Source organism: Salvelinus alpinus, chromosome 12 (assembly GCF_045679555.1).
Source record: "Salvelinus alpinus chromosome 12, SLU_Salpinus.1, whole genome shotgun sequence".
Lineage (NCBI taxonomy): Eukaryota > Metazoa > Chordata > Actinopteri > Salmoniformes > Salmonidae > Salvelinus > Salvelinus alpinus.
This window is the reverse complement of record NC_092097.1, coordinates 1,675,605-1,781,502: the sequence shown is the minus strand read 5'-3', so window position 1 is coordinate 1,781,502 and position 105,898 is coordinate 1,675,605. Positions and strand designations below refer to the sequence as shown.

Here is a 105,898-nt window from a genome sequence, read left to right as displayed (position 1 = left end):
AGGTGTGTGCCTTTCAAATCATGTCCAATTGAATGTACCACAGGTGGACCAATCAAGTTGGAGAACCTCAAGGACGATCAATCTCAAGGGTGATCAATGGAAACAGGATGCACCTGAGCCCAATTTCAAGTCTCATAGCAAAGGGTCTGAATACTTATGTAAATAAGGGATTTAATTTTTTATTTTTAATACATTTGCAAAAAATTCTAAAAGCCTGTTTTCGCTTTGTCATTATGGGCATTGTGTGTAGATTGATGTGGAAAAAAGTATTGAACCCATTTTAGAATAAGGCTGTAACGTAAGAAAGTGTGGGAAAAGGGAAGCGGTCTGAATACTTTCCGAATGCACTGTATGCTGCAGCTACTCATATTACTTCAATTAACTCAACTATCTCATACCCCTGCACATTGACTTGGTACTCATACTCCTTGTATATAGCCTCCTTATTGTTATTTTATTGTGTTACTATTGCCCTTTTTTTATTTAGCAAATGTTTTCTTTATATTTCTTTCTTACGTTTTAATTCTATATTGTTGGAAAAGGGCTCGTAAGTAAGCATTTCACGGTAAAGTCTGCACCTGTTGTATTCAGTACATTCATAACACATCCATAAAGACTCTATATCGCATGACGCTGTACTTACTTAAAAGTAAGAGCCCTTTGGTAATTTATAACACATACAAAAATACCTTGCATCTTATGATGCTGTACTTACTGTAAAGTCAGACACCTTTGGCTATTCAAAAGCTTAGACACATCAACTCATTCCTGGGTTTTTCTTTATTTTTACTATATTATACATTGTAGAATAATAGTGAAGACATCAAAACTATGAAATAACACATATGGAATCATGTAGAAACCAAAACAGTCTTAAACAAATCAAAATATATTTTAGATTTGAGATTCTTTAAAATAGCAGCCCTTTGCCTTGATGACAGCTTTGCACACTCTTGGAATTCTTTCAACCAGCTTCAATTAACAGGTATGCTTTGTTAAAAGTTAATTTGTGGAAGTTCCTTCTTAATGTGTTTGATCCAATCAGTTGTGTTGTGACAAGGTAGGGGTGGTATACAGAAGATAGCCGGATTCTGGAAAATGAAACTGGTTCTCATGAGGACCGCCACAGGAATGGAAGACCCAGAGTTACCTTGGCTGCAGAGGATAAGTTCAATAGAGTTCCCAGCCTCAGAAATTGCAGCCCAAATAAATGCTTCACAGAGTTCAAGTAACAGACACATATCAACATCAACTGTTCAGAGGAAACTGCGTGAATCAGGCCTTCATGGTCGAATTGCTGCAAAGGAACCACTACTAAATGACACCAATAAGAAGAGACTTGCTTGGGTCAAGAAACACAAGCAATGGACATTAGACCGGTGGAAATCTGTCCTTTGGTCTGATGAGTCCAAATTAGAGATTTTTTGTTCCAACCGCCGTGTCTTTGTGAGATGCAGAGTAGGTGAATGGATGATCTCCTTATGTGTAGTTCCCACCGTGAAGCATGGAGGAGGACGTGTGATGGTGTGGGGACGCTTTACTGGTGACACGGTCAGTGATTTATTTAGAATTCAAGGCACACTTAACCAGCATGGCTACTGTAACAGTTTAGCTTCCGTATCTCTCCTCGCCCCTACCTGGGCTCGTACCAGGGACCCTCTGCACACATCGACAACAGCCACCCTCGAAGCATCGCTACCCATCGCTCCACAAAAGCCACGGCCCATGCAGAGCAAGGGGAACAACTACTTCAAGGTCTCAGAGCGAGTGACGTCACCGATTGAAACGCTACTAGCGCGCACCCTGCTTACTAGCTAGCCATTACACATCGGTTACACTCACCCCCCCCCCCCTTTTGACCTCCTCCTTTTCCGCAGCAACCAGTCATCTGGGTCAACAGCATCAATGTAACAGTTTAGCTTCCGTCCCTCTCCTCGCCCCTACCTGGGCTCGAACCAGAGACCCTCTGCACACATCGACGACAGCCTACCCTCGAAACAACGTTACCCATCGCTCCACAAAAGCCGCAGCGCTTGCAGAGCAAGGGGAACAACTACTTCAAAGTCTCAGAGCGAGTGACGTCACCGATTGAAACGCTACTAGCGCGCACCCCGCTAACTAGCTAGCCATTCTACATCGGTTACACTACTGCAGCATTCTGCAGCACTACAACGTCCCATCTGGTTTGCGCTTAGTGGGACATTTGTTTTTCAACAGGACAGTGACCCAACACACCTCCAGGCTGTGTAAGAGCTATTTGACCAAGAAGGAGAGTGATGTAGTGCTGCATCAGATGACCTGGCCTCCACAATCACCCGACCTCAACCCAATTGAGATGGTTTGGGATGAGTTGGACCGCAGAGTGAAGGAAAAGCAGGTGCTCAGCATATGTAGGAACTCCTTCAAGACTGTTGAGTGAAGTGAAGCTGGTTGAAGCTGGTTGAGAGATTGCAAAGAGTGTGCAAAGCTGTCATCAAGGCAAAGGTTGGCTACTTTGAAGAATCTTTTGTATTTTGATTAAGTTAAGACTGTTTTTGTTACTACATGATTCCATAATTATTATTTCATAGTTTAATTGTCTTCACTATTACTCTACATTGGAGAATATAGAAAAAATATTGAAAAACCCTTGAATGAGTAGGTGTGTCCAAACGTTTGACTGGTACTGTATATAAAGGCTTAAATGTAAAAACAAATGTGTTAACACCTAGGAAGTTATCCCTAACAGCTACCGTTAGCAGGCTAGCATTTGCTGTGAAGTAACCCAAATTATTTGAAATTTTAGTTGAGGTAGCTAGCTATGTAATCTAACTCAACATTTAATTACTAAAAACGAATTTAAATAAATACAAATCTCTGTCTGATTTGCGAACACCATCACATGTGCGCTTACTGCGTTACAGGAACACTGTTAACCAAACAACAGTTCCTTTGCACTGACTTAAAGGGTAACTACACAAACATTTCTTCGATTTTTCACAGACCATAAAAGTGGTCCACGGATGCGGTATAATCATTGTTGTGAACACAGAAAATCAAATGTCGTAGTATTTTTAAATGAAAAAAGTTTGAAAACTGGGGGAAAACCAGAAAAAAACAGGGGAAATCCAAATCCTGAAAAAACAAAACTGAGAAAACAGAATTTTTAAAAATGAATACAGAATTAGGCAAAAATATTTAAATTGATTTTAAAAGGCCCTACTAATGTGTTTTGCTCTGCATGACTGCATTTTCGAGTGCGTGTCATCCTGCAGCACAGAATTTTTGGGAAAGTTGAGGTCAGATCCAATGTTGGCTTTGCACCCAAGAGGGTTAGCCATCCTATAAATATTTTAGAGTAATATAATATGTGCCATTTACATGAACTCCCTCAATTAAAAAAAAAAAATCTTTATTGTTTTGCACTGACTCTTGCAATAGCTCTATGCACACTGACTAGACACTACCCACACACTCACACATACTACACTGACACTACAACACACACACACACACACACACACATACATACAAACACACTACATACTCTCACACATATGCATTTTGACGCCAAACACACACACTCAGAAATAGACACTTTCACACTCTTCACATACACTGTTGCTACTCTGTTTATTATTTAGTCAGTATAAATATATGTGCATATTATGTGTGAGTGAGAAAATTACGGAGTGAGTGTTTGTGTGTGTGTTGGAGTGACGGTGTGTGCGAGTGTGTAGGGCCCTGAGAATGTGCATAGAGACAGTGCAAAGATTGAAATAAAAGGTCAATAAAGATACAAGGTTAACTCAGTGTGTGTAGCTATTTTGTTAGCTATTTATCAGTTGTATTGCTTGGAGAAAGAAGCTGTTCAAGAGCCCGTTGGTGTCAGACTTGATGCACTGGTACCTCTTGTCGTGCTGCAGCAGAGAAAATAGTCTATGGCTTGGGTGGTTGGAGTCTTTGACGATTTCCCGGGGCTTCTTTTCACACAGCCTGATATAGATGTCCTGGATGGCAGGGAGCTCGGCAGCCGGTGAGGTACTGGGCTGTCTGCACAACCCTCTGTAGCGCCATGCAATCGAGGGCGGTGCTATTGCCATACCAAGCAGTGATGCAGCCAGTCAATATACTCTCACTGGTACAGTTGTAGAACCTTTTGAGGATTTGTCTTCTTCATGACTGCGTGTGTGTGTTTGGACAATTTTAAGTCTTTAGTGAGTTGAACACAGAGGAACTTGAAGCTGTCTACCTGCTCCACTGCCCCCCCCGTCGATGTGGATGGGAGCATGCTCGCCCCCATTTCCTGTAGTCCACCATCAGCTCCTTGGTCCTCTCTGTAGGCTGACTCATCGTTGTCGGTGATCAGGTGTTGGAGTCGTGCGTGGCCACACAGTTGTGGGTGAACAGGGTGTACAGGAAGTGACTAAGCACACACCCGTGTGGAGTCCCTGTGTTAAGGGTCAGTGTCGCGGAGGTGATATGTCCTACCCTCACCACCTGGGGTCGGCCCGTCAGGACGTCCAGGATCCAGTTGCAGAGGGAGATGTTCAGACCTAGAGTCCTAAGCTTGGTGACAAGCTTGGAGGGGACAATGGTGTTGAACACTGAGCTGTAGTCAATGAACAGTATTCTCAGATTCCTCTTATCTAGGTTGGTGAGGGCAGTGTGGAGTGCAATTGAGATTGTTGTCTATGGATCTGTTGGGGCGGTATGCAAATTGGATTGGATCTAGGGTGGTTGGGATGGTGGAGTTGATTTGTGCCATAACCAGCCTCTCAAAGCACTTCATAATTACAGAATTGCTATAGGGTGGTAGTCATTGTGGCATGAAGCCTTAGAGTGTTTAGTAACAGGAATGATTGTGGTCATCTTAAAACATGTGGGGATTACAGACTGGGACAAGGAGAGGTTGGTGAGGGTAGGGAACAACATCTTACCCCACTGATCCTCAACACTGGGGCCCCACAAGGGTGCATTCTCAGCCCTCTCCTGTACTCCCTGTTCACCCATGACTGCGTGACCATGCACGCTTCCAACTCAATCATCAAGTTTGCAGACGACACTACAGTGGTAGGCTTGATTACCAACAATGACGAGACAGCCTACAAGGAGGAGGTGAGGGCCCTCGGAGTGTGGTGTCAGGAAAATAACCTCACACTCAACGTCAACAAAACAAAGGAGATGATCGTGGACTTCAGGAAACAGTAGTGGGAGCACCCCCCTATCCACATCGACGGGACAGTAGTGGAGAAGGTGGAAAGTTTTAAGTTCCTCGGCGTACACATCAGGGACAAACTGAAATGGTCCACCCACACAGACAGCGTGGTGAAGAAGGCGCAGAAGCTCCTCTTCAACCTTAGGAGGCTGAATAAACTTGGCTTGTCACCGAAAACCCTCACTAACTTTTACAGATGCACAATCAAGAGCATCCTGTCGGGCTGTATCACCGCCTGTTATGGCAACTGCTCCGCCCACAACCGTAAGGCTCTCCAGAGGGTAGTGAGGTCTGCACCGGGGGCAAACTACCTGCCTTTCAGGACACCTACACCACCCAATGACACAGGAAGGCCAAAAAAATCATCAAGGACAAGAACCACCCGAGCTACTGCCTGTTCACCCCGCTATCATCCAGAAGGCGAGGTCAGTACAGGTGCATCAAAGCTGGGACTGAGAGACTGAAAAACAGCTTCTATCTCAAGGCCATCAAGCTGTTAAACAGTCATCACTAACATTGAGTGGCTGCTGCCAACATACTGACTCAAATCTCTAGCCACTTTAATAATTACAAATTGGATGTAATAAATGTATCACTAGTCACTTTATATAATGTTTACATACCCTACATTACTCATCTCATATGTATATACTGTACTCTATACCATCTACTGCATCTTGCCTATGCCGCATGGCCATCGCTCATCCATATATTTATGTGTACATATTCTTATTCATTCCTTTACACTTGTGTGTATAAGGTATGTGTTGTGAAATTGTTGATTACTTGTTAGATATTACTGCACGGTCGGAACTAGAAGCACAAGCATTTCACTACACTCGCATTAACATCTGCTAACCACGTGTATGTTTTTTTATTTTTTTTTATTTCACCTTTATTTAACCAGGTAGGCTAGTTGAGAACAAGTTCTCATTTGCAACTGCGACCTGGCCAAGATAAAGCATATGTCACGTTCCTGACCTATTGTTCCTTTTTCTTTTATTTATTTAGTTGGTCAGGGCGTGAGTTGGGGTGGGTTGTTTTTGTGTGTTTTGTCTAGTCTATGGGATGTTGTATGTGTATGGGGCAGAGTAGAGTATAGTTGTCTAGTTATGTCTATGGCTGCCTGGATTGGTTCTCAATCAGAGACAGCTGTCATTCATTGTCTCTGATTGGGAGCCATATTTAAGGCAGCCATAGGCAGTAGGCTTGTGTGGGTAGTTGTCTATGTGTAGTGTTTGTGTCAGCACTATTTGTCTATATAGCTTCACGGTCGTCAGTTTGTTATTTTGTTAGTTTGTGTATAGTGTTCGTTTTGTGTTTTTCTCTCTTCTAAATAAAAGAAGATGTATTTTTCACGCGCTGTGCCTTGGTCCTCTCTCTCTCCCTTTGACGAACGTGACAGAACTACCCACCAACCATGGATCAAGCAGCGTGAGCGGAACCAACAACAGCGGCAAAGTAACCAGGACTCGTGGACATGGGAGGATGTATTGGACGGCAAGGGTTGCTACACATGGGAGGAGATCCGAGCTGGAAGAGATCGCCTTCCATGGGAACAGCTGGAGGCGATTAGGAGAGCAGAGGCAACCGGAGAGAGGAACCGAAGTTATGAGGGTACCGACTAGCAAGGAAGCCTGTGAGTAAACCCCAAAAATTTCTTGGGGGTGGCTAAGAGGTAGTGGGCCGAGGGCAGGTAGGAGACCTGCGCCCACTTCCCAGGCTAACCGTGGAGAGCGGGAGTACGGGCAGACACCGTGTTACGCAATAGAGCGCACGGTGTCTCCTGTACGTGTGCATAGCCCGGTGCGGGTTATTCCACCTCCCCGCACTGGCAGGGCTAGATTGAGTATTGAGCCGGATGTCATGAAGCCGGCCCTACATATCTGGCCACCAGTGCGTCTCCTCGGGCCGGTTTACATGGCACCAGCCTTACGCATGGTGTCCCCGGTTCGCCTACATAGCCCGGTGCGGGTTATTCCACCTCCCCGCACTGGTCGGGCGACGGGGAGCATTCAACCAGGTAAAGTTGGGCAGGCTCAATGCTCAAGGGAGCCAGTACGCCTGCACGGTCCGGTATTTCCGGCGCCACCTCCCCGCTCCAGGCCAGTACCACCAGTGCCTACACCACACACCAGGCTTCCAGTGCGTCTCCAGAGCCCTGTTCCTCCTCCCCGCACTCTCCCTATGGTGCGTGTCTCCAGTCCAGTACCACCAGTTCCGGCACCACGCACTAAGCCTCCTGTGCGTCTCCAGAGCCCTGTACGCACTGTTCCTTCTCCCCGTACTCGCCCTGATGTGCGTGCCCTCAGCCCGGTACCACCAGTGCCGGTACCACGCACCAGGCCTATAGTACGCCTTGAGAGTCCAGTGTGCCCTGTTGTTGTTCCCCGCACTAGCCTGAAGGTGCATGTCCTTAGCCCGGTACCTCCAGTTCCGGCACCACGCACCAGGCCTACAGTGCGTCTCAGCCGGCCTGAACTGCACGTCTGCCCAACGGCGCCTGAACTGCCCGTCTGCCCAACGGCGCCTGAACTGCACGTCTGCCCAACGGCGCCTGAACTGCACGTCTGCCCAACGGCGCCTGAACTGCCCGTCTGCCCTACGCCGTCTGAACTGTCCGTCTGCCAAGTGCCGCATGAGCTGCCCGTCTGTATTGAGCCTTCAAAGCCGCCCGTCTGCCATGAGCCTGCAAAGCCGCCCGTCTGCCATGAGCCTACAGAGCCGTCCGCCAGACAGGAGCCGCTAGAGCCTTCCGCCAGACAGGAGCCGCTAGAGCCTTCCGCCAGACAGGCTCAGCCAGAGCCTTCCGCCAGCCCGGATCAGCCAGAGCCTTCCGCCAGACCGGATCAGCCAGAGCCTTCCGCCAGACCGGATCAGCCAGAGCCTTCCGCCAGACCGGATCAGCCAGAGCCGTCAGCGAGCCATGACCAGCCAGAGCCGTCAGCGAGCCATGACCAGCCAGAGCCGTCAGCGAGCCATGACCAGCCAGAGCCGTCAGCGAGCCATGACCAGCCAGAGCCGTCATCCAGCCATGACCAGCTAGAGCCGTCATCCAGCCATGACCAGCCAGAGCCGTCATCCAGCCATGACCAGCCAAAGCCGTCATCCAGCCAGGATCCGCCAGAGCCAGCCAGCCAGGATCCGCCAGAGCCAGCCAGCCAGGATCCGCCAGAGCCAGCCAGCCAGGATCCGCCAGCCAGTCCGGTGTTGTCCCTCAGTCCGGTGTTGTCCCTCAGTCCGGTGTTGTCCCTCAGTCCGGTGTTGTCCCTCAGTCCGGTGTTGTCCCTCAGTCCGGAGCTGCCGTCCCTCAGTCCGGAGCTGCCCCTTATCCTGGTGCTGCGCCTTATCCTGGTGCTGCCCCTTATCCTGGTGCTGCCCCTTAGTCCGGTGCTGCCCCTTAGTCCGGTGCTGCCCCTTAGTCCGGTGCTGCCCCTTAGTCCGGTGCTGCCACTTAGTCCGGTGCTGCCCCTTAATCCAGTGGGGTTAAATTGGAGGGTGGCCATTTGGAGGAGGCTACGTAAGCGGGTAGTGACTATGGTGGGGTGGGGACCACGACCAGCGCCAGAGCCGCCACCGTGGACAGACGCCCACCCAGACCCTCCCCTAGACTTTATGCTGGTGCGCCCGGAGTTCGCACCTTAAGGGGGGGGTTATGTCATGTTCCTGACCTATTGTTCCTTTTTCTTTTATTTATTTAGTTGGTCAGGGCGTGAGTTGGGGTGGGTTGTTTTTGTGTGTTTTGTCTAGTCTATGGGATGTTGTATGTGTATGGGGCAGAGTAGAGTATAGTTGTCTAGTTATGTCTATGGCTGCCTGGATTGGTTCTCAATCAGAGACAGCTGTCATTCATTGTCTCTGATTGGGAGCCATATTTAAGGCAGCCATAGGCAGTAGGCTTGTGTGGGTAGTTGTCTATGTGTAGTGTTTGTGTCAGCATTATTTGTCTATATAGCTTCACGGTCGTCAGTTTGTTATTTTGTTAGTTTGTGTATAGTGTTCGTTTTGTGTTTTTCTCTCTTCTAAATAAAAGAAGATGTCTTTTTCACGCGCTGCGCCTTGGTCCTCTCTCTCTCCCTTTGACGAACGTGACAGCATAGCAGTGTGAACAGACAACAACACAGAGTTACACATGGAGTAAACAATAAACAAGTCAATAACATAGTAGGAAAAAAAAATGTGTGCAAAAGGCATGAGGAGGTAGGCAATAAATAGGCCATAGGAGCAAATAATTACAATTTAGCAGATTAACACTGGGGTGATAAATCATCAGATGATCATGTGCAAATAGAGATACTGGTGTGCAAAAGAGCAGAAAAGTAAATAAATAAAAACAGTATGGGGATGAGGTAGGTAAATTGGGTGGGCTATATACCCACCCAATGTGACCAATAACATTTGATTTGATTTGATTTGAGCTCTGTGTGCGGTAGCCTTGTTCTTTAGTTTCGTGCCAATCTCAGGGTTAATCAAATCAAATTGATTTATATAGCCCTTCTTAGATCAGCTGATATTTCAAAGTGCTGTACAGAAACCCAGCCTAAAACCCCAAACAGCAAGCAATGCAGATGTAGAAGCACGGTGGCTAGGAAAAACTCCCTAGAAAGGCCCAAACCTAGGAAGAAACCTAGATAGGAACCAGGCTATGTCCTCTTCTGGCTGTGCCAGGTGGAGATTATAACAGAACATGGCCAAGATGTTCAAATGTTCATAAATGACCAGCATGGTCAAATAATAATCAGGAATAAATGTCAGTTGGCTTTTCATAGCCGATAATTAAGAGTTGAGAACAGCAGGTCTGGGACAGGTAGGGGTTCCATAACCGCAGGCAGAACAGTTGAAACTGGGACAGCAGCAAGGCCAGGTGGACTGGGGACAGCAAGGAGTCATCATGCCGGTAGTCCTGACGTATGGTCCTAGGGCTCAGTTCCTCCGAGAGAGAGAAAGAAAGAGAGAAGGAGAGAATTAGAGAGAGCCAAGATGTTCAAAATGTTCATAAATGACAAGCATGGTCAAATAATAATCAGGAATAAATGTCAGTTGGCTTTTCATAGCCGATCATTAAGAGTTGAAAACAGCAGGTCTGGGACAGGTAGGGGTTCCATAACCGCAGGCAGAACAGTTGAAACTGGGACAGCAGCAAGGCCAGGTGGACTGGGGACAGCAAGGAGTCATCATGCCCAGTAGTCCTGACGTATGGTCCTAGGGCTCAGGTCCTCCGAGAGAGAGAAAGAAAGAGAGAAGGAGAGAATTAGAGAGAGCATACTTAAATTCACACAGGACACTGGATAAGACAGGAGAAGTACTCCAGATATAACCAACTGGCCCTAGCCCCCCGACACAAACTACTGCAGCATAAATACTGGAGGCTGAGACAGGAGGGGTCAGGAGACACTGTGGCCCCATCCGATGATACCCCCGGACAGGGCCAAACAGGAAGGATATAACCCCACCCACTTTGCCAAAGCACAGCCCCCGCACCACTAGAGGGATATCTTCAACCACCAACTTACAATCCTGAGACAAGGCCGAGTATAGCCCCCAAAACATGGTATTTTTTTTGCTTTCTTGAGTAAGGCAGCTCCAAAATGCAGGTGCTTCAGCCTAGCTCAGTGCTTTCTGTGGTGGTGGTGCAGCCAGCGGAAAATACGGAGCGTAGGGGTTGGTAATGTTCTCTAGTTGCACTGTGATTGGCTCAGTGTTCTGTCACTCATGGGTACACCACGTCACCGCAAAATTCTAAATTGGAGTTACATTAGAAGTGTCCATCCAAGAAGGTTCAATGTCATTAGCCACTGATAAAATGACATCAAATCATGTTATATAAACCGTAGCTTTGATTGGACTGATCATGTCAACATCATACTTTCAAAATCTTAGCTAGCAAGCTAGCATTCATCATCATGAATCAAGTCGACAAACTACTTGCAAATCTTTGTCAATCCTTGTCATAAGAGAAATTATGAAAATAAATGATAGATAAAAACGTATCGGTGCTTATCAGCCATAAACATTACACAACATGTTGGACATCGCAAATTCAGCAATGAGTGGTTAGGAAGGTATCAGTGGCTAACTGCAAGCACTGCAAAGCAATCACTAGCCTGCTATTCTGTGGAGTGGGGGTGTGGTCCAAGTCTGGGTTTAAGGGTCTCTTTTCTAAGCTTAAAAGGAAAAACATTCAACACCATGTGCCAGAAAAGTTTGAATGTATTGGCCATGCTGTCAATCCGGCATGACTTCTTCCGAGTTCAAAAAAACTGGAAACCTCAGACTTCAGTGAGTTCAAGACAACTGGGAACTCTGGAAAAAAAAGGGGGCCGAATGGGAAAATACGTTTTGAACGCTCATCCAATGTAATGGAGACACAGGGGAGTCAGGAAGCAGGTGCAGTTGTTGAGTTAAATAATAATGAACATGGCGCAATACAAAACAAGAGAAGTGTCTGGACATGAAAACAGAACCAATGCTGCCTAATGAGTGAGGCTACAGAGTGCTAGATAAAGGAGAAGTAATCAAGGTAGTGATGAAGTCCATGTGTGCATGATGATGGGTCGCAAGTGTGTGTAATGATGGGTTGCCAGGACCGGTGTTTAGTAAACCGGCAATGCAGAGCGCCGGTAGGCGTGACGTGACCCCCAGCTTCTCAATGAAGGCTTTCCATACCTGTGACGTGAATTGGGGGCCATAGTGCCGGAAGAACTGTTGGAACAGTGCCTCAGCGACCTGGAGTGCGGTAAGGAGACCAGGCAGAGGGATAAAACGGGAGGATTTAGAGAATCTGTCACGATTGTTGAAATGAGTGGACCAAGGCGCAGCGTGATTGGAGTTCCACATCTTTATTTTAGTGAAACTTAAACAAAACAAGAAACAAACAACAACTGTGAAGTACCGTAGTGCTACATGCACTCACTCAAAACAATATCCCACAAAGCTGGTGGGAGAAAGGGCTTCCTAAATATGATCCCCAATTAGAGGTAACGATTACCAGCTGCCTCTAATTGGGAACCATACAACCCAGCCACATAACAAATCATGACTAGAACACCACCCTAGTCACGCTCTGACCTAAACACCATAGAGAACCGAGGCCTCTCTATGGTCAGGGTGTGACAGAATCTGTCCACAACAACTATAATAGTGGTGAAACCACCAGACGGAGGGAGATCAGTAACGAAATCAAATCTATGGACAGATAGGACCAAGGCCGCTGAGGCACGGGAAGGAGCTTCCCAGCTGGAGCGTGTCTGGGAGATTTAGTTTGGGCTCATACGAAGCATGAATTGACATAGCGGGCGATGTCCTGTGCCAAGGTGGACCATCAGTACTTCACAGAGATGGATTGAATAGTGTAGGTAATACCTGGGTGTCCAGCGGCGAGGGATGTATTCGCCCAGGTCAACAGCTGATCCCTCACCTCCGTGGGGACGTAAATGCACTCAGGAGGGCAGGTAGCAGGCACGCGTTCCCTCTCCAGAGCCTGACGGATGTCCACATCTACATCCCAAAACACGGGGCCAATGATATGATGACCTAGTGTACGGGAGCCGTAGTGATGAGGAAGGGAAGGCTTTCATGTTTTGAGGCAGTATTCTGTAACGGAGACGCAGGGAGTAAGGGAGCAGGTGCGGTTGTTGCATTTAATAATAACGAACATGGAGCGCTACAAAACAAGAGAAGCGTCTGGACATGAAAACAGAACCAATACTGCCTAATGATTGAGGCTACCAGAGTGCAAGAAAAAGGGGAAGTAATCAAGGTAGTGATGAAGATTACTAACGTCATGATTTGACCTCGTTTTTTCCCGAGTTCCCAGTTGTGTTGAAAGCAGCATAAATCCAGAGAATGCCAGACTTTGATGACAAAATTTGTTCTTGAAGGGCCGGTGCTCCACCTTCCTGTTCAAGTGAGCACCACGCAACAAGGTGAGTTCAACAATGACTTGTATTCTCCTACATAAATGATTTACTATGCCAGGGAGATATATACAGTGCATTCGAAAAGTATTCAGACCCCTTGACTTTTTACAGAATTTTTACGTGACAGCCTTATTTTAAAATGGATTAGATTGTTTTTTCCCCTCATCAATCTACACACAATAACCCATAATGACATAGCAAAACCAGGTTTTTAGAAATATCACATTTACCTAAGTATTCAGACCCTTTACTCAGTAAAAGCACCTTTGGCAGCGATTACAGCCTTGTTTTCTTGGGTATTACACTACAAGCTTGGCACAGCTGTATTTGGGGAGATTCTCCCATTTTTCTTTGCAGATCCTCTAAAGCTCTGTCAGGTTGGATGGGGAGCGTCACTGCACAGATATTTTCTCACCAGAGATGTTCAATCGGGTTCAAGTCCGGGTTCTGGCTAGGCCACGCAAGGACATTCAGAGACTTGTCCCGAAGCCACTCCTGCGTTGTCTTGGCTGTGTGCTTAGGGTCGTTGTCCTGTTGGAAGGTGAACCTTTGACCTGTCTGAGGTCCTTAGCACTCTGGAGCAGATTTTTACCAATGGTCTCTCTATACTTCTGGACATCAGAACTGCGATTACTCACCTCAGATTAGGCAAAGAGTTTTTCTTCAATGAGTCGGATGGGAGGGATATACTACTACAGACACCCGACCAGGCCAAGATCCCCATCATTCGCTAGAGAAGGAAATTGAGATTTTGCGGAAAAAGATCAGGGTGCCTTATGAGGATCAGGCTAATCTGCCTTTGCTTTCCGTCCTGCTAGCTAACGTTCAATCGCTAGAAAATAAATGGGCAGAACTGAAAGCACGTATATCCTACCAACGGGACTTTAAAAACTGTAATATCTTATGTTTCCCCGAGTTGTGGCTGAACGACGACATTAAGAACATACAGCTGGCCGGTTATACACTCTATCTTCAGGATAAAACTGCAGCCTCTGGTAAGACACAGGGCGGGGGCCTATGCATACAGTGGGGAGAACAAGTATTTGATACACTGCCGATTTTGCAGGTTTTCCTACTTACAAAGCATGTAGAGGTCTGTAATTTTTATCATAGGTACACTTCAACTATGAGAGACGGAATCTAAAACAAAAATCCAGAAAATCACATTGTATGATTTTTAAGTAATTCATTTGCATTTTATTGCATGACATAAGTATTTGATACATCAGAAAAGCAGAACTTAATATTTGGTACAGAAACCTTTGTTTGCAATTACAGAGATCATACGTTTCCTGTAGTTCTTGACTAGGTTTGCACACACTGCAGCAGGGATTTTGGCCCACTCCTCCCTACAGATCTTCTCCAGATCCTTCAGGTTTCGGGGCTGTCGCTGGGCAATACGGACTTTCAGCTCCCTCCAAAGATTTTCTATTGGGTTCAGGTCTGGAGACTGGCTAGGCCACTCCAGGACCTTGAGATGCTTCTTACGGAGCCACTCCTTAGTTGCCATGGCTGTGTGCTTCGTGTCGTTGTCATGCTGGAAGACCCAGCCACGACCCATCTTCAATGCTCTTACTGAGGGAAGGAGGTTGTTGGCCAAGATCTTGCGATACATGGCCCCATCCATCCTCCCCTCAATACGGTGCAGTCGTCCTGTCCCCTTTGCAGAAAAGCATCCCCAAAGAATGATGTTTCCACCTCCATGTTTCACGGTTGGGATGGTGTTCTTGGGGTTGTACTCATACTTCTTCTTCCTCCAAACACGGCGAGTGGAGTTAGACCAAAAAGCTCTATTTTTGTCTCATCAGACCACATGACCTTCTCCCATTCCTCCTCTGGATCATCCAGATGGTCATTGGCAAACTTCAGACAGGCCTGGACATGCACTGGCTTAAGCAGGGGGACCTTGCGTCCGCTGCAGGATTTTAATCCATGACGGCGTAGTGTGTTACTAATGGTTTTCTTTGAGACTGTGGTCCCAGCTCTCTTCAGGTCATTGACCAGGTCCTGCCGTGTAGTTCTGGGCTGATCCCTCACCTTCCTCATGATCATTGATGCCCCACGAGGTGAAATCTTGCATGGAGCCCGAGACCGAGGGTGATTGACCGTCATCTTGAACTTCTTCCATTTTCTAATAATTGCGCCAACAGTTGTTTCCTTCTCACCAAGCTGCTTGCCTATTGTCCTGTAGCCCATCCCAGCCTTGTGCAGGTCTACAATTTTATCCCTGATGTCCTTACACAGCTCTCTGGTCTTGGCCATTGTGGAGAGGTTGGAATCTGTTTGATTGTGTGTGGACAGGTGTCTTTTATACAGGTAACGAGTTCAAACAGGTGCAGTTAATACAGGTAATGAGTGGAGAACAGGAGGGCTTCTTAAAGAAAAACTAACAGGTCTGTGAGAGCCGGAATTCTTACTGGTTGGTAGGTGATCAAATACTTATGTCATGCAATAAAATGCAAATTAATTATTTAAAAATCATACAATGTGATTTTCTGGATTTTTGTTTTAGATTCCGTCTCTCACAGTTGAAGTGTACCTATGATAAAAATTACAGACCTCTACATGCTTTGTAAGTAGGAAAACCTGCAAAATCGGCAGTGTATCAAATACTTGTTCTCCCCACTGTATATGTAAACAACAGCTGCTGAATGATATCTAAGGAAGTCTCAAGGTTTTGCTTGCCTGAGGTAGAGTATCTCATGATAAGCTGTAGACCACACTATCTACCAAGAGAGTTTTCATCTGTATTTTTCGTTGCTATCTACAAACCACCACAGACCGATGCTGGCACTAAAACCGCACTCAATGAGCTGTATACTGCCATAAGCAAACAGGAAAACGCTCATCCAGAGGCGGCACTCCTAGTGGTCAGGGAACTTAATGCAGAGGAACAAATCAGTTTTACCTCATTTCGATCAGCATGTTAAATGTGCAAAAATTCTAGACCACCTATACTCCACAAACAGAGACGAGTACAAAGCTTTCCCTCGCCCTCCATTTGGCAAATCTGACCATAATTCTATCCTCCTGATTCCTGCTTACAAGCAAAATTTAAAGCAGGAGGCACCAGTGACTCTGTCTTTAAAAAAGTGGTTAGATGAAGCCGATGCTAAGCTACAGGACTGTTTTGCTAGCAGAGACTGGAATATGTTCTGGGATTTTTCCGATGGCATTGAGGACTACACCACCTCAGTCACTGGCTTTAAAAAGTGCATCGAGGACGTCGTCCCCACAGTGATCGTACGTACATACTCCAACCAGAAGCAATGGATTACAGGGAACATACGCACTGAGCTAAAGGGTAGAGCTGCCGCTTTCAAGGAGCGGGACTCTAACCCGGAAGCTAATAAGAAATCCTGCTATGCCCTCCGACGAACCATCAAACAGGCAAAGTGTCAATACAAGACTAAGATCGAATCGTACTACACCATCTCCAACGCTCGTCAGACGTGGCAGGGCTTGAAAACTATTACAGACTACAAAGGGAAGCACAGCCGAGAGCTGACCACTGACACAAGCCTACCAGACGAGCTAAATTACTTCTATGCTCGCTTCGAGGCAAATAACACTGAAACATGCATGAGAGCATCAGCTGTTCCGGATGACTATGTGATCACGCTCTTCGCAGCCTGATGTGAGTAAGACGTTTAAACAGGTCAACATTCACAAGGCCGCAGGGCCAAATGGATTACCAGGACGTGTACTCCGAGCATGCGCTGACCAACTGGCAAGTGTCTTCACTGACATTTTCAACCTTTCCCTGTCTGAGTCTGTAAAACCAACATGTTTCAAGCAGACCACCATAGTCCCTGTGCCCAAGAATACTAAGGTAACCTGCCTAAATGGCTACCGACTCGTAGCCCTCACGTCCGTAGCCATGAAACGCTTTGAAAGGCTGGTCATGGCTCACATCAACACCATTATCCCAGAAACCCTAGACCCACTCCAATTTGCATACAGCACCAACAGATCCACAGATGATGCAATCTCTATTGCACTCCACACAGCCCTTTCACACCTGGAAAGAAGAAACATCTATGTGAGAATGGTATTCATTGACTACAGCTCAGCGTTCAACACCATAGTGCCCTCAAAGCTCATCATTAAGTTTTGGGAAAGGCGTGCCGCTAGCGGGACACCTCGACAACATCCGGTGAAATTGCAGAGCGCGAAATTCAAAATATTACATTTCATAAAATCACAAGAGCAATACATCAAAATAAAGCTTAACTTCTTGTTAATCCAGCTGCTGTGTCAGATTTCAAAAAGGCTTTACGGCGAAAGCAAACCATGGCTCATTTTTCCAAAAACCAGCCTGAAACTCTTTCTAAAGACTGTTGACATCTAGTGGAAGCCCTAGGATTTGCAATCTGGGAGGACTTCGCCTTATAATAAAAGTGATATCCATTGAAAATAGTGGTAAGCTGAATGGTTTTTCCTTGGGGCTTCGGCCCGTTTCGCCCCTCTGTTATACTCACAGACAGTTTTAGAAACGTTAGAGTGTTTTCTATCCAAATCTACCAATTATATGCATATCCTAGCTTCTGGGCCTGAGTAACAGGCCATTTACTTTGGGCACGCTTTTCATCCGGACGTGAAAATACTGCCCCCTATCCCAAACAAGTTAAGGACCCTGGGACTAAACACCTCCCTCTGCAACTGGATACTGGACTTCCTGACGGACCTCCCCCAGGTGGTAAGGGTAGGGTAACGACACATCTGCCACGCTGATCCTCAACACGGGGGACCCTCAGGGGTGCGTGCTCAGTACCCTCCTGTACTCCCTGTTCACTCATGACTGCACAGCCAGACACGACTCCAACACCATCATTAGGCCTGATCACAGAAAACGACGAGAACGCCTATAGGGAGGAGGTCAGAGACCTGACCATGTGGTGCAAGGACAAGAACCTTTCCCTCAATGTGATCAAGACAACAGAGATGATCGGGGACCACAGGAAATGGAGGAACGAGCACGTTTCTCATCAACAGGGCTGTAGTGGAGCAGGTTGAGAGCTTAAAGTTCCTTCACGTCCACCTCACAGACAAACCAACATAGTCCAAGCACACCAAGACAGTCGTGAAGAGGGCACGACAAACCTTTTCCCCCTCAGGAGACTGGAAAGATTTTGCATGGGTCCTCAGATCCTCAAAAGGTTTTACAGCTGCACCATCGAGAGCATCTTGACAGGTTGCATCACTGCCTGGTATGGCAACTGCTCAGCCTCCGACCGCAAGGCACTACAGAGGGTAGTACGCACAGCTCAGTACATCCCTGGGGTCAAGCTTCCTGCCATCCAGGACCTCTATACCAGGCAGTGTCAGAGGAAGGCCCTAAAAATTGTCAGACTCCAGTCGCATCTGTCATAGACAGTTCTCTCTGCTACCGCATGGCAAGCGGTACCAGAGTGCCAAGTCTAGGTCCTAGAGGCTTCTAAACAGCTTCTACCCCCAAGCCATAAGACTCCTGAACATCTAATAAAATGGCAACCCGGACTACTTGCATCCCCCCCACCCTCTTCTACGCTGCTGCTACACTCTGTTATTATCTATGCATAGTCACTTTAATAACTCTACCTACATGTACATTTTACCTCAATTACCTCGACACCAGTGACCCCGCACATTGACTCTGTACTGGTACCCCCTGTATATAGCCCCGCTATTGTTATTTACTGCTGCTCTTTATTTATTTGTCATTCTTTTCTCTTAGTTTTTAACATTTTATTTAGGTATTTTCTTAAAACTGCATTGTTAAGGGCTTGTACGTAAGCATTTCACTGTAAGGTCTACACCTGTTGTATTCAGCGCATGTGACAAATCAAATTTGATTTGGTTTCATCAGACCAGAGAATCTGTCATGTGCCTTTAACTGAGGAGTGGCTTCTGTCTGGTCACTCCACCATAAAGGCCTGATTGGTGGTGTGCTGCAGAGATGGTTCCCATCTCAACAGAGGAACTGGAGCTCTGTCAGAGTGACCATTGGGATATTGGTAACCTCCCTGAACAAGGCCCTTTCCCCCGAATACTAAGTTTGGCCTGGTGGCCAGCTCTAGGAAGAGTCTTGGTGGTTCCAAACTTCTTCCTTTAAAAATGATGGAGGCTACTGTGTTCTTGGTTAATGCTGCAGAAATGTTTTGGTACCCTTCCCCAGATCTGTGCCTCGACACAATCCTGTCTCGGAACTGTATGGACAATTCCTTCAACCTCATGGCTTGGTTTTTGCTCTGACATGCACTGCCAACTGTGGGACCTTATATAGACAGGTGTGTGCATTTCCGAAATATGTCCAATCAATTGAATTTACCACAGGTGGACTCCAATCAAGTTGTAGAAACATCTCAAGGATGATCAATGGAAACAGGATACACCTGATCTCAATTTCGAGTATCATAGCAAAGGGTTTGAATACTTATTTAATAAGGTATTTCTGTTTAATACATTTGCAGAAATGTCTAAAACCTGTTTTCACTTTGTCATTATGGGATATTGTGTGTAGATTGATGAGGGAAAAAATGAATTCATTCCATTGTAGAATAAGGCTGTAACGTAACAAAATGTGGGAAAAGTCAAGGGGTCTGACTACTTTCAAATGCACTGTATACTGTACCTAAGAAAGTAATACTAAGTGTACATTGTGTAGTAAGCTATTAGAAGTTGGTGGTGCACATGTAGCCTATAGCCTGTTTTAGAGAAATGTAATCATTGAATATTGTAAGAGCTTTCATTGTCTGCTTATATGCCCCCTTTATTTATCCTACAGTTATGACTTGGTGTACAGGGAGAATACTGTAAGAATAGCCCATGGTCTGAATTCTGTTGCTGTCCATTTCAAAGGTGCTGAACAAATAGTTATATTGACTACTTCCGTCCTAGTTCCCTCATTAATGTTTCAATCGAAATTTTGGATGGCCTCTTATCCGCTCATCGTCCAATTATGCCATAGTTTGTATATCTCAATTGTCAGTAGAAACTACATTTGTTTAAGCAAGTCAGCCGTATCAGCTATGTTTTTTTTTAAAGGCAGAAATTGAGGCTGAATGAACTGTTTTGCTGCAAGACAAGGCTCCGCTGATAGAAGACAAGGCTCTGATGTTGGAACAGCTTTATGTCAGCCCTAACAGTTTGTGGGCACCGTTATAGTGCAATTAATGTATTGTTGAGTGTTGTTTTGTGTTGGAGTTTTACATTTTAAAATCGCCACTGCTCTACCAGTGCCTTGGCATAACCTTAACATTTTGAATTGAGGAACCACTGTATCTCTAAATGTAGTAATAGTATGTAAATAATTTGATATACTATCTAAACATTTCGAAATACTTTAGTCAAAATGTCAAGATATGTTGAAATTCTGACTAATGTATCACACAATTTTTTTTAGATAGTATGTCAAAAATGTGAGATACTATCTAAATAATGTTGAGATATGTTAGTCAGAATTTCAAGATAGTGTCTCAAATTGTATACATACTATCTAAAAAATGTCAAGATACTATCTTGAAATATCTCAACATTTTTAGATAGTACTGTTTTTATTTATTTATTGTGTGGCAGGAATGGGCTTCCATATAAAAGCCATCATGATTGGAAGATGCAAGTGTAACCAGTGTGAAATGGCTAGCTAGTTAGCAGGGTGCGAGGTAATAGTGTTTCAATCGGTGACGTCACTCGCGCTGAGACCTTGAAATAGTTGATCCCCTTGCTCTGCAAGAGCCGCGGTTTTTGTGGAGCGATGTGTAACGGTGTCCATGTGTGCAGAGGGTCCCTGGTTCGAGCCCAGGTAGGGGAAAAGAGGAGAGAGATGGAAGCTATACTGTTACACAAGGAAGAAGAAATATATAACCGTTAGATCTGTACAGAATTGACACCAAGAATAAAACAAATGCGTGTTAAATTACACGGCCAAAGAGCAAAACCGAGGGAATCTCATGACCGGAAAATTAGATTTTCGTGGGGTTTTATGGTAAGCAAAGTAGTAGAATACAACCAATCACAATAAGGTTCACATCAACGATAACTAAATGTGCCCAATGGTGTTTGCAATATGTAGCTCTCAGACAAACTTAGATGGGCACTCCTTGTTTGACAGCTGGAGGACCAATGGAAATATCCATCGACCCAGCTGCACTATGGTGCAGCCAATGAAAAATAGAATGTTACGGGTCCAATTTTTTGGGATGTTGTAGCAGGAGACCAGCGCTAAACTTCACCAAATAATAGCTGTTTGTATTTTGTCTGCTGCAGTAGCCATTTTAGGTAAGTAGGTATTTTAACTGTTTTTATTCTGTGTTGAATTGCAGGGTCCTGTGTTGTGGTGCGGTGGTTGGTGAGTCTCAAACTTGTGCATCCCTCATGAATGAACTCATCTGCTCTTGTGCTTTATGAGGATAAAGAAATTGCACGGAGGCCCCCTCCCCATCTCACACCCCGTTTAATTTTTTTTAATGCATTTTTCTAAACTGTCATGGCGTTTTTGTGTCCTTGGAAATAAATGCAGGGAGAAAGCGCAGTGTTCGGCAACTGATGCTCTGACCGGCGAGTGTTGCCCAGGTAGGTGAAGTCATATTGAGGGGTAGCGGCGATGTCTCTGCGAGGATTTTAAGGGGGTGTTCACACGTGTAAGGACTGGAATATATAACATCATTGCAGTGACATTAGTTAGCAGGCTGGCTAGCTCGATACCTTGCTAATATAAATAGGACACGGTGCCGCCGACGTAACGATTAGTGTTGTTTTTGGTAGCTGAATTGATAACGCGTTCTTAATCATATAAGTTAGCTAAGAACTTCAATTTGCCAGGCAACTTGTAGCAGTTAAGTTCTACAGTCTACTAGCTACTTCATGATAGCCAGCTCAAGTCTTTGCCATGAAACTAAGACACGTTTCCGCAGGTAGGTCGATTATTCCTATGGAATTTTGGTGGAGCCAATATGCCGCACAACTACACCAGGTCTAACAGTAAACAAAGACCCTGGTCGCACAGGTAAAATAGGCAGCTCCCCTAGCCACCTGCAGTTTATTTGGATCCACATTAGCTGTTGCATAAGTCACAGCTATTCTTCCTGGGGTCCGCAAAAATAAAAGCATATAAACATAATAATAAAAGTGAATAGAGCATAAACAATTACATGTCACACATTATACAAATCCAAAACCACTTGAGGTTCGTTTGTAAACAAACAATGTGTCCCAAATTAAGTTTGCTATGAAAGAACACCTTCGTTTTGTTGGCTAAAAAATTGTGCATTTGGGGCTGAGTTTAGTCTGTATCCAGTAGACACAGGAAGGAGTAGGCTAGTTTGGCTCATCACTTTCAAGGTAACTTGCAAATGTCTAACTTTTTAAGTTGCACATTATGTTTTATTTCACATATTGCTGAGACTAGTTGTCACCTGACAATCATAAGTGCCGTAGCTATATTGGAATTGCTCATGGTGCCTAATCATGTAGGCCTAGATGGAATGTGTCATAAAAGAGCCTTGGTTTATTGTACCAATTCTATCAATGGAGAAAGGTGACTAACATTATCTCCTGTTTTTTATTTATTTTTTAACTAGTAACTCTTTCCCCCCTGCAAATAATTTGACCAGGTCCTACTGAGGTTAGTGTATTAAAATAAATTTCCTTACTTCAATAAAGATATTTATTTTTGTTATAGATGCAGTGAAGGTGAAGAGAAATATGAAAATACAAAAGAAGGACAAACAGGTTTGTATCTTTTTGACTTGCATGCTTGTTTACGTACATGCACTACCGCTCAAAAGTTTGGGGTCACTTAGAAATGTCCTTGTTTTTGAAAGAAAGCACTTTTTTTTGTTCATTTAAAATTGCATCAAATTGATCAGAAATACAGTGTAGACATTGTTAATGTTGTAAATGACTTGTAGCTGGAAACAGCTTTTTTTTTAACGGAATATCTACATAGGCGTACAGAGGCCCATTTATCAGCAACACAAGCAAATTATCACTTGTGTCCCAATGGCACGTTGTGTTAGCTAATCAAAGTTGATCATTTTAAAAGGCTAATTGATCATTAGAAAACCCTTTTGCAATTATGTTAGCACAGCTGAAAACTGCTGATTTAAAGAAGCAATAAAACTGGTCTTCTTTAGACTAGTATCTGGAGCATCAGCATTTGTGGGTTCGATTACAGTTCTCGTACAACGCTGTGTACTACTCCCTTCACAGAACAGCGCAAACTGGCCCTAACCAGAATAGAAAGAGGAGTGGGAGGCCCCGGTGCGCAAGAGAACAAGTACATTAGTGTCTAGTTTGAGAAACAAGACGCTTCACAAGTCATCAACTGGCAGTTTCATTAAATAGTACCTGCAAAACACCAGTCTCAAAGTGAACAGTGCTTCTTCAAACATTTTCCAGCTGTGCTAACCTAATTGCAAAAGGGTTTTCTAATGATCAATTAGCCTTTTAAAATGATCAACTTGGATTAGCTAACACAGGCGTGATGTTTGCTGATAGTGGGCCTCTGTACGCCTATGTAGATATTCCATAAATCAGCCGTTTCCAGCTACAATAGTCATTTACAACATTAACAATGTCTACACTATATTTCTGACCAATTTGTTATTTTAATGGACAAAAAACAAGGGAATTTCTAAGTGACCCCAAACTTGCATACATACATGCATATTAGAACAGAATACATTGTTAACAAATGTCTTCAGCAACCTTGAAATGTAAAAGTAGATAAGTAAATCAAGAGTAACACTGTCACTCAGCCTTGAGTTGCCTAAGTGTGTGGCTTGATATTTATGATCCTAAGTTCCATCGCAAATGGAATTGAATGATGAGTCAGACCTACGATTCTGACTCATCACACGTTACCCATACAATAAGAGCACAGTCTCTCTGCTCATCTTTTGTTGAGTGGATGTTGAACGCAGGCCATTCACATGACTGTTCGTTAGTCTTGGAGTCCTCTTGGAGTGCTGGTTCGTGAGATTCTTGTTAATGGCAGTATTTCATTCTAAACCACCGATAGGCTTAATTTTGAAGGCTCATTCTGTCATGACTAAAGTCATTTGTTTAAAAGCCACTGTTTGCAGGATTTCCTGTTCAATGGTCATTATAATTAATGATATACACAGTTTCTTGAATGATAACTCAAAACTCTTACTCCTACCCGAAAATGTTGCATTCTGTTACAAACCTGATTGCCCTCCATTTTTTGTTGTTGTCATTTGAGTCTTTCTAAACCAACTTTGAATAGCTTTAGTTTATGCTTAAATTAAAGTTATTCAATGTTTGTTTAGACTCAAATGACAAAAAAACAAACAAGCATTTTTCCTTTGCCAAAATATGGCTGGATTATCAAGAAGCTGATTTAAACTGGATGATCATTACATGGGTGGACCTTGTGTTGGGGACAATAAAGGCCTCTCTAAAATGTGCAGTTTTGTCACAAATGTCAAGTTTTGAAGAAGTGTGCAATTGGCGTGCCGACATCAGGAATGTCCACCAGAGCTGTTGGTAGAGAAATTGCCTGAAAATTGAATGTTAATGTCATTTTACGTCAACTGGCCTCGCAACCACAGACCACGTGTAACCACGCCAGCCCAGGACCTCCATATCTGGCTTCTTCCCCTGCAGGATCATCTGATACCATCACCCGGACAGCTGAAACTGTGTTTGCACAACCGAAGAACTTCTGCACAAACTGTCAGAAACCATCTCAGGGAAGCTCATCTGCGTGCTCGTCGTCATAACCGACTTCAATGGGCAAATGCTCACCTTCGATGGCCACCGGGCACACTGGAGAAGTGTGCTCTTCATGGATGAATCCCGGTTTCAACTGTACTGGGAAGATTGCAGACAGTGTGTGTGGGCGAGTGGTTTGCTGCTGTTAACGTTGTGAAGACTGAACTGTGGGGTTATGGTATGTGCAAGCATAAGCTATGGACAACTAACATAAATGCATTTAATCAATGGCAATTTGAATGCACAGATATACCGTGATGAGATCCTGAGGCCCATTGTCGAGGCATTCATCCACCGCCATCACTTCATGTTTCAGCATGATAATGCACGGCACAAGGATCTGTACTCAATTCCACGGCCTGCATACTCACCAGACGTGTCACCCATTGAGCATGTTTGGGATGATCTAGATCGACGTGCACGACAGCGTGTTCCAGTTCCCGCCAATATCCAGCAACTTCGCACAGCCATTGAAGAGTGGGACAACATTCCACAGGCCCCAATCAACAGCCTGATCAAGGAAATATTGAAGGTGATGTCACACTGTATGAGGCAGATGGTGGTTTTCTGAATGTAATTTTAATTTATTTTAAGGTATCTGACTGTGTGTGTAAAGTCTTTGAATTTGTTGCATGTTTCCTTTTTTAAATATTTTTGTTCAGTGTAGCATAAAATATAATTTCCCAAAATTTCAACATGCAGTATAGCTCAGTATTTTACTTATACGTTTTTGCTCATCTTTTTCAAGGGTGTCAATTTTAGTACCCACTGTATGTGTAGTATACTTTTTGTAATATTAGGCTACATCCCGATTTCCCCACCCTTTTCCAAAAGTGTGCACTTGCACGTTCCCTGTTATGGGTTAGGGTTCTTTTTAATCATGGCTGGAGTGTATTTCCACTATTGTAAAATCCTTGCAAGAAAGACCCAATCCCAAATGGACTTGTAAACCATACGCCATATGCGCTTGTGGAGATCTGAGAGGATTTGACAGGTGTAAGCAATAGTGGTAATGGTAATAGTGCCACGCTGCCCACTGAGGCTAGGTGGAAGTTTCTCCATATTGCTTATACCTGTCAAATCCTCTCAGATCTCCACAAGTGCATAGGGCAGGGTTTCCCAAACTCTGTCCTCGGGACCGAAAGGGGTGCATGTTTTGGTTTTTGCCCTAGCACTGCACAGCTGATTCAAATAATAAACTAATTGTCTAGCTTTGAAAACTTGAATCAGCCGTGTAGTGTTAGGGCAAAAACAAAAATGTGCACCCCTTGTGGTCCCGAGGATCAGTATGGGTAACCCTTGCGTAGGGCTTAGTGCTTAATTTGGGATTGGGCAGAAGTCTGCAAGTACACACTTCTAGTGAAGTGTGGAGAATTGGGACTCATCCTTAGAGATACCCCAAACCCTCCAAGGTGTGTTTTAGGGCCTCATTCATACTGAAAATATGTCTATGACAACATTATAAATACCAAAAAGCTAGGGATGCACGATATATCGGAATCAGCCGATATTAGCTAAAAATGCCAACATCGGTATCTAGTTTAACACAGATGTGAAAAACCGATGTCATAGCTGAAGTGCATACCTAATATAACGTAATGACACCACGTAATTCCACGTAATCCACACAGCATTCCTAACCTAGCCCACAATGTCTGCTGTGTGGATTGAGCAGTCATTTGAAAGCGTAAGAACATTTCAGCGAGACAACTCAAAGGCAAAATCCATCAACGCCAAGATAATGGAATTTATTGCCCTTGACAATCAACCGTTCTCTGTCGTGGGTGATGTTGGCTTTTGCGACTGGTCGTGCACCGGTACACACTAACGTAACCAAGTGCGCCATTCAGATGTTGCACAGTAATAGCTTCACGACATACTATGGAATGCCGTTTGGGTCTTTGCGTGTCAAAGATACATGTCAAATAACACTATTTGACACATTAAATAAGCTATTAATTTGAAACTGCAAATAACACAGTTCTATTATATAATGTTGTGTGTTCTGAATTTGCATGTGCAAGCCAAGCGCCACCTACTATCAGTAACACTGTCAAAGCTGTACAAAAAAATCAGCAAATACCAGTCACAAACGATGCTTTTACAATTCCGCGTTGGTAATAAAGCATTTTGTTCAACCGCATCTTCTGGGGGTAGCTAGCTAGCTTTAGCTTGGTACCAAGATGGCACCAATACAACCAGCCTGAAAACAATGACCAGTAGAAACTGCAGTCATTTTCACTATTAGTAATGATTTAGGAATCCTTGTGAGTAAGTATTAGTTAGGTAGCCACTTGTTGTTCGCCTATTGAAATTGAACTTCAGTTCATGAAAATAAATAGCTAGCCAGCTACTTAATCCTGTTGCCCAAAGCTAACGTTATAAGCAGCCAGCTAGCTTCATCTGGCTAGTGAGGCTCGACCTGACCGGGTTATGTGTTGTGTAGCTAGCCACAATAAGTATTAGGCACAATAGTGGAATTTGCGGTTTTCCTTCAAAATAAAAGTACCACTTTGAAAGTGATGCAGAAGGTTACAATTGGTGGAATCATGCCATATTTAGACTAGATAATGTTAAACAAGGTTGGAATGTGAAGCAATGAAATGGGGTATCAGTCTACTCGGTGACACCCACAGAACACAACTGTGAAGAGTTTACGCTAATATTAGCGTTGTAGCTCTTATCGCGGGACTGTGACTGTGAAATCATCTCCCCAGTCAGTGTATTGACATTCATATTGCACTGCACAGCTTTACCTAAGGATTGGGGATCAATGAAATGGGTTGACAGTCTACTCAATACCAATATTTTTTTCCCCCAACGTCCTCCTCAGAGTTATCAGACTCCAAAACATCCACAGAGTTTTGTTTTTCCTATGGAATAGTGTTCAATACACACAGGTTGACAAAAGTGGCTCCGTTGTTTGAGTCCTCCAATAAGAGCTACGATGCTAATGTTCTCTGGGTGTCACTGAGTAGACTGATGCCCCACTTCATTGATCCACAAGCCATAGGTAAGGCTGTACAGTGAAATAATTATGCCTTCAATTCTAAAGTATAATACATCCAGTGTGATTTCAACAGATTTTTGTGGAATTAACTATTTGTCTTTTGTTGATTTAAAAAAATAAATCAAATTGTATTTGTCACATACACATGATTAGCAGTTGTTAATGCGAGTGTAGCGAAATGCTTGTGCTTCTAGTTCCGACCATGCAGTAATATCTAACAAGTTATCTAACTTAACAATTTCACAACAACTACCTTATACACACAAGTGTAAAGGAATGAATAAGAATATGTACATAAAAATATATGAATGAGTGATGGCCGAACGGCATAGGCAAGATGCAGTAGATGGTATAGAGTACACTATATACATATGAGATGAGTAATGTAGGGTATGTAAACATTATATGAAGTGGCATTGTTTAAAGTGGCTAGTGATACATTTATTACATCAATTCTTCCATTATTAAAGTGGCTAGAGTTGAGTCAGTATGTTGGCAGCAGCCACTCAATGTTAGTGGTGGCTGTTTAACAGTCTGATGGCCTTGAGATAGAAGCTGTTTTTCAGTCTCTCGGTCCCCGCTTTGATGCACCTGTACTGACCTCGCCTTCTGGATGATAGCGGGGTGAACAGGCAGTGGCTCGGGTGGTTGTTGTCCTTGATGATCTTTTTGGCCTTCCTGTGAAATCTGGTGGTGTAGGTGTCCTGGAGGGCAGGTAGTTTGCCCCCGGTGATGCGTTGTGCAGACCTCACTACCCTCTGGAGAGCCTTACGGTTGTGTGCGGAGTAGTTGCCGTACCAGGTGGTGATACAGCTCGACAGGATGCTCTCGATTGTGCATCTGTAAAAAGTTTGAGTGTTTTTGGTGACAAGCCGAATTTCTTCAGCCTCCTGAGGTTGAAGAGGCGCTGCTGCGCCTTCTTCACCACGCTGTCTGTGTGGGTGTACCATTTCAGTTTGTCCATGATGTGTACGCCGAGGAACTTAAAACTTTCCACCCTCTCCACTACTGTCCCGTTGATGTGGATAGGGGGCTGCTCCCTCTGCTGTTTCCTGAAGTCCATGATCATCTCCTTTGTTTTGTTGACGTTGAGTGTGAGGTTATTTTCCTGACACCACACTCCGAGGGCCCTCACCTCCTCCCTGTAAGCCGTCTCGTCGTTGTTGGTAATCAAGCCTACCTCTGTAGTGTCCTCTGCAAACTTGATGATTGAGTTGGACTGCACCCATGGCCACGCAGTCATGGGTGAACAGGGAGTACAGGAGAGGGCTGAGAACGCACCCTTGTGGGGCCCCAGTGTCACCACCTGGGGGCATCAGGAAGTCCAGGATCCAGTTGCACAGGGCGGGGTCGAGACCCAGGGTCTCGAGCTTAATGACGAGTTTGGAGGGTACTATGGTGTTAAATGCTGAGGTGTAGTCGATGAACAGCATTCTTACATAGCTATTCCTCTTGTCCAGATGGGTTAGGGCAGTGTTATTGCGATTGCGTCGTCTGTGGACCTATTGGGGCGGTAAGCAAATTGGAGTGGGTCTAGGGTGTCAGGTAGGGTGGAGGTGATATGGTCTTTGACTAGTCTCTCAAACCTCATGATGACAGAAGTGAGTGCTACGGGGCGGTAGTCATTTAGCTCAGTTACCTTAGCTTTCTTGGGAACAGGAACAATGGTGGCCCTCTTGAAGCATGTGGGAACAGCAGACTGGGATAGGGATTGATTGAATATGTCCGTAAACATATATATATATATATATATATATATATATAACGTTCCAACCTCGTTTAGCATGATCTATTAGATTATGGCATAATTCTAGTATTTGTATTCATTTGCGTCACTGTCAATGACATACTTTTTATTTTGAAGGGTAACTGCAAAGTCTACTATTTTGGCTAATCCTTGTGGCTAGCTTCACATAGATGGGTCCTACCACCATTAATCAAATAAGAACGGTCTTATAATTTAGGGTTATTTTAGATGACACCTAGCTGTATATTTAGTTAGCTAATGGTTGTTTTGCTATGTTTTTGAGGAAGAACATTGTTTGCACCTATGAGCTAGCTAGCTTTTAATTTTTTTTTACCAGCACTGTAGGTGCACAAGACAACTTTACCAGCATCATAGCATATGTATTGATGAATCATTGTGAAATACGAGTGACAGTCTAATCAATGTGTAATAACTACGTAAATTAATGAACGTGTAAAATTGTGACCTGCGTTCATATTCAGGTCCTGATTGGTCAACAGGCTTATTTGACACTTCAAATAGTGTTATTTGACGTTTATCTCTTTTGACATGCAAAGACCCAAATGGCGTTCCATAGAAATCCTAGTTGAGAATGACACGACTGAACAAATGAACAACGAAACATTACAGTAAGTAAGTGAAAGAAATAGGTTTTGACTGTTAATGGGGACATGCGTAGATACACACCAAAAAGTTATTTTGTTGGTGTGTGTGTAACCTTTATTTAGCAAGTTAGTTAAGAACAAATTCTTATTCACATTAACCGCCTATCCGCATGACGCTGGGCCAATTGTGGGCCGCCCTATGGGACTGACGTGATACAGCCTGGATTTGAACTATGGGCTGTAGTTACGCCTCTTGCACTGAGATGCAGTTCCTTAGACCCCTGTGTAACTATTTAACTGTACTAAAATGCTTAAAAGGCAGCAAAAAATTTAAATATCGGTATCGTTTTTATTTTTTGCAAGGAAAATATCATTATCGGCCAAAAATGTAATTGGTGCATCACTACCTGAAGCGAAACATATCCAAAAACTGTCGGTAAGCGACTACAGCCAAGTTTAAGTGCAGAAATCATGTCAAGTTGTATCCCTTTTTAAAGATACGTAACCTTTGCCGCAGTGGGCCAAATGCGATCCCCTAAATGGACAAATATTGCCCAGAAATTACCTCCCTCTGAAATGTATCAGATACATTGGTATTGTTAGCCTGTGTATGAACCATACAGGCAACACTCAAGCTTTGTGTACATGGAACAACTGCAGTTTCAACTGTGTTTCACTTGTCCATCTCACTTAGTCTCTTTTGTTTCTCATTTATTTCTTGCTCAAACGGCCTCAACCCATGACCACCACTTTATGCCATCCCTTTTCACATGGGAAGAAAAATGTTACTCTCCCATGAGCTTGCATTCCTTCTGGCACTCCTCTCTGGATTTCCCTACCCAAACCACCCTGCAGCCCCGTGCTTCTCCTGAGAGGTTACATTTGAATGATGCCCAGTCCTGAAGCGTCCTGTGGCAGCAGCCTTACCATTTCTGCTGGGTAGGTGTCAGTGTTTTTAGGGAGAAGGCACAGGGAAGCATTGACTTGACTGCATCTGTGGTGTTCAGCAGCTCGGAAGGCTGTATTGATTCATAGGGAATTTGATTGCAGGCAGCTTGTTTGTGGTTGACCGAGTTGGCTGGCAAGCGTGTACATTGCAGCACGTCACTGGGCGCTGTGCGTGCAGTCGCAAATGAAGGTGCATGGGAAATGTAGAGCCATGGAGCCTCAGGACAATGTGCCAGCAGCTCTGCGGTTCTGGAGATGGGAACCTGGATGAGGGTTACACTGTGGACTACTACACTAGGATTTGACAGGGATCGTGAGGTGAGAAGGAATGTTCCTGTGATTTTGGAGTAAGACATGTCCGTGGCTTTTCTGTCTTATTCAATCTTTGCGCTACCAGTTTGTCTGTTTGCAGCCTTGTCCTTGCAAACAGTCAGATCCTGTTTGCAAGCTGGTGAACGTTGTATGAGTGTTAGGTCGGTTCATTTGGAGAGGTGTCGTTTACATCATACATACCATGGTCTGTTTTTATGTTCTATTCATGTAAAAAAAAGAAGCATTCTTTCTATAGGCAAGATGAATGCTGAACTTGTTTTCAATGTCACAAACCTCATTATGAGCTCTATTTGTGAGAGACTGACTGTCATATTTTGTGGTTGACCTTCTCCCTTTTGATTGTTCATCCCAGCATGAAGACTAGGGAAAGCAGCTGTTGACCAAAGCAGGGGGGCAGGCTATAGGTAGCATCTGTCTGATCAAGTGCAAAATGGATGTAATGTCAAATAGTCCCTTCAGCTGGCAACGAAAGGGTTACCATAGAGACGGCGTGTTTACGTTGCTGCTTGATACAGAGCCTGTTTCCATGGCGACGGCCCTGATTCCCGGAGCTGGGAGTCTGATTCATTGACATTATCATCTTCCTGTGCATGAGTTGTCCCATATACCCCTCCACATGTCCTCAGCCTTGGTTTATAAATAACATGTTGCTCAAAATGGGACTGCACCAATATAGCCCTTATCACATGAAGTGTGCCATATCTACTTTTACACAAAATTCTCTACTGGGATGTGATACGCTGCTAATTCTCGTGGATACAATTACTGTTGCTATATTAAATCAAGGACTTTTCTCGAACAGTAGGTGTTTTTTTTTGTTATTTTTTTAATGCTTTCTGGGACTACTTTTGTCTTTGTTACTATGTAGCTGTAAGTGTACATCTTAGCATGAGTCTTGATTATGGTTACATGATGTGCTTATCATTTTGTAGCACAATATGAACACAAAAGCATAGAGGAACAGATTGGGTCAGACTCAGACATCCTGGTGATGGATGCTGAGCTTTTCTGTGTATGACCTTCACTAATGGCTTGATTTAGCTGTTGTTTATACTTGTGTAAAAATGTCATGGCTCAAATAATGGCCCACCCATCAGAATTAAAATATAAATCTGGGTCCCTCTCAAAAACTGGGGACATCGGGTACCCCAAACCTTTACCACAATACATACCTTGACAGTTTTCAACAAACCTGGTCCTTGTCACGCACTATAAGTATCTACGAGCACAAGTCCTACTACTACACATTAATTCATGCCGGTCAATTTGATAATCCAGACAACCGATTGATTAGCCTACACAACTCATTACAGTATAGTTGCCAATTGAGTTTAGCCAGCATTCCCTCAATATCAAGCCTATAGTACAGTGGTTCCCAAACCTTTTTAAGTCCCATACCCCTTTAAACATTTAACCTCCAGCTGCATACCACCTCTAGCACCAGGGTCAGCGCACTCTCAAATGTTTTTTTTGTGTGCCATTGTAAGCCTGCCACACACACTATATGATACATTTCTTAAACATAAGAATTGAGTGTGAGTTTGTCACAACAGGGCACAAATAGGACCAGGGCGCAAATAATAATAATAATCACAAATGTTACTCTATATTTAGCCATCTTACATATAGAACTTTATTTGTTCATTGAAAATTGTGAATAACTCACCACAGAGAAGGGTGTACTTGAAAGGATGCACATAACTCTGCAATGTTGTATTGGAGAGAGTCTCGGACTTAAATAATTTCCCACACACAGTCTGTGCCTGTATTGAGTTTTCATGCTAGTGAGGGCCGAGAATCCACTCTCACATAGGTACGTGGTTGCAAAGGGCATCCGTGTCTTAACAGCGCGATTTGCCAAGGCAAGAAACTCTGAGCGCAGCCCAATCTAGAAATCATGCAGTGGCTTCTGATTTAAATACAATTTTCACAGAACCGCTTGTTGCAATTTCGATGAGGCTCTCTTGTTCAGATATCGGTAAGTGGATTGGAGGCAGGGCATGAAAGGGATAACGAATCCAGTTGTTTGTGTCATCCGTTTTGGAATGTAACTGCGTATTTCACCACCCAACTCACTCAGGTGCTTCGCTATATCACATTTGACATTGTCCGTAAGCTTGAGTTCATTTGCAAACAAAAAAATCATACAATTATGGAAAGACCTGTCTTTTGTCCTTGTTAATGCAGACAGAGAAGAGCTCCAACTTCTAAATGAATTATGTCCCGCACATTGAATATAGTTGCGTAGAGTCCCTGTAATTATAGATTCAGATCATTCAGGCGATTAAAAAAAACAAAAAACATCACCCACACAGGCCAGTTGTGTGAGAAACTCGTCATTATGCATGCGGTCAGACAAGTGATAATTATGGTGAGTAAAGAACTTTAATAACCCCTTAGAGTCGGCGTCTTCTGACGCCTCTAGGATGCCCACAAGACTGGTCTGAAGGTAGCCCAGGACAAGTTAAAAAAAAAAAAAAAAAAAATGAATGGAGGTGTATATATGGAGTTACAAAAAAATATATTTAATATGGGTAGAAAAGATAAGTGTCCTGAACTTTCATATTGCTCAGATATAGGACTGAGATTTCCTTATGGTACATCATTTTTTAAAACTCTTTCCATGTATGAATCAGTTTATTCAATGCATTTCTATGGGCTAATAGCAGTAAGGACAAATTCAATGTTTCATCAAATATATATATATTTTTTACCTAAAAAGGGTCCTAAAATTCTAAATCAAAAATCTAAATGATCCTTGGTGTGACTCCGTATGTTAGCTTAGTAGAACCCCCCCAGCCCTTTTTCTACTTAACTCATGGATACCATTTTTATGTCTGCATGCGGTTTGAAGTGCAATTGCTTACTGCCGTTAGCGCAATGACTGGAAGTCTATGGGAACAGCTAGCAAGTCTATTGGAACAGCTACATTACCTTTTTTCAGCAGGTTTTGCATTGTTGGAGTCTTGTTCCTCAAGTGATCACATGAAAGAATAATGTAATAGACCAATAAGACACTTTCAAATGTCTCTGCCAACTTGTTTTCAGCTTAAGAGATCTCTTATTTTGCACTGATTTGATGCAACATGCTCCACAGTGTGGATTGGGTATTATTATTCCATTGTAACTATTGGGCTGGTCCCCACCCCCGCTCTGCGTCTTAGGCCACTCCCAGACAGTCCTGGCAAAATGCTTGCTTCAGAAATTGGGGGGGCGGGCGATTTTTTTTATTTTTTACTATTTGGATCTTTTTTTAAATTATCTTTACCCAGAAATGATTTATGGATTTCAAAACAGCTGTACGGGGCCTTTTCATTCATATTTCTTCATTCATGCCCAGTTTGCAATGCCATGCTAATAAAATTGGTTTCATACAGACTTTCATCCTCCATCTAACTGCGTCTTTTTTTTTACCAAACTGCACTCACTTGATTACAAAATATGTCAGATGAAAACTTTCCGTTCAAATGATGCATCCTCACCTAAATCTATAATTTTGTGGTCACTGTTGGGAGAGGTTTAGACGTATTGCACTGCTCTCGTCAGGTGTAGAGAGGGTACAATTGTCCAAAGGTTCTGGGGTCCTATGAATCTGTGTTGGCTTATTAGTGTTGTGCACAACTTTGCTGTATCGGTAAACCAGCACATGCCCTCTTTGACTGACTGCTTGCATTTCTAAGAGTAGTCATAATGCGTCATGGGGGATGTTTTATTGTGGCGTTTGTTTCTCCATAGAATTAGCTGCATTATGACAGCCCAGATGTGCGTTTTGAGGAAGAGATCGAGGAACATGGAGACCCTTAATGGAATTCTGAGCATGCCGTTAAATATCGGAGGATTTGCAGGCTTTGGGTTTACCCTCTGATTTGACACAGAAAGATTTGTCACTATATCTCTGACTAGGTCTCTGAATATGTGGAGAATTTTACTGAGACTTCACTGTTGTGTAATGTGATTCTGAACACTGGCAAACATTGTTCACATTTGCAGAAGTACGCCCTGTGACGACCATTCACTCTCATTATGACTGCAAGATTGAGGCATGACCTGCATTTTTTTTTTCCTATCCCTTTATCTTTCTGTATCTTCATTGCACCATTCTTGTTCTTTTCCAGATGTCCACCACCCACTCACAAAAGTACACTCCAGCTACAGCAGCCTCTAACGCAACTGCCCAGAATGCACAAACTCCATTTCCCAGGGGAACCCTGGGCTCTAAGGACCAGATCAGGGACCTTGGTGGTGGTCAGACCAATCACTGCATGGCCAACTCCAAGCACCCCAGGATGGGCGATGCGGGCACCAGCTCGGCCAGCCTCAGCCCCTGCGCCCCCTCGTCACCCCTCAACAGCGAGGAGGATGATGGAGGGGGCGGGCGGTGGGCGAAGAAGAAACGAAAGAAAAAAGACAAGCGGGGCGAGCCTGGCAGTGCCTTGCAGCACAAGGGCTTGGAGAGAGACATGAAACCAAATAAAAAGAAGGAGCAGAAAGAAGGGAAGGAGCTGCTGCTGCGCAATTTCAAGGAGCCCAGGAAGGTGAAGGCACCAAAAGAGGTGAAGAGAGGGAGAAAACCCAAGGTGCAGGCCCTGCCCCATCCTCCTTCAGAATGCAAGAGCGCCCCCTCTCCTTCCAGACAGAGGGGCCGCAAACCCAGGTGAGGGGCTTTTGTTCACTAGTGCATTCACTGTGTTTTTCCAATGGTGTGTCGCAACCAGGTTCTCTTGGGTGGTTAGCGGGTAAAATCTTGGTTGTATTTAGAGACATGGTTGTGTTTGTCTAGTGCGGAATAATACCATTCAATTAATTTAGGTGGGTTACAAGAAGTCAGAACCCCTACTGTTACTCTGCTTTAACTCTTCTCCTTATGCCTAACAAAGTTGATTTGACTGTTTAATGGATCCCCGCTTCACATTTCTCCCCAACATTTAGAATAAAAAATACATAATCGATGATTCATATGAAACTATTTTTGACAAAATTGACGATCCATTCTAGCAGTTGGAATTTGGTTCAATCATGATGAATAGAATCATGTGACTCAAAAAAAATCATTTGTAAATCTCAAATTTTAAGTTTTATTTTTTTTCTGTACCTTTTTGGATTATGAAGCTGCAAAACTTGTTTTGTAGATATTTCAAGTCGATTTGGGTATTGAATTTGTGGGACATTGCAACTCCATATGACTAAACTAGGAAAAGTACATTTCCTGAAGAAAATGTGTGTGCTTGCTGAATCTGTCTAAAAATATTTTTATTTAACTAGGCAAGTCAGTTAAGAACAAATTCTTATTTACAATGGCGGCCTACCCCGGCCAAACCCGGACGACGCTGGGCCAATTGTGCGCCGCCCTATGGGACTCCCAATCACGGCCGGATGTGATGCAGCCTGGATTCGAACCAGGTACTGCAGTGACGCCTCTTGCACTGAGATGCAGTGTCTTAGACCACTGTGCCACTTTACCAACAAAAGACGCGTGCGCATTTATGGGGCAAAACAGACTATTTATAGTTTACATGTCAACAATGTTAATTAAAAACATATACATTTTATGCAATGAGCACTTGTCTCACAAATACATTGTTAGTTGTTGGTTAACTAGCTAGCGAATTTTAGCCATATTAGCATTGACATAATCTGCCAAAACACAAAACAAGACATGGTATCAAGAACAAGATGAAACTAGCTGAAACGAGTCATTTACGATTCCTCACATAGCAGTTTCTTGTCATTGTTGGTAACTATCGGGCTATCCAGAATCACAACTCATGTACTTCTGCCCCAGTGACAAGTGCACATCGTTTCCGTGACTTTTGTCAGCTAACCCATCTATTGTAGTGGGAGATGTTAACCCTTTGACATGTACGAGTACACAGGTGTGATGATTTTACAGTGGTCCCTACAGCGTATGCTCAAACCGGTCTGATTAGAATGTTTACTTATGATCGACGCAACAGTCAGTTGTACGCAGTTTATTTTTGGATGCAGATGTTAAGACTTTCAACGAAGTAGCAGCAGTATAATGCCATTCTCATCCAAATCGGAAACTGTAGGCTACGTTAGTCCTAGTGCTAACTGTCGGCTGACAGAAACCATAATATGAATTGGATAATAGCAATTACTATATGAAGCAAAAATATAAACGCAACATGCAACTATTTCAACAATTTTCATAGAAGGAAATCAGTCAATTAAAATTCATTAGGCCCTAATACATGGATTTCACATGACTGGGCAGGGGAGCAGCCATGGGGAGCCAGGCCTAGCCAGTCAGAATTATTTTCTTTCCCCACAGAAGGGCTTTATTACAGACAAATACTCCTCCGTTTCATCAGCTGCAGCGGTGGCTGGTCTCAGATGATCCCGCAGGTGAAGAAGCCAGGTGTGGAGGTCCTGGGCTGGCGTGGTTACACGGGGTCTCCGGTTCTGAGGCCGGTTGGACATACTGCCAAATTCTCTAAAATGACTGGTGGCTGCTTATGAACATACAATCTTCTGGCAACAGCTCTGGTGGACATTCATACAGTCAGCATGCTAATTGCACGCTCCTTCAACTTGAGACATCTGTGTCATTGCGTTGTGACAACTGCACATTTAAGAGTGGCCTTTTTAGGGCCCCCAGCACAAGGTGCACCTCTGTAATGATCATGTTGTTTAATCAGCTTCTTGATATGCCGCACCTGTCAGGTGATTGGATTATCTTGGCAAAGGAGAAATGTTCACTAACCGGGATGTGAAGAATGTGTAGATGGCGCCGACACAGGGCTGCCTCACTTCTAGTTCTTAGGAAACTTTGCAGTATTTCGTTTTTTATGTATGTCTTACAATGTTAGCCCAGAAAAATTTACAGTGGTTCCTCCTTTAAAAGTTGCAAGCTTACACAGCGGGACTTAGAGGTGGGGCGGCAGGTAGCCAAGTGGTTAGAGCGTTGGGCATGTAACCGAAAGGTTGCAAGATCGAATCCCTGAGCTGACGGGGAGCAGGTACAGAGTATTTTTGCCGAGCAATGCAACGAAGCTGGATCATTCTGACAATGATACCTGCACCATCTACACGCTGCGAAGACTCCCTAACTCTTCGCCATTGTACACGATGGCCCATTGTTTGGAGACTTCCTTTGACCATTCTAAAGCCCGCATGGGGCTTCCTTAATGGCACTGACTTTCTGGTCTAACTCTTCATCTGACACATCAGAATAGCATTCCCTGACAGACATATTGTATTCTTTCATCCTTCTGTAAGAAAAGCTAACCGTTACACTGTCATGGAAGGTGATTTATGAAAAGCTAACCGTTACACTGTCATGGAAGGTGATTTATATATCGACTATGAAACAAATGGGACAGAAGGTTAGATGAATTCAACTAAAAATGGCGAGCACAGGCGTTCGTAGCTAAATTATTTTGGTTTACTTGAATAATAATTGCATTATTTATCATTCTACGGTATATATGTGTAATATAGTAGAATGTTATGAACCGACACTGAATCGTAGGAGCTAACTACTAGCTCCTAAAGCGCCTTACGGCCAGATGAGGAGCAGTTGCCATACCAGGCGGTGATGCTACCAGTCAGGATGCTCTCGATGGTGCAGCTGTAGAACTTTTTGATCTGGGGACCCATGCCAAATCTAGGAGCTAACTACTAGCTATGTAGAAGTTGGATGGAAGAACGCCCAGTGCTGCTTACCTGAGATGCTATCATCACGCAGTCCTTCGTAGGTGTCTGCTATGACTTCCTTTTTGTCGGAAAGAAAGGCTGAACAGTATTGTTTGTAGCCAAACTGACACTCAAAAAATTGCCAAAATGGAGGGTGGTTGATAGCGAAATGTAATTTTTTCAAATACATTTTTTTCTCAATATTTTTGAGGAATAAAATGCATAAAGTTTTGAGCTCTATTACAAAATATTCGATTGCAATTTTTAAAATTTACTTTTGAAGCCTCGTTTTTGCTTTCAGAACAATTATTTGTTTGAAAATAAAGTTCTAGTCTCTACAAAAATACATCAATTTGTTGCAAGTTGGGGAGGGAGGCTAATAGCTGAACAATAGATTATTCAACCTTTACTACCAGGTGGTGATATAGCCCGACACTTTCGGAACTAGAAGCACAAGCATTTTGTTACACCCGCAATAACATCTGCTAAACACGTACGTGTATGTGACTAAAATTTGATTTGTGCACAACATTTGAGAACCTTTTTGTGCCGATGGAACATTTTTTGGGTCTTTTATTTCAACTCATGAAACATGGGATCAACATTTTACATGTTGCGTTTTTGTTCAGTGTAGATAATTAGCAAGTAGCGTTCCTGGTTAACTGTCCTATTGTGTAATGATACAGTTTTGGAACAGTGAGCATATTGCACACATTAAAAAATAACTCTTGCTGGGTGCACTGTTACATATTTGAAACTCACACGTGAGAAGGTTCAACGTAGAATTCAAGCTAAATAGAATATATGTAGACTACAATCAATTATATAAAATGGCAGATCTATGCCTCTGATTTAATGAACTGTGCCTAAAAGTCAGCTGGGACAGGCTTTCAAAGGTGCCATCCAACTCCTGACACTAATGACCCTGACCAGGACTCAAACTGTGGTCCCTGTGACTGTCATTCTAAAATGTCTTGGTAAAGTCAGTACAAAACCTTGTAAGGTTGGGGTTCAAAAAATAAATGAATAAATAAATTGCTCACTCGCCTCACTTTTCAAAAAATGAAATCTGTTAAACAAGTAAATCAACTTTGTATGGCTTTAGTTAGAGATGTTTAGATTTTTTCCCCCAAAGGTGAGATTTCCCAAGTTGCACCATGTCATTGAGCCTTTGTTATGGGATCTAGGGAGATATTCGTTCGGTGCTAATATCTAGACCACAGAATTTTGCTATTTGGCATGTCCGTAGCGGAGTGGGAGGCATTTTTCTAATCGCAGAATGGGTGGATTTGAGATGGAAACCGTGGGGAACCTTTTTAAACCCCTTTTTTAAACCCCTGCATTCCCAAAAAAAGGACGTTAGGAAAAAAAACATTGCCCACTTACAGTGCATTCGGAAAGTATTCAGACCTCGACTTTATCCACATTTTGTTACAGCCTTATTCTAAAATGGGTTAAATACATTTTTCCCTCAATCTACACAAAACACCCACTTTTTGCAAATGTATTAAATAAACCTTATTTACACAAGTATTCAGACCCTTTGCTATGAGACTCAAAATTGTGCTCAGGTGCATCCTGTTTCCATTGATCATCCTTGGTTTCTACAACTTGATTGGAGTTCACCTCTGGTAAATTCAATTGATTGGACATGATTTAGAAAGGCACACACCTGTCTATATAAGGTCCCACAGTTGACCCTGCATGTCAGAGCAAAAACCAAAAACCAAAACCAAGCCAATTCCGTAGTCTTGGAGGACTACGGAATTGTCCGTAGTCCTCCAAGACCGGAATGTGTTGCGGCACAGATCTGGGGTATTTTACAAAAACATTTCTGTAGTATTGACGGTCCCCAAAATCAGTGGCCTCCATCATTCTTAAGTGGAAGTTTGGAACCACCAAGACTCTTCCTAGAGCTGACTGCCCAATCATCACTCTGACAGAGCTCCAGAGTTCCTCTGTGGGAGCTCCATCTCTGCGGCACTCCACCAAGCAGGCCTTTTATGGTAGTGGCCAGAAGGAAGCCACTCTTCAGTAAAAGGCACATGACCGCCCATTTGGAGTTTTCCAAAAGGCACCTAAAGGACTCCCAGACCATGAGAAATAAGATTCTCTGGTCTGATGAAACCAAGCTTGAACGCTTTGGCCTGAATGTCAAGTGTCACGTCTGGAGGAAACCTGGCACCATCCCTATGGTGAAGCATGATGGTGGCAGGATCATGCTGTGGGGATGTTCTTCAGGGACTGGGAGACCAGTCAGGATCGGGGGAAAGATGAACAAAGCAAAGTACAGAGAGATCATTGATAACCTGCCCCAGAGCGCTCCGAACCTTAGACGAAGGTTCACCTTCCAACAGGGCAACCCTAAGCACACAGCCAAGACCACGCAGGAGTGGCTTCGGGTCAAGTCTCTGAATGTCCTTGAGTGGCCCAGCCCGGATACTTAGAGTAAGAATACTTATGTAAATGTGCTTAGTTTATTTTTAATACATTTGCAAAAATGTCAACCAGTTTTTGCTTTGTCATTATAGGGTATTGTGTGTGGGTGGGGGGGGACGACAAACCAATAATACATTATATATATATGCTGTAACGTAACAATGTGGAAAAAGTCAGGGGTTCTGAATACTTTCCAAATGCACTGTATCTAGCTTTTGTATTCTCTGCTAGTATACCTGCCGAGATGTGAGGTGGCAAGGCTATAAACTCATAATGCCGCCATGTGACCCCTCTGGTCAGTTGAGTGCAGATTACGAACACTCCCTGGTGGGTTTCTGTGGTGCCAACCCTGCTGTGTCTCTACAGAGCGCAAGTCTTCCAAGGGCCGGTCTCAGCGGAGAAGAAGAAAAAGGGCAAGCGGAAAAGCGAGGCAGTTCTCCAGGAGGCTGGGGAGAGAGATAATGTGACCTTCCTGTCCGCGCTGGCCATCGGGGGAGAGGAGAGCATCGATCCCCTCGACAACACGGTGAGGAACTGACTGACAGGGCAAGAGCAGACTGAGTGACACTTGCTTCTCTAAAGCCTCCTTGCAGTCTTGATTACATTTTTTATCACTGTGTCTAATAAATCACTGTTTATTTCATGAAACTAACTCAGTATTTTTTGCACTTATTTCCCTGAGCATCTTTTTGCCATTGAAACGCTCAGTCTGATCTTGTGGGCGTGTTGATACAAATTTATTTCCATACACTGCCCTGATTGGCAGATAGGATTGTCTAGACTCTAGCATATCAAAGTATTAGCCGTCACAGCCCATGGTTTGTTGACAAATACATATTTTTTTGCCTATTTTTGTTTATTGTATTTTAGTTAGTATTGCCATTTTCTGTATTTATATGTAAATTGTACTCACAATTCCGCATGTTGCTTCCATTTGTACAATGTTCTGTAAAAAAAAACATTCTCTCAAAGTGGGGGCGACAGGTAGTCTAGTGGTTAGAGCGTTGGACTGACAAGGTAAAAATCTGTTGTTCTGCCCCTGAACAAGGCAGTTAACCCACTGTTGTCTGTCATTGAAAATAAGAATTTGTTCTTAACTGACTTGCCTAGTAAAAGGTAAAAAAAAAAGAGAATACATATGCAAGTAAAATGACTGGTTAATAATCAGATTATTGTGAAAATTATAAACATTGCATAAACGTCGCAAAAACCATTGAGCGCTATGATGAAACTGGCTCTCATGAGGACCACCACAGGAAAGGGAAAACTACGTTTCTTTTGGTTACTACATGGTTCCATATGTGTTATTTCATAGTTTTTATTTCTTCACTGTTATTCTACAATGTAGAAAATAAAGAAAAACCCTTGAATGAGTAGGTTTTGACTGGTACTCTATGTGCAGTAGCTAATGCTTGACATGAAGGCACTTAGTGTAAACTCTCTCTCGTAGAAGCGTCGCTCGGGGCGACAGGTGAAGCGCAGGAAGTACAATGAGGACCTGGACTTCAAGGTGGTGGATGACGACGGGGAGACTATTGCCGTGCTGGGGACGGGCCGTATCCCTGCCCTCAACGCTGCCACTATCACCTGGCAGGCTGAGGTAAGCATCTCGTTCTTTATCTTTGGCCATGTCCGAATATTCATACTAATAGCTATGCGATAGTAGAATGTTTTATGTGGAGGCTTTCGGGTTAACACGTGGGAGTAACGTGAGGTAGCTCTTCTACTTTTCACTACTAGTAGGATTTACTTTTTCTAACGTCGAACGCAACTTCTTACTCAAATGGCTCACAAACTGCATCCCAAAGAGAGTCTGAACGAAAACTCTTTGCTGGAGATGACTAAGATGGCGCCACCTATGGCGGAGATGACTAAGATGGCTGACAACCCCGCACCAGGCCTACCTGCCGACTTGGACAAACTACACATCATGAAGGTCTCAGAACTCAAAGGGACAATAGACACTGCTTTGATCCTGATATCAGCTACTCTAGATGGCGTTCGCAAGACTATCGACGGCCATGGCCAACGGATCATGAATGGTTAACAACATCGGTCGGGCTACAATGACAGAATTGTTGCCCTGGAGGAAAGGTACACGTTGCTGGACACCATAGACACGTCCTCACCGACACCATAGACAAGTCTCCAAATTTCTCGCTGTTCAAATATTTACAGTTCATAAATATTGAAGACAGATCTAATGTCGTTAAATTCATGTCTGAAATATTCAGAGGTCCTGGGGCAAGAAGTTGTCCTCTCACAAGTTTTGGACCGGGTACGTTGAATTGGCAAAGTATGTAATAGTCTGACGGCTAAGCCAAGGTCGACGATTGTTAATTTCCACTACTATCAAGAATGTTTATGACTACTGACTAAATCAGTCAGCTGTTATTATTTTTTAAACATTTTTACCCCCATGTCCTCCAAACCGTGCTTCTTAACACCTGCTCGCTTAACCCGGAAGCCAGCTGCACTGTGTCAGAAGAGGCACTTGTACAAAGAGCTCCGAGACGACAAGATTGTCGAAGCACAGATCTGGGGAAAGGTACCAAAACATTTCTGCAGCGTTGACTGTCCCCAAAAACACATTGACCTCCATCATTCTTAAATGGAAGAAGCGTGGAACCACTAATACTCTTCCTAGAGCTGGCCACCCGGCCAAACAGAGCAATCGGGGGAGAAGGGCCTTGATCAGGGAGGAGACCAAGACCCCGATGGTCACTCTGCGCTCCAGAGTTCCTCTGTGGAGATGGGAGAACCTTGCACATTTGAGGCCTGCTGGAGGTAATTTTGCAGGCCTCTGGCAGTGCTCCTCCTTGCACAAAGGCGGAGGTAGCGGTCCTGCTGCTGGGTTGTTGCCCTCCTACGGCCTCCTCCACGTCTCCTGATGTACTGGCCTGTCTCCTGGTAGCGCCTCCATGCTCTGGACACTACGCTGACAGACACAGCAAACCTTGCCACAGCTCGCATTGATGTGCCATCCTGGATGAGCTGCACTACCTGAGCCACTTGTGTGGGTTGTAGACTCTGTCTCATGCTACCACTAGAGTGAAAGCACCGCCAGCATTCAAAAGTGACCAAAACATCAGCCAGGAAGCATAGGAACTGAGAAGTGGTCTGTGGTCACCACCTGCAGAACCACTCCTTTATTGGGGGTGTCTTGCTAATTGCCTATAATTTCCACCTTTTGTCTATTCCATTTGCACAACAGCATGTGAAATGTATTGTCAATCAGTGTTGCTTCCTAAGTGGACAGTTTGATTTCACAGAAGTGTGATTGACTTGGAGTTAAATTGTGTTGTTTAAGTGTTCCCTTCATTTTTTTTAGCAGTGTAGATACTTTTGTACCTGTTTCCTCCCGCATCTTCACAAGGTCCTTTGCTGCTATTCTGGGATTGATTTGCACTTTTTGCACCAAAGTATGTTCATCTCTAGAAGACAACGCGTCCCCTTCCTGAGCAGTATGATGACTGCTTGGTCCCATAATGTTTGTACTTGCGTACTATTCTTTGTACAGATGAATGTGGTACCTTCAGGCGTTTGGAAATTGCTCCCAAGGATGAACCAGTCTACAATTTATTTTTTCTGAGGTCTTGGCTGATTTCTTTTGATTTCCCATGATGTCAAGCAAAGAGGCACTGGGTTTGAAGGTAGGCCTTGAAATACATCCACATGTACACCTCCAATTGACTCAAATGATGTCAATTAGTCTATCAGAAGCTTCTAAAGCCATGACATCATTTTCTGGAATTTTCCAAGCTGTTTACAGGCACAGTCAACTTAGTGTATGTAAACCTCTGGCCCACTGGAATTGTGATACAGTGAATTTTAAGTGAAACAATTGTTGGAAAAATTACTTGTGTCATGCACAAAGTAGATATCCTAACCGACTTGCCAAAACCTATAGTTTGTTAACAAGAAATGCGTGGAGTGGTTGAAAAACTCGTTTTAATGACTCCAACCTAAGTGTATGTAAACTTCCCGACTTCAACTGTATCAATATTTTGTTAAGTCTTGCTAAGTGATTGGGTCTCTACAGAAGGTGTAAACAGTACAGCCAAATGGTTACTTGCATAGTAGCAATATCAGATGTGGTGTCAATATAAATAAAATATACAGTATGTACACTATCAATAACGATAGTGAAAGACGTCGTAGTTGTATACATACAGACAATATATACTGTATTATTGATGTTTGTTTATTCCATGTGTAACTCTGTTGTATGTGTCGAACTGCTTTGCTTTCTTGGCCAGGTCGCAGTTGTAAATGAGAACTTGTTCTCAACTAGCCTACCTGGTTAACCTCTCTTGGGTAGGGGGCAGTATTTTGACGTCCGAAAAGCGTGCCCAAAGGAAACTGCCTGTTACTCAGGCCCAGAAGCTAGGATATGCATATAATTGGTAGATTTGGATAGAAAAGCTGTTCTAAAACTGTTAAAATTGTCTGTGAGTATAACAGAACTGATATGGCAGGTGAAACCCCGAGGACAAACCATCCCCCCAAAAAATATTTCAGCCTTCCACTATTTTCAATGGCTATCACTTTTATCATAAGGCCAAGTCCTCCCGGATTGGAGTTCCTAGGGCTTCCACTCGATGTCAACAGTCTTTAGAAAGAGTTTCAGGCTGGTTTTTGGAAAAATGAGCCAGAAATTGTAGTTTTTCTAGGTGGCTCCCATTTTGGCTGTAGTGTTTCCAAGCGCGTGAATTCTTTGGTATTTTTCTCCGGTAAAGACAATAACGATTCTCCGTCTTAAATTGTATCGTTTATTTACGTATTAGGGTACCTATGGTTTGATTATAAACGTTGTTTGACTTGTTTGGATTTCATTTTGTATGCATTTTGATGGAGGGAAACTGGGTGGATTATTGACTGAAGCGCGCCAGCTAAACTGAGTTTTTATGGATATAAAGGACATGATGAAACAAAAGGACTATTTGTGATGTAATTGGAACCTTTTGGAGTGCCAACAGAAGAAGATCATCAAAGGTAAGGCATTTTTTATATTGCTATTTCTGACTTTCGTGTCGCACCTGCCTGGTTGAAATATGTTTTTTCATGTGTTTGTATGCGGGGCGCTGTCCCACCTGCCCATAAGAAGTTAAATAAAGGTAGAATAAATAAAAAACAATCAGGGGTGAAGTGGCTGAGCAGCAGGATAAAAAAATACTAGCAGCAACATATGGTGTGTGTGTTTGTTAAGAGAGAGTCATTTGAATAGAGGCAGTGCATGTAGTGCTGATGACTGGTCAGTCCGAACCACGTATGAACAAGGGAATCTGTGTTCGGAGAGCCTGTTTCTGTCCTGCCCTTGATTTTGATGCAGGGCATGTGAAGTCCATATCCTCTTTGGCGTGAAACTCTCTGATCTTCTCAAAAATATGAGTTTGTCTAGCTGTGTCCAGTCCAGGTGATGCTTGTACAGGCAGACCATCTATGGGAGGAAGGATGTCATCGCTGCGCAGCAGCTGAAACCTGGTCCCGACTGAGTCTGAACGCTCCTTGGCGACAACACCAGGCTCCAGAGCATTGAAGCTGTAAAACAGGAAATAACAAAAAAAAATTGAAGACATTACGACCTTGCACAACATCAATTCACCTCCCAGGTTTAGATAAGAAAAATAACCTCATGCAATGCAATGAAAAATGATATTCACCTGAAGTGCTGGTACTGCTTGATGAGGCCGACGCACCAGTGGCCACTGCCGTTATCACAATTCAGGTCCACACGTGTTTCCCCAACTCCGTAGTTGCTTAAGAAATGGCGCATGTAGTTGATGACTGCGCTGCTGCCTTTGCTGGATGACAGACCTTCATCAATCAAGTAGTTGACTTGTTGTATTCCTTCACAGCAGACACCAAATAAGCCAAACTTGCGAGAAGTTAAAAAGTAGATGGGACCTGGCTGCATAGGGTCAGATGGATAGTGCACCTGCAAACAACAAGATAAATTACAATTCAATGTCTCACTCTTGTCAATCAAGTATTTGCCTGCCTCCCGTATATTTATTTTTATATATATATATATATATATAAAAACACACACACAGTGGGCAAAAAAGTATTTAGTCAGCCACCAATTGTGCAAGTTCTCCCACTTAAAAAGATGAGAGAGGCCTGTAATTTTCATCATAGGTACACTTCAACTTTCTCCAGAAAATCACATTGTAGGATTTTTAATGAATTTATTTGCAAATTATGGTGGAAAATAAGTATTTGGTCAATAACAAAAGTTTCTCAATACTTTGTTATATACCCTTTGTTGGCAATGACAGAGGTCAAACGTTTTCTGTAAGTCATCACAAGGTTTTCACACACTGTTGCTGGTATTTTGGCCCATTCCTCCATGCAGATCTCCTCTAGAGCAGTGATGTTTGACCTCTGTCATTGCCAACAAAGGGTATATAACAAAGTATTGAGAAACTTTTGTTATTGACCAAATACTTATTTTCCACCATAATTTGCAAATAAATTCATTAAAATTCCTACAATGTGATTTCTGGATTTTTTTTCCTTCTCATTTTGTCTGTCATAGTTGAAGTGTACCTATGATGAAAATTACAGGCCTCATCTTTTTAAGTGGGAGAACTGGCACAATTGGTGGCTGACTAAATACTCTTTTGGGAAAAAAAACTAAAACAAAAAATATATATATATATATGTTTTTTGTGTGTGTGTGTATATAAACTTTTTTCAGGACCCTGTCTTTCAAAGATCATTCGTAAAAATCCAATTAACTTCACAGATCTTCGTTGTGAAGGGTTTAAACACTGTTACCCATGCTTGTTCAATTAACCATAAACAGTTTATGAACATGCACCTGTGGAACGGTCATTAAGACACTAACAGTTTACAGACGGTAGGCAATTAAGGTCACAGTTATGAACACTTAGGACACTAAAGAGGCCTTTCTACTGACTCTGAAAAACACCAAAAGAAGATGCCCAGATCCCTGCTCATCTGCGTGAATGTGCCTTAGGCATGCTGCAAGGAGACATGAGGACTGCAGATGTGGCCAGGGCAATAAATTGCAATGTCCGTACTGTGAGACGCCTAAGACAGCGCTACAGGGAGACAGGACGGACAGTTGTGGTCTGCCACTGCGAGGACGATCGTGTAACACCTGCACAGGATCGGTACATCCGAACATCACACCTGCGGGACATGTACAGGATGGCAACAACAACTGCCTGAGTTACACCAGGAACGCACAATCCCTCCATCAGTGCAGGTCCACACCAGACATCACCGGCAACAACGTCACCTGTGGACACAAAGCCACAATCGCTGGACCAGACAGGACTGGCAAGTGCTCTTCACTGACGTGTCGTGGTTTTGTCTCACCAGAGGTGATGGTCGGATTCACGTTTATCGTTTAACCTCTCTAGGGTACGTGGGACGGTAGCGTCCCACCTCTTCAACAGCCAGTGAAAGTGCAGGCCGCCAAATTCAAAACAACAGAAATCCCATAATTAAAATTCCTCAAACATACATGTATTTTACACCATTTTAAAGATACACTTGTTGTAAATCCAGCCACAGTGTCCGATTTCAAAAAGGCTTTACGACGAAAGCAAACCAAACGATTATGTTAGGTGAGTGCCTATTCACAGAATAACACAGCCATTTTTCCAGCCAAAGAGAGGATTCACAAAAAGAAGAAATATAGATAAAATGAATCACTAACCTTTGATCTTCATCAGACGACACTCATAGGACTTCATGTTACACAATACGTGTATGTTTTGTTCGGTAAAGTTCATATTTATATCCAAAAATCTGAGTTTACATTGGCGCATTACGTTCAGAAGTTCCAAAACATCTGGTGATTTTGCATAGAGCCACATCAATTTACAGGAATACTCATAATAAACATTGCTAAAAGATACAACTGTTATGCATGGAATTTTAGATGCACTTCTCCTTAATGCAACCGCTGTGTCAGATTTCAAAAAAGCTTTACGGAAAAAGCAAACCATGCAATAATCTGAGGTCGGCGCTCAGAGCCCAATCAAGACACAAATATAGCCGCCATATTGTGCAGTCAACAGAAGTCAGAAAAAACATTATAAACATTCACTTACCTTTACTGATCTTCATCAGAATGCACTCCAAGGAATTCCAGTTCCACAATAAATGTTTGTTTTGTTCGAAAATGTCCATAATTTATGTCCAAATTCTTCCTTGTTGTTCTAGCGTTCAGTACACTTTCCAAACTCACGACGCGCGTTCAAGTCCAGCGGAAAGTACGGGCAAAAAGTTAAAAAAGTTATATTACAGTCCGTAAAAACATGACAAACGAAGTATTGAATCAATCTTTAGGATGTTTTTAACATAATTCTTCAATAATGGTCCAACCGAAGAATTCTTTTGTCTTCAGAAGTGCGATGGAATAGAGCTCGCTCTCACATGAATACGCATGGTCAGCGCATGTTCAGGTCATGGTAGACCTTACTCAATCCCCTTTCATTTGGCCCCTCTTCACAGTAGAAGCATCGGACAAGGTTCTAAAGACTGTTGACATCTACTGGAAGCCTTAGGAAGTGCAACATTACCAATATCCCACTATCTTCAATAGGAGCTGAGTTGAAAATCGACAAACCTCAGATTTCCCACTTCCTGGTTGGATTTTATTTCAGGTTTTTGCCTGCCATATGAGTTCTGTTATACTCAGACACCATTCAAACAGTTTTAGAAACGTCAGTGTTTTCTATCCAAATCTACTAATAATATGCATATTCTAGCTTTTATGGCTTTGTAGCAGGCCGTTTACTCTGGGCATGCTTTTCATCCGGATGTGAAAATACTGCCCCCTACCCCAAAGAAGTTAAGGAATGAGCGTTACACCGAGGCCTGTACTCTGGATCAATTTGGAGGTGGAGGGTCCGTATTGGTCTGGGGCGGTTTGTCATAGCATCATCAGACTCAGCTTGTTGTCATTGCAGGCAATCTCAACGCTGTGCGTTACAGGGAAGACAGCCTCCTCCCTCATGTGGTATCTTTCCTGCAGGCTCATCCTGACATGACCCTCCAGCATGACAATGCCACCAGCCATACCGCTCGTTCTGTGTTATTTCCTGCAAGACAGGAATGTCAGTGTTCTGCCATGGCCAGCGAAGAGCCCAGATCTCAATCACATTGAGCACATCTGGGACCTGTTGGATCGGAGGGTGAGGGCTAGGAATTTGCTGGGAATTGGGAATTTGCAGGTGCCTTGGTGGAAGAGTGGAGTAACATCTCACAGCAAGAACTGGCAAAGGAGGAGATGCACTGCAGTACTTGTTCAAGGACACATTTTTCCATTTCTGTTGGTCACATGTCTGTAGAACTTGTTCAGTTTGTCTCAGTTGTTGAATCTTCTTATGTTCATACAAATATTTACACATGTGAAGTTTGCTGAAAATCAACCCAGGTGAGAGGACTTTTCTTTTTTTTGCAGAGTTTATATCTGTCCATCTTTCTATGTCTGTCATCAGTATAAAGGAGGAGATGTTGCTGACTTGTTGAGCAAAATCAAAGCTGTAATGCATCCTGATGTCTTTGCTTGCTGGTTCAGTGTCCCCCTCAGTAAGCCCAAGCACACTATTTTTCTTTTTAACCTTGTGTGAGTAATGCCCCCTCTCCCCCCTGTTGCAGGAGCCCCCTGAAGATGAGGCAAACGTTATTGAGAAGATCCTGTCGGTTCGAACTGTGAAGAAAGAGGTATGCCGCCTGACATAAACAACCACACACACACAGACACTAGCAACAAGGCTTGTGTGGATTTCGATTATTTGATGTGTTGTTTTTTTTTCTCTTCTTTTGAGGCGTCCCCTGAGGATGCAACTGAGGAGTCCGAGGAGTTCTATGTCAAGTACAGAAATTTGTAAGTGTGCTTACAGTAGCTAGGCGGAAGACCCCAATAACATTGGTCTCTTTGATAACAGATGGTCTGTCGACAGACGGTCTGTTTTTTTGGTGTATGACACATGTTAGAGCGCTCAAGGTTTTCCTAGCTGCACCTTTCAAAATGAGCATTTTCTCATGTTTAGCTGTATTCAATGTATTTCTATGTTCTTAAATCCGCCACTTGATGTTTTTATACTGTGGGATTGCTTTTTAACCCCTAAGAGTCTACACTGTGGACAGGGGGGTCTACTAAGCTAACATATGGATTGTTTTAAGATAGTCATTCCGTGGATCATTTTTCTATTTGATTTTGAAATGTAGGACCCATGTAGGTATAAAAAAAAAGACCTACAAATTATTTGATGAAACGTTGAATTTGGCCTTACTGAAATTAGCGTATATAAACGCATTGAAGATTACATTCATACATGGGAAAACGGATAGTAAAAAAAATCTAAAGGAAGTATGTTTTGAAGTGTCTGTCATACGGTGTATATATGAGAGATATAAGAAAGTTCAGGAAATGTATACAGTACAGTCAAAAGTTTGGACACCTACTCATTCCAGGTTTTTTCTTGATTTGTACTATTTTCTACATTGTAGAATAATAGTGAAGATATGGACTTGGTATTTTACCAAATAGGGCTATCTTCTGTATACCATCCCTACCTTGTCACAACACAAATGACGCTCAAACGCATTAATAAGGAAAGAAATTCCACAAATTAACTTTTAACAAGGCACACCTGTTAATTGAAATGCACTCCAGGTGACTACCTCGTGAAGCTGGTTGAGAGAATGCCAAGAGTGTGCAAAGCTGTCATCAAGGCAAAGTGTGGCTACTTTTGAAAAATCTTGTTTAACACTTTTTTTGGGTTACTACATGATTCCATGTGTATTATTTCATAGTTGTGATGTCTTCACTTTTAATCTACAATGTAGAAAATATTAAAAAATAAAGAAAAACGCTCGAATGAGTAGGTGTCCAAACTGCTTTTGCACCCTTTTGCCTAATTACTCTCATTTCAACATAGTCGAAGGACAATGTACCCCTTTTCCCCTTGAATATTTTAATTGAACCATCCTACCACTTTTGCTCATAGCTCCTACCTGCATTGTAAATGGGCGACATTGGAGGAGTTGGAGAAGGACCCTCGCATCCAGCAAAAAATCAAGCGCTTCAGGACTAAGCATGCCCAAATGAAGCACATATTCGTTGAGGTGAGGCTACTCTTATGTTCTTCTGACATAATTTCATGATTTTATGTATACAGTATACAAATTATTTGTTTTTATGTCATATGAAAATGTACTGTATGGCTAAGCTGCAACAGTGGATTTTATTTGTAGTAGTATCTGTATTTATCAGCAAACATGTATTTCGTTTTCTGCGAAGTACAAATGTACACCAATACAAATAAAAAAAACTGTCCCAGCGTAGCCATTCAATACATATACATATGACATAAAAAATGACATGCATAGCTGCGTAGGTATCACATGAAAAGGATGATATTGATTGTCTACTCCTCCATGTAGCCGAATGAAGACCTCTTTAACCCTGACTACATAGAAGTGGATAGAGTTCTGGAGGTGGCCATCACAACAGACACAGAGACAGGAGAGGTGAGCCGGGGAAAGCCAGTTGCTCACCACCAGTGAGGGGTGTTTGTGTGTTCGGACACACATGCTTCAGTCAGTGTATCTGACTGACTCACTGGCTAATTCTGTGTCTGACTCATTGACAGTCACTATGTCTCGCTGTGCGTGCATGTGTGTGTTTACAGGAGGTGACACACTACCTGGTGAAGTGGTGCTCCCTGTCCTATGAGGAGGCTACATGGGAGCTTCAGGAAGATGTGGACCCGGTGAAGATTCGGGAGTTTGAGGAGATCAAGAGAATCCCTGAATTGAAATTTGTGGTGAGTGGGAAAGAGTAACTCCTTCCCCTGTAATTTACAACATTTGTTCCTTTGTTTAAAAATGAAATGAACAATCGGCAATGTGTCTGAATTGGGTGTTCTGTTTTTGAAGAATAGCTTTTGATGTGTCTGTGTGATTATGAGAGTTGGTCAGGTATTCTGTGCATTTGTGGGCGTGGGCAGTACGTTTACCCGTCCAGTCGACCTCAATGTGTGTGTGATGCTGTTGTTTGACATTGCCAATCCGTGTGTGTGTGTGTGTGTGCGCACTCTGAGTAGGAAAGACCTCAGCCAGAGAAGTGGCAGAAGCTGGACAAATCCAAAGACTATCGAAACGGGAACCAGCTGAGAGAGTACCAGCTGGAGGGCATGAACTGGCTGCTCTTCAACTGGTACAACAGGTAGGAAACCTGCCACTCCTCCTCCCCCAAATCTATACATAGTTCCCCCCATGAATAGTAGACTTACTGCTCAGGTAGTAATCCACCACTAAACACTTCTCGTAGATAAACAATCTGAAACATGCATGAGCACACCAGCTGTTCTGGAAGACTGTGATCACACTCTCCGCAGCCGATGTGATTAAGACCTTTAAACAGGTCAACATTCACAAGGCCGCAGGGCCAGATGGATTCCCAGGACGTGTACTGCGAGCATGCGCTGACCAACTGGCAAGTGTCTTCATTGACATTTTCAACCTCTCCCTGTCCGAGTCTGTAATACCAACTTGTTTTAGCCAAGAACACTAAGGTAACCTGCTTCATGACTACCGACCCGTAGCACTCACATCTAGCCATGAAGTGCTTTGAAAGGTTGGTCATGGCTCACAACACCATCATCCCAGAAACCCTAGACCCACTCCAATTTGCATACCGTCCCCAACAGATCCACAGATGCAATCTATAAGGACCCTGGGACTAAACACCTCCCTCTGCAACTGACTGACTTCCTGATGGGCCTCCTCCAGGTGGTAAGAGTAGGTAACAACACATCCGCCACGCTGATCCTCAACACAGGGGCCCCTCAGGGATGTGTGCTCAGTCCCCTCCTGTACTCCCTGTTCATTCATGACTGCACGGCCAGGCACGACTCCAACACCATCGTTACGTTTGCAGATGACACAACAGTGGTAGGCCTGATCAACGACGAGACCGCCTATAGGGAGGTCAGAGACCTGGCCGTGTGGTGCCAGGACAACAACCTCTCGCTCAACGTGATCAAGACAAAGGAGATTGTGGACTACCGGAAAAAGAGGACCGAGCCCGCCCCCATTGTCATCGACGGGGCTCCAGTGGAGCAGGTTGAGAGCTTCAAGTTCATTGGTGTCTACATCAACCAACAAACTAACATGGTCCAAGCACACCAAGACAGTTGTGAATAGGGCACAACCAAACCTATTCCCGCTCAGGATTTGAGATGGGTCCTCAGATCCTCAAAAGGTTCTACAGCTGTACCTTCGAGAGCTTCCTGTCTGGTTGCATCACTTTCTGGTATGGCAACTGCTCGGCCTCCGACCGCAAGGCACTACAGAGGGTAGTGCGAACGGCCCAGTACATCACTGGGGCCAAGCTTCCTGCCATCCAGGACCTCTATACCAAGCGGTGTCAGAGGAAGGCCCTAAAAATTGTCAGACTCCAGCCACCCTAGTCACAGACTGTTCTCTCTACTACCGCACGGCAAGCTGTACCGGTGCGCCAAGTCTAGGTCCAAGAGGCTTCTAAACAGCTTCTAGCCAAAAGACGCCTGAACATCTAGTCAAATGGCTGCCCAGACTATTTGCATTGGCCCCTCCCCCTCTTTACACCACTGCTACTCTCTGTTGCAATCTATGCATAGTCACACAATAATTCTACCTACATATACATACTACCTCAACTAACCGGTGCCGTCGCACATTGACTTTGTATCAGTACCCCCCAGTATATAGTCTCGCTATTGTTATTTTACTGCTGCTCTTTAATTACATGTTACTTTTATCTCTTAATCTTATCCATATATATTTTTTAACTGCATCGTTGGTTAGGGGCTCGTAAGTAAGCTGTAAGGTCTACTACACCTGTTGTATTCATCGCGTGTGACTAATAAAATTTGTTTTGATGTGTCACCATAATTGTGAGGTTTTGATCAGTCACCATGGTCAAATAGTTTGCCATGGTGTACTGTCAAATTGGGGCCAGATAGCACTGCAATTTGCTTTGTTCTTTTGTTTCCCAATAGGTAATGTAGTTTTGTTTTGACTTTGTTGTAATTTGGTTTATTCTGATTGATTGGCTGTCCTGGTCCTGAGGCTTCAGTGTGTTCGTTGAACAGGTTTGTGAACTCCAGGACCAGCTGGATGAGTGGACTCTTGTCTTTGCTCAGATCTTGCATTGCAGGGCTTGGTAATGATATGAGTGGATCACTGTATTTTTTTTTTTATTACTAGTGGATATTGGCCTAAATTTCCTCTGGACATGTAGGAGAATCTTATAGAACTCTGCATGCAGGGTTAAAATGGGGTGTTTGTCCCATCGTGTGAAATCTTGTTTTGCAAGTGTACCCCACAACTCCTTGCCATAACGTGCAATTGGTTTATTGACGCATTCAATTTGTTTTAGCCAATTTTAATATTTCAATTTTAATTCATTTTTAAAGGTATATAATACCCTGCGTTCTGAGTCCAGTTGAGTTTATTTTTAAACCAAAGTAATTGTAGTGTGTGCAATACTTTATATATTTGTACCAAATGAGATCTTTGGTCTAATTCCCTGAGATCTGGATCTTCTCTGGAAAATCTATATTTTACTGCCAAGGCCCAGGTCTGGCAGTACTGCTCTAGCAGGTCCAGGCTCTGCTATAGGCCATGTGCTGTGGCTGAAAGCAGGCACAGGAATATCTGCAAAGAGTAGGCATTTATCCTCTGAATTGTGGAGACAAACACAGGGGCTGAGGATTTTTCTAGAATAGTGGCCAATTCTTTGATGTAAATATCGAAGAGCGTGGTGCTCAACCCTGTCGAAGGCCCCGCCCCTGGTTAAAGAATTCATTAGTTTTCTTGCCAATTTTGATGCTGCACGTATTGCCAGTATACTTTGATTTAATTATGTCATATGTTTTACCCCCTAAACCACTTTCAATAAATTTGTAGAACAGTCCTCTATGCCAAATAGAATCAAATGCTTTTTGGAAGTCGATAAATAAAGCATATATTTTTGTGGACTTGTTTATCTATCAGGGTATGTAGGGTGTAAATATGATCGATCGTGCAATGTTTTTGGTACAAATCCAATTTGGCCTTTACTCACTACATTGTGCTTATTAACCTTTTCACGTGTGCGTTCCAAATAGCTCTAACAGTTGCCCCAGTCTGAGTTATTGTTTTATGCGCGTGATATCAGAATGCACTCACTGTTCCAAAATGTGATTGTTACGCAACAGGACAGTTAACACGCGCTGTCCTCAAATCAAGACACACGCTACCTGCTAATTATCTCTAGACTATATTTCAACGTGTGTGTTCCGCCTCATTAATTCACATAGAATGTAGCCCATTTCACTGTTTGCGGACAATTTGTTTGAGGCTTTACTGAACCAGACAAACATCCCTCTTCAATGAGAGCCCAAGCACCTCCCTATTGTTACCCCAGATGAAGTATGCGGATATTTGCACAGTCTAGCACAAACTTTTCCCCCCCCCTTTTTCTGGTTGGTGCTCACATTGCCTTGATTGCTGTTTTCCCTACAAATAATAACATTGGACATGTGAGTTCCAATCAAAGTAAGTGCCATATTTTCTGTATATCGTGTTGTCGTTTCTGTTGTAGCATACCGTATGTATGGAGCATAATGTATTTACTGTTTTTTTTACACATTTTCAAGTACCGGTGACAAATTACGCATTCCGATTCTTGCGTAGTTTGTAATGGACACGTGTGTAAAATACTTTTTTGAATGTTGAAGTTTAGAACTCTTATAATACTACCAAACTCTTACATTATAATACTACTGAACAGGTTACTGTTCACACAAATGCTTCTGTAATTGTTACACACTCACTCAAATCAAAGACCCAAAACATATGTTAACACATGGTGAATAGCACATGCTGCAAAAGCACATGGTGAAATTCCTCTGTCATAAAACGCCATGCCCCCTTCATAAATTTTTGGACAGTTAGCATCCTCGATAGACTACTATCACATTGAAACCAGGCATGATCAAAAGGGGGAGATCAGGTGTTCAAATGAACTTTTGTGACAGACTATTAACATTTAATCTGTCACGTTTGAGATGAAGATGATATCTTCTGGTGCGGTGGTGGATTAACTTTGCACTGCTAACCTGTGAAATAGTTGCATCCAAAACATTGGATACCTCCATGACATGTTGTCATTCTGTGCAGCCTGGATTGTAAACAGGTGGGCTTCTTGAGAAGGTGCTTGGGACTGGCTTTGGCAGAGGCTTCATGACTGTTACTTCCGTTCAGTACAGATTTGAAAACCTCAGCCCCCCAAAATCAAACCGAGTTGGCTGGCATGCACACATGAGATTTGGTTCTAGGTTCGGAGATTAGCTCTACTCTCCCTCAGCAGGCCACTGATTGTCACCCCTCACCCCTTTTTGTATTCTTTGAAAATATTTTTGTGCGTTTGACATCACCATGTTTTCCCGACTCTTCCTATATAGGAAGAACTGCATCCTGGCTGACGAGATGGGCCTGGGGAAGACCATCCAGTCCATCACGTTCCTCTTTGAGATGTTCTCCATGGGCCTGCGGGGACCCTTCCTCATCATCGCCCCCCTTTCCACCATCACCAACTGGGAGAGGGAGTTCCGCACCTGGACTGAGATCAACGTCATTGTCTACCACGGCAGCCAGATCAGTCGCCAGATGATCCACCAGTATGAGATGTACCACAAGGACCAGCAGGTGAGCCAACATGGTCTGTGTGTGTGAGACAGTAGGCAGCTGCGAGATGTATCACAAGGCCCAGCAGGTGAGACAATGGTGCGTGCATGGGTGAGGGTATGTGTGGATGTGAGACTATGTTGGGCAGATGCAGTGTGCATGCATACTAAGATGCAAAGGTTCCTGAGGTGAGCCATTGAATGTGTATGTATGAAATTGCACCACTGTGTACGTGTGTTTGAATCTACACAAGATATGCAGATGTAATGTGTTTTTTTCCCTATGGGTCAAACAAAAGCTGTGTGTGTGTATGAATTGTCAGAAGACTAAAGGGTGAGCCATTGCTTGTCTGCTGGATGTACAGTGCCTTTGGAAAGTATTCATACCCCTTGACTTTTTGTACATTTTGTTACGTTACAGCCTTATTCTAGAATGGACCATTTTTTTATATTTTTTTCCCCCTCATCAGTTCTACCCACAATACCCCACAATGACAAAGCAAAAACATTTAATAAAAATAAAACATGCAAATGTATTAGAAATAAACATAAATATCACATTTACATAAGTACTCAGACCCTTTACTCTGTACTTTGTTGAAGCACCTTTGGCTGCAATTACTGCCTCGAGTCTTGGGTATGACGCTACAAGCTTGGCACACCAGTTGTAGAAACATCTCAAGGATGATAAATGGAAACAGGAGGCACCTGAGCTCAGTTTTGAGTCTCATAGCAAAGGGTCTGAATCGTCGTTAAGGGGTATTTTGTGTAGATTGAGGGGGGAAAAATGTATTTAATCCATTTTAGAATGTCATTTTTATTTTTCCTTTATTTAACTAGGCAAGTCAGTTAAGAACAAATTCTTATTTTCAATGACAGCCTAGGAACAGTGGGTTGACTTCCTTGTTCAGGGGCAGAATGACAGATTTTTACTTTGTCAGCTCCGGGATTCGATTTGGCAACCTTTCGGTTACTAGTCCACCGCTCTAACGCTCTAAACAAAATGTGGGAAAAGTCGAGGGGTCTGAATACTTTCCGAATGGGCTGTACTTCCGTTCATTTTTTAAACTGATACGGGGACCTTCGGGCTTGTGGGCGTCCTAGAGCAAAACAACCAACTTGTTCGTGCAAGACTTACCTTTCCGCAGAGGTGTCATATTACTGTATAGCCCAAACTGTTCGGACGCTACAGATTGGCTGTACTGACTTCAGACGAGTCCCAAGACGCTTGTGGGGGTCGTAGCACAAAACGGAGAACACCATCTTGTTTATGAGAGTCTCATCTTTGGTTTGTGGGCCAATGTTCAGACACTAAAGAAGTTTGTGAGAAGACCGATTTTCGGGATGTCTCATGGTCTGACAAACACCGCTCCTAGCTCTGCCACCTTTCACCGCAGATGCGCAAGTGCGGCATTGGCTGATGCGGTAGATTGAGAAGCATCCAATGCAAGAAAAAATACATATCTCTAGCTTAAACTGACTGATTTTGATGTGGATTTTTTTATTATGCTAAGTAGATTCCTGTGGGGCTGCGGAAATCGACTAGGGGTTTAAACCCAGACTTGGGCCACACACCCTCTACCGAATAGCAGTCAGGGGAAGTCAAATATTGATTGCTTTGTAATTCTCGCAGTTAGTAACTGATTCCTTCCATACCACTCATTCGTCTTGTTGTGTAATGTTCATTTCCAATGGCCGACGAACACGTTTGATCTATAATTTCTCTTCATATGACAAGGATTGAAAAGAATTTTCTAGTAGATTGTCGACATGAATTGTAGGGTTGCACATTTTGGGGATTATTCAGAAGTGGAAACTTTCCGTGGGAATATATGGGAATTAACGGGAATATATGCAATTAATATTAATACCTTTTAAATGTAGATTTTTGTTGCATTGGATATGTTTACCTTATCATAAGTAGACATAATTGCAAATTATAAATCCTTCCAATAGAAATAAAATCAGCTATTTAGTTACGAATTGAACTTTTAAATGAGTTTACTCTTCACATGGGATGATTTCACTGAACAACAAAAGGGTATATTGAATGATCCCCAATGATCCATCACATCTCCCAAAAACATTTTCAACATACATCTATCTATCTGTAAAATGATAGTCTAGAAACTAAGGTTTAGGTTGTCTTTCTCTCAGGCTTCCATGTCTTCTCCCTGGACCACCTCAATGTCCACCTCTTGAACATCAGCCTTTGAGGCCTCATCTTCACTGTCACTTTCCGACCTCGTTGAGGATTGTCAGGCTCAAATGTGCCCGGATGGCCACCAATTTTTCAACCCTTGTATTGGTCAGCCTGTTGCATGCTTTGGTGTGTGTGTGTGTGTTCCCAAACAAGGACCAGTTGAGCTCTGAGGCGGGTGATGTTGGTGGGATTTGGTGGATGATGGAGGCAACCGGGGAAAGAGCCTCAGATCCACAAAGTCCCTTCCACCAGGTGGCTGATGAGATATGTTGGCACGACTGCCATATTGCATCTCCATCCCAAAGCCCTTGCTTGGAAGTGTACTTCGCCAGACTGCCGAGAACCTTGCCCTCATCCAGGCAAAGGTGGCGAGACACGGTATTGATGACACCATAGGCCTTGTTGATCTCTGAACCAGACGGGTTGCTCTTGCCAGTATGGGCTTCACGCAGAAGTCTTCACACTTTTTGATGTATTTCAGAACTGCTGTTTCCCCTGCTTGGAGCAACAGTGAAGTAGGCAGGGCAGTACAGATTTCAAATCTAATTTTATTGGTCACATACACATGGTTAGCAGATGTTGATGCGAGTGTAGCGAAATGCTTGTATTTTTAGTTCCGACTGTGCAATAATATCTAACAAGTAATCTAACAATTTCTTCTCTTACATCTGCAAGCAGAGTCTGACAATCAGACAGGATGGCATTGTCTCCCTCAAGCTGGGCAATGGCTACTGCTATAGGTTTCAGGCTGCTTACCACTCACCCAAAATACATCATCCAGGAGGATCCTCTTGATGGGGCTGTCCATATCGGCAGACACTGATATGGCCGTTTCTTGGAGAGACTCCTTTCCCTCCAGGAGACTGTCAAACATGATGACAACACCACCCCAATGGGTGTTGCTGGGCAGATTCAATGTGATGCTCTTATTCTTCTCACTTTGCTGCTATACCTTCATGACCTTTCACATACCTAACCATTTCCTTGGCTCTCTTGTAGATTGTATCCATTGTTTTCAGTGCCATGATGTCCTTGAGGAGCAGATTCAATGCATGAGCAGCACAGCCAATGAGTGTGATGTGAGGGTAGGACTCCTCCACTTTTAGACCAAGCTGTCGTCATGTTCGCAGCATTGTCTGTCAGCAGTGCAAATACCTTCTGTGGTCCAAGGTCATTGCAGATGAGCTGAAGGCAGTCATCAATGTAGAGACTGGTGTGTCTGTCCCGTGTCTGTGCTCTTGTAGAATACTGGTTGAGGGTTGGAGATGATGTAGTTAATTTTTCCTTGCCCATGAACATTCGACCACCCATCAGAGATGATTGCAATAGTCTGCTTTCTCTATGATTTACTTGACCTTCACTTGAACTTTGTTTGAACTCTGCATCCAGCAAATTAGTAGATAAAGCATGTCTAGTTGGAGGGGTGTATGATGGGCGAAGAACATTCAGAAGTCTCTTCCAATACACATTGCCTGTGAGCATCAGAGGTGAACCAGTTGCATACACAGCTCGAGCAAGACATTCATCAGCATTTCTCTGACTACGTTCCTCCATTGAGTCAAAATACCTTCTGATTCCAGGAGGACCATGAGCTGTTGCTATCGATAAGGTGTCTGATTCATAATTTTCACCTCAGATAGAAGTAGAGGAACTTTTGTCAGGTTGCTCGTTGTGAGCGCTGAGGGAACTTTATGCACTTGGCCAGATGATTCAGCATCTTTGTTGTATTCTTCACATATGATTTGGCACAGTATTTGCAAATGTACACAGCTTTTCCTTCTACATTAGCTGGAGTGAAATGTCTCCACACATCAGATGGCATTTTCCTATAAAGATTAGAATACATCTTTTTTTTTTTCCCAAATACAGTTCCATGTACAGATAAATAGTTAAGCAGTTAGATTAAGCAACTCCTTTGTAATATAAATGTTTTAAAATGAAACATGTATGGAAACAGGTGAATTACCACTCCTCAGTTAGCAGGCTCAATCAAGCTAAAACCCACATGGTAGCAAAAACGAACTAGCAGAAATTAACAAATTAGAATGATTTTAAACACACTTTGCTGTAGGCTACTATTTACTAGTTAACAAAAATCATGCATGTCATATAAAATATATTCACCCCACCCAGTATTGTAATCAAAACTTACCAGAAAGCATGTAGTCCTTGGCTCGGACCGTGTAGTAGTGTAGGCTCAATAGCATCTCATTAGTGTGCAATATCTTGAGAATTAGCTGTACATGTGATGGAAGAGTGCACTGCACATGTGATGGAAGAATGCCCTGTGCATGCAGAGGGTTGCAATTCCACTGAATTAGGGATAGTTTAACCAAAATATACCACAAGACCTATAATTGCCTTATGTGTATCCCACAAAAAGGTTCAAATCAAGTTTTATTTGTCACATACACATGGTTAGCAGATGTTAATGCGAGTGTAGCAAAATGCTTGTGCTTCTAGTTCCAACAGTGCAGTAATATCTAACAAGTAATCTAACAATTCCCAACAACGACCTAATACACATAAATCTAAAGGGGTGAATGAGAATATGTACATATAAGTATATGGATGAGCGATGGCTGAGCGGCATAAGCAAGGTGCAGTAGATGGTATAAAACACAGGATATACATGTGATTGATATGAGTAATGTAAGATATGTAAACATTATTAAAGTGGCATTGTTTAAAGTCACTAGTGATCCATTTATTAAAGTGTCCAGTGATTGGGTCTCATATGTGATATGAGTAATGTAAGATATGTAGACCTTTATTTAGAGTGGCATTGTTTAAAGTGACTAGTGATCCATGTATTAGTGTCCAGTGATTTCGGTCTCAATGTAGGCCGCAGCCTCTGAGTTAGTGATTGCTGTTTAGCAGTCTGATGGCCTTGAGATAGAAGCTGTTTCTCAATCTCTAGGTGTAATGGAGGGCAGGTAGTTTGTCCCCGGTGATGCGTTGTGCAGACCGCACCACCCTCTAGAGAGCCTTGCGTTGCAGTTGCCGTATCAGGCTGTGATACAGCCTGACAGGATTCTCTTGATTGTGCATCTGTAAAGGTTTGTCAGTGTTTTGGGTGACAAGACAAATTTCTCAAGCCTCCTGAGGTTGAAGAGGCGCTGTTGCGCCTTCACCACACTGTCTGTGTGGGGGGACGATTTCAACTTGTCTGTGATGTGTACGCCCAGGAACTTAAAACATTCCACCTTCTCCACTACTGTCCCTTTGGTGTGGATAAGGGGGTGCTCCACTGTTATTTGCTAACTTTTTTTGATGAATTTAAGCAAAATTCCCGGGCTTAACTTTCCATGGAAAATTTCCGACCCTTTCCAACCCTAATGATTTGTGATGATGGCTGCTTGTCTAGCTAGCTAAGATTTTGAAAGTATAATGTTGACATGCTCAGTACAATCAAAGCTACGGTAGATATAACGTGATTTGACGTCATTTTATCTGTGGCCAATGACATTGAGCCTTCTTGGACGGGCATTTCTACTGTAAATCTATGGCAGCACCCAAAGGGCCTTGAACTGCTTAGCTCTCCCTATAGATTCTACAGTGATGTAGTGTCCCAATGAGTGACAGAAGCACTGAGCTCGGCTGAAACACCTGCTTTTTGGAGCTGCCTTACTCAAAGAGACAATGTTTGTATGTGGCTTCATTATTAAGGATTACATTTTTTCCTACATTGTTTGCAAACATATGTGACACGAATTAATGCCAGAATAACATGGAAAACAGGCTATTTGTATATTTAAAAAAATATCTATATACACTGCTCAAAAAAATAAAGGGAACACTTAAACAACACAATGTAACTCCAAGTCAATCACACTTCTGTGAAATCAAACTGTCCACTTAGGAAGCAACACTGATTGACAATAAATTTCACATGCTGTTGTGCAAATGGAATAGACAAAAGGTGGAAATTATAGGCAATTATCAAGACACCCCCAATAAAGGAGTGGTTCTGCAGGTGGTGACCACAGACCACTTCTCAGTTCCTATGCTTCCTGGCTGGTGTTTTTGGTCACTTTTGAATGCTGGCGGTGCTTTCACTCTAGTGAGACGGAGTCTACAACCCACACAAGTGGCTCAGGTAGTGCAGCTCATCCAGGATGGCACATCAATGCGAGCTGTGGCAAGAAGGTTTGCTGTGTCTGTCAGCGTAGTGTCCAGAGCATGTAGGCGCTACCAGGAGACAGGCCAGTACATCAGGAGACGTGGAGGAGGCCGTAGGAGGGCAACAACCCAGCAGCAGGACCGCTACCTCCGCCTTTGTGCAAGGAGGAGCAGGTGGAGCACTGCCAGAGCCCTGCAAAATGACCTCCAGCAGGCCACAAATGTGCATGTGTCTGCTCAAACGGTCAGAAACAGACTCCATGAGGGTGGTATGAGGGCCTGACGTCCACAGGTGGGGGTTGTGCTTACAGCCCAACACCGTGCAGGACGTTTGGCATTTGCCAGAGAACACCAAGATTGGCAAATTCGCCACTGGCGCCCTGTGCTCTTCACTGATGAAAGCAGGTTCACACTGAGCACATGTGACAGAGTCTGGAGACGCCGTGGAGAACGTTCTGCTGCCTGCAACATCCTCCAGCATGACCGGTTTGGCGGTGGGTCAGTCATGGTGTGGGGTGGCATTTCTTTGGGGGGCCGCACAGCCCTCCATGTGCTCGCCAGAGGTAGCCTGACTGCCATTAGGTACCGAGATGAGATCCTCAGACCCCTTGTGAGACCATATGCTGGTGCGGTTGGCCCTGGGTTCCTCCTAATGCAAGACAATGCTAGACCTCATGTGGCTGGAGTGTGTCAGCAGTTCCTGCAAGAGGAAGGCAATGATGCTATGGACTGGCCCGCCCGTTCCCCAGACCTGAATCCAATTGAGCACATCTGGGACATCATGTCTCGCTCCATCCACCAACGCCACGTTGCACCACAGACTGTCCAGGAGTTGGCGGATGCTTTAGTCCAGGTCTGGGAGGAGATCCCTCAGGAGACCATCCGCCACCTCATCAGGAGCATGCCCAGGCGTTGTAGGGAGGTCATACAGGCACGTGGAGGCCACACACTACTGAGCCTCATTTTGACTTGTTTTAAGGACATTACATCAAAGTTGGATCAGCCTGTAGTGTGGTTTTCCACTTTAATTTTGAGTGTGACTCCAAATCCAGACCTCCATGGGTTGATAAATTTGATTTCCATTGATCATTTTTGTGTGATTTTGTTGTCAGCACATTCAACTATGTAAAGAAAAAAGTATTTAAGAATATTTCATTCATTCAGATCTAGGACGTGTTATTTTAGTGTTCCCTTTATTTTTTTGAGCAGTGTATTTTAAAAATGTTTTAGCTTAACAGGTGTGCCCTGAACGATGGGTCGCCGCTGGTCAAATTGACAATGAAGGCAACTATAGTGGGACTTTGTCCTTGTGTTTCTTGGCCAATTGTATAATTGTATTCACAAGCTAGGTTGTTTTTCAATGTTCGTTTGAGTTTGCTGCAACTGTCTGCTGCTAGGAAGACATCACAGTTGGAGATGTTCTTCATCATAGACCAGCGAGTGCCCAAGTTACCACGGTAATGGCCCGTCCCTTAAAGGGTCAACCGCAAAATTCTCACCTAATGATTGTGCTTGATTTGAGCACGGATCACTCCTAAAAACATATATTCATTAACTTTGAGTCATTTATTATCATTTAAACACTCATACTTAAATTATTCTCCTTATTTGTGTGCTTCATTTCTACTTGTAATCCTTGTAAAAAAAAAAAAATCTGAGTAGAGCCCTGAACTATAATAAATCAGACTTTTGTGTCAGGGTAGGCATTTTGTTGATTCTTGATGTTCAGTTGTAGAACTATTTCTGTTTTTCTGTTTTTACTACTGTATCTAAATTATTTATTTTAACATACATTGGTTAAAAGACGCAGGTCACAAAAATGAAATGAAGCAATGACTTCTTGTTTTAGAAAAACAAAGCATGCTCATCGTTATTTGTTTTTTGGGAGGTGTTTCGTTCCGACCGTTCCGACTTTAATAGATGAGCAATGAACCGTGACCCACTTCCAGCTCAGGCCCGAAGAAATCTTACCTGAATGTTTTGCTGTGGTGAAGGGGACAGAGTGCCGTGTGGCAGCAAACACAATTGCAGGTTTGATTTATTGTCTTCTAGCGTTACAAGATGGAACAACTTCACAGAAGAACGCCTGGCATTATGGAATGCACATCGGAATGACGAATATTATGCATTTGATCAGGAAGGACCGCAATGTGTTGCCACTGCAATTGTCTTGATTTTAATATGTTTCCCCCCCAATCTTTCTTTTTCTTCCTCCTTTTGTCTTTCTCTGTGTATAGGGAAATGTAGTGTTGGGCGGGTACAAGTTCCACGGAGTGATCACCACCTTTGAGATGATTATGGCCGACTGCCCGGAGCTGAAGAAGATCCACTGGCGCTGCGTGGTCATCGATGAGGCCCACCGCCTCAAGAACCGCAACTGTAAACTTCTGGAGGGCCTCAAGCTCATGAACCTGGTGAGGGGGTAGCTAGCTAACTCTCTTGACCATCTGCATTGTTCTTTGTAGTCAATTCAGTTCAGCACCAGCCAAGGCTGATAGTAGCATGGATGCCCCCCCTTGGTCAAGAGGGAAGTACAGCAGAAAAATAAAAATTGTAATCAGCCAGAGTAGGATCTCTGAGTTGGATGATGTTGTCTTTGAGTATCATGAAAAAAAAACTATAAACCCTAACTCCTGTAGGAACACAAGGTCCTCCTGACAGGCACCCCCCTGCAGAACTCAGTGGAGGAGCTCTTTAGTCTGCTCAACTTCCTGGAGCCCCTACAGTTCCCCTCAGAGAGCCTCTTCTTGGAGGAGTTTGGAGATCTGAAGACTGAGGAACAGGTGATTTTCTCAGGGGTACTCTTTTAGGGTGGGAAAACTGTGGGGGAAAGTTGGTAACTTTCCTTTGGAATTTATAGGAATGTATAGGAAACTTGCCATGGGAATATACAGGAATCTATGGGAATGTTGATTCTTTCTCGTAGATACCCCTCAGCAATTTCCTTTTAAGCGTTGTATCATACACTTAATGACAGCTAAAATGCTACTGAACAAAACAAAGTCTGCACTTTACATCATCAAGCAGTTTTTGAATCCGTGTTATCAAATTGTTGCTTCTGCAGATAATTTAAACATATTGTTATGAGTAGCGCCACTGTAAGTTATTGTTGTGTCTACGGCAATTTTATACATTCATTCTAATAATTTAGCAGACTGCCTTAACCTTAATTGCTCCTGTAAGTCCTTTTGGATAAGTGCCTTGCTCAAGGGCATATCGACAGATTTTTCACCTAGTTGGCTCTGGAATTTGAACCGACAACCTTTCGGTTACTGGCCCAACGCTCTTAACTGCTAGGCTACTTGCCGCTTGGTTGTCCAGCCCAGACTAAACAAACAATTGTTTTGTCTGAGTCTAAACTTAACATATTGCTAAGTCTCATTACTGCAGACCATCAGATCCTGACCACCTCTGTCCTCTTCCCCCAGGGTCGGGGTCAATTTTAATTTAATTCAGTCAATTTTATGTACATCCAGAATTGACTGAATTGGAAATGGAATTCACACCAACCCTGCTCTCCTCTTCCTCCAGGTGAAGAAGCTTCAGGCCATCCTGAAGCCCATGATGCTGCGGCGGCTGAAGGACGACGTGGAGAAGAACCTGGCGCCCAAGGAGGAGACTATCATCGAGGTGGAGCTCACCAACATGCAGAAGAAGTACTACCGGGCCATCCTGGAGAAGAACTTCACCTTCCTGGCCAAGGGGGCCAACCAGCACAACATGCCCAACCTCATCAACACCATGATGGAGCTGCGCAAGTGTTGCAACCACCCGTACCTGATCAAAGGTAATAAAATGAGTCGACGGCTGAACGAATCTGTTAACACCTGACCTGTATTCCTTCTAGCATCCATAGACCTGTAGAGTCCTTTATATATGGACTATATTTAATTCCATCCTGACTTTATGGAAATGGCTTCATACCGATTTTCTCTGACCTTCACAAGGCTCTCTACAATGCATTTTAAGTAGACCTTTTTTCTCCCTTATCTTCTCTGGACATGTCCAGGTGCGGAGGAGAAGATCCTGGATAGCTTCAGGAAAACGCACAGCCCTGATGCTTGGGATTTCCAGCTCCAGGCCATGATTCAGGCAGCGGGGAAGCTGGTGCTTATTGACAAGCTGCTGCCGAAGCTGATTGCTGGCGGCCACAAGGTGCTGGTCTTCTCCCAGATGGTGCGCTGCCTGGACATCCTGGAGGACTACCTCATCCAGAGGAGGTTAGGTTGGGGCTGAGGATAGAGTTGAGAGCGTGGCTGGGGCTGGGGCTGCTGGACTGGGCTCAAGCTCTGCTCTGTGTGCGCACATCACAATCCCCTTCACCCTCTGCTCTAGTCTAAAAAGAGTCGGACCAAGACTGCAATTGTGTTGAGTTTATCAAGTAGGGAAAAATATATGATTTTGCGGGATAGTTCCAAGAACAACAGGAAAGGCGCATGTGTATAACAATATTAATGGCTGTCACTCTATGACATAATGATACATCTGTGTTAGACACACATTTTTACAGGATATCTGTGATCCATAGGGGATTTTATATTTATTAAGTGGAATATACAGTGTAAGAGGTGACCAAGCATTTTAATTGGAGATACAATATGAATATCGCATCAACAACAAAAATCTAAATGAAAACACAGTATGAATGAATATGTTTGAATACATAATATGTACTGTATGTATTGTAGCGAATTCGGGGGTAGCCCGACCAGTACTCAAACCTGCGACTGTCAGCCCAACACCTTCACTGTTACGCCAAGAGATCCGAACCTCTTGACGAGGTCGTTCGGTTGAGGTTGCTACAGTATGTTCATAAGTTATATGTGTGGTTCTAGGTACACCTATGAGCGCATCGACGGCAGAGTGCGGGGTAACCTGCGCCAGGCAGCGATCGACAGGTTCTGTAAGGTGGACTCGGACCGCTTTGTGTTCCTGCTGTGTACCCGTGCTGGGGGCCTGGGCATCAACCTGACCGCTGCAGACACCTGCATCATCTTCGACTCGGACTGGAACCCCCAGAACGACCTACAGGTTAGTCAACACAAAGTTCAGCACCACTTTCCGGACCTTGACTTAAACCTAGTCCTGGACTAAGAAGTGTTATACTCATTTTCTGATTTCATGCTTTCATGTTGTCCTGTGTGGCTCAGTTGATAGTGCATGGCGCTTGCAATGTCAGGATTGTTGGTTTGATTCCCTCTGGGGACACCACTGTATGTGTATGCACATACGTAAGTCGCTTTGGATACAATTTCATACTGTATGAAATGGTATAATAGCTATTTCATGTGGGCATGCAGTATGACATTGTTTTTTTGTACTACATTGATATTGATTACTGCGTTGTTGGATTTAGTGCTTGCAAGAAAGGCATTTCACTGTACTTGTGCACGTGACATTAAAACCTGAAACTTTGAATGCCCGTGTGAAATAACTGTTTCAAGCTGTGTGTGTGAAACTGCCACCGTTTGTGTCCCTGCCAGGCCCAAGCTCGCTGCCACCGCATCGGCCAGAGTAAAGCGGTGAAAGTGTACAGGCTGATCACCAGGAACTCCTATGAGAGGGAGATGTTTGATAAAGCCAGTCTGAAGCTGGGTCTAGACAAGGCTGTGCTGCAGGACATTAATCGAAAGGGCAGCCTCAATGGGGTGAGTGACTGCTATGATCGCCTGGTCCCATATCTGTTTGTGCTGTTTTGCCAACTCCTATTGTCATCGTCCCATCGTCATGCCAGCACAAACAGATCTAGGACTAGGTTATACTATGAAGGATGATTTCTGGATTTTCTTTGTATACAGTGAGCTCCAAAAGTATTGGGACAGCGAGACATTTTTTGTTGTTGCTTTGGCTCTGTACTCCAGCACGTCGGATTTAAAATGATACATTTTTTAATTTGAGGGTGAACCGTTGAGAAATTACAGAACTTTTTGTACATAGTCCCCCCAAATTAGGGGACCAAAAGTATTGCGACAAATTCACGTACATTGCATTTACTTTTTCCACATTTTGTTACGTTACAGCCTTATTCTAAAATTGATACATTTTTTCCCCCTCATCAATCTACATGACAAAGCAAAAACAGGTTTTTAGAAATTCCTGCAAATGTATAAAAAATGTCACTTTGTTAAACTACCTTTGACAGTGATTACAGCCTTGAGTCTTCTTGGGTATGACGCTACAAGTTTGGCACACCTGTATTTGGGGAGTTTCTCCCATTCTTCACTACAGATCCTCCCAAGCTCTGTCAGGTTGGATGGGGGCGTCGCTGCACAGCTATTTTCAAGTCTCTCCAGAGATGTTCGATCTGGTTCAAGTCCGGGCTCTGGCTGGGCCACTTTTGTATGCAAAAGAGTGATGCCCATTTGGTGCAATACTGGTTGTATCCAAGGCTCAGCTCATCGTTCACATACAGAATGCAGAAAAGACAACACATTTGCTAGTTACAGCATCAGTGCGCGCTCTGGAAAGGGTTTTTGTAATGATCAATTAGCCTTTTAAAATGATAAACTTAGATTAGCTAACACAACGTGCAATTGGAACACAGGAGAGATGGTTGCTGAGAATGGGCCTCTGTTCGCCTAATGTAGATAACGCCTACGTTGAAAATAGTACATAAAGTTCGGACGCCATGTTAATCCCTTTCATGTAAACCGTTATCAACCTAGCCAAACTCCATTACTTACAATGGGGAAAATGCCAAGCAGTTTTTCAGTCAGTTAAAACTCCCTTCAATTGCCTTTAAACATCATCAAACTCATGGACTATGTAATTAACCATGTTACCTCAATATTTTGAGTCATATTGCACTTTTGCACATTACATACCTGAATTATAGGTAAAATTGAGACATAAACGTTCGTTTTCAGAACTAGTCGTTCTCCAAGAATGAAGAAATGTCAAAGATCTCACTAATGTCACAGTCCCCCTAGCGACAGTAATTATATACATTTAATGTAAATACCTGGGAGGCAAAATAAAACCTCAAGTGTGTGTGTGTCCCATATACACATGGCATATGCTTGGGTACCACCTTGACATCTCTGATCTGCTTGCCTCAGTAAATTAATGCTAGAACTTTGGTAGCCAGGATTAGCTATGTGCATCTAGTCTCCTAATAATTGCATAACGGTGCATGTTAGACACGTTATCTTTCGTTTGCATGTTTAATTTCTTTTTTTAAATTGAACTTTTAACTATGCAAGTCAGTTAAGATTTGCAATGACGACCTACCCCGGCCAAACCCTAACCCGGACGACGCTGGGCAAATTGTGCGCTGCCCTTTGGGACTCCCAATCACGGCCGGTTGTGATGCAGCCTGGAAACGAACCAGGGTCTGTAGTGACGCCTCTAGCATTGAGATGCAGTGCCTTAGACCGCTGCGCCACTCGGGAGCCCGAAGCATGTCTTTTTTTTTTTGTCCTGTCAAAGTTGAGTGATCACACATGCCTCAGCACACACAGGTTACTTTGCCTGCTTGCAAATGTGTGCTAAAAGTGCGGATGTGTCAGAAATACTATCTTAACTCACCACCACTGAATTAGATTTTTTACAGAAAACCATGGAACCACCACTGCAATATAGGCCTACACTTAGATATAAAGGTACTATCTACAAATTAACACGATTCTTCTGCTGTCCCCATAGGAGAACCCTTTTTGGTTCCAGGTAGAACCCCTTCTGTGTCTAGGAGGAACCAAAAAGTGTTCTCCTTTGGTGACAGCCAAAGAACCCTGTTGGAACCCCTTTCTCAAAGAGTGTACTCAACAAGTTCAGCCTGTTAAGTTTACACCATTTCATTCTGTACTCAAACATCTGCCTGGTATTCAAGATGACACGCAACATAGAACCACCACCTTTGAAGGTTTTTGTCAACCTCTGCCCAGACTTAAATTGCAGTGTTCCAATTGCCTCCACCAGGGGTGACTAGTATCCTCAAATGGAGAAAAAGGAGACACGAGGCACCCCACATTTTAGATCCCAAGGGGTCTTTATTTTCATACTGTATGCTCTCACTCATCTCCTTTGCCATCTTCTCATGTCTTTACTTGGAACGCCATCCATACACACACTACTATAGCATCTTGCTTGCATTTCTCACGTCTTAGACATCCAGTTGAGGCCTTAGATGGATCATGTTGCACTGAGATGGTCACAGGGGTATGTGTACAGTCATTGTTAGTGTGGTGGCAAAGTAGTTGAACAGGAGAAGTGGTGGTTACTTGTGCAGCGAGTAAGGGGGTGGTGGATTGAGCAGCTGCAGTGAAGCTGATTGGTTGCTCTGGCTCATCACATCTTGACTAAAAGAAAGAGATTTAGTTCGACATTGCCATAGTTCAACAGCTGAAAATCTGTCATTAGCATACTCCCAGAGATAGCAATACATTGAGTATTCACTGAATGAAGTAGCCTACCCATCCCTATTTACAATTGTATTCATCAATTAAATAAATGATACTATAGCACATTCAATTTCATTATTATTGAGGACTATAGACTACTCCTGGATCTACCTTGTACAATACCGTGATCATTGAATGAAGTAGCGTACCCTTCCACATTTACAATTTAATTGATCAATTATATAATTAATACTAGCACATAGTTACATTGTTGTAGAATAGGCTACAACTGTATCCACACTATATTAGGATACCGTTGTGATTTTGTCAGGCATGATTTTAGGTCTTCGATCGAAGTTGCATGTTGTACCGCGTTTCCCTTCAGTGAAAAGTATTTATGCATCCCCGATTCAGTTTGAGTGTGAATGTGTCGGCCTAGTGACAGTGGAAAAATAAACCCATAGCTCCATCACCCAATGGCATGTAGGGGTAATGTATTACAATGTAAAATATTTATATCCTATAGCACCACGTGTGTATTCTCATTTACAATTTAATTCATCCGTTAAATAAATAATACGAGCACATTAAATTACGTTATTGTACACTAGCCTACTCTGCTATCGACACAGTAAATAATATTGCCTACGTACTTTCGACAATACTTTATCAACTCGTCATGAACAAAAAATTATTTTCAAATAGACCAAATGTGCCTCAACTTCTTATGGCTGCAATCCCGTTGACGGGATGATATGACAACAGCCAGTGAAAGTGTAGGGCGCCAAATTCAAAGCACCACAAACTATTATGTTAGGTCACCACCAACTCACAGAAAAATTCAGCCATTTTTCCAGCCAAAGAGATACAATTAATCACTAACCTTTGATGATCTTCAGCAGATGACACTCATAGGACTTCATGTTACACAATACATATATGTCTTGTTCGATTAAGTTCATATTTATATCCAAAAACCTCATGTTCAGAAAGGCCTCCAAAATATCAGGAGAAATTGCAGAGAGCCACGTCAAATAACAGAAATACTCATCATAAACTTTGATGAAAGATACATGTTTTACATAGAATTAAAGATACACTTGTTCTTAATGCAACCGCTGTGTCAGATTTCAAAAAGCTTTACGGCAAAACACAATATTCAATCATCTGAAAACAGCGTTCAGCCACAAAAGCAAGCCATACAGTTACCCGCCAAATTGTGCAGTCAACAAAACTCATAAAAAGCATTATAAATCTTCACTTACCTTTGCTGATCTTCGTCGGAATGCACTCCCAGGACTCCCACTTCCACAAGAAATTTTCGTTTTGTTCGGTAATGTCCATAATTTATGTCCAAATAGCTATTTTTGTTAGCGTGTTTGGTAAACAAATCCAACATCAGGAAGCGCGTTCACTAAAAGCTGACGAAATGTCCAAAAGTTCCGTAACAGTCAGTTGAAACATGTCAAACGAAGTATTGAATCAATCTTTAGAACGTTTTTAACATAAATCTTGAATAACGTTCCAACCGGAGAATTACATTGACTTCAGATGATCGATGGAACAGAGCTCCCTCTCATGTGAACGCGCATGGTCAAAGAATGGTCAGGTCATGGCAGACTTGACTAATTCCCCTCTCATTCGGCCCCTCTTCACAGTAGAGGCGTCAGACAAGGTTCTACAGACTGTTGACATCTAGTGGAAGCCGTAGGAAGTGCAAACTCATCCATATCTCGCTGTGATTTCAATAGGATCTTGGTTGAAAATCGACCAGCCTCAGAATTCCCACTTCCTGTTTGGATTTTTTTCTCAGGTTTTTGCCTGCCATATGAGATCTGTTATACTCACAGACATCATTCAAACAGTTTTAGAAACTTCAGAGTGTTTCCTATCCAATAGTAATAATAATATGCATATATTAGCATCTGGGACAGAGTAGGAGGCAGTTCACTCTGGGCATGCTATTCATCCAAAGTGAAAATGCTGCCCCCTATCCCTAAAGTTAAAATACTAAAGTAGTTTTTTGGGGTATCTGTACTTTACTTTACTATTTATATTTTTGACAACTTTTATTTCACTACATTCCTAAATGTTTTCCCTGACACCCAAAAGTACTCGGTACATTTCGAATGCTTTGCAGGACAGGGAAATGGTCCAATTCACACACATTGAGATCATCCCGTGGTCATCCCTACTGCCTCTTATCTGGCAGACTCACTAAGCACAAATGCTTCGTTTGTAAATAATGTCTGAGTGTTGGAGTGTGCCCCTGGCTATCCGTAAATTTTAAAAACAAGAAAATTGTGCCGTCTGGTTTGTTTAATGTAAGGAATGTGAAATTATTAATATTTTTACTTTTGATACTTAAGTAAATTTTAGCAATTAAATGTACTTAAGTTTATTTAAAACCTATTCCACTTTTTGTAATTGAAAAACATTAAGGAGTATTTGAGTTTTGTTCAGTTAAATGACTGAATTGAAATGGAATTGACCCCATCCCTGATCTGTAATTGGGTCCAGCTGATCTGAGAGCTGTTGCTATGGCTGCCTAACTAACGGGGGGGCATGGTGTCCTAAAGGCGCAGCAGATGACCAAGATTGAGGTGGAGGACCTGCTGAGGAAGGGGGCGTATGGCGCACTGATGGATGAGGAGGACGAGGGCTCCAAGTTTTGTGAGGAGGACATCGACCAGATCTTGCAGCGCCGCACCCAAACTATCACCATCGAGACTGAGGCCAAGGGCTCCACCTTCGCCAAGGTTAACACTGATCCTTATATCCCTGACCTCTAACCCCTGACCCTAATATCCAGACTGTCAATATCAAGACGGTAGGCAAGGGCTTCGCCAAGGTAAACCCCAACCTTTATACCTCTGACCTCTAACCCCTGACTAATACCCAGAACATCACCATCCAGACAGAGGGTAAGGGCTCCACGTTCGCCAAGGTAAACCCTTATACCTCAGACCATTAACCTCTGACACATATCTTGACCATCATCATCCTGACAGAGCTCCACATTTGCCAAGGGTAACTCAATTATAAACCTTACCCTTCAACCTTAGTCTTTCACTTTACTGGATAGTGATGGTTTGAGATTTGATTACATTGTGCTCAACTACAATGGGGAAATTCAAGTTTGAGTGTCAAGGGCTTTTCCTTTGCCAAGGTAAACTCTACCCCTCCCTTATATATTAAACCTTCATCCTAAAACTATCACAATACAGGTAGTCTGTAACTATCGGAAGAAGGACATGTTAGCCAGTCACCACAAGTTTCAGTTTCCCCTGCTTTACACTCCGAGTGGGTGGTGAAAGGGAGATGCAACTCTAACCAATGTCTGATTTCACGCCTTATCAGCTTTCTCAGCATATCTGTGTATGTTACTCGCATAGATCCAGTCAGGTTGATGTGTGTGCACGCTTTTGTTTTCCTTGTCATTTCCAGGCCAGCTTTGTGTCTTCTGGAAACAGAACTGACATTTCCCTGGACGATCCCAACTTCTGGCAGAAATGGGCCAAAATAACCGAGCTGGAGATTGACTCCAAAGCAGAGAAGGTAAGGGGAAGGGAGGGGAACTAGGGAAGGGCACTATGGGGCTACCGGTTATCCCTGACCAGGGTGTAGCCGCTCCATGGTGTTGGAGGGACTCCAGAAAAAGCCGGTCCCGCATGTCCCTGCAGATCACTCCGAATGCGGGCTAGAAAAGAAAGGGGAAGAGGCCTTGCGAAACAGTTTAAATATCTGGTACTCGTCACTCTGTTGAACAGATGTGTTGCTTTAATGAGTGAGGAAAAAACAGCATGCGAAGCAGAGGGAGGAGGAGAGGCTGCAGTTGAATTAATTCTGTGTGGTGTATATTACAGCTTGCTGTGCGTGTGTGTGTGTGTGTGTGTGTGTGTGGTGTGTGTGTTGCGTATGTATTTTGTGTCCGGGGGGGGGGGGGGGGGGTACAGTTGACGTCGGAAGTTTACGTACACCTTAGCAAAATACATTGAAACTGTTTTTCACAATTCCTGACTTTTAATCCTAGTAAAAATTCCCTGTTTTAGGTCAGTTAGGATCACCACTTTATTTTAAGTATGTGAAATGTCAGAATAATAATAGAGAATTATTTTATTTCATTTTTTATTTATTTCATCACATTCCCAGTGGGTCAGAAGTTTAGATACACTCAATTAGTATTTGGTAGCATTTCCTTTAAATTGTTTAACTTGGGTTAAATGTTTTGGGTATCCTTCCACAAGCTTCCCACAATAAGTTGGCCCATTCCTCCTGCCAGAGCTGGTGTAACTGAGTCAGGTTTTGTAGGCCGCCTTGCTCGCACCCACTTTTTCAGTTCTGCCCACAAATGTTCTATATGATTGAGGTCAGGGCTTTGTGATGGCCACTCCATACCTTGACTTTGTTGTCCTTAAGCCATTTTGCCACAACTTTGGAAGTATGCTTGGGGTCATTGTCCATTTGTCCAAGACTGAGGTCTTGAGATGTTGCTTCAATATATCCACATCATTTTCTATTTTGTGAAGTGCACCAGTCCCTTCTGCAGCAAAGCACCCTCACAACATGATGCTGCCACCCCCGTTCTTCGGCTTGCAAGCATCTCCCTTTTTCCAATTTTTTTCCCCTTTTCCTCCAGATGGTCATTATGGCCAAACAGTTCTATTTTTGTTTCATCAGACCAGAGGACATTTCTCCAAAAAGTACAATCTTTGTCCCCATGTGCAGTTGCAAACCATAGTCTGGCTTTTTTATGACGGTTTTGGAGCAGTGGCTTCTTCCTTGCTGAGCGGCCTTTCCGGTTATGTTGATGTAGGACTCGTTTACTGTGGATATAGATACTTTTGTACCTCTTTCCTCTAGCATCTTCACAAGGTCCTTTGCTATTGTTCTGATATTGATTTGCACTTTTCGCACCAAAGTACGTTCATCTCTAGGAGACAGAATACGTCTCCTTCCAGAGCGGTATAACGGCTGCGTGGTCCCATGGTGTTTATACGTGCGCACTATTGTTTGTACAGATGAACAGGCGTTTGGAAATTGCTCCCAAGGATGAACCACACTTGTGGAGGTCTACAATTTTTTTTCTGATATCTTGGCTGATTTCTTTTGATTTTCCCATGATGTCACGCAAAGAGGCACTGAGTTTGAAGGTAGGCCTTGAAACACATCAACAGGTACACCTCCAATTGACTCAAATGATGTCAATTAGCCTGTCAGAAGCTTCTAAAGCCATGACATCATGTTCTGGAATTTTCCAAGCTGTTTAAAGGCACAGTCAACTTAGTGTATGTAAACTTCTGACCCACTGGAATTGTGATACAGTGAATGATAAGTGAAATAATCTGTCTGTAAACAATTGTTGGAAAAATTTCTTGTCATCCACAAAGTCTATGTCCTAACCGACTTGCCAGAACTATAGTTTGTTAACAAGAAATTTGTAGAGTGGTTGAAAAACAAGTTTTAATGACTCCAACCTAAGTGTATGTAATCTTCCGACTTCAACTGTATGGGGTACACTGTACTGTATGTTAGTAATGTACGTTTTTTGGGGCCTGAGTATGTGGTTTTAGCAGTGTTTGTACACTTATGTATAGGCCTACATCTTGACTTTTCTGCGCATGGATTTGTTTGGCATCCGTACACAGTATGGCATGTGTTTGGGGTGTGTGTATTGTGCTGTGCATGGGTTCATATAATGTCTGTATGGCTAGATGAACTGTGTGTCCATAAATCCTCCAGTAAAGCCTGAATATGAACTACCACCCCCTCTCCCTCACAGGAGAGCCTGGTGATTGATACGCCTCGTGTGAGGAAGCAGACTCGTCACTACAACTCGTTCGAAGACGACGAGCTGATGGAGTTCTCTGAGCTGGACAGCGACTCAGAAGAGAGGCCCTGTCGCAACCGCCGCTTCAGCGAGAGGAGCAGACGCTACCTCCGCGCCGAATGCTTCCGCGTCGAGAAGAACCTGCTCATATTCGGGTTATTTTATCACATCTAACATTCCCCAGTCACACTTTCATTGTGCCATACTGTAATAATTATTGTGAAATGTAAGTGCTCTCTCACTGGCTTAAGTACCCTCAAATTGTACCTTAGTAAGCACTCTTACTGGCTACTACGGAGTTAGTGGGCCAGTGTTTCCCAATCATCTCCTTGAGTAACCCCCAGCCAGTACCATTTATTTGACATATTCCCGGGACTAGCACAACTGATTCAATTGGTCAACTAATCACCAAGCCCCTCATTAGTTGAATCAGGTGTGCTAGTTGTGGAATACATCAAATACAGTCCCTGGCAAATATATTGGCACCCCTGCCCTTTTTTTTAAAGGCCCAGTGCAGTCAAAAACATGATTTTCGTGTTTTCGTGATTTTCTTTTATTGTAAGAGCTGTTAGAAAAGACCACCTGAAATTTCAGCCTGTTTTGGTGGGATGGAGTTTTGACCCATAGAAAAGAGGGTTCCAAACCACTCTGCCAATAACGGGTCGTTTTCAGTTTTCCCCTCACCACTCAGACCACATCCAGACAGTCTTAGCAAAGTTCTTGCTCGAGAATTGTTTTTGTTTCTTTTAGACCATTTTAATTGAAAAGAATCACAGTAAGGTGCTTAATTGTTACCCAGAAATGATTTGATATGGAGATCAAAATGGCTACATTGGACCTTTTTAAAGAATCCCCTATTTCTTCTAAAATAAGTTGAAAAAAGGTTTGGTCCTCCACACCTTGTTAGGGGATTTTAAACATTGCAGAAACAATTGTATTTTATTTTACCTTAAGTTTTAAAAAATAAAATATTTAGAAAAATAAAGAAATGGGAAAAATTATTGGCACCCTGAAGCTAGTACACAGCTTTTTCCCAAGATATTTGCAGACAAACACTTCTTGTACCAATCAATGAGGGTGCTGCAATTTGGCCCACTCTTCAGCAGCAAACTGCTGTAATTCTTAAATGTTTGTGGGGTTCCCTCCACCAACTGCTGTTTTCAGATCTGTCCATAGGTCGATGAGGGAGGACGATTATAATTTTTAATGAGAATGGCCTTATTTCTATTACAGCATATTGGATGACTGTCATTCATATTCCATTCACCAAGCTCAATGTAACATCAACAGGTTTAGGCTACAACATGATACTCAAATTTTCCTTATACCCATTATGAGGGTTGCTACAACCTAGCCTATGAATGAAAGTTTAGAACATAGATGCAAATGTCGAAATGTGTGAAATTAAGTTGACGGAAAGTGACACATTCAATAACGCCTTGCACACTCTTGCCTGCATATAATCATTAGTCCAATAGTTGCAAACGAGTTGCTATTGGACAAATTCAGGTATGTTTATCCCCGCTTCGTTCCGTTTGCTTCCGTTTTAAGATTTTTTTTAAACAGAATCGGTGGAATGAATACACCCCGGGTCACACGCAAACTTTCATAGCAGTCATACAAACAGCATGATCACTTTGATCGTTGTAACTAATTCCTTCTCGCGTCTACGAGCTCGCCTCTCACCTTTTCCCTTCACTTGCGGACTTCAGTGCACATCAACGGTCTGTAACTGGCAAAAATACCTTTCCAAGCGAAACCTTCATATCATAACCGCTAACCACTACACACAGCCTACATAGTTGTCACCATTATTAGTTAACATCATAGTCTACATAGCTACTAGAACTAACGCTTTAGTAAACCCACTACAATCTTGCAGTACAGTCAGCAAGCAGTTTAGCAGTTACACCTGCAGGCCCCCAAGCTTACCTTGGAATAGTTCCTGTGTTGAATAGCCAGCTAGCTAACATAGCATCCCTTTCTGTTTGAGCCGGGTGCTTGAGTAGACTAAACTAGCTGCTTTCGCTAGCTAAGTGAAAGTAAAATAAGAAATACAACGAAATATAGCTGCCGCTCTCTTGCTTAATTTTTTAAGAAATTAATTTGTTCAAAACTGTTCAACTATTGTCTTTCTCTCTTTTGAGTCAACTCCTCACCAGCATTATCAAACCTCCCCATGTTTGATTGTAGGGAGGGTGTTATTTTCATTGAATGCCTCATTTGGTCATCGGCAGCTGATCTGTATTGCCAAAGAGCTCTAATTATGTTTCATTGGTCCACATACATTTTTCCCAGGATTTAGGCTTGTTTAGGTGGGTTTTGAGAAGTTCAATCAGGATATATTTTCTCCTTCATTTGTGGGTTCTTCCTATAACCAACAACCAAATTTAAGCTTTCAAAGAAATTAACACCCTCCCTACAATCAAACATGGGGAAGTTCGATAATGCTGTCGGGGTTGCTTTGCTGCCTCTCGTACTGGGGGCCTTGAACGTCTGCAAGACCTCATGATATCTGCAGATTATAAATGTTTTTTGGAGTGCAATGTTCAGCCCAGTGTCCAAAAACTAGGTCTCTGTTGAAGGTTGGTCTTCCAGCAGGACTAAACACACATCAGAAGCACACTTGAATGGTTCAAGAAGAAGCACTGGACTGTTCTTGAGTGTCCAGCGAAGAGTCCAGATCTGAATCACATCCATAACCTTTGGCAAGAGCTGAAAACAGTGGTTAGTGGAGGGCACCCCTCAAACATTGATGAATTAGAGCAGTTTTGCTGCTTAAAAGTGGGCCAAAAACGCAGGCTCTGCAGCCAAGTACTAGCTCCGGGGTGCCAGTAATTTTGTCCATTTGTCTTTATTTTCAAAAGTAAAATTGTAAGCAATTTTTGAAACTTTGTTTTTGAAGAAATATGGAATTCTTTAAGAAAAGTGCAAGGGTGCCAATATGTTTGGCTGCAACTGTATGTGGCACTGGCTGGGGGTATTCAAGGAGAGGTGGGGACTCGATGAGAGCCTAATGCAGTAAGCTACATTAGAGTACAATTTTATTTATTGTATCCCGGTGACTCGGACACGTTTTTGTGGTGTATCTGTGCTCATGCCACCCGCTCCATCTCTCTGCGTGTGTCCACACAGCTGGGGTCGCTGGAAGGACATCCTGACCCACGGGCGCTTCAAGTGGCAACTGGGTGAGCGTGACATGGAGGTGCTGTGCCGGGCACTGCTGGTCTACTGCGTGCGTCACTACATGGGCGATGACAAGATCAAGAGCTTTATCTGGGACCTCATCACACCTGCCAAGGATGGCCATAAACAAGACCTGCAGAACCATTCTGGTGAGAGATTCACTTACATCCACTCCAAACTAGCTGCCGTTCACTCATATGGCCGTGTGGAGGAAAGAGGACTGGTAAAATGGCTAGTTATGTTGACGACACTCCAATTAATAATCAAGGTCTAAAAAGCAACTCGTAGTGCCAGAGTTTCTCATTGTGGTCTATAAAGCAGATTCCTGACTGAATGGCCCCTGAGGGCTTGAATCCTTGCTCAGCATCTTGTATCGACTCTATCTATCCCTTAACAATGAAGTGGAGAAAAAAAAGCAATCCTTACCTTTTGTTAATTTGAGTGCTTTGATGACTCCAAATAACTGTAGCCGTAGCTTCAACTCTAATCCCCAAATATGTGCTTTAATGTGGACTGGTGTGCTACTGATGATTGCTAGATGTAAGATGATTGCTTGGTATTGCTCTCAAACCCTACCTTTCCACAAGCAGGCCTGTCGGCCCCAGTGCCCAGGGGACGCAAGGGTAAGAAGCTAAAGAACCAGCTGAGCGTGCCCGAGATGAAGCATGCAGACTGGCTTGTCAACTGCAACCCAGAGGTAGTGCTACAGGACGACAGCTACAAGAAACACCTCAAGCAGCACTGCAACAAGTGAGTCCCCCATTACTCACGAATCACCTTCAGCTGTTGGTGATCCTCGTCATGTTCTCCTCTGACTAATAGGATTCCTAAGGTTTCTAAATCTACAAAGCCTAGCTTGAAAAGAAACATACAAAATCTAGATGGTTTGAAATTATGATTTCAAGTGCTGAGGCCAAGGGAGTTTTATGCTAGATTTACTTTTTGTGCCAGTTTTATGTTTTAGCTTTGTGTTTTCTCTTCCTGAAAAAACTGGTGCAAAGTTTGCACCTGGTAAAACAGTTGCTGTGTCCAATAACAGAACGATGAGTGGTCCATGTGTTGTGTTATGTGTCGTGTTGTGCCAAGGGTACTTCTGAGGGTGAGGATGCTGTACTACCTCAAGGCGGAGGTCCTGGGAGAAACTGCTGCTCAGTTCCTGGAGGGCATCCATGCCAGGTACAGAGTGGGCACCATGAGGTTATCCATTAATCATGCCACTTACTATATACACTGATGAACTTGTTGATACATGAAGGGATAGTTCCTTGAACACAGATGATGCCTATTCCTGTACTCCAAAGCACTTTCATTGCAGATTCTCCATTGAGCATGCTTTTTAATCCAGAAGTAGGACAATCTTGTCTGGGAAACCAGCCCAAAGTAAATGGCTGATTTGTTTGTGTGTGTAATCTTTGCAGTAAACTGGAGGTGGCACTGCCTGATATTGACTACATCGAGATCCCAGCAGGCTGGTGGGATGCAGAGGCGGATAAGTCTCTCCTCTTAGGAGTGCACAAACACGGTAATCCTTTAGTCTAGGGTCTCCTGCTTATCAAGGCCCTAATTTAATCAATTTCAAAGGATCTCACATCAACCTTGGTCCGAGAGAATTTCAGGGTGTGCAAGTTTGGTTCCAGCACTAAAACACCTGAATCAACTAATCCAAGTCCTGATGATCAGTCGATTAGCTGAGTCAGGTTTTAAGCATGTAGCTCGCTCTGTAAATCTTGGATTAGGATTGGTAATTACTGGCCTACCGTATATCAGTTATTGGTCATTGATTTAATTGATCATACATTTAAAATTGATAGTACATTTAAGTCTAAAGCCACTTCCATCATCACCATCTGCTCTCTTGCTGTGTGTCCTCAGGGTATGAGCGATACAATGCCATGCGGGCCGACTCAGAGCTATGCTTCTTGGAGCGGGTGGGCATGCCTGACGTCACGGCGCTCTCAGCCGAGCAGAGTGGAGGAGAGGTGGTGGCTGACCTCACTGACAGGCAAGAAACCACCCCCGCCTTACCGTAGGGCACAAGTCTAATTTTAAAGGATTGACCCCAAAATAACAGCATACAGTAATATCCACAGTACCAAATCTCAGGTGCTGTGTACAAATGTGAATGTCAATCAATGCCTTTAAGCCCCAAAATTGAATGTATCAGCAATACCTCGATCTAGTTCCCCTAAATATATTAATAAATCCTGGGTGATGGAGAAAGTGATTTAACTTTGTGGTCTTTATCTTGATTGTTAATGTTTAGTGCTTGCAAAAGTGATGATGTGAAAGACGATCCTGAATGCAATCCTGAGGAGGGAGGAGTGGAAAAGGTTGATAATAAGGTATGGACTCTCGAGTGACTCGGCTAAATGAAAATGAAGGATTCAATTATTTAATATCTAAAAAGGTTGAGTTGTGATGTTGTATCGTCTATTTTTGCTCCAAAAGGATGAAACCAGCTCCAGTAATGATGCAATGGACAAGCATGACAGTGTTGGTCAAGGTGAGTGTTCATCTACCTTTCAACTTTCATTTTTGCATAAAACACCTTACAAACTGGAGAATCTGTGAGTGCATATAGATTAGAGTGGTTTTGCCAACTCCACGTTCCACCTAGTTCATTTTCTGCAAGTGTTCTTGTGGGTTATTCTACGAGGTAGATAATTGTCAAAAATATATTTTTCATCTAATTGTAAGAATTTGTCATAAAAAGCATATGATTAACAAGCATAGATCTGATGCTGTTACTTTGCAGACGCACTCTCAGTGGAGATGATCCAGGAGAGCTTTGGCCAGGAGGGCATGGAGCTAAAGGGTCGCCCTCTGTGGCCGGCCGGCCCTGCCCTTACGGCCAGGCTACGTCGCCTCATCACGGCCTACCAGCGCTTCATGCGGCGCGAGCCGCTGCGCCACGACTTCCTGCTACCTGAAGGGCTGGGGGCAGGCCTGGGGACGATGTCCTGGCAGCTGGGGGAGGAGATTAGGCGTTGCGCGGTGGCCGCCGCCGAACCTGACCCTCTCTTCCTGGAGTGGCAGAGAAGGTGGGTGATGATGTCAGAGCAAAGGTGGGTGATGTCATTGATCCCCTACGTTATGTGCTGCTCTGTCCTGTTCCCTTTCGGTTCCTAGCTCCTTACACCCCTCTATGTTCACCGATATGTAAGGCATGGTTATATCAATACGAGGATGTCTCCTGCTCCTACAATAAGCTAGGTGGAACTATCACTATTTACCTTTCACAAAACATATCCTTCAAGATCTGTGAACACCTGCTAAGCTAGAGGAAGAATTGGACTGGTTCATTGTCTATGCCCCTAAAAGATGGTGCATGTCAAAGACCTAATGTAAAATTATTTGGATTAAGACATTTGACTTCAATGGGGAAATGTCTTACTGGAACCAGACTGCTTTTGTGTATGATACCCACCACTGACTTGTGGCTTCCGTGTACTGCAGTCACATGTCAGTGCATGTCCCCCTGATCAAAGGTTAATGGTAGGCCTGTGTTTTTGTGAGCAGGTGGACACGGCGTGAGCAAGCAGATTTCTACCGCACCGTGTCGTCGTTCGGTGTGGTGTACGACCCGGAGAAGAAAACATTCGACTGGAGTCCTTTCCGCTCCTTTGCCCGGTTGGAGAGGAAGACCGACGAGAGCCTGGAGAGATACTTCAGTAGCTTTGTATCCATGTGCCGCACCGCCTGCAGATTGCCCCCCAGGAAGGACGAAGGTAACGACTCAATAGGAGGTAAAGCAAGAGAGCTTGCCCTTAAAGGTGCAATAAGAAGGGAATAACCGGAAATCAGGAATCCTCCAACCAGGATTTCTGGATAACCTCAGAATTTTTGGAGAGTACCAGAATTTGTCACCCTAGGGAATGCCATAATGTACACTAAACAAAAATATAAACACAACATGTAAAGTGCTGGTCCAACATTTTAAAGTGCTGAGGAGTATTTCTGTTTGTAATAAAGGTATTTTGTGGGGGAAAACTCAATTCTGATTGGCTGGGACTGGTTCCCCAGTGGGTGGGCCTTCCTCCCAAGTGGATGATCACATATTATAAACAAATAATCTGATCTAAAAACTCCACACTTTGGAATTTCTGTGCGTCCTTGACATTCGCTAATCAATATCCAGAAACTACACACATTCTCTCTTTTGTGGCATCAATGTGAGGGTTTATGTTGTTGCAGTAGTCTAGTGTGTGGGGTGGGGATAATGACAAGTGTACCTGGTCTCAGTTGGGTTCGCATTGCACAAAAAATGAAGCAAACTGAAAATTGGCTTTTTTAAACCTTTTATTGAACTAGGCAAGCCAGTTAAGAACAAATACTTAATTTTACAATGACTGCCTATCCTGCCAAACCCAAACCGGACGACACAGGGCTAATTGTGCACCGTCCTATGGGACTCCCAATCACGGCTGGTAGTGATACAGCCTGGAATCGAACCAGGGTCTGTAGTGACCCCTCTAGCACTGAGATGCAATGCCTTAGACCACTGCACCACTCGGGCTGAAAGGGACCAATTTTCACGCTAATTGATCGTCCCAAATCTAGCATGGAATCATTGGATTTGTAGTGCTATGCTGACGTTGCCTCCCTTCCGTGGCACGTGTTTCTTGGCAACCACCCTGCACTTGCCACTTGCTCCCTCTTTGACTAAAGCCAGCGAGAAACTTGATTGCGTACTTTTGTGCTATGAAACTAAATAAATACTGCACTCTGAACCACAAAACGTATTTGCTATATTCAAGATAGTGTAGTTAGACAAAGCAAGGAAAGTATTTACGTGATGTAGTTTTATTGGGATTTGCAGCTGTTGTTGGTTAGTAATGCGTCCTGCAACCTGCTAAAAACGACTTACTCAACCTTTAACAATAGTCTCAGCCAAAGGAATGTGTCTTAAAGGGATAGTTCACTATTTAGCTTATTTTAGCTGTGCTTTGAAAAGCATGGTGATAGATTTGACATGATTAGTATTAATTATACTGTAGTAGTGACATTGCAATGGTGTGATTTTAATTATACAGTTTATACGAAAGTAAGCCCTCCTTCTGTCTGTCAGGGCCTCTGGACCACAACCTGTTTGTGGAGCCCATCACAGAGGAGCGAGCAGCACGCACCCTCTACCGCATCGAGCTGCTGCGCAAGGTCAGGGAGCAGGTGCTGCGCCACCCACTGCTGGGCTCGCGACTGCAGCTGTGTCGGCCTAGCCTCTACCTGCCTGTGTGGTGGGAGTGTGGCAAGCATGACCGCGACCTCCTGATTGGAGCGGCCCGCCACGGCCTCAGCCGCACTGACTACTACATCCTCAATGACCCGCAGCTATCTTTCCTGGATGCCCACCGCAACTACGTCCAGAAGGAGAATCACCACGGCTACCAACCCAGTGTGCACCACGCAGGCATGGCCCCCTCACCGCACCACCACCCCTGCTGCATCTATGAGACGGGCCTCGGCCAATGCCACTCTCCCCAGCCGCCGGAGTACGGTCACCCAGCCATCCCCTCCTCGTCGATCCACTTCCATTCTCACCCGAACGTCCACGGTCACCCGCCAGAGATAGTGGGCACGGGCCCCGGTGGCAGCCTAGGTATGGTGTCTGGGCCAAGGGAGGGCTTCCTGGTTTGCCCCCCTCTGGATGAGTCATTGGAACTGGCATCACTGCAGCATGAGGGCCTGGCCTCAGATTCCCTCCATGGCAAGTCTGCCAAGGATGCCTTCAACGGGTTCCCCTTCAACTCAGCGCAGGGCGGCCAGAGCATGCTCAACTCGTATGGTGTGCAGGCGGAGCTGACCAGCGAGCAGTCGGCTGACATGGACCCAATCATCTCAGGCAAGCTGCGCAGCGACGTGCTGGTGGGCTCCTCGGAAGAGAATGGCCTTATGGCCCCCTTGCTGGAGCTGGAACAGGAGCTGCAGGCGCCCTGGGAGAGCACGGACCACACAGGCACAGCAGACGTCGTGGGCATGTTCAACGAGGCCGACCCCATCCTGGGGGCACCAGCCCTTGATACAGAGTTCCTGGACACAGAGGAGCAGCCGGGAGACGGGGGAAGGGAGGACGGAGTGCTTGACGACTGCCTAGGTATACCCTCATCCCGGAGCGGCCCAGGGGAGCCGCTGCCCTCCAGTTTCATGCTGTTCAAGAACATTGACGTGAGCGAGGAGGAGCCTGCTGCAGAGCACACAAACCTCTCCGCCAGCCCGCTTCCTTCCTACATCCCCCCTCCGCACCTGTCGCTGTCCCATATGACCTTGCACCCCCACCACCACAACCAGGGTGATGTCGAGCAGCCAGAGAAGTTGAGTGACTCGGACACTGTCGCCCACGTGCCCAGCCCCGACGAGAGGGAGGCAGAGAGGGATGTGTCCTTTGAGTTTGACAAAGAGGAGATGTCTGTGGACAGTCCAAGTCTGGTGGGGCTGGAGCAGGGCCTGGACCCCTCATGTATACCATGCGAGGACTCTCTCCAAGAGGAGCCCTGCTATGGGATGGGAATGGGCTCTCCAGTGGAGTCATGTCAGGTGGCTCTAGAGAGGCCAGGAGAAGAGACTTTAGAAAGGGACACGCCCTTAGGGCCAGTTGAGGGGCTTCTAGAGGGACAGGTTGAAGAACCCTTGGAGATATCGCCCATGGATTCCCAGGAGGAGGAACCAGTGGATGGGCCTCTGGAAGACTTCGGTAAAGACAACGCACCAGAAGGACCATTCACAGGGCCGTTGGAGCAGTACGACGTAGAACCAGAAGCTGACTTCGAGGGGCCTGCCGAAGCAGAGAGCACTTTAAGCGAACACACACTCCCCACTGTTGACGCTACAGACACTCTGCCCCCATCCTCCTCAGTCCCCAGGCCCCAGCCTGAGCCACCACTGTCCCCACGTGTGGTGGGAGTGACACAGATCAAACTTGAGTTCCCTCTGGACCCAGAGAGCTCTGAGAGCAAGTCAGACATACTGGAGCCTGACAGCACTGTCCTCACGCCCAAACTGGAGCAGACAGAGGTGCTGCTGGAAGTGAAGGACAAGATCAAGGAGGAGAGGCCCCAAACTCCAGGTAATGAAGGTAGTTTTACATGCATCCAAAATAGTAATATAACCTGGACAAAGGTAAGGTTCTGTGTGTGTGTACGCGCACAGTACCAGTCAAAGGTTTGGACACACCTACTCATTCAAGGGTTTTTCTTATTTTTTAAAACTATTTTCTACATTGTAGAATAGTGTTGAAGACATCAAAACTATGAAATAACACGTATGGAATCATGTAGTAACCAAAAAAGTGTTAAACAAATCAAATATTTTTTTCATTCTTCAAAGTAGCTACCCTTTGCCTTGATGACAGCTTTGTGTTAACTCGAAATGACACAACGACAAGGTTCCAGTTTAAAAAAGTTTACTCTACTATATGAACACACTACAAGGTAGCCATTACACTCAAGGCTAGGTCCAACCACGACAAGACTTCCTGCGCATGCGCACTCTTGACTGAGTGATAGCCCCGTAATAACAGAAATATAGGGATACTTAAAACATGAACTTAACACTTTGCACACACTTGGCATTCTCTCAACCAGCTTCACCTGGAATGCTTTTCCAACAGTCTTGAAGGAGTTCCCACATATGCTGTGTACTTGTTGGCTGCTTTTCCTTCACTCTGTGATCAATTGGTTTGAGGTCGGGTGATTGTGGAGGCCAGTTCATCTGATGCAGCACTTCTTTACTCTCATTCTTGGTCAGAAATGCCTTACACAGCCTGGAGGTGTGTAAGGCAAACCAGATGGAATGGCGTATTGCTGTGGTAGCCATGATGGTTAACCTCTCTAGGGTACGTGCGACGTTAGCGTCCCACCTCTTCAACAGCCAGTGAAAGTGCAGGGCGCCAAATTCAAAACAACAGAAATCCCATAATTAAAATTCCTCAAACATACATGTATTTTACACCATTTTAAAGATACACTTGTTGTAAATCCAGCCACAGTGTCCGATTTCAAAAAGGCTTTATGACAAAAGCAAACCAAACGATTATGTTAGGTGAGTGCCTATTCACAGAATAACACAGCCATTTTACCAGCCAAAGAGAGGATTCACAAAAAGCAGAAATATAGATAAAATGAATCACTAACCTTTGATGATCTTCATCAGATGACACTCATAGGACTTCATGTTACACAATACATGTATGTTTTGTTCGGTAAAGTTCATATTTATATCCAAAAATCTGAGTTTACATTGGCGCCTTATGTTCAGAAGTCACAAAACATCCTTTGATTTTGCAGAGAGCCACATCAATTTACAGGAATACTCATAATAAACATTGCTAAAAGATACAACTGTTATGCATTGAGTTTTAGATGCACTTCTCCTTAATGCAACCGCTTTGTCAGAATTCCAAAAAGCTTTACGGAAAAAGCAAACCATGCAATAATCTGAGTCGGCGCCCAATCAAGACACAAATATAGCCGCCATATTATGCAGTCAACAGAAGTCAGAAGTAACAATATAAACATTCACTTACCTTTGATGATCTTCATCAGAATGCACTCCCAGGAATCCCAGTTCCACAATAAATGTTTGTTTTGTTCGATAATGTCCATCATTTATGTCCAAATTCCTCCTTGTTGTTCTAGCGTTCAGTACACTTTCCAAACTCACGACGCGCGGGCAGGTCCAGCAAAAAGTACGGACGAAAAGTTAAAAAAAGTTATATTACAGTCCGTACAAACATGACAAACGAAGTATTGAATCAATCTTTAGGATGTTTTTAACATAGTTCTTCAATAATGTTCCAACCGGAGTATTCCTGTGTCTTCAGAATTGCGATGGAACAGAACTCGCTCTCACGTGAACGCACATGGTCACTTCATGGCAGACCTGACTCATTCCTTTCTCCTTCGGCCCCACTAAACAGTAGAGGCATCAGACAAGGTTCTAACGACTGTTGACATCTAGTGGAAGCCTTAGGAAGTGCAACATTACCAATATCCCACTGTATCTTCAATAGGAGCTGAGTTGAAAATCAACCAAGCTCAGATTTCCCACTTCCTGGTTGGATTTTTTTCTCAAGTTTTTGCCTGCCTGATGAGTTCTGTTATACTCACAGACATCACTCAAACAGTTTTAGAAACTTCAGAGTGTTTACTATCCAAATATACTAATAATATGCATATTCTAGCTTTTATGGCTTTGTAGCAGGCCGTTTACTCTGGGCATGCTTTTCATCCGGATGTGAAAATACTGCCCCCTACCCCAAAGAAGTTGGTGTGCCTTGAATTCTAAAAAATCACTGACAGTTTCACCAGCAAAGCACCATCACACCACCACCTCCATGCTTCACGGTGGGAACCACATGTGCGTCTCACAAAGACACGGCGGTTGGAACCAAAAATATCAAATTTGGACTCATCATACCAAAGGACAGATTTCCACTTGTCTAATGTCCTTTGCTCGTGTATCTTGGCCGAAACAAGTCTCTTCTTATTGGTGTCGTTTAGTAAGTGATTTCTTTGCAGCAAATCGACCATGAAGGCCTAATTGGGCTGCAATCTGAGGTGCTGTTATTCTAATGAACATGTCCTGTCCTGTGGCGGTCCTCATGAGAGCCAGTTTCATCATAGCGCTTTTTGGTTTTTGGGAATGTACTTGAAGAAACTTAAAGTTTTTGAAATTTTCCGCATTGACTGACCTTCATGTCTTAAAGTAATGATGGACTGTTTCTCTTTGCTTATTTGAGCTGTTCTTGCCAAAATATGGACTTAGTCTTTAACCAAATCGGGTTATCTTCTGTATACCATCCCTACCTTGTCACAACACAAATGATGCTCAAACACATTAAGAAGGAAAGAAATTCCACAAATGAACTTTTAACAAGGTGTTAATTGAAATGCATTCCAGGTGACTACCTCGTGAAGCTGGTTGAGAGAATGCCAAGAGTATGCAAAGCTGTCATCAAGGCAAAGGGTGGCTGCTTTGAAGAATCTCAAATATATATATATTTTTTTTAAACTTTTTTTGGTTAGTACATGATTCCATATGTGTTATTTCATAGTTGATGTCTGCAATGTAGAAAATAGTAAAAAAATTAAGAAAACCCCTGGAATGAGTAGGTGTGTCCAGACATTTGACTGGTACTGTATGTATATGGGAAAAACTCTAGGTAACCTACAGCTAGACAGCTGTTAAGATGGACTCATATAACAGAAAAACAGAAAAAAAAATTGCTGTGGCTTTTGGTTTTAGCGGGCTTCAAACATGTAGCCTTTCTAAAAAAAATGACCTTTCTACCACCTTCTCCAGATTCCCTGTAGTTGAGATCTTGTGTTGTGCACTGAATCACTGTCTCTCTCCACAGCCTCTCTAGTGGACAGCTATGTGGAGGTGGCACAGTTTGCAGTCCCCATGTCCATGTGTGAGATGCCTGACAGTCTGCAGGACGTGCGGGAGCCCACCATCGCCCAGCTGCTGCAGGAAAAAGCCCTCTACTCCTTCTCCGAGTGGCCAAAGGTATGGTACACGGGGAGTTGACCTGCCAACTGCCTTAAAGTTTCCATTTCATGTTAGCCCAGGGGAATTGGTTGACACTATCCGATTAGGGTATAACAATTTCTCTCCCAAAATCTGATTTTCAAGGTTATTTCCATAACCTTATGTTTAATTAAGACCAAAAACTGACACGCCTTCAATTTTGTAGATTTGGCTATTTCGGCCACACCGTTGCTGACAAGTGTGTAAAATCGAGCACACACACAATCTCCATTGACAAACATTGGCAGTAGAATGGCCTTACAGAAGAATGGCACAGTCATCGGAAGCCACCTTTCCAACAAGTCAGTTCGTCAAATTTCTTCCCTGCTAGAGCCACACAAGCTCACAGAACCGGACCGCTGAGTGCTGAAGTGCGTAGCGTGTAAAAATTGTCTGTCCTGGGTTGCAACACTCACTACCGAGTTCCTAACTGCCTCTGGAGGCAACATCAGCACAAGAACTGTTCGTCGGGTGCTTCATGAAATGGGTTTCCATGGCCGAGCGCAATTCCATGCGTCAGCTGGAGTGGTGTAAAGCTCGCCGCCGTTAGACTCTGGAGCAGTGGAAAAGCATTCTCTGGAGTGATGACTCGCACTTCACCATCTGACAGTTTGATCTGGGTTTGGTGGATGCCTGGAGAACGCAACCTGCCCAAATGTATAGTGCCAACTAAAGTTTGATGGATGAAGAATTATGGTCTGGGGCTTTTATTCATGGTTTGGGCTAGGCCCCTTCGTTGCAGTGAAGGGAAATCTTAACGCTACAGCATACAATGACATTCTAGACAATTCTGTGCATCCAGCTTTGTGGTAACAGTTTAGGGAAGGCCCTTTCCTGTTTCAGCATGACAATGCCCCCGTGCCCAAACCAAGGTCCATACATAAATGGTTTGTCGAGATCGGTGTGGAAGAACTTGACTGGCCTGTACAGAGCCCTGACCTCAACCCCATCGAACACCTTTGGGATGAATTGGAACGCCGACTGTGAGCCAGGCCTAATCGCCCAACATCAGTACCCGACATAACTAATGCCTCCATTCAGCCACAAGAGCAAGTTCCTGCAGCAATGCTCCAACATCTAGTGGAAAGCCTTCCCAGAAGAATGGAGGCTGTTATAGCAGCAAAGTGGGGACCACCTCCATGTTAATGCCCATGGTTTTGGAATGAGACGTTCGACGAGCACGTGTCCACATACCTATGATAATGTAGTGTACATTTTCACGATATAGCCAATTTTGACTTTGCAGCTAGGCCAAATACTGAGTACCAGGGGAATAATGCGTGGGACTTTTTTGTGCTCCTTTGCGTTGCAGGATCGGGTGATCATCAACCGCCTGGACAGCATCTGTCACGCCATCTTGAAGGGGAAGTGGCCCTCTTCCAGCCAGCAGTATGACTCCCCTAGCTCTCTGGCAAACACCTGTGTGCCTAACATTGTGCACCAGAGGGCTGGCTTCATTTCAGCCAGGGTACAGCCATCCCAGAGCCTCAACTTCAACATCCCAGCCCCTCCTGTAACCCACCTTCCCAAGGTGACTAGCCCATGTTCATCTTCTGTCCCCTCATAACCATCGTTGTTGAAATCCTTCTTTTGTGACGTTTTTGTGGATATTCGCCAGTCTATTGTCGGTATTCGTTAATATTTTTCCATTCTTCCATTTCCATCCTGTTCAGTACAAGTCAAGAGATGCAGGGGAATGCAGCCAGGGAGGCTGGAGGTTGACATCCTTGCCTCTCTTGCAGGAGAGGCTGGTGGCGCCGCCCTATTTGCCTGAACTAAAGCGGGGTAGGCGTGCGTTTGAATACAAGGCAGAGGTGCTCAGTAAGCAGTGCCACACAGGGGAGAAGATGCCTGTAACCTTGTCGAACAGAGGCGGGGCGCTGCTGCTCAAAGGCTGGCAGGAGGCGGCCATGGACCTCTCCAAGGCCGGGGATCTGGGCATTGGGGGCGACGCGGCAGCCACTGTAGGCCACATGAGTCACCAGGTCCACCCCGGTGCCCGAAAACTGCCCGCCATGAGCGCCATGCAGGGTTCAGTGGGGAAGGACATGGCCGGGATCCTGCAGGCAGGTCTCATCCACCCCGTCACCGGCCAAATTGTCAACGGCAACCTGAGGTGTGACGACGCAATCATGCGCCGGAGGAGAGGCAGACGGAGAAACGTGGAGACGGTTGACATCGGGTTTGTCAAGAGCAGAGGAATGCATGTGCAGGAAAAACAGGTATGTCAAGTCAAAACTCCTTTTGGTTTTGTGAACAGAAAAAGAGCCCGCTTAATGGTACTAGTTTTCTGCACCACCTGGTTTTGATGATAATTACTGTGGACCTGTCCCCCTACCAAGTTCAGGGGGAAGGACAATACAGTTGTCTCTTGTGGTTTGGTGCTTGGAGGCCATTTGCAACAAAGGTTGAACGATAGCGTATCACTAGTAGTGTTGTCACGATACCAGTTTTAGTATCACGAAACTCAATACCATCACAATACTTGATACCAAAACGATACCATGGCAAAAAAGGCGTATTAGCCATAGTCACAGAATGGCATTTAATCCAGACAGATAAACTCAGCTATTGCTCTGTTCAAATGTTGGGCATCTTTTGAGTTTCCAAGTTTCACTTCTGACACCAATGTAATGAAACAGGCCGGGAATCCGGCACGAACCCTCAACATTCTTGCCGGTAGCCCTGCGGAAATCAACTGTGCCACAAAAGCACAGCTTATAAGGCAGGGTTGCTACAGTATCTTTGGATGTGAGGGAGAGATCGTTGTGAATTTATTACGTTTTTGTTGACAACAAGTTTTGAAATCAGCATATTTTGTGTTTTTTATATTTTTTATTTCACAAAGTATTAGGATTGTGAATTGATGTCAGTTCAGCTGTGACTTGCATAGAAAGTTATTCTACAAAGCTGGAAGCTACCGGTATCTTTAGTTTCAAAATGATTCAAGTGTGTTGAGTGGAGAGCTAACATGTTGCTGCCTAGACACTCTGCTCTAGCAATGAGTAAGTGGAGCAGGCATGAGGCACAGTACGCTTGCGTTATTTGGGACATCAGCTGCATTGATAGACAGACTTGATCCTCTCAATCAGTATACGGCGTGAGACACATTTGACAGAAGTACTGAAAGTAACCAAAATTATAGTACCAAACCGTTTTTCATGTTCTAGTATCGAAAAAGTACAGAGTTTTGTTATACCGTGCAACACTAATCACAAGCGCTTCATACTAGCGTTGAGTTGGGAATCAAATACATCTATTTGTTTCCCTGTGTTTTTGTCCTCTACAGGTCACCAGCCATTCTGCAGTGTCGTCCACCTCCTCCCCACCGGAGTGCCCCCCGGGAACCTCCACCCCCACCCTGCCAGAGGTGGTGGCCATCGACAGAGAGGCTGCCAACAATGGCTTGATGGAATGGCTGCGACAGAATCCCAACTGTAGCATGGAGGTGCCCACTTTCGCACCGGTGAGTTGATCCTCCATGCACATTCATCTTATCCATTCTTCAAATTCCCTTTACTTTTGTGAAATCCCAGTTGGAGGGATACCTGGAATCAAGAGGGAATGAGCAGGAGGAAACTGTGATTTCTGAAAAACGTGTGAACTTTGAGAACGTTTCTGGTACGAGGGTTCAACTCACCCGCTGTTTTTATAAGTGCGGTTTTATAGTACGTTTTAAAGTAAGTGAATATCATTTGGAGTAGTGTGCTTTTCTTGCCAAATCTGGGGTTTCAGTCTCCTGGCTCAGCGATTCTGCACAGCTTTGTGGAGCGGCCCAAGCAGCGGCGGCATCGCTGTAAAGACCCCACCAAGCTGGATGTCAACTCCCTAACAGGGGAAGAGAGGGTGCCAGTGGTCCACAGGAGCACTGGCCGCAGGGTAACTATTTTGACTCGCACACACCGAACACTGATGCACAAGCACACATAACATCACTGACATTAACCATGTTTCCAACCCACCATTTTTATGAGAGTACTGTACCTGATGGAAACAGCAAATTGTGGGGAAACTTAAAAAAAGAAATTGTTAACAAAATACGTTCGATTGGTGGATAATTTTTGGGGTCGGTGAAATAGATACAGTACCAGTCAAAAGTTTGGACATGCCTACTCATTCAAGGGTTTTTCCTTTATTTTTACTATTTTATACATTGTAGAATAATAGTGAACACATCCAAACTATGAAATAACACATATGGAATCATGTAGTAACCAAAAAACTGTTAAACAAATCAAAATATATTTTAGATTTTTCAAAGTAGCCACCCTTTGCATTGATGACACCTTTACACACTTTTGGTATTTCTCTCAACCATCTTCACTTGGAATGCTTTTCCAACAGTCTTGAAGGACTTCCCACATATGCTGAGCACTTGGCTGCTTTTCCTTCACTCTGCGGTCCACCTCAGCCCAAACCATCTCAATTGGGTTGAGGTCGGGTGATTGTGCATGCAAGGTCATCTGATGCCCTTACACAGCCTGGAGGTGTGTTGGGTCATTGTCCTGTTGAAAAACGAATTATAATCCCACTACGCGCAAACCAGATGAGATGGTGTATCGCTGCAGAATGCTGTGGTAGCCATGCTGGTTAACTGCCTTGAATTCTAAACTAATGTTTGCCTGAATTATACACAAATGCATAATTTATATTTATGCTGTGTGTGTGTGTGTGTGTACAAGAACTCATTGAGGGCTGTATTCTTCTGTGCTGTAGCTTGGGGGTGCTATGGCTCCAGCAATCAAGGAGCTTTCACGATGGCTGGATGAAAATACTGAGTACTGCGTGGCACCTGACTGGGCAGATGTAGTGAAACACTCTGTGAGTAGCATGGCATTTTCACTCTCTCATATCCACATAAATGCCCCATCAAATAGTTTCATTAGAATGCTTCCATTTTTAATTAGGCATTTACTCATCTTGAATAGTGCAGTTGTCAGAACCTACTGCTTCACAGATTACAGATGTCCTTCAAAACCATCCCTGCATTTTCCTTAAGCTAATACCTTGTGTTTCCAGGGCTTTCTTCCTGAGGGCAAGTTCACCCGCATCCTCACTGAGCCCGTGTGCCGCGACCAGGGGCCCCGCCGCCGGGGCCGTCGTCCCCGCAGCGAGATGCCCAAGCCCCTCCTCTCCGAGTCTCCCATGGGCCCGCTCTGTATGAACGGGGGCCTGATCGGCAGCATGGACCTGGTCAGCCTCCAGAACCTCCACAATGTCCAGGGCATCCCACTCACAAGCTTGATGGGATTCCCCCATGGCTTTGCTGTGTCCGCCGGTGAAGACGCAAAGAATGGTCTGAGTATGCTGCCTATGATGCTCCACGGCGTACACGGCGCCCCCCACATGTTCAGTGTTCAGGGGCTGATGGGGTTGCCGCCCACCTGCTCTGCTTCCACCTCCTCCTCCACGGCTGTAGTTACCACCACTGCGGCCTCCTCCTCAGCGGCCAGTAGCCCCTCTCGAGGCCCCGGCCAGGCATCTTCAAGCACAGGGGCCGAGGGCTCTGGCATTCAGTCTGGCAGAGAGAGAAAGAGGGAGGAAAAGCAGCAAGGCGCGATGGGCAGCCACAGCATTGCGGCCATCACCACCACCACAGCGACCAGCAGCAGCAGTGGCAGCCACCAGGCCTTCAACCCTTTCCTCATTCCGGGGATGTCCCATGGACTGCTGTACCCTCACATGTTCCTCCCGCACGGGGGCGTCATGGCGCTGCCAGGCATGCCGCCTGCAGACTCCTCCAGCAGCCCAAAGACGAAGAAGAAAAGAACAAGGGAGGAAGAAGGGGTGGTGGTGGTGGTGGTGGAGGCAGGCAGCCACAGCCACTTACAGACGAACAGTGGGCCTCCGAAAAAACACAGTGATGGCCAGACTGGGGAGAGCACGGCTGACCAGGCTGGGCCGGAGGACAGGGAGCAGATGGAGGACAACATTCAGGAGGAGGGCACGGGACACGACTCCCATGATCCTCCAGAGGTAAACCCCAAGAAGAGCGTTGAAGAGGAGAGAGGAACGATGGAGATTAGCTTGATGGAGGAGAAAAAACTGCCTGAGGAGGAGAGCGTGTCAAGGGGGGTAGAGTAGACTTCACAATATACTTCTTCTCCCACCTCTTTCTTACTGTGCAACAGTTTTAAGTTTGTGGTGTGTAAGTACCTTCATTTTTATGTAAATACTTTTATTATCAACTTATTTTTTATAGATCTGCCCTGTAGCAAATTTGTGATTATCTTATACTATATATCCCCACACATGCTCCATTCAAGAACTTCATGAAAGAGATGCAAACACACACTTGCGAAGGGAGGAATTAATCAACGTTGTTACATGGTTATAACAATTCAAGCATCCTTGACGGTCTGCTACATCGTTTAGATGCCTGGTATGTCCTGGTTGCAAAAAGGTAAAGCCGGGAGCCTGTTTGACTGAAGAGGATAAAGATTTTATCAAGTCGTCCCATCTTTTTTGTCCGTTTTTTTTTATCCATTTGGTGCCTAATGATCACAACCAAGAACGATGTAGCCGTCTAGTGATTACTGTCCCCTTAGTTTCCTTGATGGTGTTAAGGAATGTGAATATCCCATTAAAGTTGTTTTAATGTCCCGAAAGCCTAAAACTAATAGCAATTTTATTTGAAGGTCCTTTAAAATGTGTTGAATATAATACTTTTTATATCAATGCATGCAAGGTAACTTGCAGTCCCAAGTTTGATTAGTAGCATAACTGCTGCTAAGAAGTTCTGAATAGGACAGCTTTTGTCCATCCCTATTTTGTTTGTCTTGTTACTGCTGTGTAAAACATTTTTAAAAGGAAAATAGACAAACGAAAGTGCGTATAACAGATTTAGAGAAAACAATGATGCTAGTATAACCAATCGAGAGAACACATATTCAGTACGACAGCCACTCAAAAGAAGGCAAAGACTAATCCTGAGTTTTGATAATGCTTTAAAATATATAATCTCACAAAGTCACTTTGGGACGTGATCAGCTGTGTCAGTGTGGGAGCAGTGAAGAGGTACCATAGACAGTCTGTCACAGAGAGCTCTGTTGAGAGCGCCAGTGCCTCACCGGTGAGGGACAAGCACACAGAGGGTACTTCACTAAGGGAAAGGGGTGGTGGGGGATGTGCAAAATATCAAAATAATATGTCCATTCCCATCCGCCTTTCCAGTGTTAGGGAAAAGTTAGTCGTTTGATCACAGATACTGTATGTAAAGCAGTGGCAGAGTGCCTCGTTGTTTTAAAGGCTTCGTGGTCTCCTTTTCTTCCCTTAGAAGCATTTTAAACTCCTGTAGACTAGGTCATACTCAGAATGTAAAAAAAAAAAAAAATCAATCTATTTGGCTGTATATTGCTGTTCCTTTTGTTTACATGCACACCACATTTTTTGTTTTCTCCGTTATGTCCCTTGACATTGGGGGGAAATGGCAAAATCAGTACCAGTGTTTATTGTATTTAACATAATGTACTACACTAAATGGATGCAAAAGCTGATTTTTTTTTCTCAATTTTACAACAGGGTCTGTTTTTTGGGGTATATGTTTTAGACTTGGCTTCTAAGTGTAACAATTTGACTTCTCTTTTTGTTTTTTTTGTTTTTCATATTAGAAAAGTGTCCTTTTGGTGAATGTTTACCTGTATTCTGTCTATTAAGCTTTTATTTGTGTATGTGTACATGCATGCGCACACTTGCACAACCTGTCCCATGGGTGACATTTTGTCCTAGAGCTGTATTTCTCTCTCGCTCTAGCGTCATCTTTCTTTGTTGGAAGACATGTTATAGTTGCCTTGTCACAACTTGTGACTATATAATTCATTTGATCTGCCAAACTTTCACCAAATATGACATTTTTCTTTAAACTTAGTTGATTATATTAAAAGTAAAATGCCTTATTTAGCTAGTGTTATATATATATATATATATATATATATATATCTATATAGATATATATATAGATAGATAGATGTTTTGTTACATCACCATATTGGAAGTTATATATCAAAAGTATTTTGTTCAGTTTGTTTTAAATGCCCCTTCAGTTGTATGCGTACATACCTTGGTAATGTGCAAAACCAGGATTTGGACATTTGCTGGTATCAGTCACTGCAGTGATAGAAGATAATCTTTCAAAGTTATCTTTATGGTCCAATTCACTTACTCCATGAAGTGACTCAAACAATCTTCCAAAGCACAATGGAGAACAATTAATTATTAATGTTTTCTCATCAGTGCCTCTGAGATTTGGTTTGATATTTTTTCCATTTTGTCAAACTTCTGCTGATTTACATAATTTATTATATCTAGGCTGAAGTACTAGTGCAGAAACATCCCTGAACCTATTCCAATTTTATCTAATGTTATCAATGTGAAGGGTGCCATGCAATTCCTGATTGGTCATGTCTGAGGGTCCCCTTTGTTTCACTCAAACAACAAGCTTTTCACATGCTTATATTCACTTAACAGGCCTTCAGTTTTCGTAAAGACATCAATGGTGCACGGTATGTATACAACTGAAGTGGATGTGATGTTAAAACCAATGCTCTTGTAGACCTATTCTGCATGTTGGATCCAATATTCCACTACCATTGGCTGAGTAATGTGTCTTCAGATAGACAACCTGTTTTTGGGAATATAAAGTAGATTTATTAGATCTCAAGACACCAGCCCACACCAATTTTCTATTACTTTGCTTGTATGTGACAACTTGAAAAACAACTAATTGGTGCAGTATGTGACTACAGTTGAAGGTCAATTAATATTTATTCAGTCTTTCATGTCATGAAATCGTTTTACTGTTTTCTTTTCATTTAGTCTTTTGGTAATTTATGGAACGGTCAGATTCATTTCAAGTCATGTATCTCATATGTATTTATTGTACAAGTCTTGTCTAAGCATTTTCATGTTTATGCCTGGTGTGTAACGTTAAAGGGTTCAGAGGGACAACAGTCTCGCTTCTAAGGCTTGCTGGCTCTTTTCACATTTTAGAATGTTTGTTGTATTTTTTTTGCCATCACCTGTGGCAAGAGTAGTTTAAAATACATAAATGTTATAACTTTTCCTGAAAAAGTGTAACTTACTTATTAACATGTGCCATAGATTGTGGGTCATTGGGACGGGGTCAATTGTATCCGTGTGAACTTTGGACTGAATTGTACTATAACCTATTTCTGCAGTCAGGTTAGACACTAGGCGCCAGGCCCTATTCATCAATTCTGTTATGTATTTGCATGTCAGAGGAAAGATGCGGGCTCTGGCTTTCCAATGCCATGCTATGTGTGTTGTGATTGCATGCCTGGACATGCTGGTTATATAGGCCCTGAAAATTGCCACAATCCAAGTTGCAGAGATGGCAGACCACTCTGTGTGTGTGCGTCTGCATGCATGCATTGACAGATTAGGACCTTCGTTTTCAGCTCATACAGTCAAAGCCAGTGTTCACTAAATGGGTTTACTGTAAAGCTACATTGAACGAAGTGCACCGTGCGTGGGAACATCATGCTTCAAAAGAAAAGTACTGGCTGACGTAAGCTACATTAACAGAGTTGTGGATAAAAAATAATTGTTGAACTAGCTCCAATATTCCCTCGTGGACCAATCCCATAACTCAGAACATGGTATGTGATCTTTTATTGTACAATAAAAGATGACTTTCAACTTTCATCAAGTGAAGGGGTATTCATTTCTCAACATACTGCGAGCAGCAGCTAGTTTAAGTTTAAGCTCGGGAGTAGGCATTGCCCATATGATCAACCATCTGCTAGCTACTAGCTAAACCAGAGTTAAAACAGAGAGGAAAAGACGATGCAGGAGGTTTTACTCAGTCCAAAATCTGTTCACGAAAATAAACTGACGTGAGGAATTTTTCTATGGAGGTCGGTGTTGAATTTGGTCATAAAAAAATGTAATGTTATTTTATAAAATGGAAGTTTCATAATGGTTAGGTTACGAATGCACTGATATGTGGACACAAGTGGCATTTTGGCAGCAACATTTTAGTTGTGCCTGTAATCATAGAGAGATCAGGGATGGGCACCTTTTGGGGGTGGGAGCCACAAAATCTGGACTCATCATGGGGGGGGGGGGCCACAGTGACTTGCGGGTCTGTGTACCCACATCCATACATGTAGTCAGAGCCGGCCCTAGCCTTTTGGGGGCCCTAAGTGAAATTTGGTTTCCCTCACCTTGCAAGCAAAACATTTTTAGCAGTCCCCATCTTGGCAGCGGAGAGAAATTCTTTAGAGTTAATTTCCTGCAATTCTACACATTTTTCCATAGGATGGAGAGAAATGTTTTGACGTTTAATATATCTGAGTGAGCATTACTAACTAAATCAATGGGGCCCCCGGTCGGTAATTCGACAATGATAACTATAAGTTTAGATAGCTTGCCGCTATACTAATTTACCAATCAAAACAATTTGGAAATTGATAGAGGACTCGTCATGGATATAACCCAGTGTAGCAGGGATGCAAACTGGTGAGGTCCAAAAATATGGGGGGGGGGGGAATCTGACAACTGCAAGAAAATGTGCCTAATTTCAGACTGATACCGAGCGGTCTTGTGATACCACGGGGTTTGCACCGCCGAAGGATGCCTGTTTCCATTTTCAATGTTCTGCCTGTGCGCTGCACATAAACCTGTTCCTGATTTTCACACCTGTACTCAATACAACACATCTAACACGCCTCACGGCTAAACATTTCAGTGGCCAACCTCTTTATTTACATTTACATTTAAGTCATTTAGCAGACGCTCTTATCCAGAGCGACTTACAAATTGGTGCATTCACCTTATGATATCCAGTGGAACAACCACTTTACAATAGTGCATCTAACTCTTTTAAGGGGGGGGGGGGGGGTTAGAAGGATTACTTTCTCCTATCCTAGGTATTCCTTAAAGAGGTGGGGTTTCAGGTGTCTCCGGAAGGTGGTGATTGACTCCGCTGACCTGGCGTCGTGAGGGAGTTTGTTCCACCATTGGGGTGCCAGAGCAGCGAACAGTTTTGACTGGGCTGAGCGGGAACTGTACTTTCTCAGAGGTAGGGAGGCGAGCAGGCCAGAGGTGGATGAACGCAGTGCCCTTGTTTGGGTGTAGGGCCTGATCAGAGCCTGAAGGTACGGAGGTGCCGTTCCCCTCACAGCTCCGTAGGCAAGCACCATTTATGGAGGAGAGAAACTGTTTTAAAGTTAATTTCCTGTAATACATTTATTTTTATCTGTGTTTTATATATATTTCCACACTTAGGTTGGAATAATACTGTGAAATTGTGAAAATTATGATAATGCCGTTTTAATGTACAGTAGGAGCTGTTATGGTCAATTCGTTAATAGATCAATAAGAAAGACTTCCAAACCTCTCTGCCAATAACAGCGCATTTCCAGTTTTCCCCTCCCCTCTCAGACCACTTCCAGACAGCCCTAGCAAAATTGCTTGAGAAATTGCTCTTAAAGCTATTTTGTTTATTTTTGACCATTTAATTGAAAACAATCACAGTAAACTACCCTTTGCTAATCTCCGCTCCTGAACAGTGACTGTCCAATCAAAGCTTAGTAACCGTAACCCACCACTCGGACACTTCACAAAAAATCCTCATGGACGACAAGCAGAGATACTTTTCCTTTGTCTGCTACAAGTGAACAGGAAATGGTTAAACAGTGTTCCTAGGACACGTAACTGACAGTCTGTACCTGGAGAAATTAGCGAAGCTGTTCCCGAGCTAGGGGTCGCAGCAACATGTGAGTTGCAGGAGAATTTCCAAAATCCTGAAAAAAATGTATACAAAAAATATAATATTGGCTTTCTCAATTGTTATGTGGTTAAACTAATTTATGCTATTGCTAGCAATCAAAAGGAAACCGACTGAAGGACTTAAACTTCCCAGCTTATGCTCTCCAAATGGACCTTAGCTGTGAGGGCCGAGATGCCCGTGCATTGACTTTTGTTTGCTATACAGTGCATTCAGAAAGTATTCAGACCCCTTCCCTTTATACACATTTTGTTACATTAACAGCCTTATTCTCAAATTGATTAAATAAAAAACACCACTCCATAATGACAAGGCAAAAACTGAAATGAAAAGCATACCTTATTTACATATAGTACCAGTCAAAAGTTTGTACACATACAGTTGAAGTCGGAAGTTTACATACACTTAGGTTGAAGTCATTAAAACTAGTTTTTCAACCACTCCACACATTTTTAGTTAACAAACTATAGTTTTGGTAAGTCCGTTAGGACATCTACTTTGTGCATGACACAAGTAACATTTCCAACAATTGTTTGGAAATGTTAGACAGATTATTTCACTTATCATTCACTGTATCACAATTCCACTGGGTCAGAAGTTTACATACACATAAATTAACTGTGCCTTTAAACAGCTTTGAAAATTCCAGAAAATTATGTCATGGCTTTAGAAGCTTCTGATAGGCTAATTGACATCATTTTAGTCAATTGGAGGTCTACCTGTGGATGTATTTCAAGGCCTACCTTCAAACTCAGTGCCTCTCTACTTGACATCATGGGAAATCAAAAGAAATCAGCCAAGATTGTAGACCACAAGTCTGGTTCATCCTTGGGAGCAATTTCCAAACGCCTGAAGGTTCATCTGTACAAACAATAGTACGCAAGTATAAACACCATGGGACCACGCAGCCATCATACCGCTCAGGAAGGAGACGCGTTCTGTCTCCTAGAGATGAACGTACTTTGGTGCGAAAAGTGCAAATCAATCCCAGAACAGCAGCAAAGGACCTTGTGAAGATGCTGGAGGAAACAGGTAAAAAAAAAAGTATCTATGTCCACAGTAAAACGAGTCCTATATCGACATAACCTGAAAGGCCGCTCAACAAGGAAGAAGCCACTGCTCCAAAACCACCATAAAAAGCCAGACTACGGTTTGCAACTGCACATGGGGACAAAGATTGTACTTTTTGGAGAAATGTCCTCTGGTCTGATGAAACAAAAATAGAACTGTTTGGCCATAATGACCATCATTATGTTTGGAGGAAAAGGGGGGAGGCTTGCAAGCCGAAGAACACCATCCCAACCGTGAAGCACGGGGGTGGCAGCATCATGTTGTGGGTGCTTTGCTGTAGGAGGGACTGGTGCACTAAACAAAATAGATGGCATCATGAGGATGGAAAATTATGTGGATATATTGAAGCAACATCTCAAGACATCAGTCAGGAAGTGAAAGCTTGGTCACAAATGGGTCTTCCAAATGGACAATGACCCCAAGCATATGTCATTTTTATTTTTTTATTTTATTTCACCTTTATTTAACCAGGTAGGCTAGTTGAGAACAAGTTCTCATTTGCAACTGCGACCTGGCCAAGATAAAGCATAGCAGTGTGAACAGACAACACAGAGTTACACATGGAGTAAACAATAAACAAGTCAAAAACATGGTAGAAA

At 43.6% G+C, this 105,898-nt stretch overlaps 1 protein-coding gene across 9 annotated transcripts; it reads left to right on the top strand.

Moving 5' to 3' along the window:
* The first annotated feature begins 21,269 nt into the window (after positions 1 to 21,269).
* Positions 21,270 to 102,142, top strand: LOC139535354 (chromodomain-helicase-DNA-binding protein 6-like). 9 transcript variants are annotated; one of them, XM_071334686.1, is made up of 39 exons: positions 21,271 to 21,375; positions 21,617 to 21,669; positions 22,778 to 22,827; positions 35,593 to 36,131; positions 41,939 to 42,098; positions 43,023 to 43,172; positions 51,215 to 51,280; positions 51,385 to 51,443; positions 52,570 to 52,687; positions 53,006 to 53,092; positions 53,254 to 53,388; positions 53,668 to 53,789; positions 58,054 to 58,297; positions 66,838 to 67,014; positions 67,240 to 67,383; positions 68,132 to 68,387; positions 68,610 to 68,820; positions 69,436 to 69,631; positions 70,084 to 70,248; positions 75,519 to 75,698; positions 76,387 to 76,497; positions 78,722 to 78,924; positions 81,905 to 82,104; positions 82,546 to 82,705; positions 83,042 to 83,131; positions 83,374 to 83,477; positions 83,828 to 83,957; positions 84,219 to 84,297; positions 84,404 to 84,458; positions 84,711 to 85,020; positions 85,475 to 85,683; positions 87,024 to 89,015; positions 92,307 to 92,458; positions 93,792 to 94,010; positions 94,153 to 94,701; positions 95,769 to 95,945; positions 96,215 to 96,358; positions 97,196 to 97,300; positions 97,499 to 102,142. In XM_071334686.1, the coding sequence occupies exons 3-39, from the start codon at positions 22,801 to 22,803 to the stop codon at positions 98,561 to 98,563; spliced, it is 9,090 nt and encodes a 3,029-aa protein (XP_071190787.1). In that variant the 5' UTR covers positions 21,271 to 21,375; positions 21,617 to 21,669; positions 22,778 to 22,800; the 3' UTR covers positions 98,564 to 102,142. The 9 variants fall into 9 exon arrangements, 8 of the variants coding, with proteins under 8 accessions (XP_071190788.1, XP_071190787.1, XP_071190783.1 ...); XM_071334687.1 differs by lacking the exon at positions 21,617 to 21,669 and having other exon boundaries at positions 21,270 to 21,375; XM_071334682.1 differs by lacking the exon at positions 21,271 to 21,375 and having other exon boundaries at positions 21,402 to 21,669; positions 75,525 to 75,698.
* The last annotated feature ends 3,756 nt before the right edge of the window (positions 102,143 to 105,898 follow it).

Coding starts and splice junctions, on each gene's coding strand:
- LOC139535354 (XM_071334681.1), top strand. CDS start 21,564: ATGCATTTTTCTAAACTGTCATGGCGTTTTTGTGTCCTTGGAAATAAA. Junction 89,016..92,306: donor GGAGAGGCCCCAAACTCCAG/GTAATGAAGGTA, acceptor CTCTCTCCACAG/CCTCTCTAGTGGACAGCTAT. Junction 94,702..95,768: donor TGCATGTGCAGGAAAAACAG/GTATGTCAAGTC, acceptor TGTCCTCTACAG/GTCACCAGCCATTCTGCAGT.